Source organism: Capra hircus, chromosome 1, assembly GCF_001704415.2.
Source record: "Capra hircus breed San Clemente chromosome 1, ASM170441v1, whole genome shotgun sequence".
NCBI lineage: Eukaryota > Metazoa > Chordata > Mammalia > Artiodactyla > Bovidae > Capra > Capra hircus.
Window position 1 is genome coordinate 57,044,682 of NC_030808.1, and position 144,179 is coordinate 57,188,860.

General features: G+C 39.1%; 3 protein-coding genes across 4 annotated transcripts; 1 reads left to right on the forward strand and 2 right to left on the reverse strand.

The window, feature by feature from the left end:
- Positions 10,615-45,083, reverse strand: ATG3 (autophagy related 3). Its single transcript, XM_018065940.1, has 12 exons — positions 44,547-45,083; positions 41,603-41,644; positions 37,776-37,825; positions 34,820-34,890; positions 24,074-24,181; positions 21,331-21,380; positions 19,189-19,270; positions 15,138-15,172; positions 14,745-14,900; positions 13,885-14,012; positions 12,386-12,454; positions 10,615-10,883 (listed from the first exon to the last, which is right to left on the reverse strand). The coding sequence occupies exons 1-12, from the start codon at positions 44,616-44,618 to the stop codon at positions 10,802-10,804; spliced, it is 945 nt and encodes a 314-aa protein (XP_017921429.1). The 5' UTR covers positions 44,619-45,083; the 3' UTR covers positions 10,615-10,801.
- On the forward strand, positions 45,128-65,881 carry SLC35A5 (solute carrier family 35 member A5). 2 transcript variants are annotated; one of them, XM_005674922.3, is made up of 7 exons: positions 45,128-45,365; positions 46,195-46,340; positions 51,203-51,301; positions 52,623-52,756; positions 55,687-55,754; positions 62,078-62,858; positions 64,257-65,881. In XM_005674922.3, the coding sequence occupies exons 2-7, from the start codon at positions 46,214-46,216 to the stop codon at positions 64,323-64,325; spliced, it is 1,278 nt and encodes a 425-aa protein (XP_005674979.1). In that variant the 5' UTR covers positions 45,128-45,365; positions 46,195-46,213; the 3' UTR covers positions 64,326-65,881. The 2 variants fall into 2 exon arrangements, with proteins under 2 accessions (XP_005674979.1, XP_005674980.1); XM_005674923.3 differs by having other exon boundaries at positions 45,131-45,365; positions 52,626-52,756.
- Positions 77,692-112,760, reverse strand: CCDC80 (coiled-coil domain containing 80). The gene is made up of 8 exons (XM_018065994.1): positions 111,819-112,760; positions 109,527-111,409; positions 101,473-101,629; positions 91,105-91,241; positions 89,207-89,355; positions 81,547-81,650; positions 78,912-78,992; positions 77,692-78,201 (listed from the first exon to the last, which is right to left on the reverse strand). Exons 2-8 carry the CDS (start codon positions 111,396-111,398, stop codon positions 77,855-77,857), a joined length of 2,847 nt encoding a protein of 948 aa, XP_017921483.1. The 5' UTR covers positions 111,399-111,409; positions 111,819-112,760; the 3' UTR covers positions 77,692-77,854.

Consider the following 144,179-nt stretch of genomic DNA (forward strand, 5'->3'; position numbering starts at 1 on the left):
GATAAGCCTACAGTTAACATTCAAGGAACGGTGGCTGCGTGGACGCAGGAGGGCCTAGAGGAGCTATCCCACATTGAAGGTGAGGAAGGGTGGCGGTGAGGAGATACCCCTCATCCAAGGTAAGGATCAGCAGCTGTGCTTTGCTGGAGCAGCCATGAAGAGATACTCCTCGGCCAAGGTAAGAGAAACCCAAGTAAGATGGTAGGTGTTGCAAGAGGGCATCAGAGGGCAGACACACTGAAGCCATACTCACAGAAACCTAGTCAATCTAATCACACTAGGACCACAGCCTTGTCTAATTCAATGAAACTAAGCCATGCCCGTGGGGCAACCCAGGACGGGCAGGTCATGGTGGAGAGGTCTGACAGAATGTGGTCTACTGGAGAAGGGAATGGCAAGCCACTTCAGTATTCTTGCCTTGAGAACCCCATGAAAGTATGAAAAGGCAAAATGGTAGGATACTGAAAGAGGTACTCCCCAGGTCAGAGGTGCCCAATATACTACTGGAGGTCAGTGGAGAAATAACTCTAGAAAGAATGAAGGGATGGAGCCAAAGCAAAAACAATACCCAGCTGTGGATGTGACTGGTGAGAGAAGTAAGGACCGATGCTGTAAAGAGCAATATTGCCTAGGAACCTGGAATGTCAGGTCCATGAATCAAGGTAAATTGGAAGTGGTCAAACAAGAGATGGCAAAAGTGAACATCGACATTCTAGGAATCAGTGAACTAAAACGGACTGGAATGGGTGAATTTAACTCAGATGACCATTATATCTACTACTGCAGGCAGGAATCTCTCAGAAGAAATGGAGTAGCCACCATGGTCAACAAAAGAGTCCAAATGCAGTACTTGGATGCAATCTCAAAAATGACAGAATGATTTCTGTTCGTTTCCAAGGCAAACCATTCAATATCACAGTTATCCAAGTCTATGCCCCAACCAGTAACGCTGAAGAAGCTGAGGTTGAACGGTTCTATGAAGACCTACAAGACCTTTTAGAACTAACACTGAAAAAAGATGTCCTTTTCATTATAGGGGACTGGAATGCAAAAGTAGGATGTCAAGAAACACCTGGAGTAACAGGCAAATTTGGCCTTGGAATGCGGAATGAAGCAGCGCAAAGACTCAAAGAGTTTGCCAAGAAAATGCACTGCTCATAGTAAACACCCTCTTCCAACAACACAAGAGAAGACTCTACACATGGACAACACCAGATGGTCAACACCAAAATCAGATTGATTATATTCTTTGCAGCCAAAGATGGAGAAGCTCTATACAGTCAGCAAAAACAAGACCAGGAGCTGACTGTGGCTCAGATCATGAAATCCTGATTACCAAATTCAGACTTAAATTGAAGAAAGTCGAGAAAACTGCTAGACCATTCAGGTATGACCTAAATCAAATCCCTCATGATTATACAGTGGAAGTGAGAAATAGATTTAAGGGCCTAGATCTGATAGAGTGCCTGACGAACTATGGAATGAGGATCGTGACATTGTACAGGAGACAGGGATCAAGACCATCCCCATGGAAAAGAAATGCAAAAAAGCAAAATGGCGGTCTGGGGAGGCCTTACAAATAGCTGTGAAGAGAAGCGAAGCGAAAAGCAAAGGAGATAAGGAAAGATATAAGCATCTGAATACAGAGTTCCAAAGAATAGCAAGAAGAGATAAGAAAGACTTCCTCAGCAATCAATGCAAAGAAATAGAGGGAAACAATAGAATGGGAAAGACTAGAGATCTCTTCGAGAAAATTAGAGATACCAAGGGAACATTTCATGCAAAGATGGGCTCGATAAAGGACAGAAATGGTATGGACCTTACAGAAGCAGAAGATATTAAGAAGACGTGGCAAGAATACACAGAACTGTATAAAAAAGATCTTCATGACCCATATCATCATGATAGTGTGATCACTCATCTAGAGCAAGACATTCTGGAATGTGAAGTCAAGTGGGTCTTAGAAAGCATCACTATGAACAAAGCTAGTGGAGTCTATGGAATTCCAGTGGAGCTATTTCAAATCCTGAAAGATGATGCTGTGAAAGTGCTGCAATCAATATGCCAACAAATTTGGAAAACTAGGAGTGGCCACGACTGGAAGAGGTCAGTTTTCATTCCAATCCCAAAGAAAGGCAATGCCAAAGAATGCTCAAACTACCACACAATTGCAATCATCTCACATACTAGTAAAGTAATGCTCAAAATTCTCCAAGCCAGGCTTCAGCAATACGTGAACCGTGAACTTCCTGATGTTCAAGCTGGTTTTAGAAAAGACAGAGGAACCAGAGATCAATTTGCCAATATCTGCTGGATCATGGAAAAAGCAAGAGAGTTCCAGAAAAACATCTATTTCTGCTTTATTGACTATGCCAAAGCCTTTGACTGTGTGGATCACAATAAACTGTGGAAAATTCTGAGAGAGATGGGAATACCAGACCACCTGACGTGCCTCTTGAGAAATCTGTATGCAGGTCAGGAAGCAGCAGTTAGAACTGGACATGGAACAACAGACTGGTTCCAAATAGGAAAAGGAGTACGTCAAGGTTGTATATTGTCAGCCTGCTTATTTAACTTATATGCAGCGTATATCATGAGAAACGCTGGACTGGAAGAAACACAAGCTGGAATCAAGATTGCCGGGGGAAATATCAATAACCTCAGATATGCAGATGATACCACCGTTATGGCAGAAAGTGAAGAGGAACTAAAAAGCCTCTTGATGAAAGTAAAAGAGGAGTGAAAAAGTTGGCTTAAAGCTCAACATTCAGAAAATGAAGATCATGGCATCCGGTCCCATCACTTCATGGGAAATAGATGGGGAAACAGTGGAAACAGTGTCAGACTTTATTTTGGGGGGCTCCAAAATCAATGCAGATGGTGATTGCAGCCATGAAATTAAAAGACGCTTACTCCTTGGAAGAAAAGTTATGACCAACCTAGATAACATATTCAAAAGCAGAGACATTACTTTGCCAACTAAGGTCCGTCTAGTAAAGGCTATGGTTTTTCCAGTGGTCATGTATGGATGTGAGAGTTGGGCTGTGAAGAAGGCTGAGCGCCGAAGAATTGATGCTTTTGAACTCTGGTGTTGGAGAAGTCTCTTGAGAGTCCCTTGGACTGCAAGGAGATCCAACCAGCCCATTCTGAAGATCAGCCCTGGGATTTCTTTGGAAGGAATGATGCTAAAGCTGAAACTCCAGTACTTTGGCCACCTCATGTGAAGAGTTGACACATTGGAAAAGACTCTGATGCTGGGAGGGATTGGGGGCAGGAGGAGAAGGGGACGACAGAGGATGAGATGGCTGGATGGATGAGAGTTGGACTGTGAAGAAGGCTGAGCACTGAAGAATTGATGCGTTTGAACTGTGGTGTTGGAGAAGACTCTTGAGAGTCCCTTGGACCTCAAGGAGATCCAACCAGTCCATTCTGAAGGAGATCAGCTCTGGGATTTCTTTGGAGGGAATGATGCTAAAGCTGAAACTCCAGTACTTTGGCCACTCATGCGACGAGTTGACTCATTGGAAAAGACTGATGCTGGGAGGGACTGGGGGCAAGAGGAGAAGGGGATGACAGAGGATGAGATGGCTAGATGGCATCACCGACTTGATAGACGCTGAGTCTGAATGAACTCCGGGAGTTGGTGATGGACAGGGAGGCCTGGCATGCTGTGATTCAAGGGGTTACAAAGACTCGGCCACGACTGAGAGACTGAACTAAACTGAACATCATATTCAATGAGAAAAAGCTGAAAGTTTTTCTTGTAAAATCAGGAACAGGACAAGGATGCCCATTATCCCCAGTGATAAAATTCAATAGCCAGACACACACACACACACACACACACACACAAAATCCAATTGAAAAATGAGCAAAGTACTTGAACAGATATTTTTTCCAAAGAAGATATCCAAATGACTAACAAGTACATAAAAAGATACTCAACATCACTAATTATCTGGGAAATGCAAATCAAAACCACAGTGAGGTATCCTCTCACATTTGTTAGGGTGGCTATTATTAAAAAGACCAGAGGTAACATATGATGGCAAAGTTATGAAGAAAAGGAAACAGTTGTTGTTGGGGGATGTAAACTGGTACAGTTACTATGGAAAACATTATGGAAATTCCTCAATAAATTAAATAGTATGACCTCATGATCCAGCAATCCCATTTCTTGCTATATATCCAAAGAAGTAAAATTATTATTTCAAGGAGATATCGGTACTCACATGTTATTCACAATAGCCAAGATTGTGAAACAACCCAGGTATCCTTCAAAGGATGCGGATAAAGAAAATGTGACGTATATATACACTGGAACTTATTCAGCCTTAAAACAAGCAGTCCTGTCATTTACAACATGGATTAATCAGGGCATTTCACCAGAAATAAGCTAGACAGAAGACAAATACTTCATGTTACCCTTTACATGTAGAAACTTAAAAAAAAAAAAAAAGGGCTAGAAACAGAGATGATGCCTATGTAAGGAACAGTAATCCCAACAGTATGGTGTTTAGGTATCTTCTAGGTTGGCAGATAACATCCACTCTGAGAGGATGATGCACCCCAACTCCACAGCAACGGAAGCTTCTGTGCCGGGACTTTTCCAGACCTCACTCTTCATCTCGCTGCTCATGTGTGCTCTTCATCATATCCTTTAGAAACTGAGTAGAAACAGAGTAGAATGGTGATTTCCAGGGGCTGAGAGAAAACGGGAGAGGCGGGTGAAAGGATATATAAACTTTCAGTTATGAGTAAGGTATAAGGATCTAATCATAGTGTGGTAATTATAGTTAACACTGCACGACTGAAATTTAGGTAAGAAAATCAATCTTAAGCATCCTCATCAAAAAAAGGTATGTGAAATGATGGATATGTTGTTTCAATTGTGAGACTACTTCACAAATTATTCATATCTCAAATCATCACATAGTACACTTTAAAACAAACAAAATTAATCCATTCCCCTAATTCTGAAAGGTAGATATGAAGGGCAGGGAAGACAGCAAGTAACTGCAAGCAAACACTGGACAAACTGGATGCCTTGTTTTTCAATAAACTAAGTGGTGAGGATCTCAAACATAAAGGAGGCTAACCATATCATACACCTCCTTTCCCCATTAAAAAAAAAACCTAAGAGAAAGACATGATTTCTGATAACTGCCATCTCCAGAATGCTTAAATGCTTAACCTTGTGCTCTTCCACTGCCCTCTGCTGGATGTGATCATTCTTTCATCAAAACTGCAAGTTCTAGAGTGGAACAGTTATTTATAATCACTATCATCACCACACTAGCAGCAGCAAAGAGGTCAAGCACTATGCTAAATGCTTTACATACATCATTTCCTTCAACCCTCCTAACAACTCTATGGCTAGAAAATGCTATGCTCCCTTTGTAGGTGAGGAACCTGGATGCTCAGTGACAAGGGAACCAACCAACATCCCAGAAAATTACCACAGAATTAAAATATCGGCTCTGAAGACAGCTCTTAGCTACTTCCTGTTTTCTAAACTTCCATGCTATCAGCTATACTGGGAGATAAATCTGGAAGGTTATCACCTTTTACAACCAGTTGATAAACTGTTAATAAAGGAATCACAAAAGTTTAACTTGTTGAAAAACCTCTCAAAGTATCTTCCTCTAATTTTTCCCTCTTAAGCCCCAAAATTTATCAAAAAGGAAGTTCACTCAGCTAAGAGCAACAGAGTGTGTTTCTTTAGGTTTCTCTAAGTGTGATCCATGAATCAATCTCCTACAATAAAACCTTGAGTTGCTGGTTTAATACACAGAGTTCCAGGCACCAGACAAGTCGTGGAAGTAGAAGACAGGACTCATTTTTTGAGAGACATGAAATTTATCAGTGGGATGGGGTGGACAGAGGGCAAGAGGATGACTCAGGGTTTTGGCTTGGCAGCTGGGTAGGTAGCAGTGATGTCAAGTGGATAGAATTGAAAGTGAATGGGTTTTCGTGTTAGCATTTTGGTTACGGTAGGTGCTGTTTGGCAGTGAATATAAAATCAGGAGTTTTGCTTTAGACATCAGTTCAGTTCAGTTCAGTCGCTCAGTCGCGTCCGACTCTTTGCAACCCCATGAATCGCAGCACGCCAGGCCTCCCTGTCCATCACCAACTCCCGGAGTTCATCTCATCCTCTGTTGTCCCTTTCTCCTCCTGCCCCCAATCCCTCCCAGCATCAGAGTCCTCTCCAATGAGTCAACTCTTCGCATGAGGTGGCCAAAGTACTGGAGTTTCAGCTTTAGCATCATTCCTTCCAAAGAAATCCCAGGGCTGATCTCCTTGCAGTCCAAGGGACTCTCAAGAGACTTCTCCAACACCAGAGTTCAAAAGCATCAGTTCTTCAGCACTCAGCCTTCTTCACAGTCCAACTCTCACATCCATACATGACCACTGGAAAAACCATAGCCTTGACTACACGGACCTCAGTTGGCAAAGTAATGTCTCTGATTTTGAATATACTATCTAGGTTGGTCATAACTTTCAAGGAGTAAGCATCTTTTAATTTCATGGCTGCAATCACCATCTGCAGTGATTTTGGAGCCCCCCAAAATAAAGCCTGACACTGTTTTCACTGTTTCCCCATCTATTTCCCATGAAGTGATGGGCCGGATGCCATGATCTTCGTTTTCTGAATGTTGAGATTTAAGCCAACTTTTTCACTTCATCCCTAGTTCTTCACTTTCTGCCATAAGGGTAGTGTCATCTAAGGTTATTGATATTTCTCCCGGCAATCTTGATTCCAGCTTGTTTCTTCCAGTCCAGTGTTTCTCATGATGTACTCTGCATATATGTTAAATAAGCAGGGTGACAATATACAGCCTTGACATACTCCTTTTCCTATCTGAAAACAGTCTGTTGTTCCATGTCCAGTTCTAACTGTTGCTTCCTGATCTGCATAGATTTCTCAAGAGGCACGTCAGGTGGTCTGGTATTCCCATCTCTCTCAGAATTTTCCACAGTTTATTGTGATCCACACAGTCAAAGGCTTTGGCAGTCAATAAAGCAGAAATAGATATTTTTCTGGAACTCTCTGGCTTTTTCGATGATCCAGCAGATGTTGGCAATTTGGTCTCTGGTTCCTCTGCCTTTTCTAAAACCAGCTTGAATATCAGAATGAGAGATACCAAGGGAAATTTTCATGCAAAGATGGGCTCGATAAAGGACAGAAATGGTATGGACCTTACAGAAGCAGAAGATATTAAGAAGACGTGGCAAGAATACACAGAACTGTACAAAAAACATCTTCACGACCCAGATAATCATGATGGTGTGATCACTCATCTAGAGCCAGACATCCTGGAATGTGAAGTCAAGTGGGCCTTAGAAAGCAATCACTACAAACAACGCTAGTGGAGGTGATGGCATTCCGGTGGACCTATTTCAAATCCTGAAAGATGATGCTGTGAAAGTGCTGCACTCAATATGTCAGCAAATTTGGAAAACTCAGCAGTGGCCACAGGACTGGAAAAGGTCAGTTTTCATTCCAATTCCAAAGAAAGGCAATGCCAAAGAATGCTTTAGACATATTTGAGATTAAATAGGAACAAAATAAAAATGAAAGAGGAAATTACAAAGGAAATAACTGACACTTACTAAATGTACAACTATGTTTAAGATCTAGCCATGCTGTTTCATGTGTATCTATTATGTATTTAATGGCTGTACAGGACCTGGTATCTCAACCAATGACTATTTCCCAGATTACTTCCAAGTCCTGTCACCAGAAACAGACCAGTTAACAAGCATCCTCCTGTATGTTCCCTTTAATAATCAATATATGTTGTGTGTGTATATATATACATAGGACTCTATCCTCAGTTCCTGACAGTGTTCCTAAAATCCTTCAACTCCAAAGTGATAAGAGCACTAAGAACATCTTCTGTTCTGTCAAGATAATTTTGAGTGGGCTCTTGGATTGTACTCATAACCTGAAAGACCAAGCCATGCTTAGAAGTGTAGAATTTTCAGTCCCACCTCCCCATCCTCCAGAGAAGAAACAGGGCTAGAAACAGAGTTAACTATTGATCATGCCTATGTAAGGAACAGTAATCCCAAAAGTATGGTGTTTGGAGATCTTCCAGGTTGGCAAATACATCCACTCTGAGAGGGTGATGCACTCCAACTCCACAGCAACAGAAGCTTCTGTACCGCGACTTTTCCAGACCTCACTCTTCATCTAGCTGCTCATGTGTGCTCTTCATCATATCCTTTAGAAACTGATAAACGTTAAGTGTTTCCCTGAGTTCTCTTAGCCACTTCAGCAAAATTACTGAACCTGAGGAGACATACTTAATGTGACCACTTACTACCAGTTTCCTCTCTAAAATGGCTATTCCACAAAGAAAACCACCGACAAGACACAGCCTACTAAATGGGAGAAAATATTTACAAATAATATGACTGATAAGGGGTTAATATTCAACATAAATTAATAACCTATGCAACTCACCATCAAAAAAAAATCTAATTTAAAACTGCACAGAGCTGAATAGACAATTTTTCCAGAGGAAAAGCAGATGGCCAAAAGGCACATGAAAAAATGTAATATTATATATCACTACCATAAAAGAGGCAAGAAAAAAAATGCACAAACAGCTCAAAGAAATCTGTAGTTTACTTAATAGTATTGTATCAACATTAATTTCTTAGTTTTGCTAAGTGTATCATGGTTATGCAAGATATTAACATTAGAGGAAACGAGGTGAAGGATGTACAGGACTTGAAATTCTTCTTAAAATATAAAATTATTTCTAAAAAAAAGTTAGAAAAGAAAAAAAACACTATCACCATTTACTACTACATATGCAAATCAGACATTTAAAAATGACATGAAGATAATATAAAAAATAAACTAGATATGAGGGCTTATAAGACTGTCGCACATAATCTGAATCCCAATTCTAAGTTCATCAACAACTTCACTGTTCATCAAACCAACCCCATTTTTCTTGAGTGCTAGAAACCTAAACTCATTAAATGACACATTTATACCATTAACATATCCATTTTTATTTTGGGGTTGTCATTTCCTTCTCCGGGGATATTCCCCACTCCTGCACTGCGGGTAGATTCTTTACCAACTGAGCCACCAGGGAAACCCTATTTTATATACTAGGCATCCATACAAAGATTTCAATAGGAAAAAAAAATCTGAAACTAATAAGATTTGACCAACAAAATCATTTATGCCACCTAGTGGTGACTGAAATAAATGACTATTAGCTTAAAATAAGATTTAAAATAATATTTGAGAAGATATGTACTTACAATAAGAGAAAACGTTGACAATATGATAATACCTATTATTACATATCATTTACAGAGTCAGACACGACTGAAATGACTTAGCAAAGGTATTAAAAAATAGGATATTTCAGTAAAATCAGTGGAGTGCTTAGTTGCTCAGTCATATCTGACTCTTTGCGACCCCATGGACTGCAGCCCACCAGGCTCCTCTGTCCATGGGGATTCTCCAGGCAAGAATACTGGAGTGGGTTGGCATGCCCTCCTCCAGGGGATCCTTCCAACCCAGGGATAAAATCCAGGTCACCCACATTGCAAGCAGATTCTTTACCATCTGAGCCACTAGGGAAGCCCAACATCAGCTGAAGATTAATTTAAATTAAAGAGTAACCTGGTGGCATACATGAGCAAGCAGGCTATTCAGTCATTATTTTCATTATGGAGATTTCCTTAAAACACAAAAACTGGGTTACAATTGAAAAGGCAGAAAAATAAAGGGGCACTGAAGGTAGAGAGTATTCTTGAATGATGAGGATAAAAAAAACAAACCTAGAAACTAACGTTCCTTAAATGCAGTCAGTCACTCCTGGTATGTGCAGGGATGAAAAAAACAGGGACAAGGGCAATGAAGCAGTAACAAAGAGAATGTAAATGGAGTTCTCAAAGGACCTGGCTTCTACTCCTTGGCTCTGTGAGTGTTCTTGCACACTTACTCTTTCTGAACTCCCAGACCCAGATCTATAAACTATACAAACAAAGGGACTTCTTTAAACTTTAATATTAACTTCATTTTAATGTTAATTAAATTTAATTCTATTGAAATTTTAATATTCTACCCCCTGGAGAAGGAAATGACAACCCACTCCAGTATTCCTGCCTGGGAAATCCCATGGACAGAGGAACCTGGTGGGCTATAGTCCATGGGGTCACAAACAGTTGGATGGACACAACTAAGCGTGTATGTGAGCACACGCACACACAGGCAATCACAGTAAGAAAAATATTCTTGAATCCAGAATTACTCTGGAAGTATTAACTTAACAAAATAAGCAACACCACTTAATTTCCTGGTGCACAGTAAGTACTTCATCAATGTTAACTATTTGCTGATAGGAGACTTAGGGAGATAGAGGGAAAACAAAAGAACAAAGAGCAAGAGAAAAGAAGGGAGAGGGAGTCTATGCAGTATTTTCTAGTCCCAGCTCTCACACACATATACACATTTAAATACCTTCCTCATAAACGTGAACCAAAAATACTCTTATCATTCTGTATATTTCTACACTTAAAAAGAATTATTATTAAGAAAAATGCTATTACCACCTTTTTGATAAGAAGCAAGAAAAACAATCTCTTTACACTCACTTTTATTAAACAAATAAGGCTGGTAGTGGAACTTTTTTTATTTAATGCATAAACATAAGTCTCTTTATTAGAGAAATTGTACATATTGGTGAACATGGTCAATGGTCACATCTATGGGTTAATTCCTTAAAAATCAGAACCAATAATTAGGATAGATTCTATGCTCTCTTTGTTACATCGTGAAGTGTCTTGTGTAGTCATATTCTATTGTTGGAATGACAGCTTGTACAAATTTCAAGAAAATTAGAAGATACCTAAAGGTTTTTAGCTAAGGAAAATAGATTGGTAAATAGTTCTCATTTAAGCTAACACTGTAATTACCCATTTTATTAAGAAGTAACTCCTCAGAAAATATATAGAAGACAGAATCTTAAATCAAGTATATTAAAAAAAAACATTCATTCATGCAAGCTGGTGTCTATTCAACACAAGGCTCTCTACAATTTTAAGAATGCTTGACTTATCCCGATTTAATATTTGCATGTTAAGACTTCTTAAAGAGTACAAGTTCTTATTAGCCCAAATATTTTAATATATAAATAAGGACATTGCTGCACATATTTAAATGAGTGGGAAATGGCTTTTTTATAGCCTCTAAGTTTTTGAGAGTATGTTAGAAAATGAGACAGTGTGAAGAATATAAAAATACTGAAGCAAAAGAACAAAAAATAGGTAAAAATCCTCCATAAGGACTGATTCTTGGTTAGTATATGTACCTGCCATAGAATCTGCTATACTGGACTGTCTTTAACAAATTCCTGAATTTTCTTCCTATGTTCCACTGCAAATTAGAAACATTAAGAGCTTAATTTTTATTGATGACTCAATTAGAATTACATAGAGTCTTCCAAGTTGCTATATAGCTTCAAAAATAGAGATGAATGCTCATATTATGCGTAACAGGCTTTCAACAGTAAATCTGGTTTGGCCCAAAAACTCCTGGTTGTTTCAATATCACACCAGCTCAATGTTTCTCTAAGGCACACACATCCTATTGGCAATGCTCATGCTATCTATAGTTCCAAGACAGTGGCAACCCCTCAGTCTACATCTAACAGTGAGTGGCACGAACCACTCATTCAAGCTGTTTGGTATTATTGGCTGCTTTTCACAAATCCAGGCTATGGGCATGTGTATTTCAGGATCCAGTAGTTCACTTAATTCCTCTTGTCAACCCCAGAAAAATAAATGGGTGCTCTTATCTGGAGAAAAATGAGAATACTGTATTTGAAGACTACCTGAAATAGAATTCATGTGCTTTTTACTTTTCTTCACTTCAGAGATCTCAGACTGACAAAACCCAGCTTTACTTTTTACCTGATAGGAAACTACACTTTTGATAACATGCTAAATTAGGAATATATCTGAGGAAAAGGTATTCATGTGTTATCTCTAAATTCATAAATTACTCATCTTTCATCAACAGATTAAGCGTTTTGAGTTTCTTTTCCATCAAGAGTTAACAGTTGTGAATTGTATACTCTCAGCCATTGCCTTCTGAACAAAGGCACTTGGCAAGCTGCCACCTGGAAGCACATATTCCTCTGAAGCACTGTAACAAAGTAGAGTGAACTGGTTCACAAAGGGATATGTGCTCAACAACTGAACAAGGCCAGAACTATCACAATGCAACATTTTCCAAATAAAGACTCCCACTAAGATTTCCACATCTGAGGGGCTAAATCTCTCAAAAAGGGGGAAAAAAAATCACAGAAGCACTTTGCCTCTAGTCACATACACAGACAGGTAAGGATACATATGAACACCAAGTTCTCCCCCTCCTTCTGCAACAGTTTCAATGATTTTCTTCATCACCTCTGCATGCCTAAATGCAAAAGAATAAATATTAGTATAGATCAACTGGATCAAAATAGGAAAAGCAAGTTTTTGTTTGTGAAAATTTGTAAAAATGTTTACTGTCAGTGATTTTAATATATAACAGTAATTATGTAAAATATTCTCCTCCATACTCTCCAACAAGCCAGACTGTTGAGTCATGCAGAATTTTACTGGGGGAGGGGTTAATTTTCAAAAGCTATGGTAGTCACAAAGGAACACAATGGAACTAGTTAGCTTTCCTATGATGGGGGTGGAAGTGGGATAGGGCAGAAAATCAGAGAAAGGGAATCATGCCAGGGCACAACTGCAGAGCAAGGGCTTTCTGCTCTGAGAAAAAAACAAGAATCCAACCAGACAAATTCAAAAAAGTTACATGAAAATGGTTGGTAAAAAACAACAACAACAAAGAGGTATTTATAATGCTGTGATTTTGACTGCTTAAATATTTAACTGAGAATAAGCCAAAACTGAGTTAAAGAAAAGCCAGTTGGTCAAACTTCATACATATATTTTTTTCAGATAAAAATTATCTGATTCTACTTAGAAAAAAATTTTTTGCCTTTATATAAAGGATATTTACCTAAAGTTTTCCACAAATCTTTTCAGGGCCAACTGGTCAATCTCCTATGCTACATAAAATGGTGATATCAGAGTAATTACCTGAGTAAATTAACTGAGTAAAGGGCATCATACAGAAGAAATGAACTTTTATATGTATCCTGGCTTAAATAAAGCTACTTCAATCTCTGAATACAATCTTCATAACAAAGGCAGTCAACTTAGAAGATGAGAGTAAATGTACTGGCCCTGAGAATATGAAGACATAATCTCAAGCAGCCAATGGCAAGCCTAAAATGCCTTGATTATGTATATAGACTCAGTTTCACTTTTTTAGCCCTGTGGAAACACACAGATACAAAAAAATACCAAATTAGAAAATGTACTTGATTTGGCAGGGTTGAGAAGTTAACTGAAAAGTAGAGGAAAATAGAAATTTTGCATACATCTCCCTTCACTAACCAATAAAAGGAGATTTATAGGGCATCTAGAAAAAGCACAAAGTTAACTTTATATTCCACATTCACAGAAAGATATCACAACAGAACAAACCATTAGTATTTTTTAATCTAAAAAGAATCTTCCAAAATATTCTTGGAGCTAATAACAGGAGTAAAAATCACAAAAATCTATACTGTAACACAATATACAAAAAAACCATTCTTAATGAATTGAAACTTAGAAGAAATTGATAAATTTTGGGGGGGTCTTATATATTACTTAAACACAAACATTTCTAAGGAAGACAACAGAATTTTATTTATGAAGTAAATTTTTTTCTGTTCAGACACTGTTTATACAGACTCTCAAGTGGTAAATCCATGAAGTGTACACACACACACACACACACACACACACCTGCATGGGTGAACTGAACACATAGGAGGTGGTGGGAGATGAGGGTGATTTTCAATGGTCACTGTTTTCTTCACATGATCTTGACTGATGTCTTCGTACATGTGCTCAACTGTTAAAGGCTGCCGTTGCTGAAACCATAAAAAAAGCTTTGAAATTACTGTTTAAAAACTTTTAGGCCTAAACTTTAGTCTTTATAAATATACTTAGCCCCACCTTCCACATCACTTGCAATTTCAAATTCTATACTATTTAGAATCACTAGATTATTTGGGGCAAAGTACCAAATAGGCATGGAGGAGAGTTTGTCCATCAAGGCTATGTGACATCAGCTATCATCTAATACAGAAAAAAGTCCACAAAAAGGCAAGTTCAGAGCATTTTATAACTTTATAACATCTTTTAGGCCTATCTGTTTTCCTTTTATAGTCATTGGAATGACAGGTTAAACAAGTTAATTTTATTTTAGTTTTCCTTTAATTCAATTAAGTGAAAGTCTACAGGGAAAAAAACCTCACATGCAATATGATCATTCTGCACATGTCTATCTATAATCCCAAACAAAATTTAATATAACAAACCAACTTCAATTTTCTTCACATTTCGAAGGGGTAAGCTCTAGGGACCAAGGAATAAACGTTAACAGATTATTTCTGTTTAATCCTTAGCAATGTTGTTTCACATTAAATAATTCCTAGTTTCTTCAAAATAAGAATCGAATTCAACATGAATCACAAAATTACAAAACAAATGATTCCTAAAACTTTAAAGGCCAAAATATATACCCATAGACTTAATGACAAAAGAATTCAACTCTCAAATTTTAAATATTTACACTAAAACAAATTTTTCTTTAGTTTTACCTCATCATAGCCAAACAACCATAGTCGTGGTGTCTGGTAATATTTATCATAAGTGATGTAAAGATCATATGTTCTGGTTTGCAAAATAGCATCTTCACCTCCAGCATCAGTTTTAGCTTTACAAGCTTCTACTATTTTCCTTGTATCTAGAGTAGCCTGGTAACAGTGGAGAAAAATTTACAACCATTAAAATCACTATGTGGTGTTTTGGCAAATCCTCCCATCCTATGTATTTTTTATTCAACAGCAGATATAACAAAATTCAAGCTAAAATGTTATAATGCTATAAACAATGTACACATAAAAAACTCATTTGATAGATCAAGATATTAAGAACACTAATCCCCAAGTTTACTCGTTAAAAATTAACTAAAGAAAACTCGATTTACAAACCTCATCTGTTTCCAACAATCCACTCTCTTCATATTCTGTTATAAAAAGCAACAAAAGATTAATCAAGTTCAAAATAATTTCCTAAACCAAATTACATATTACTTCAGAGAATGCAAAACCTGGGATTTTGCTTTAGTTTTGACTGAAGATATTGAATAAATGAGAGAGCTAATTCTATATTTCTAAAGAAGCAAATACTTTACCTAACAGTGCCAGAGAAAGTCGGCATACTTGAGGCTTGATCTATTACTAACTGGCACGATAATACTACAGAGTCCTTGGTGACTCCATAGGGTAGGCAAGGATATTCATATAACTGGATAAGACATGCTCATTAAGGTCATCAGTGATTTCTACTTGCTGAATCCAGTGGTAAATTCCCGGTTTTCATCTTCAGTTCAGTTCAGTTGCTCAGTCATGTCCGACCCTTTGCGAACCCATGAACTGCAGCACGCCAGGCCTCCCTGTCCATCACCAACTTCCAGAGGTTACTCAAACTCATGTCCATCGAGTCAGTGATGCCATCCAGCCATCTCATCCTCTGTCGTCCCCTTCTCCTCCTGCCCCTAATCCCTCCCAGCATGAGCGTCTTTTCCAGTGAGTCAACTCTTTGCCTCTTAAGAACATCTGGCATGATTTATTTCTTCTTCCTTGCAACGTTTTCCTTCCTCAGCCTTTAAGATACTACATTTCCCTGGCTTTCCTCCCACCTCACTAACTTTTCCTTCACTATCTCCTATGCAGGTCCTGTTCAACGTCTACAGTAACCGAAAGCTCAGTTTTTGGAACTTGCCTCTTCTTCATCCACACCGACTCCCTTGAAGATTTCATCTAGTCCCAATGACTTTAAATGCTGGTGACTCTTGAATTTATTCCCTTACTGCAAACATGGATACCCAACTGTTTATTTATGACTCGCATGAATGACTAGGGGACAGCACAAGTATCACATGTCAAAAACTGAGCCCCTGACTTCCCCTCCAAAGCCATTAACTCCTCATCTGAATAACACCTTTCTATACACTCAGGTCAAAAACCCTGGAGTCACACGAGACCACTCATGTCACATTCAATCCAGCAACAAATATTCTTTTAGCCCTACCCTCAAAATATCTAGAATCTTCAGTTTCTCATCACCTCCAGTTACCACCTGAGCCCATGTCACAGCTGTTTCTTGCCTAGATTATCAAAACAGATGCCTGTTGTCCCAAACCCCTTCAGTCTTTATTCTCAACACTGCAGTCATAGCCATTCTTTTGAGATCTTAAAATCTCATTCTGTTGTTCCTTAAAAAAACCCCAACAGCCTCTCATCTCAGAGTTAAAGCCAGGGCCCTACACCATCTGGTTCCGAGGTTACCGCTCTAACTCCACGCCTTATTACCCTCTCCTCACGCCTCTCTAAACATAGGAGCCTCCTTGCAGTATTTATGTAAGTCATACGTGTCCCCACTTCAGGGCCTTTGCACTCTTCCTCAGATAATCAAACAGCTTGTCCACTTACTTCTTGTCAGGCTATACTCAAAAGGCATATCCTCAGTGAGGTTTCTCTTAACCAACCTACTTAAAAATTACAACACTCATCCTATTACAAGCCTCCCTGTCTCTGCCTGCCTTTACTTTTCAGCCTAACACTTACAACCATCTGAGACAGTTTATGTTTTGCCTTATCTATTGTTTTTGTCTGTGTCCCCTAAATCAAATATTAGCTCTGTGAGATCATGTCTATTGGTTTATCTCCAGCACCAAATGTAGTCTCTGATATATAGATACTGTCTTGCTCAATAAATATTCGCTGAAAAATGGATGAAAATTAACTACTGTATTAGGTACCAATGACATTTTTTAAGCTAAATTCCATACACAGCAATTCTTTCCTTAATTCTATCCAAGGGAAATGTAACAAACATACTAGAAGGTGGTCAGATATTTAAGGCAATTCTATAGCTTAAAACTCTAAAAACTGTTCAGTTCAGTTCAATTGCTCAGTCATGTCCGACTCTTTGCGACTGCACGGACTGCAGCATACCAGGCTTCCCTGTCCATCACCAACTCCCGAAGCTTGCTCAAGCTCATGTCCATCAAGTTAGTGACGCCATCCAACCATCTCATCCTCTGTCATCCCCTTCTCCTCCTGTCTTCAATCTTGCCTAGCATCAGGGTCTTTTCTTACAAGTCAATTCTTCACATCAGGTGGCCGAAGTACTGAAGAACTAAAACAGTACTTTATTCATAACGTTTCCTGCTCCAACTTAACAACTGCATACCATTCAGAGACAGAATCCAGAAATGAGCATTTGTGCAAGAAGGTGGTCTGACAACTATGAGACTTCCATGTGGAAATAAATCTAAACAAGTAGATCTGGGTTGGGGTTTAAATGCGGATGTCTTGAGCATAGACACGGTATATGAGGTTCCTGTGATCAATTTTGGTTACAAGTAAACTCATCTGGATTTCTTCAACGAATAGGAGTATACATGGAAATAAGGATAAAATTCTTAGTAGAATCCAGGAACAGATATACAGCTAGGTTTCATGGAAGCTTAAAAGTAATTTAGGAAACAAAACTGAAAGGTACTTGTTCTTTTTGAAAGGTACTTTTAAGTCAAAGGCTTCCCTGGTGGCTCAGATGGTAAAAGAATCTTCCTGCAATGTGGGAGACCTGAGTTTGATCCTTGGGTTGGGAAGATGCCCTGGAGGAGGGCATGGTAACCCACTCCAGTATTCTTGCCTGGAGAATCCCCATGGACAGAGGAGCCTGGCAGGCTACGGTCCAACCCATGAGGTCACAAAGAGTCAGACACAACTCAGCAACTAACACTTTCACTTTTTAAGTCAAGGCTACTCTGGTTGATTAGGCTAAGCTGCCACTGCCTCTTCAGCAAACACCACTTGCCATCTCTACAGATACCACCTTCTACTTCTGCATTCTATCTCACTAAATTCTAAGTACTGGGGGGATTTGGCCACCTTACAGCCTCCAAAATGCCTGCCCTGTTATTTTTCATAGTCTCTTCTTTTTTCCAACTGCAAACCCTCTCTATATACATACATATATTCATATTTAAACTCTCATAGAAAATCTAATGCAGTTTACACACCATTCTTCCTGCCAGACTACAGTCTCCAATTACAGAAATTATAAGAGTAGATAAAAATCTACCTGGGAGTGTAGGGAGTAAGCAGAAAAAGAGAGTGAAACACCATAAAACAGTAACATTTAACAGCTAAGCAGAAGTAAAAGAACCTGGGAAGCAGACTTAGAAGAAACAGTCAAGGAAGGAGGAAAATCCCACATCATAAAAACCAAGGGAGGAAAAGGTTAACAGAATCAAACAAATATAGAGAAGGTTAAGTATTATAAAGACAGATTGGGCTTAATAGAGAGGTTGTCCTGGTGACAGCAATTTCTTCCATCTACTTTTAAATATCTGAAATTTCATATTATCATGCTAATATGAAGTTTTATCATTCAAATATGAAGTTTTGAATAGCCATATACTTTTAGACCTGTATTACTGTGTTCTGTTAGTACAATGGGTTTCAAATCTCTTGTAACAATGATTTACTAACATATGAAGTCTAAACTCTCAACTGGCAATCCTAGGAAGGCACTTCAGATTCTCAGGAAGCAGTGGGAGGATTCATATAGTTTAAAAGGCTCCATTAAGAATAACTATCATAAGGTTTAAGTAGTAAGATGCTATCAAAAAGGAAAAAGAAAATACTAAATCCCTAAACAAATTCTCTTCTGTTCTGAAAGAATTTAGGAATTAGCTTAAGAATCTGTATCTTATGGCTGTCTCTAGCATTAAATATTTATGATCAATACTGATCCAGCAGAAATAATGCTATCAAGGCCATGCTCTGGGTAAAATCCAAGAGCAAGGTAAGTTCTGCACTGATTAAATTGAAACTAAACAAATCCTCTCTAGGCTGTTAAATGTTAAAATTCAGAACTAAATAAAGTAGAATTCTTAATCCACACCAATTAAATATATTCTACAATCAATACTCTATTGTGATTAAAACAAATCCATGACACAAATACCTTCCATATCTGCAGCTTCTCCTTCCTCTTCCTCTTCTTCCTCCTCACATAAAGCTGAGCAATCTTGGAGTTTTATACTGTCCTTTGAAATTAATTAAATTTAAAGTCATTTAAATATGTTCATGAGTTCAAATACTGAGCATCCACATGCCAGCACAGTGCTAACCACTGCAAAAGTAAGCATGATCAGATATTTCTTATACTCAAAAAACTCCTACTTCATATGATAAACCCATAAACCAATCATAAAAAACCATGTGCTAACCTGGTTAGCACTGAAAAATATAGAAAGTATCATAGAAGCACCAGGAGTCATTTAAAAATTGTTGCCGGTTGCACTTCTGACAGAACAATATTTCTAGCTAACCAATTCACTAGTATTAGAAAGTCAGTTCAAAGTTAACTCGTACACTTAGAGAAAAAAAAGTATATATATATATTTATAAATCACAATACATTTACATGTTAATATTATTATAAATCAAATACTATCATATTCTCTAATTTAACATTCCTGGTTGAATTAAGCAATTACAATTATTATAACACATAAGATTTGAGTTCAATTTCTTAACTATATCTGCATTAAAATGACATAATGCTAACCAAAGACAAGCCTAATATAATATACAATTACCACTTTCACAAAATTAATATTCTAAAAATCTGAAGTCAATGTAGTAGGTCAAAAAACTGGACATTTAGTTTCACCTAATTTATAATTTTATTTTAATAGTATCTATTCTAAGCCCTAAATTAAAAAATCATTTAAATTCTGTATTAAATAGGAAATAACAGGGAAGATAAATTCTAGTTGTAAATCATTCCAAGTACTCAACCGTTAGTAAGACATGAGAATGCTAAGTGGGATACTAAGTACCATATTAACCATTATTAAATTTATTAAAAATTCCTGAGAGGGTTTATCATAAACCTATCAAAACAATGGATCCACACTCTGCCATTTGTTATTCCCAAAGTCTGATCCATACACATTAATCGCTGGAATAAACAAGAGCTTCTGAAGCAGCAATGCCATTTATGTAATTTCTCCTTAGTCAAATTCTCCAAAAAGCAGAACTTCAAAAGGATGAATTCTCAGACTAATGAACTGAACTGTAATCCCTAACAAGCATAAAATTGTACACTGGAAAAAAAAAGAAAAAACCTTGTTTGGGTTTTTAACACCTTCTGTTAAGCCCCAGTAACAAATCCCAAAATATCCAGGTGACAAAAACACGCAAAGACAAGGATCTTAAACTAGGAACTGCTGCAGCTAACTGTTTCAGAAAGACAAAAAGAACAGTTACTCTGTCAAATATTCTATCCTCTAAGAGAATGGAGTATTTAACAAAATAGTTAAGAAAATATAAAGGTGAAAGTGTTTTGCATTATTTTATATTATTTCAAACTACTATACAAAAATATGAAGACAACTATAATCATTCTTTAGAAATGAAAAGCTAGTATAGATAGTCTAAATTATTGAAAAGTTTCAAGCAGAAAATTTCTACCCAATTGTATATTTTTACCCTTCCTTCAAATAAACTGTACAATATGACCCAACTGATTTAGCTTCCACTCATTCAAAACGTCATGATTTTGGACGCTATAAAGCTTCCTTTAAATTTTCAAAACAAAAAACAAGAACCCCTCAAATCAGCAGTAAATTAAGAAACTTCAGAAGAAATGAATAAACTGCTTAAGACAATGTTTAAACTACAAATTTAAACACGATATTATCAGCAATCTATTATAGTAATCAGCAAGTAAGTAAACCCCCTCAAAAACCTCCACTTACAGAATGTGTGGGAGTTCTGTTTAAAAATAAAAAGCCATTTCTTGTAAACTGGCCTAGAAATCTTCCCAAATAGTAAAAATTTATAGATTTTAACCAGTTAGTCTCAAAAAATGTTTTTCTTAACCATTTGACAGAGTAAAGAAAAGAAAAGCTCTGGGAAACAGTGGTGTTTTGGTATGCTGATGCAGAAAATGAGAGGAAATAAAATAGCTGGAATTTAAGAGTTGATAATAAATACTGATAGTAAGAGTTTGTATATGAATGATATGAATAACCTCAAAATAAATATACAAGCAAATAACTAGGTCACTGAATTTAAATACATAACTAATAACCATTACCTTGCTTTCCAGTGTAATCTCCTTAACTGCTTCGGTTATTCCTGCAATACCTGTTTAAAATTCAGCAGAAAATAACTAAAATTAAGTTGTAAAGACCTTCAATTTACCTGATTTGAGCAATATAAAAACTTTTAACATTATCTAAATTCTCAAAGTTCTCTAAAATGAGAAAGCAATGTTAGCAGCACTTTTACAAATGAACTCTAATGGGAATAAATAATCACAAAGGTACTTCTCAAAATTAAATAACTTTTAAAATATCAGTTTAATATTTTTACCATAAATTATCCTAGCCTTTCCTCATTTAGTATCCTTCATTTATTTTATTTACTTGCCTTGCATGAGCCTATCAGAATAAATATTCTCACAAAGTAAAGAGACTATAGGAGTCATATAACCTGCAATGAAATTTTCTCAATAAGATAGATAATGGTTATGTTAAATATGCTATTTGCTTCAGAGATCTAGGACCTCTAAAGGAAGTAATATCACATCAGATTTATATGAGACTTTCTATTTTACTGCTTCTGTATTTTATATAGTCCTCACAAACACTGTTTTGTAAGGAGGTCACAGTAATGGTTTCTCCCTATAAAGAAATGAAGTCTCCAGAGAAAGAAACTTATATAAATCTCACAGTTACATGAAGAACCTGGGATTCAAATCCACATCTGCTCTTCGGTTCAATGCTCTGTCCACTGTACCTCATTAAGCAGCTACCTTGGAAACCACTTATCTCAATGAAGGTGACATTAAGAAGATGGCAGGATCATAAGTCAGCTAAATAATATTTCTAATTCAAAATATCCATCGGTGTTTTCAAATGATTCAACAAGGATGGGAAACAGTAAAGAAAAATAAAAACAAAAACCTAAACACAAAATATGCTTTGCTCTTTTGTTTATCTTCTGAAGCTTTGATTTATCTGTTCCATATATCCAATCCAAAGAGTCACTTTCAAATAGAAAATGTCAGTCACAATCCATAGCTTGAGCATAAAGCTTTTATATGAGAGTAGTTTTTCTAGAAATTATTTTAATAGTATGATTATTAACATAATGGTTATCTATTACAACTTACTGAGACTACTTCACAGAAACAAAGAAAATAAACCTCTTCAATCCATCTAAATATAATGCAGTAGCATCCCATTAAATCAGACTCTCCTAAAAGGAGGACATACTGGAAAAGAAAAAGAAAGCTGAGAGAATTCTAATGAAGGTAACACTGTACCAGTTGTGATGGTTAATCTCATATGTCAACTTGGGTCGGTTATTGTATCCCATAGTCTGATCAAACAGCAGTCTAAATGTTACTTCTGAAGGTTATTTTTAAAATGTGCTTAACATTTAAATCAGTATACTTAAGAGTAAAGCAGATCACTCTCCATAATGTAGGTGAGCCCCATTCAATGAGCAGATGGTTAAGAAAAAGAGACTTAGTCTCTTAATAGACTTTTTTTTTCTTAAGAAAAAAACAGTTTGTAGAGGAATTAATTCTGCTTCCAGACTGGCCTCAGACTCTAGCTGTATGAACTGACCATTACAAGTCTTCAGACTGCTGGCCAGCCTGCCCTTTACATTTCAGAACTGCTAGCTTCCACAATCATGTAAGGACTTCCCTAACGGCTTAGTGGGTGAAGAATCTGTCTGCAAAGCAGGACACTCCAGTTTGATTCCTGGGTCAGGAAGATCCCCTGGAGAAGGGATAGGCTACCCACTCTCGTATTCTTGGGCTACCCTGGTGGCTCAGACCGTAAAGAATCCGCCTGCAATGTGGAGACCTGGTTCAATTCCTGGGTTGGGAAGATCCTCTGGAGGAAGGGATATCCAGCAACCCACTCCACTATTCTGGCCTGGAGAATCCTCATGGACAGAGGAGCCTGGCAGGCTACAGTCCATGAGGTCTTAAAGAACTGGACACAACTGAGTGACTAAGGACAGCACAGCACAATCATTCCAACACCTGCTTACCTCTGTGACGAATGCCTTTGTAAATATGCACCTGGATTCTGGGACAGGGATTAAGGAATACAACTAAACAACTGAGAGTCTCACTAACTTGACATCAGAAACAGAGTGCTATAACCAGTGGCTCTACTCTGTCAACAGGCAATTTCTTACAGATCTGCCATCCACATCTTCCAGTAATGAAGACAAAAACAGAAAACTGGAAAACTGGAAAGATTTTGGGAAGATGCAGGGGAAAAAACATACAAAAAGTCTAACAGCACTATTCAGCTGAGGACAGAGGATGATTCTGAAATTATTTTAAGAAGTTGTTAAAACTGCTATTTTCTCTAGGCCTTGACATAACAATATTCAACTCATTAAGGAACAAGAAAGCTTCAAGAAACTCGGGTCCTGAATCTGTTTCTGAATCATTTAAGGAAACAGATGGCAGTGTCCTTTACTCAGAGCAGAGGAAAAACAAACTTAAAGAGGTACTTTTCCCTGTGCAGATTATTTAGCCCTCTGACTACTGCAGTGAATCTCAACTGAGAGCAATAATTTTGCCTTCATGGTGTATTTGGCAGTGTGTAGTGGCAAGTAGCACAGTACTATAAAATGTGGTACACTCCAAGGGCATTTTTTACTAATTTGTTCTCCAGCTTCTTTTCAGGTAAAAATTTTCTGGTACAAAACTATGCCTGTGTTGCTTTATTTATTAAATCAAGGCTGTTATAAAAGATTGCAAAAGAGTTAGAACAGATTAAACACATGCCATTTTATTCTCCTCTTACCTGTATTATGATAAGTATCTACCCATCCCCCATCGCCATCATCTTCTTCAATGATAGCTTCCAATTCATCTGAATATTCCATCTGTTTACACCGCTTATAGCACGGAACTATAAAGAAATGGCAAGGGCAGTTACTAGGATATATTTTGCTTCCTGTAAATCCATTTTAAAAAGAGAGTTTATTCCATAAAATATATTCCTACCACCAAAATTTAAGTGAATATTATTTTTATTTCTAGTAAGAGTATTTAAGAGTTACACTCAACCCACAGACATTAATTATTTGATGACACTTATTTTTCCCTAAATAGCTTTGTGAGAAGACAAGTAGAAAGGCTCTACTGAGAGTGTTCAAAGTACCCTCTACCTTTATGATCTGTGATCAGCAAACCTGAAGTCAGAGATGACATTGTTCAACCTCAGGCTAATGAATAACGTATCAGTTTAGTGACTTTACTCTCAGAACATGGAGGCACTACTTGTCATACTCGGAGGTGGTAGAGGTGACCTCTGGTTTACAATGTTAAAGTAACTTTCAATATGAGCTTCATAATTTGTATTTAAGCTCCAGCTATTAATAATAGATAAACCAGTATAAAGTTCACTAATCTGCTAAACTTTACTCTCTTACAAAAACTGGTGCCAAGTTCTTCATATAGCATATGCTTCGATCAACAGGTATTATTCATATAAGCCTAAAACTGAAAAATCATAAGGTAAAAACATTACAATGTGGGGTCAACAAAGTGCTATTAATCTCTTGATTTTTTTTTTTTAAAACAAGCAAGATAGACATGACCAATCCCATAAAAAACTATACTGTAGGAAATAAAAAACTGATGTTTTGTACGTATTTTCCCTTTCCTATAATGAGCAGAACACAAATCAATGCATTGTTATATGTCATTACACTGTGACTGTAACAACCTTTTGATGTTGTTTTCAAATTAGCTTTATAACAACCTCATTAATTTCATAAATATTTGTTTCAGAAACACATCTGTGCCTACAGGTAATCTTTCAATGACACAATGGATAATAAAACCTCTAGCTTTGAGATTTTAAATATCCAAGGTAGTATCAATTATATCTTCCATGAAAAACTTAGGTTTAAAAAAGACTGATATTAAGTAGCTGAAAAGATTATAATTATGAAGTCCACTTAAAAGGTCCAACAAGGGTATCTTTTCACCTTGCTTATAGTTTCCTTTGTTGTGCAGAAGCTTTTAATTTTAATTAGGTCCCATTTGTTTATTTTTGCTTATATTTCCAATATTCTGGGAGGTAGGTCATAGAGGGTCCTGCTGTGATTTATGTCAGAGAATGTTTTGCCTATGTTCTCCTCTAGGAGTTTTATAGTTTCTGGTCTTACGTTTAGATCTTTAGTCCATTTTGAGTTTATTTTTGTGTATGGTGAAAAGACAGCCTTCAGAATGGGAGAAAATAATAGCAAATGAAGCAACTGACAAACAACTAATCTCAAAAAATACAAACAACTCCTGCAGCTCAATTCCAGAAAAATAAACGACCCAATCAAAAAATGGGCCAAAGAACCGAACAGACATTTCTCCAAAGACGACATACAGATGGCTAACAAACACATGAAAAGATGCTCAACATCACTCATTATCAGAGAAATGCAAATCAAAACCACAATGAGGTACCATTTCACGCCAGTCAGAATGGCTGCAATCCAAAAGTCTACAAGCAATAAATGCTGGAGAGGGTGTGGAGAAAAGGGAACCCCCTTACACTGTTGGTGGGAATGCAGACTAGGACAGCCACTATGGAGAACAGTGTAGAGATTCCTTAAAAAACTGGAAATAGAACTGCCATACGACCCAGCAATCCCACTTCTGGGCACACACACCGACGAAACCAGAACTGAAAGAGACACGTGTACCCCAATGTTCATCGCAGCACTGTTTATAATAGCCAGGACATGGAAGCAACCTAGATGTCCACCAGCAGACAAATGGATGAAAAAGCTGTGGTACATATACACAATGGAGTATTACTCAGCCATTAAAAAGAATACATTTGAATCAGTTCTAATGAGGTGGATGAAACTGGAGCCGATTATACAGAGTGAAGTAAGCCAGAAAGAAAAACACCAATACAGTATACTAACACATATATATGGAATTTAGAAAGATGGTAACGATAACCCTGTATGTGAGACAGCAAAAGAGACACAGATGTACAGAACAGTCTTTTGGACTCTGTGGGAGAGGGAGAGGGTGGGATGATTTGGGAGAAGGGCACTGAAACATGTATAATATCATATGTGAAACGAACCGCCAGTCCAGGTTTGATGCATGATACAGGTTGCTTGGGGCTGGTGCACTGGGATGACCCAGAAGGATGGCAGGGGAAGGGAGGTAGGAGGGGGGTTCAGGATGGGGAACACATGTACACCCGTGGCAGATTCATGTCAATGTATGGCAAAACAAATACAATATTGTAAAGTAATTAACCTTCAATTAAAATAAATACATTTATTTTAAGGAAAAAAAAAGGTCCAACAAGGGGACTTCCTTGGCAGTCCTGCTGATATGACTCTGCACTTCCACTGGAGGCAGCACAGATTCAATCTCTGGCCAGGGAACTAAGATCCTGTATGCCACTGCGGTCAGTGCAGCAAAAACAACAACAACAACAAACAGCCCAATAAGAAGTCCAATTTTGCTTAGAGCCATTCTCATCATAAATCTACACTTTTTGGCAAAAAAGAAATAACAAAATGGAGATAAAATCAAGTATGGAAAAAATAGTCTACCATAGGAAAAAAAAAAAAACTTTACCATAGGGAAAGGCTACCCACTCCAGTATTCTGGCCTGGAGAATTCCATGGACTGTCCATGAGGTCACAAAGAGTTGGACATGACTGAATGACTTTCACTTTCATATAATATTCAGAATTTCATTAAATTCCCAACTTTCTGTCAGAGAGAAGCTAGAAGTACAGCTTTAAGTACAAATTACAATCAGTAAGGACGAGGAACAAGATGGCAGAGTGGTAGGTGGACGTGGAATACATCTCTCTCCATGGATACATCAGGAATATACCTTCAGACACAGAAATGTTTTTCTTCCACGGAGCAAAGGCCTTTTAATTTCATGGCTGCAGGCATCATCTGCAGTGATTCTGGAGCCATTTAGGCTGTCACAAATCAGCTGTTTCCCTCTCGGCCTTAAATGTTTTTCCTGTGACTCGGATGCCCCAATGTGGGGATCAGACCCCTGCTTCAGTTCCCCCCCTCACCGAGGGCAGAGGATGAGATGGTTGGATGGCATCACTGAGTCAATGGACATGAGTAAACTCCAGGAGTTGGTGGTGGACAGGGAGGCCTGGCATGTTGCAGTCCTTTGGGTCGCAAAGAGTCAGACACGACCGAGCAACTGAACTGACTGACTGAAATGGAGTGAGAATCAGACAGTCCTTGCTGCAGCCATACATACCCTACCCGGTGCAGTGGCTGGGAGCTGGAGTTTAGGGATTGTGGAGCAATCCCAGGATGAGGGCCGCTGTTGACTGCGGAGAGATGGATTGAGGGGATGTAAAGGAGGAGACTGCTGGGAAATGCTGAGGGAGGAAAGCTGGGCAGCCAAGGAAGCAAGGCAATACGGCTGAGTCATGTGTAGGGAGTAGAGCCATAACCATAATCTCTCTCCCGACACGCCAGCATCAGCAGCTGAACAATAAAGAGGCTGGCCCATCAAATGCCTGATGCACTGAATTATAGAATAGGACCCCACCCAGAGTGCCCCTTTAAGTGTCTGACGCGCTGACCTACAGAGTAGGATCCCAGGCAGGGGGCCCCTCTATGTGCCTGATGTGCCGAACAACAGAGAAGCACCCCACACAAGGGAGCCCTGTAAGTGCCTGTACGGGCAGAGCTACTACGGAGTAAGACTGGCCAAATAGGCCTTCTGATCGCCAGCTAAAAGAGGCTCAAAAACACTGATAGGACCATAACTCCTGTGGCAGAGGTAGTCCATGTCCTTGCACACTTAGCGCCACGAGGGTACTGCAAGCCAAGCAGCTGTGCTACCTTCATGCTCAACTCGCACTGGGGTAGAGCTGCCACAGGCAAAAAAACGTCTGTGTCTATGCACACAGGGTCTCTTAGGTTGTGTCAAACTCTCTGCGACCCCGTGGACTGTGGCCTGCCAGCCTTCTCTGTCAGGCACAGGAGTTCTCTAGGCAAGAATACTGGAACATATTGGCCTATGCTGCTGCTGCTGCTGCTAAGTCGCTTCAGTCGTGTCCGACTGTGTGACCCCATAGATGACAGCCCACCAGGCTCCTCTGTCCCTGTGATTCTCCAGGCAAGAATACTGGAGTGGGATGCCATTTCCTTCTCCAATATTGGCCAATACTCGTTGCCAAACCCTTCTAGAGCACCGTATTTCCTCCTGCCTGAGCCCCCAACTCCTCTGAGTACCTGGTGCTTCCAGAACCCCTGCAACTCAAGCAGCTGCACCACCTCCACACCTGACCCTCACAGAGGCAAACCCAGGTCCTCCAGGGCAGCCTCAGGAGCAAACCCCAGTGGACAACCGATATCCAGAGGTGGAAATAAAACCATAATTGAAACCCAGGGGCAATGTCACTAAGGGAAAAGACCCCAAACCCTCCTATCAGCTGTACAAGCTGCAGATTAAATCCACACAATCAACTAGGCAGATTTTGAGTGTGCAGAATATATAAAAGGTCATTGAGAGAGCTCACAAAAGGAAACGCACTAGTTCTGAAAGCTGTGGACACTGGACGCAAGAACACATAGAAGGACCAGATTAGAATCTGAGCTGCCCTCACAGCAGGTCCAGAGATCAGCAGTGTTAGAGGGCATCCTAGGGCGGTGAGGTGAAAGTACTCTGACAGCAGTGACTCAAGAAAAACATTTATCATTCTTATGTTTTGACTTGTTCTGTAGATTCTTCTGAATTTTTTTTTCCCTCCCTCTGTTGTAGTCACCAATTTTATTGGCACTATGAAATCTAAGCTTTTGAGCTTTTTTTCCCCCTCAGTCACATTTTTTATTGCTGTTATAAACCTCTGCCTCTATATGGGACTTTTGCACTTAGAGGAGGTCTTTTTTAATTTTAATTTTTTAAACCTATTATTATTTTTTCTACATTTATTCCTCCATTTGCTTTTCCCCTTGCAGTTAACCTTTAATATATATAAATCTTCTTTATCTATCTCTATTTAGCTTTGCATATCTATTCTTTCTTTTCCTTCTTTAGTCTCAACATATTTGTTAGTTTTATTTTCATTGCTTTCTTTCCTAATTGGCACCTTGCTTTAGTTTTGTTTTCCAGTTTGTGTTTTATAAAGTTTTGTTCTGGTAGATATAATTTTTGGTTCCCTTTGTTCACCAGGTCCATTTATTGTACTTTATTTTTATTGGACTGTTTTGAATCTGCTTATGGGTGTATATGCATATGTGTACATCCAGTCACACTTTTAATAGTCATTATAAACCTCTGCCTCTACATTGGGCCTTTGAAGTTTTGTGGAGTTTTCCTTTTCTTCCTTTTCTCTTTCTTCTTCTGTATTTTTTCTTTTCTCGATTTCATAATTATAATTTTCTTAAACCTATTATACTTTTCTACTTTTCTTCCTTAGTTTGCCTTCCCTACTGTTCTTTTCCCCTTGCAGTTAATCTTCAATGCATATAAATCGTCTTCATCTACCTCTATTTAACACTGCATAGCTACTCTTTCTTTCCTCTCAACATATTTGTTACTATTATTTTCACTGCTTTATTGCCCAACTGGCACCTTGCTTTAGTTTTGTTTTCCAGTTTGTACTTTAGTTAGCGTTGTTCTTAACTGGTAAATATAACCTTTGATTCCCCGTGTTCGCTAGGTCAATCTATTGTACTTTATTTTGTTGGACTGTTTGGACTTTGCTCGTGGGTATATATATGTGTGTATATACCATTATTTTAAGTAGTATTTGCCTGATTTTATAACTGCCATTTGTCTGAGGTTCATCTTTGGTTTCTCATTTTGGATATTTGTTCTAACCTCACTTAATGCCTTAACAAACCACTTGTGGAATCTTCGTTCCTGACCAGAGATCAAGTCCTGAGCCTTTGGAGTGGGAGCACTGACTCCAAGACCCTAGACTTCCAGAGAACTGACCCTAGGGAGTATCAAATAGTGAAAACGCCCACAAAGGAAATCACCTGAATACAAGACCCAGCATCACCCAACCACCAGGAGCACCCTGTGCAAGACGCCTCATCTAAACAAACAAAACGAAAATACAGCCATAAGCAGACAGGATTATCACCTCACTCAGCCTTACACATCAGAGGAATAACAGACATTCAGCACAAATCTCACCCTATAAGAAGTTTACACAAACCACTAGACCAACCTTAGAGGGTAGAAACCAAAAGGAAGAAGGAATTCAACCTTGAGGAATGGGAAAGAGAGACCTCAAACACAGTAAGTTAAAAAAAAAAAAAAAAAAAAACAGCAGAGAAATGCTACACAAATGAAGGAACAAACCAGAAACACAGAAGTCCAAATAAATGAAGAGAAAATAAGCAAACTACTTGGAAAAGAATTCAGAATAATGACAGTAAGATGATCAAAAACCTTGGAAACAAAATGGAAAAAACCAAGAATCAACTAACAAAGACCTAGAATTAAAGAAGAAACATACAGAGACAAACAACACAATTACTGAAATTGAAAATACTCTAGATGGAATCAATGGCAGAATATCTGAAGCAGAAGAATGAATCAGTGAGCTGGAAGATAAAATGGTAGAAATAACTTTTGAAGGGCAAAATAAAATAGAAAGAATGAAAAGAATTGAGGACAGTCTCAGAGACCTCTGGGACCATATCACACGTACGAACATTCGAATTACAGGGGTGCCAGGAGAAGAGAAAAAGAAAGGGTATGAGAAAATTTTTGAAGAAATTATAGTTGAAAATTTTCCCAACATGGAAAAGGAAATAATCAAGTCCAGGAGGCATAAAGAATCCCATACAGGATAAATCCAAGAAGAAACATGCCAAGACACATACTAATCAAACTAACAAAGACTAAACACAAAGAAAGAATATTAAAAGCAGCAAGGGAGAAGCAACAAGTAATATACAAGGGAAACCCCATATGTTTAACAGCTCATCTTTCAGCAGAAACTGCAAGGCCAGAAGGAATGGTAGGATATATTTAAAGTTATGAAAGGGGAAAATCTACAACCAAGATTACTGTACCTGGCAAGGATCTCATTCAAAATTGATGGATAAATAAAAAGCTTTTCAGACAAGCAAAAGTTAAGAGAATTCAGTACCAACAACCAGCTTTACTTATATAGTCAAGGAACACAAGAGAAGAAAAAAGATCTACAAGATCAACCCCAAACAATTAAGAAAATGGCAATAGGAACATACATATCAGTAATTACTTTAAATGTAAATGGATTAAATGCTCCAAGCAAAAGACACAGACTGGGGAACGGATTCAAAAACAAGACTCATATGCAGGCTGTCTACAAGAAACCCATTTCAGACCACGGGACATATATAGACTGAAAGTAAGAAAATGGAAAAATAAATTCCATGCAAATGGGAAGTTAAAAAAAGCTGGAGTAGCAATCCTCATATCAGATAAAACAGACCTTAAAATAAAGAGATAAGGAAGGACACTACATAATGACCAAGGGATCAGTCAAGGGGAAGACATAGCAATTGTAAAAATCTATGCACCCAACACAGGAGAACCTCAATACGTAAGACAAATATTAACACACATAAAAGGAGAAATTGACAGTAACATAGTAACAGTAGTAGACTTTAGCACCCCCACTCACATCAATGAAAAGATCATTAAACAGAAAATTAATAAGGAAACACAAGTCTTAAATAATACATTAGATGAGATGGACCTCATTGATATCTTCAGGACATTCCATCCAAATACAGAAGAATACACCTTCTTCTCAAGTGCACATGGAACATTCTCCAGGACAGACCACATCTTGGGTCACAAATCACACCTCACTAAATTCAAGAAAACTGAAATCGTATCAAGCATCTTCTCCGACCAGAATGCTATGAAACTAGATATCAATTACTAGAAAAAAAGTATAAGAAACACAAACACATGGAGATTAAACAACACATTTCTAAATAACCAACAGGTTCTTGAAGAAATTAAAAGGGAAATCAAAATATTTCTAGAAACAAATGACAATGAAAACACAACTCAAAACCTAGGGGATGCAGCAAAAGCAGTAGTAAGAGGGAAGTTTATAGCAATACAATCCTACCTCAAGAAACAAGAAAAACCAGACAGACAACCTAACTTTACACCTAAAACAACTGAAAACAGAAGAACAAAAAACCCCCAAAATTAGTAGAAGGAAAAGAAATCATAAAGATCCCAGCAGAAACAAATGACAAAGAAATGAAAGAAATAACAGTAAAGATTAACAAAACTAAAAGCTGGTTCTTTGAAAAGATAAACAAAACTGACAAACCTTTAGTCAGGCTCATCAAGAACAAAACAGAGAAGAATCAAATCAGCAAAGTTAGAAATGAAAAAGGAGAGGTTACAGTAGACAATGCAGAAATACAAGGGATTATAAGAGGCTATTATGAACAACTCTATGGCAATAAAATGGATAACCTGGAAGAAATGGACAGGTTCTTAGAAAAGTTCAATCTTCCAAGACCGAACCAGCAGGAAATAGAAATTATGAACCCAATTGCAAGCACTGAAATTGAAGCTGTAATCAAAAATCTCACAAAAAAACAAAAGCCCAGGACCAGATGGCTTCACAGGAGAATTCTATCAAACATTCAGAGACGAGCTAATGCCTATTCTTCTAAAACTCTTTCAACAAGCTGCAGAGGAAGGAACACTTCCAAACTCACTCTACAGGGCCACCATCATCCTGATCCCAAAACCAGGCAAAGACAACATGAAAAAAGAAAACTACAGGCTGATATCACTGATGAACAGAGATGCAAAAATCCTCAACAAAATTTTAGCAAACAATTCAGCAACACACCAAAAAGCTCATACACCATGATCAAGTTGGGTTTATTCCAGGAATGCATGGATTCTTCAATACATGTGAATCAGTCAACGTGATATACCATATTAACAAATTGAAAGATAACAACTATATGATCATCTCAATAGATGCAGGAAAAGCCTTTGACAAAATTCAGCACCCATCTATGATTAAAACTCTTCGAAAAATGGGCACAGAAGGAACCTACCTCAACACAGTAAAGGCCATATATGATAAGCCTACAACAAACATTATGCTCATGGTGAGAAACTGAAAGCATTCCCCCTAAGATCAGGAACGAGATAAGTGTCTACTTTCATTACTACTATTCAACATGGTTCTGGAATTCCTAGCTAAAGCAGTCAGAGAAGGAAAAGAAATAAAAGGAATCCTGATCAGAAAAGAAGTACAGCTCTCACTGTTTGCAGATGACATTATACTATACATAGAAAACCCTAAAGATAGTATCAGAAAATTACTAGAGCTTATCAGTGAATTTAACAAAGTTGCAGGATATGAAATCAATACACAGAAATCACTTGCATTTCTATATATTAACGTGAAAAATCAGAAAGAGAAATTAAAGAGTCAACCCCATTCACCATCGCAACAAAAAGAATTAAATATTTAGGAATAAATTTACCTAAGGAGACAAAAGAAATGTACACAGAAAATTATAAGATGCTGATGTAAACAAAGAACCCAATCAAAAAGTGGAAGAAGACCTAAACAGATGTTTCTCCAAAGAAGACATACAGGTGGCCAACAAGCACATGAAAAGATGCTCAACATCACTCATTATTAGAGAAATGCAAATCAAGACCACAATGACGTATCTCCTCACACCAGTCAGAACGGCCATCATCAAAAAGTCTACAAACAAATGCTGGAACGCTCTTGCACTGTTGGTGAGAATGTAAACTGATATAGCCACTATGGAAGGCAGTATGGCGATTCCTTAAAAAACTAGGAATAAAACCATCATGACCCAGCAATCCCACTCCTAGGCATATACTGAGGAAGCCAAGGTTGAAAAAGACACATGTATCCCATTGTTCGCTGCAGCACTATTTACAATAGCTAGAACATGGAAGCAACCTAGATGTCCATTGACAGATGAATGGATAAAGTTGTGGTACGTATACACAATGGAATATTATCAGCCATAAAAAGGAATGCATTTGAGTCAGTTCTGATGAGGTGGATGACACTAGAAACTATTATACAGAGTGTAGTGAGTCAGAAAGAGAAAGATAAATATCATATTCTAACACACATATACGGAATCTAGAAAAATTGTTCTGAAGAATTTATTTACAGGGCAACAATGGAGAAACAGACATAGAGAATAGACTTATGGACACGGGGAGAGGGGAGGAGAGGGTGAGATGTATGGAAAGAGTAACATGGAAACTTACATTACCATATGTAAAACAGACAGCCAATGGGAATTTGCTGTATGGCTCAGAACTCAAACAGGGGCTCTGTATCAACCTAGAGGGGTGGGATGGGGAGGGAAATTCAAAAGGGAGGGGATGTATGTATACCTATGGCTGATTCATGTTGTGGTTTAACAGAAAACAACAAAATTTTGTAAAGCAATTATCCTTCAATAAAAAAGTAAAAAAAAAAAAAGTTTAGTAAGTAGTAGGTTTTTTTTTTTTTTTTAAATATATATGCAACATAATTCTTACCATTTTTGGTGACCAAAAATTGTTTGCCTGATGGTAGGTAAGCCTTCACTTTCAATTCTTCCCCTGTGGCCCTTTAAAAAGAGTGAAAAGCACCAAAATACAAAAAATATTTTAAAAGGCAAAAACAGAATATATCACATGTTAATCTCAACACCACACAACCCACACCCCTGAGAAAACTATTTTAGGATTGCTTTGGGAAGGATCCAAAAAGTGATGTATGTTGGGGCAATGAAGAGCATAGCAATAATATAAGTGAAATGTATTTAAGTGAAATGTACTAAGAGACTGCAGACAGACTAAGAGAATTTAGATTAAATTTAAAAAAGAATAATATGGAACTATATTAAGCAACTATTATGTCTTCCTTGAAACAAAAATAATCTGAACCAGATTTTTAAAGTAGGGCTGATTAAAAGACCAAAAGGAGGCAGAAAAATAGCTGCATGATATTGCATAACAAAGTAGGCAGTTGATAAGATTCACATTCATACTGCTGTATTAAAACTGGAACTCAGAGATAAGATGCTTTGAATCACCAGGTAATGCTGAGAATAATAATGACAGAAATAAACAATAAAACCTTTTATTGAGTGTTTCCTGGTAGCTCAGTTGATAAAGAATTTGTCTTTTGCAGTGCAAAAGACCCAGGTTTGATCCCTGGGTAGGAAGATCCACTGAAGAAGGAAATGGCAACCTACTCCACCATCCTTGCCTGGAAAACCCCATGGACAGAGAAGCCTGGTGGGCTGCAGTTCATGGGGTTGCAAATAGTCCGGCAGGACTGAGCGACTAACACTTTTACTTTATTTCTATTAAGTACAGGATCTAGAACTCCAACATGTATTATTTTCATATAATCCCCAGAAATCTAATTAGTGAATAATATTAATAGCCCCAGTTTATACGTTAAACAAAAGTTTAAAGAAGTCACATTGCCCACAGTCACAAAACCAGAAGGTATAAACAAGCAAGGATCAAGTCAAGTTACTCTGGGGCTCCTGCTCTTGAATACTGCGCCCTCTGTGGGTCAGAGCCAGGTATAACATCTCTGATTTGGGGGGCTACTCTGGAATATCTCACTAAGAAATTTCTTCAAAGATTATTCTGAGTTGACTCTTACTAGAACTGGTCAGAGCTGGGGTGGCATGTGGTATCTGTCACAAATATAAATGATTTGGAGTTCTGTTGCCTTAAGCTTCCATCTAAACTTCAAATCATAGATTTGAGCCTAAGATAAAGCCAGGAAATGCCCCCAAACCATCTGTCAGGCTTCTAGGATTTTTTAGACCATTCCAAAGTGTCAAACTCAACAATGAAACGGTACTGCCTGAAGTTCTGAGGGAAGATGACATAATACAGTCATGACGGCACATGTAAACATGAACATACAGCACAGAAATGGTCTGCTTCTAGCACAGATTTAAAATTGTTCCTCTAGCCCCAACAGTTCAGTCAGAAGCATATACACTGGAGTGTGATATAACTGCATTCTAAGTTACAATAAAATTATTCCAACCATCATAATTCGTGAAGTGGGAACTATAAATACTATCTGCTAAACGATGATTCTGTCCATGGATATCAACCCTTAAAACAATACTATAAATCATATAATTAGACAACTAAGGACTACAACAATCAAATCTGAATAAAGAAAATGTCTATCACATATGTATTGAAGAAAATCCTTTAGTTCTTTTCCTACAAAATGACTTATTATTTTAAATGTTATACACTTATTTGACTTGAAATATATATTGATATACTATAGATCAGAATGTAGCTAAATACAGTTTTAACAATTTAGAAGATGGGAAAAAGTCTAAATCTGAGAGCTTCTATGATATGAACGCAATTTAAAATATGGAACAGAAATATACACAAGAAAGACAAGACATAAAAGTAAATGAACCTGACATTTCAGCCTTTCTTTGGTACACAGGAAACAATGTTCGAGAAGAACTATTTTGGATGTGTTAAAATATAAAAATTAAAGGTAACAGAATAGGCCACAGATGAAAGAGAGTTCCAACTGTGATTTTAAATAGTTTACTTAAGCTCTTTAGAAAACATTATCAATTAGAACCTTGTTAATCCTAAAATCCCTGCTCCCCAATCAAAACTCTACCTTTCAACTACAACTGAAAAAGTGTCACTGGGAAAAAAAAGGATGTAACAAGTTGAACCACTCATATCCAAACAAGATAATAATTCTAAACAATTCTAGCCTAAATAAAATAGTGTGCCAGTATTGGGATCACTTTTTCAGCTACTGCCAGGTAGCTTTATCATAAGTACTCAAAGTAATGAAACTAAATTTATTATTATTCAGATATTTTAAAGATACATTATGAGAACTGCTAAGTTGCTTAAATTACTTTATAATTAAAAGAAAAGTTAATGAGAAAAATAAAAATTAGAAAAGTCTGCTACAGATAGATTTCTAATCAAGCCTTTATTTGGCATCATGAATCTCTCAACTTTTGAGCTAAAATTCCTAAAATTGGGGAGAAACTTTTGAACCTCAAAGAAGTTCTTATGGTAAAGAAACAAGAGATTCTGAAAAATTCTGTATCTATTAATGTCATAAAAAATTCAATACTTTTTAATTTGAAAAATAAGCTAATCAAAATTATTAAATTTTTGAAAATATTTTTTAAAGACCTACCACAAGAACTGACAAGCACTGTAAAAAAAGGGAATACTGGCAAAGGAAGGCACTGATCTCAAAAACGTCCATCTTCTGTGTTAGCACAGCAAAGCAAAGCAGGTGCGACACTCAAGTTTTCTTTATTTCTCTGAGCAATACTGGGAAACTATTTAAACAAGCAATCTATAAGGGGACAATTAAACTGGTTATTCTAGTTTTCATGCACCAATCTATTTGTAAACTGCCATAATCATGAGGTCATACCTTATATGAACTTTGTGTTCCTCAATCAAGAGTACTTACCATTGCCATGTTGGACAGTGGTGGACTAAGTGATCCCCAGCTGCCACAAACTATTCAAGATTTAGAAGAAATATGAAAAAAAGAGAAAAAGAAAAATTGAACATCACTGAATGTAAGGTGGCAGAATACCAAAGGGATCATCTTGTGTAATCTTGATACAAAATAGTCAATTAAAATGCAAACAGCACCAACTTGCTCTACAGCCTGAAGATTTATTTTTGAATATGTATTAAAACTACAAATTTTAACACTCAAAAAAGTCCAAATTGATTTTAGTAGAGTACTAATTTTTTATTCCGTTTTGATCACTAGATGAGATAATGCCAAAAGCATACAGTATCATGAAATGAATAAAAGTAATATAACAGTATTTTAAAACACCAAAACCACTTTATGGGTGAATAAAATGAAGAGAGATTCTTGCTAACAGCTGAAAACTCAGTGAAAATCTTTGAAAAAATTACTAAATAAACACAGTTCTATGATGTAAGAATAGTTTATTACTTCATAGTGTACAGTTTTTCTTCCTCATTTGTTAAAAAAATTTAAGTAACATAATTTTGAAAGCTTTTTCACACTGTTAAAGCAATCATTAATAAAAGAGAGAAATGTACTGCCAACCAGTGGAGAAAAGTTAGAAGCTTTTGGACTGAATTAGAAAACAATAAGACAATTAAGAAATCGAATCCTCCTAACAAATCTTGGGACTTTCTGGTCAGGCTGAATATTGTACAAGTTTTTGTTTTTGTTCAAAAATTCAAAAGACACTTAGGAAGAAGTAGTTTAACCTTCTGAAAATTTCCATTTTAAGTGAGCATGGACTGATCTTAATTGCAAGACAGAAATTCTGCTTATTCTTAAAAGCAGAAAATGAGTCTGTTAAGCATAACTGCAGTGTCCTGACTCAAGCAATACGCACACTTTCCCAATTCTATTTCACAACAACAGCTCTAACTTAAAATTATGTAGTGTTCATATGTTTATTACATAGCAAAAAAATTACATTATCTTTAATCTTCTAATGCCTTTCTGAGAAAAGTATTTATATATGTGATATCCTATTTTAATTTGAGAGTAAAACTCTTAATTCTGTAACTTCTAAGAAGATAGATTAACAAGATTTAACAGCATACTCCCAACAGCAACTTTACAAAATGTTTCTATTCTTTTATTTAAAGAATGTCTTGACTATTTAAAGTGATTAGGTAAAGACAAAAACTCAAATGAAAGTAATACTTTCTTCCCCAAGTTTTATGCATTTTGGGTCACTGCAATGCCACATAACAACTCTGTGGTTATCAGGAATTAATTCATCACTAACACAAAAGTATTAACAAAATGCAAGCAAAACAAAGAATTAAAAATTTTAAAATTCTTTAATGGTATTGCTTTGAGGTCACAAGACTCTAGTATTTATTCCCTAGCACCTCTGGTGACATCTATTGAAAAAATAAAAACACTATAAGATACAGAAAACTATAAAACATAGCATCGCAATGATATTTAGTATATGGTATCTCTTGCTCTCATTAGCAGTGGCCATTATTTTTATTACGTGCTTCCTATGTTCAAATGAAAGATTCAAATTTCTGAATTCTCAGTACTGCTTACTCTTAGTGATTAAACACTGGGTAACTCTAACAAGATGGAATTAATGTTAGCATTCTGATAAGCAGCTTTATTCTTCAAGCTATTCTTTATTACTAGTACTCTACTTACTCAAGCCATATACATGTTGTACATTAAAGTATTTTTAGTCCAAAAATTTCCATATTAATGCTTGTCCCTTGTTTTAAACACAATACTTCCACATCTCTCAATGAAAACAAAAACACAGCTAAATGCTGACAGCCAGAAGCCAAGAAACAGTAAGAGAAAACAACTGAACAGACCAAATCAGTATAGTATTCCATCAATCCTGAATATTCTTTGGAAGGACTGATGCTGAAACTCCAATACTCTGGCCACCTGAGCAAAGAGCTGACTCACTGAAAAAGACCCCGATGTTGGGAAAGATTGAAGGGAGGAAGAAAAGGGGGCAGCAGAGAATGAGATGGTTAGGTAACATCACTGACTCAATGAACATGAGTTTGAGCAAACTCTAGGAGACAGTAAAGGACAGGGAAGCCTGGAATGCTGCAGTTTATGGAGTCACAAAGAGTCGGACACAACTTAGTAACTGAACAACAACAAAGCATTTTATGTCTTCTGATCTTCTTCGTCTAGGCTCATTCTAAACTAAATCCTGTAATTGTGCTCTATTCTCAATCCAGGATTATGTGGTTGGTACCCAACTGAGCTAGTTTTTGCTGTGCATTTGTTTAAAAAGGGGGAAATTTATAAATTAACTCACTTCATGATACAACTAACTACATTGTAGGATTAGTAGCTGTTTTAAAACAGCTTAATTCTATTCAGTGACCACAGGCTTGCATCTCTAACTCCAGCTATCCATTCATCAATGTCACTTCCACACAGAGGAGATAACGCCGAAAAATACAAGAAAAACAGCATACATTCATCTCTGCTCTTTATTTTAGATGGTGAGTTTTAAGACTCATGTCTAAATTATACCTGGCAAGAACATTAATACTACCCTTAGGCTCAAAACTTAGTTTTACTTGGCATTCAAGGTATTAAACTTATGATATCTAAGGCAGGCAAGTCCTTTAGAGAATGTCAAGCCAAACTCCTCATCTTAAAATAAGGAAACATGAGGCTTGTGCCTAGATAGCTTGATTTGTCCAAGTCAGAATAGGAGAAATAAGAGAAATGGGTCTAGAAGGCAAGTCTTCCAGGTTTTGTCAGTACCACTATGTGTCTTCCCTAAAAATAAAGACAATTTTAGATAAAACTGTCAGTTCAGCACACCATTCTTTGAACTTTAAAGGATTTGGAACTGAAGAGATTACATCACAATTGAAAACTGAAAAATCAGTTAATTCTTTGACTTCAGGTCTTGGAATTTACAACATGATCATGTAACATGGCTCATTTCAAAATGTTTCTTTCAAAACAGTGAGTTAAGTTCCATTGCCAATGACTGGTACTTTTAATGAGAGCTGAAAGTGAAGCTTAAATTATTTGTCATTCATCAACAATAAAAAATAAATGTGATGTAACTGTAACTACTCATAAAACTGGAGTCCAAAAGGATTTTTAGACCAGAATTTATTTTTCTGAAGACAACAAAATAAATTATCTAAAGAAAAAGGAAAACTTTTATTATATAGGCTTGATGAACAAGCAAAATGATTCCTCAAAAGTTCAATAAAACACAACTGGTCTATAAAAGAGCCATGAGTTTTAGCATTAAGCAGATATTGTTTGGCTAGTAGAAAAAGTGAAAAGAATGGTGAAAAAAATCAGTGTTAAGTATGTAGCAATAAAATATGTAAGCTGAATACTGATAGAAAACTTAATATCCAAGCATCAAGCCAAAGTTTCCAAACGGAAAGCCATGAATACTTATGTTTGGGGTAGAAAGAATCAAGACACAACAAATATCAGAGTCCAATGCACAGCTCAATATAATACAAATATGATTGAAGGATAAATGACTACAGGAGTCTTTTCCATTTCTTCTCCCACCCTCATTTTTAAATAAAGAGGAACTATAGAAAAATATGAGAAATGACAAACTGGGAGGGAAGTTAGTTACATTTTCTTTTATGGGAAGTAGAAATCCTTACAAGATTGCTAATATAGTCAACCGCATCTAATTTTACTCAATATTAAATTTCAAGATTTTTCTTATAAAGCAAAAAAGTCATCCAGTTTTCTGTAACTATAGAATATAACAGCTTTATAATATTTTCAATACTCACCTCTTCTGGGGTGATAACTCCTGTTTCCTTAAACTTTGATTCCTAAAGAGAGTAAAAAGAGTAACAGTATTACACTATCTCTCACTTTCGATTGAACAAACATTTGTGGGCAACTATTTGCCTGCCACCAATCTAGGTAATGGAATGACAAAAAAAGAATCTGTCTCTGGTACCTGACCTCAGGATTATGTAGTAGGGGAAACGGACATGAAAATAATTAAAATACAATGTGATCAATGCTACATTAGAGCAAAGCTCTTTGGAAAAACATTCAAAGGTTTATACAAACACTAAATCTCAAAATAATTTTGTAAAATGACCAAATATCATTATTTTACAAGACAGTAAAAATATCTTAAGATGTTTAGACATCTTACAATTCAATGTCTCACTGAAATCAAGTAATATTAGAAACCCAATCTAGAAGTCCTAAACCATTTAATATTTTCCCATTATTCTCATCTCCATCAAGATAGTATACACTATACTCTCCCTAAAGCAAGGATGTTACTTAACAAATTTTTCTAAAGTTTAAGTTTTACATAAGATTTTATGGTAGAAATCTACAAAAATGAAGATCCATTTATGAACATTACTGATTCAACAAATACCAAATAATATATACTAAGCACTATTTGAGTAATAGGGACATAGAGTGAATAAAATAGACCAAATGCATCCTTGTCTTCATAAGAAGTTTAAACTCTAGTGCAGGGAGAAAAGCCAAATGGTAATCAATACCAGGAAGAAAAATAAGGCAGAGAGCATACTAGTGGGGGTGGAAAGAGAGAGACGGTTATTTCAAATGGGATGGTGAGGGAACAAAGACCTCACTGCTGGGTGACTGTACAGTAGAGACCTTAAGAAAAGGAAACAGCCAAATGTTGGAAGAGCATTTCAGAGCAAATGCAAAACCCAAGGCAAGAGAGTTCTTTTTTTTGTTTGTTTTTGAGAGTTCTTGATAGATAATATAGAGGTTAGACTGGCTTTTAAGCAAAAGTGACCAAGAGGTTTTGCTTAAAAACCAGTAATAGGTGAGATATGACCCTTTATCAAACCAGTATGGGCTTCCCTGGCAGCTCAGTGTTGAAAGAATCTGCCTGCCAATGCAGGAGACTCCAGTTCAATCCCTAGGTCAGCAAGATTGCCTGTAGTAGAAAACGGCAACCCATTTCAGTACTCCTGCCTGGGAAATCCCACAGACAGAAGAGCCTGGTGGGCTACATACAGGCCATGGGGTCGCAAAACCGTCAGAAGCCACTTTGCAACTAAACAAAAACCACAAAACAAGTATAGGCTTGAAGAGCCCTGTAAGGACTTTGGCTTCCACTACACATATGCCTTTCAAACCATGATTTTTCTTAACTTTTACTTCCTAAGAGAAATCATTCTTTCTTTCCCAGGAATTTAGTTTTTTTCCTCCTTGCCTTCCCATGTCTAGTAGGAAACTATCAATACAAGAATTAGTTTTGTAAACAGGGAAGTTTGCACAGGGAAAAACAAGAAGAGGGTCATTAATTCTTTTTTCCTTATTACTAAAACTACATACTAAGAAGCTAAGACATTTTTTTCAGTTTGGTGAACAAGCAGAACACTTCCTAAAAACATAATCTTTTGTTAAATACAACTAGTCAATAAAACAGCAGTTTCATATTTAAGAGTCTTTTTCTCTTGCTCCTCTCTCCCTGAAACTACAAAATTTTAATAAGCATGTATTATTTAAATGCTGTATGCCTAGTTAGACATATTTCTGAAGAGATGGCATAATATGCATAAGAATCACTTGATTTAAATGTCAAAATCATTTTTCAATTTCAATAGACTGAATAATCTTAATTAGGACGGTCTTCACACTAAACAAATATAGGCATAGCAAGTGTTGGAGTTCTCATTTATAAATTTTTTTTTAAACTTGGCCCAACAAGGTATAATTTTAAGCAATTCTTAAAAATAAGTATTTAAAAAACACAGGATTAACATTTCCCATTGTCCTGAAAAGGGAGTAAAGTAAACTTTTAAAATACCAGAGTAACTACCTGAATAAAGAGGAATCATTTCCAAGGGTATTTCATCCCCACACTAAGAAATGTAAAATTTTAATTGAAAACTTACAGAAAAAAACACTTAAGCAAGAAATCCTATTCATTTATTTTTCATCATTGCTCACTTTTCAGAAAGGAAAAATAAAGTTACAATAACAACAAAAAAATTACCCTGAGTTATAAAAGAAAAACTCGAATGCACTTCGAGAAATTTATCTTTGAAAACAAGAAATCAGTCACCGGTTTAATAGGTAATATGTCACAATTTTTACTTTTAAAATGCTGTTATTGCCAATGTAAAGTAAAATTATGTATTTAGAATGGTCAGGTTGCTCACGTCCAAGATGAACTAGTTTCAGCTATTTTAAAACCTGAAAAAGGGGGGCTTCGCCTGTAAACTGGGTTCAGTGGTACTGGAAAAAATGTTGCAAATTTCACCTTGTTCTTTTGAAATCTAACAAAGCTGCGACCTCATTCACAACTATTTCAAACCCCTAATTATAAAAGACTTACTATGAAATTTGAAAGAAAAAAGTGACATGTCATCTCAGTATCAAACACTGATTTATTTAAGATAAGCAAGAATCCTTCTTTTAAAAGTTCAAAAGATCTCCGATGTTAAAATTTAACGTTCTCAAACCCAGCTGGCTGCGGACCACCTTCCAACCCAAGGTACCTAGAGGAGCTGAGTTCCGACGGGAGTAGACAAGACTACAGACGCACAGAGCGTCGCTCCGAGAACAGAATAACCGCGGTAGGGGGCTGCACCTTTTCCCGCGTACCACCCTCACCAGCTGGCTACACCGCCCCCCGCCGGACACCACAGTGACACCCCGGCGCCAGGTCCTCGGTCCCTGCAGAGCCAAGCGTGTGCCTGCCAGCCCCTCGCACGGCCGGCTTACCTTGAGGACCGGGGTCAGGTACTCAGCCACTTCCAGTGCCTTTCCCTTCACCGTGTTAATCACATTCTGCATCCTGGGGCCGGAGGGGCGGCCGGCCCCGCGAAGGAGTGGAAAGGGCAGCAGGGGCAGGAACGAGAGTCAGAAAATGTCCCCGCTGCCGCCGACTCGCCTCAGCACCCGGCCGGCGGCACCCGAGGGGACGGGTCGCGACGGGACGGACGGGGACGACGGGGAGGGGCGGCCGGCGCGGCGCGCGAGGGCAGGGCGCGCGCTCCTCTCGCCCCAGGCAGCGCGCCACAGGCCCGGCCCGGCTACCACCTGGACGCGAGGGAGGGCGACCCGGCCGAGTTGGCGGGGAGAAGCGGGCGCACGCGCACCCCTCGCCCTCTGGGGAGCTGTCTTCACCAAGCTTCACTCGCGCCCCTTCCGGCTTCCCCTTCTTCCTCTCACTCTCTCGCCGTAGCTCGGCCGCCACCTGGGCCTCACGTGACACAGGACTCTTCCCGACACGTGACGCGAGAAAGGCCGCGCTGGGGCGGGATCGGGTCGCTTCTCCCCTCCCTCCGGAAGCGTAACACTGAGCGCGCCTGCGCAATGGGCGGCAGGTCCGCTCACTCCCCGTCGGGTCGTTATTGTGCTTTTTGTTCCGGAATAGGAGGGTCTTGTCCAGAGGCCTATTCGCCTTTCTTTTCCTCCCATAGCTCCCTCGCCTATGGACCCTAAAAGCTGCCGCTACTGCTGCTGTTGCCGAGCGAGACAGTTATTGTCTCAGCTCTAGGATGTGCGTTCTTCCACTAGAAGCTCTTCGAAGGGACCGAGGTAACCGCGCCCCCCGCGCCCAGGGCAAAGAAGTGCGCGTGCGTTTGAGGGGAGGGCGCAGCCGACCGGATCCCCCTTGCGCATGTGTGACAAGAAGGCGTTCCTAGATGATGGAGAGAAACCTGTCCTCACCGAGGAGGGGAGATGTCTCTTTGGCCTCTGTAGGCTTAGGCCCGCTTGGGCTGTGGGTGTTGGCATTTTCAACCCGTCTCCCATCAGTTTCCCAGGTCCTGTACGCTGTCTTTGTACTAGGTTGATTTGGGCAAGTTAACTATCCGGCCTAGAGTTTAGTAGCCTTAATATATCGAAAGAAGGCCTTTTAGAGTCATTGATATTTAAGTTTTCTTCTACTTACAACAGTAATTCAGTATAAATTAACAGTAGTGTTTCGGATATTTTCATTTGGTCTTTATGGCAACGAAATCTTACCCACCAAGGGCTTTTTCATCCTATGGAAAGACGCTACTGCGGAGAAAAATACAAATCTGAAATTATCTTCTAGACCAAGTTGCTCATAAGAATGAAAGTTAAAGCATAGTTTTTCTGCAGAATTCTGCAGTCCTAAAGTGTCCAGGTTAGAGGACAGCACTTCTAACCTGGCTCTTGTCTTTACCGTCTAAGGAGTTCCCCCCTCCTATCAGAGATTTGATAAAATTGACTCTTTCATTTCCTTTCCCCTGGTTCTCTTGTACTCCTCAACTTTTGGTTTAGGTCTAGCCATAGCTAGACATCTAAAAAAATTCCTTTTCTGTTCTTCACAAATAAGTGGTACTTGTATTATGCTTAATCTGCCAGCATGGTTGCTCACGAACTTATTATTCTCTTTAAGGGAATTAAAAAACAGTGGAATGGAAAGCAGTTGTGGTCATCCCATGTTAAGCGCCTCGTCAGCAATGTATACATTCCTGCTGGGGGCCATATTCATTACTTTAAGCTCAAGTCGCATCCTACTGGTAAAATATTCAGCTAATGAAGGTAAGTTAAGATTTGGAATATGTATGGAGCGGTTCCATCTAACCACATTTTCTTGTTTTTAGTTTCCTTGTGTATAAAATGGGAATAATACCCTTAAAAGTTTGCCACCATGTGGTGGCTCAGATGGTAAAGAATCTGCCTGCAAAGTGGGAGACTCCAGTTCAGTCCTTAGGTGGCGAAGATTCCCTGGAGAGGAGAATGGCAACCCACTCCAGTGTTCTTGCCTGGAGAATTCCATAGACAAAGGAACCCGGTGGGCTACAATCCAGGGCTACAGTCCATGGGGGTCACAAAGAGTCTGACAGGACTGAGCAACTTTCATCTTTAAAAGCCCTCTGCTTCATGTAAATGATAAAACATGTTTAGATATGATTCTTTACTCTTACATTCCTACCAAGAAAAATTTTTGATGCTGAGTAAAATTTGGGTCAGTTAAGTACAGATCAAAACTTTTATAGAACAGATTATAACATCTGACTGTTGCTTCAGTCAGCAGGTGTTTCTGAGCGTATAGCAATATATAACTTATTCTGAAACAGGAGATATATTTGATCACCTGGCATTTGTAAGGTACTATTTTAATTATATTATCAGTGGAACAGTACAGGTTATTAGTTTTGGTAAATACATATTCAAGAAATCTTATTATTCCTGATGTAAAATTTTATATTTTAACAGCTTAATTCACACTGGGCTAAATGTTAGTATTAAGGTTCGAAATGCATAAGATGTAGACCTTATTCTCAAGAATTCACAGTTATTAATAGAGAAAATACATGTAAATGCATCAAGAAAATACAGTATAATAAGTGCAGTTCTATACCAAAGATGCAGAGGTAGTTTAGAGTAGAAGGTGATATATTCTCTCTGCGAGAGCGTGATGTGGACTGCAGAGAAATCAGGGAACGCTTCCCTGGTAAGGTGACAATTGACCTACAAGACGACAAGGTGGGCAAAGGTATTCAAAACAGAAGCAGCAGCCTGTAAAAATGGACAGATGTATCAAGAAGTGGGATGGATTGTGAGAACATGTCATTCAGAATTACTGAGAAAAATTTTAAGGACTTGGAGGATGGGAGGAAGGAGTGCTTGGCTAGAGAGGGCAGTAATGATCACGTAGTTGAGGACTCCACGGGCCATGCTAAGGATCTGACGCTTTATTCCCTAGGCTGTAGATTCTGGGGGACAGGGAGTACTTGGAGAACTGTAAACAGCTGGGTAAAATGAGAAAGACTGTTACAATAGCTGGGTGAAGGCAAGACTAAAGGAAAAGAGAAGTAGCCAGTTGGGAAGTTATTACAAATTCGAGCCACAGATGATGAAAACTAATGAAAGATTTTAAAGTAGGAATAGAGAAAAGAGAATAGATTCAAGAAATATTCTAAACATAGAAAACACAGGACTTGAAAATTCCCTGGTGGTCTGGTGGTTAGGACTCTACCCTCTCACTGCAGAGGGCCCTAGTTCAATCCCTGGTCGAGGGAACTAAGATCCTACAAGCTGTGTGGTGTGCCCAAAAAAAGGCAGGACTTGGAGAGTATATTGAATGTGGAGATTGAAGGAGATGAAGTATTGGATAGCTCACTCAGAGGTTTCTGGTTTAGATGCCCAGTAGACTAATGATGCTCCCAACTGAGATGGAGACCAAGGAGGAAGAGGAGATTGGACAGAGCTCATAGAGATTAAAATTTTAGCTCTTGTACCTCACATGAGGCCAGGAGCTGTGTCCTGCAATGTGTAGCACTTCACACATGTCAAGGAACTGTCAGTTTAGTGAATAAATAGAAGATAGTTATTCATGTGGATATATTTAGTGAGCATTAAATGTTCCAGAATACAGATTTGGAAACATTAATGTTAAATTGACATTTAAAACTTGATGAGCAGAGGGCTCATTCAGGGTAAGCACACAGAATGAGAAAATAAGAGCCAAGGATAGAAACCTGAGGAATGCCAGTGGTTTAACAGGTATGCAAACACTCAGAAGGACCTTAAGAAGGAATTAGAAAGATGAGAGAACTAAATGCACGTGACTTGTAGAAGGGAGTTTGAAGACTGGGAGAGAACTGCAATATCAGGATGAGATAAGGATTAAAACCTGCCCTTTGGAATTACTAATTAGAAGGTGTAATCTCAAGGACTAGATAGTTGGAGTAGTGAGGTGGGATCAGAAACCTGACTGTTTGGAGACAAGATCTGAGTGGAAACTGGGTGTAATGGAGTTGTTGTTGTTGTTTAAGTTGGTAATTTTGAGCATATATGTAGGAGAGGAGGAGAAGGCAGTTAATAGAAAGACAAAGGAGATACACTGAAGCCAGAGGAAATACTTACTGTAACAAAGCTCCTGAAGGGAAGGGAAGGTTTTAATGGGGAGAATGGATGAATAGTGAGGCCATGGCTGTCCTCTCTGGGACTGAAGAGAAACCAGTAAGAATGGGTGTGGTGTGGATAAGACTGTGAGTATGGGAAGAAGGTGAGTGGAATGATACCGTGGCATGATCTGGAATCAGCCATGAGAGAAATGCAAGGAAAAAAACAAATAACGAGAATGAGTTAAACAGCGGGGACAAGAATTTGAAAGTTGTGGTCTGAGGCCCTCCATTTTTGTGTGTGCACGTATGCTCATGTATATCATGCCAGAGGATAAAGCAAGTATTGATGGAGGATAATAGAATGTGATTTCAGTCTAGCTTTGAGCTCAGAAAAGGGAGGAAAAGATGTTCTTAGCTAAGCTTTTAATGATGGACGAAGTTTAAGAGGCAGTTAAGTAAGTACTTATAGTACAGAACACTTAACTGCCAGGTATAGGAAGATGACTAGCATGGTCCCTGTCTTATTAGAAGCTTACATTTTAAGGGTAAGACACACAACATAAAAAATAAACATAATACAATGTTAGAAGCACTGTTAAAAGATTTATAGGTAGTTACCTGAAAACTGGGTTCATCTCTTGGTGGATGTTGAACCAAAAGATACAACCAGGCCAAAGATCAGGAGAAGAAAGGATTTATTACTTATAGCAAGTAAGGAGAGCACCTGAGAGCTTTCCCAAAGCAGTGTCTCCCCAAACAGCAAAATTGGGGAAGTTTTCAGTTAAGCTGCATTGTATGAAGGGGCTTGGGTTATTGACAGAATCCAGACTATAGCTGACTGAAGTTGTGAGGGGCAGAAAAGATCAACATCGCCATCCCATAGGTTCTGCTTGATCTGGTGGTTGAACACTGCAGTCTCATCTTTACCACTGAAACTGAACTGGGAGTCTTTATAACTGATATGGTCGAATATCTTATGAACTGATATCTTTGCTTTTATCGACTATCTTATGAACTGATATCTTTACTGATATCTTATGAACTGGTATCTTTACAACAGTAAAATTGTAACAAAAACTGACTGTTACCAGTTACTTTTCTTGACTGATAACAGTTTATTCCTACATTCTTTTGTTTCCATAAGATTCTTAATTACTGAGACCTGTTCAGAGATAAGCATTGTGGCCAAGTTTAGGTCACAAGATGACTTAAGCTAAAAATGGCATCTCTTATGTCAAGAGAGCCATGCCTGTTCTCTTTCTCCAGGGACCCCCCACTTCATCTGCTTACAGTAGTGCTACAGGATTGGAGAAGAATAAAGGATTGATTATGCATGGGTTGAGAAGATCAGGGAAAACCACAGAATAGAGGAAAAAAGGATGTTCTGGGGAGAAAGAATGTTCAGTTGGCTTTTTTTCCTTTCTGCTTGGCCAGTTTGGTTTTTTCATATGACAACCAAGGGAAACAAAGCACATATTTTTTTTTAAATGCATTCCTCAAAATAGTACTGGATAAAATTTAGTTTGTCCTTGGCAAAATTATAGAACAAGTTGTTTGTAAGCATTTGGAAAAAAGAAGTAACAGCCAAGTCAATATATACTAACCAAATCTCATTTCCTAATTAGATTGACTTGTAAGTTGGGACATCCTTTCCTAATGTGTCAGTGGGTTTGGATGTGTCTGAGAGCGTGTTTGTCCACCCCAGAGCCCTGGGCCAGTTGCCTCTTGCCTCAGGATGCTTCCTTCTTGTTACCTCAAAGGTAACTTGTTTGTTTGGACTTGTTTGTCCCAAAGTGCCTATAAAATAATGTTTTCTATGTGGACCATGATATGAAACAGATAGGAAACCTCTGAGTTAGGGACTATCACAGAATGTATGTTGGTTTAAGCAAGGCACATAAGACACATAAGAGGAACCATGAGCTGGGTAATAATTCAGCTACATAAGTTGATAGCTGGTTGATGAGTCAGGCCCTGGTTGTTAATTAATAGTCCATTTAAAAGGTGGTCTCTAACGCCGTACCACAAAGCTTTTCTTTGCTGGTAGCCCTAGCCCCCTCAGCACATTTTTTCAACAACTTGAATGAAAACATGAGAGATGTAGCTCTCAGTTTCAAGGATAATAAAATACTGACTGAGTTAGGGCTAACTAACACATTAGGTGCATTGATTCAAACATCGGAAAGAACAAAGCCAACTGGATGAAATTTAATGTAAACCAGTATTAAAATCTAACTATTAAGTTTAGAAACAACTCTAAATTAACTGTTAGTATATGTAAGCATTATATGTGTTTCCCTGGTGGATCAGTGGTAGAGAATCTGCCTGCCAATACAGGAGATGCAGGTTCAATCCCTGGAAGATTCCTCTGGAGAAGGAAATGGCAACCCACTCCAGTATTCTTGCATGGGAAATCCCATGGATAGAGGAGCCTGGCAGGCTACAGTCCATGGAGTCACAAAAGGATCAGACACAACTGAGCAACTAAACAACAACAAACATTATGTAGACCAAAATTTATAATTAAAAAACATTTCTGTTTCATTTCAGAGAACAAATATGATTATCTTCCAACAACTGTGAATGTGTGCTCAGAACTGGTAAAGCTGGTTTTCTGTGCGCTTGTGTCATTCTGGGTTTTAAAGAAAGGTGAGTCTTGACATGGTACTATGTAACTGGTTAAAAATCAGAGGATCAAAAATTTTAAAACTCAAAGGAACATTTTATGTCAGTTAGCCTAGCCCATTAATTGTATATATGAGGATGCTGAGATACAAATAGAAGTACGATTACCCATGTTTGGCAGGTAAGGAACAGGCTCAAACAGAAACTGTGAGGTGGTGCTGGGTAGGAGGGGTCAGAGCCCCAACTGTCCTAGCATCCTGTCCACTGCTCTGTCTCTTGACTTGTTCCTGTGGTGTGTCCCATAGGGAGTGAGTTTGTATTCAAGTTCAGGATCATCTAAATCGCTGCTGTCTAACTTGATATGTAGCGTACTGGGCAGCAGTCTTCATTTCCTTTAGGGCAGGCGGCATACCACTTTGAAGTCAGAGAAACTATATTCTGGGGCAGATTATTTTACTTTTCTGAGTTCCAGTTTCATTAGCTATCAAATAAGGGTACTAATCCTTCCTCACATCTAAAGTAAGTAGCCTTTTGTGGCTATTAATTCTCCAGTTACTGAACCTTACCTCTCTTCTACTTTGGTCTGCCTTCCCACATCAGGTAAACAGAGAACTTTAGACTGCTAAAGGCTTGCCCCAAAAGATGTCTTTTCATTTTCTAAAGTTTCAGTCTGTGCGACGTTTCTAGTTGGTAAAATACATTTCTTATCTCATAAAATTTATGTGTTATTTACTAGGGCTTAAATTTAAATGGACTTCTATTTTTCATTTTATTTTACATTCTCTGTTACAGTCCCTTGCTAAGTTTTTGGAAACCTAGAGATAGGATAATAACTCATACTAGGATGAGTAAAAGTTAATTTTATCTACTCCCCTCTATTTAAGTTTTAGTTCGTATCTCCCTTTTGTGATTCCCTCCCCCTCCTCCCCTCACACAGCTCCGCAGGGTAAAAAAAATTCCAGCACGAGTGATTGATTTTTCTTTCCACTTAAAAATTTTAACTTGTTGATCTCTTTTGGCTTTATGCTCAGAGTAGTAAGAGAAACTAGAGGTATCCTGAGTTGCATTCTTCAGTGATACATCTATCTCAGGTTAGCAGAAATTAAGAAAATCGTAATTCCTAAGGTGTTGCTGATACCAGTGATGGGCACAGTGGTGGGGTGAAGAAAGACAGTAATGAAATCCTGTGTTGTCCTTGATTTCTCAAGACTAATAGTCACTTATGAAAGCAATTTGTTAAGCCTCTTTTAAAGAATTGTGTCAGGAGTCAATGTAAGTTACTTCCTCTAAAAGTATGTGCATTCTTATCAAGGTCATATATTTATTGCTGTATTTCTTTCTCCAGAAGATCATCAAAATAGAAAGTTGAGATGTGGTTCCTGGAAGGAATTCTTTAATTTCATGAAGTGGTCCATTCCTGCCTTTCTTTATTTCCTGGATAATTTGATTGTCTTCTATGTCCTTTCCTATCTTCAGCCTGTAAGTAAATAATGACAAAGAAAATAGCACTGAAAAGACAAGAGAAATGAATCCCAGAACTAACCTTTTTCTCTTTTTCAATTGTTTTCCTTACCTTTGTTAGTTTCTCATTGCCTCACTGGCCTTCCTAAGGTTTTACCAGAATCTGAGCACAGCCAATCCACTTGCCAGACTCCCCCACTGTGAAAGATAACTGTATTACACCGTGCTGACTGATCTGAGGGAGCTGCTTCCTGATCCCTGAATCTAGAGCCATCTCTGTCTGTGTAATCTTAACCTGTCTGCCTATTTTCTGAGCCATTCCGTGGTCACACACCTCTAATGCTAATCTCAATACCCAGGACCTCCAAGCTGACTCCAGTGTTCAACTCAGAAAATTATATTCTCAGTGTACCACTCTTATACTTGTTTTAATGTGGCTGATATGTGTTCTATTGGTATGATTGTCTTTCTGTGCTACTCCTGTCATTTAACCAACAAGTTGTTTAAGGGTAGAGATTCTATCCTTCCAATCTAAATGCTGTCCATGACTGATAATACTAGAAATGCTTTTTATCTCTCCTGGCATTCCCTGTGCCAATTTAGAGAGCCACTAGTAATCAGAGTTAAACTTTGGTCTTCTGCTTTTGGAGCAGGAAGTGGCAACCCACTCTAGTATTCTTTGCCTGGAGAATTTCATAGATAGAGGAACCTGACAGGCTACAGTCCATGGGGTCTGTTAGACACGACTGAGCGATTAACACACACTTCTGCTTTTACTTATTATTCATTTGGGATCACACATATTTTTTCCTCTCTCTAACTTTATTTTATAAAATGAAGGTTTCTGTTGCTGTATTTAACAAAATATGTTTTATTTTAAAGAGCAAATTCATTCATTTTGATTATAAGTAGGATTTCTGTTGACGCTAATCCTGTGTTTGAAGCCTCTTTGCTGCTGCTGCTGCTAAGTCGATTCAGTTGTGTCTGACTCCTGCGACCCCATAGATGGCAGTCCACCAGGCTCCCCCGTCCCTGGGCAAGAATACTGGAATGGGTTGCCATTTCCTCCTCGAATGCCTGAAAGTGAAAATTGAAAGTGAAGTCGCTCAGTCGTGTCTGACTCTTAGCGACCCCATGGACTGCAGCCTACCAGGCTCCTCCATCCTTGGGATTTTCCAGGCAAGAGTACTGGAGTGGGGTGCCATTGCCTTCTCCATTGAAGCCTCTTTAGGTATAGCCAAATCAGTTTGAGAGTGGGGTGAAAAGGAGGGTTCAAGAAGGCACTGAGGCAGAGAACAGGAGTTTCTTTTGCACAGTTTAGAAGATTAGAACCAGGCAAAACCAAACTGCTCGATAAAAATAGAATATGTTACCATACTAGCCAAAAGGCAAGGACCTGGGCCAGAGGAGCACCTGAAGTTCCTTCACCTGTGGTCCACTTTCTTAGTAAGGGTTCATTGCATCTAAACTGTGTCCTTCTAAATTCTTTCACTTTGGTTTTTCAGATCTAAGAATTCCTGTACCCAAGGACATAATTTTTCACATTCAACAAGTATATGTTTGTTGTGTTTCGTTGTTATCTAACAGACTAGATCTAAATTTATACCATTTTGCTAAATCCCCAGTACTGAAGCAAGATTGCAGCTTCCTGTTCTTACAACTTATTGCTTTGCTCTTCCTTCCTGATCGCTTACAACCACAGATACTACAAAATAAATCCCTTGGCACTCATAGTCTGTGTATTGCTGTGCCCAAGCCTAGTGGGAAAGAATTAGAGATGCATGGCAGTTTGGGGGCAAAGAGCTCTGATATTTTGTTTATTCTGTACTACTGCCTGGACAGAGTGGATATGTTGCCCCAGGCCAGCGGGCTGTTTCACTATGGACCTTTGCACTGCTGTTACTGTGACTGATCAGAGTCACCACTTTCCAACTTACCAGCCACATACTTTTCTCATCTCCTCTTAACCAGGGGTTCGCAAGCATTCATCTACAGAGAAAACCTTAAAATAATGGTTCCCATAAAAATGGAGTGGAAAAAGAGCAATGTTGTATTCTTGGAGTTTTTGCTAGTTTTTATTGGATTTACTCATTTCTCTCATTCAGCTGTATGTTAGTCATATTTACTGGTTGTATAGATTGTGGAAATTCTTTAGGGTTTAATCAATGTAAAGTGACAGGAGGAAGGCAGTAGGACTTGTTTTTAAAAATAATTAACATTGTCAGATCCAGTTATGAGACTAGTGATAAATTTCATACCTCCTGGGCCAAAATGTACATATATTCAGATTAATATTCTCATATGTGCAATTTGACTAAATTCAGAGAAACAAACCTTTATAAAAATCTGGCTAGCACTCTTCTAATTTTTTCCCATTGTTCAGAACAATGGGAATAAATCCAAAGGACTGTCAAGTATGAGTTTGGTAATGAATCACTGATATTGAATCACTATATTTCAACCAAGTAAATTGATTTCATTCTAGAACATTAAAAATGCTTAAAAACCTATACCTCTGTCTTCCTAATGTATAAATGAGCCTAACAGTACTTGCCTTTTCTCTCTACCCACAGAATCAGCGTTAAAAGACTATATAAATCTCCTTGAGAGCTTGAAAAAATATGCTTTATAGTCATGATAACCATTATTTCTGGACTTAAACCCTTAGAGTTTATAAGTATTTCCAGATCTGCTCATACAGATTATTACTCAGGCATTTGCTGAACTTCAACACATTTCAACAGCCTGTACGATGATTTGATCATATCTGCATAAATTCAACCTGCAATAAAAATAGAATTTAATCCTCTAGTGAAGTAGTTGCCCTAATAACCCCTCTGGGTTTTGACCAAAAAGCTCTTTTTGTCAGGTGAACTTGCACCAGGCTGGGAGATTTCTGAGGTCAGTGCTTTGTTTGGATTGTAACTCTATCTTCTCTTTCTTTCTAGGCCATGGCTGTTATCTTCTCAAATTTTAGCATTATAACAACAGCTCTCCTATTCAGGATAGTGCTGAAGTAAGTAACATGTTGTGAAAGCATATATCATACTTTTAAAGTAGCACCGCCTTGTTTCAGATGATATACCCTCTGAATCCCAAGGCCGGGATTTTATTGCTAATTGGCATTGTGTATTGGGCAGGTTGTCTAACCCATCTGGAAAGCAGCTACAGTGGTAGCCTGCGATTCAGTGTTTGAAATGTTTTTCCTTAGCATTGAAATGTTTTTCCTTAGCATCTCAAAAAAAGAGACGAATGACTAGATTTTAATTATTTTAATTTTTAGTGCCAGATTTTCAACAAAGAATTCATTAGCTTTTTTCTTTTTTTAAATAGAATCTCTGTACGTTAATAGGGAACCAAGAAGTTCCTAAAATTAATATATTTGTTATTTGGAGTTTGGAGATGATAAAAAGTGACAAACTGTTTTTATTAAAGTCCTTGAGATAAGTATATTATTTAAGTTTTAACTGGCAGAGGATTTGCATCAAGTTTAAATAGGCTGTGCTGCAAAGCAAAGGCCACAATGTCCTAAGGTGATAAAGGATCTGGCTACTTAACTCCAGTTTAATTTGTTATTTGATGATGGTGATGATGATGGAAAATAAAATAACTTTTTGTTATATTTGTTGTGATTGTTTTAATTTTACATTCACTTTCTGTTTTTAATTTCTTTCTCAGTGTACTGTGACAGAGTGTTTTCATAATTTATGTGCACAGAAGGGTGAAAGGCTTGGTACATAGGCACTCAGCAGTTATTTGTGGAATCCCTTGATGCATTCAGTTTAGAAATTATATGGTATTCTGGAAAGATTTTCTTTTTACCTTGAGGAAGCATTCAGTTTAATGGTTGATGTAAGATATGGGGGAAAAAATGAACATAGCATTTCAACCAATTTAAATGTAGAGTAACTGAAATTTGCTTTTTGATCACTCTCTTCATTTATGAATTGTGAGAATAATCCAGCCCAACTAGTAAGTAAAGAATGCTAATCCAAAAACATTTTATAGTCTTTAAAATCAGCATGAATGTCACTTAGTAGGATAAAAGTTGGCTTCTGAGGAGACATATGTAAGCAATTGTATTTTTATATTGAGTACTGTGATAATATCGAGATTCATTTCCATAAAGGAAAAAATATTGGCTCTGACACACAAAAAGGCTCACTATTAGGGGAGCAGTGGTTTCAAAAACATGCATTTTTTGTTTTGTTTTGTTTGAGTTTTTTTTTTTACTTTTAAATTTAAAAAACGTTTTTTCCTATGATATGACAGTTTATGAGTATGCATGGTGTTACTATGTAATGCATAAGTATTATAGCAAAATTATATTAATTTAAAACTGATTTTACCAAAAAGAAGGTTAAAAGTATGTTATTGCCTGGCTTGAGATTGGCCAGTAGCTCTAGCTGTGCCCCGAGTTGGTTGGTTGCTTTTTTTTTTAGTGACTCCAGCATATGAACAGGGCCATAGGCTGAGGTGAGGGCCACTTGGAAAAGCCCTGCCCAGGGTGCCCTGACTGCCATGTGGGCAGCCATGTGGGGAGGCTTTCCATCAGGCAGTGACCAGAAAACCCTAAGGCCTCCACAGGGCCTCTCCACCCTATTTTAACTTAATCCCATAAGGACCACTAATGGTAAGTGCAATTAGACCGGGTCTGCCTGGAGCCCGGAGCCACTAAGCATTTTGCAGCCTTTGGGCAGCTCCCCTTGACTGCAGAGGAGGGAGTCTAGGTGAATAGGCTGGGGGCAGAGGGGCAAACAACATTATGAACTATAGTTCAAACTTTTTTTTTCATGTATTTTACCTTTTAGTATTCAAAGCAGTAGTATTGATTCTTAGGCATTTGTTTACTTTGTTGTTAGCATTTTTTTTTTGTTTTTTTTTTTTAAGCTTTATATTTTGTATTGGGGTATAGCTGATTAACAGTGTTATGATAGTTTTGGGTGAACAGCGAAGGGACTCAGCCATACATAGTATGTGTATCCATTCTTCCCCAAACATCTCTCCCATCGAGGCTATACAGTAGATCCTTGTTGGTTATCCATTTTAAATATGGCGGTGTGTACATGTCCATCCCAAACTCCCTAGTATACGTTCACTCCGTTCTTTCCCTCTGCAACTGTAAGTTCATTCTCTAAGTTTGTGAATATCTCTTTGTTTTGAATACTTAGAAGTTACTTGGTAAAGAAACAATAAATCACTCCATTTTTATTATTTCTAGGAACTTTAATTTAGTTCCCAGAGTAAGTCTTAGTTTGAGTAATTAACAAATCAGCCCTGAACTTACTTAAAATAATAGAGCTAAAATATAATAAATCTAATAATGTATTTTACAGAAATACCTTTTAAGTATTACCTGTTAATTTTAAAATCAACTTTGTTCTGTTTTGATCTTTTTATTGGTGGTAATGTATGTTGCTTGTTTTCCCCTATGTAACTTAATTTTTGTGACTCTTTGATGGTCTTTTGCAATAAAATTTTCACCTAAAAATAGTTTGAGTTTTATCACAAGTTCTTAGTTTGTTTGCCATAAATAACTCATTTAGAATATTGAAGATCTTGTCTTATAGTTGACTCTGGCAAAGCCATCAAATACCTTTCCCATACAGGTAAAGAGTATAAGGCTATACAGGTAGAAAAAAAAAAAAAAGTCCGATGACTAATGCAGGAATATACTTGTAAGAATTTGAAAGTGAGAAAAAGAAAACTACCACTATCCAAATGTCTTATTCTAAACCCCATGTGAATGCATAGATTCCCTCTTTGAAGTATAATTAATGATTCAAAGTGGAAATATAATGAGCATGCCTCAAAGCCTCATTGGTTTGCTCTTAAGGCTTGGCAGAGTTGTATAATCTTGTTTGCTAGGCTTTAGGGAATAATATTTCAACCTGAACATCGAGATTTGGGAACAGAACCAGGAACAGCACTTAATTTTACCTAAAAAATGTATATGAATTTCTCTGATTTCTTCAAAGGGCAGGGGAAAAAATTATTAAAAAACACATTTTGAAACTTTGATGGGTATCTTGGAAGTTGTGGTAAACTTTACTTTCAGAAGTAGCAGGAAAAACAAAAGTGCCACTCAGTAATATAAGCATTTCCCCAAAACCATTCACTCACATGATAAATATTTTTTATAATTTCTCATGATAAGTATGTCCCTGGTCATCCTCTGTGCTAATTAGAAAGGTATGATATATGGTTTCTTGAAAAAAAGTATTTTTCCACTTAAATATTTTCTTGCTCTGCCTTGGTTTACCACCAAATATGGTATTTATATGTATTGTGTGTATGTGTATGTACATATATATACACACTTTAGAAAATTTAACTTAAGATATGTGAGTTTCCATTCATCATTCCTTTGATGAAGAGCTAAGGCCTTTCCTTTGTGTGTATCTGGGATTTGCTGATAGGAGTTCTTTGGCTTCTTTCTTGCTTGAACCTACCTTCATTACACATCATCCATGGTTTCCAGTTCCAGTTTCTTTAAAGTGGAACAAGCCTTAAAAATATTTTTATAGTAGATTTTTTATTATTCATTCCTCAATCTTACAACTCACCTGCAACTATTCAAAGGCAGTTTTTTTTTTAAGTCTTGTGATTTGCCTTTAATCTTCCTAAAGCTTTCAACTTAGTTTTCTTAAAAATAGCAATCCTTTTCTTTCACACATAATTTATGGTTTCTATAATCATTAAAATATATGATTAGAATAATGAGCTCACCTGGCAAAAACAAGTTTTGGAATGGACACTTTTTGAGCAGAAAGTTCACTTGGGAGGAAAGGCCCTCGGGTTCACCAGGCAGCCTTCCAGTCAGCAGCCTTCAGCTCCACACACCAATCTGAATGTTTCGCAGAGCAGTGGAGAGGTCAGTTGAGTGTCTGCTGTTGTTCTGTTTCAAACTTGTGTCCGACTCTGCAACCGCATGGACTGCATCACGCCAGTCTTCCCTGTCCTTCACTATCTCCCTGAGTTTGCTCAAACTCATGTCCATTGACTTGCTGATGCCATCCAACCATCTTATCCTCTGTTGCCCCCTTCTCCTCTTGCCCTCAATCTTTCCCAGCATCAGGGTCTTTTCCAGTGAGTCGGCGTTTTGCTCAAGTGAGGTGACCAAAAGTATTAGAGCTTCAGCTTCTGCATGAGTCCATCCCCTAAACTGAGGAGGACTCTTCTGGGCATAATCAGTCATCATTTCTAAGAGCACAGATTCTTAGCTCACTTTACAGAATAACTTACTGTTATATTTTCTTTGCTGAAAATCTATTTTCAGCCTAGTCCTTAGTAATTTTTAACCTTCCCCAGAACATTTTTAATGAGTAATTACTTGTATTAGGTACCATTTAGCTTGTATAAGGCTTTACTTTCTTTGGTTCTTTTTCCTCATTGTCAATATTAGTGAAAATTCTATAGCTTCTAAAGGACCTGTCGAGTATTATCATTGTCTCTTTTTATCTTGATGCATAGTAATTGCTTATATGATGATTCTTATAAATTAAGTACTTATCTGTGTCTTTTCAGTTTCCATCACATTAGCTTTCTACCACTGAAGGTGTGCCACTTGCACCTTCAGAAATGTAAGTGACTAGTTAACAGTTTCCGACCTCATGAAGTAAGACTATGCTAGTCCAATCACTAAGTGCTAGATCTGGTTATTTGAAAGTGTCTGCACAAGAATATATGATAATATGATCAGATAGTGCTGCCTTTAAGACTGTGTAGTTAGTTAGCAGTTTCACAGCATGAAACTGCATGGAAGCATTGGTGAGATCAAACATGTATTCTCATATAGGCATACTGGGTACTCAGAATTGTATTGATATCCGGGAGGAGGACTTAACAAAACCATGACTCGGACTGCTTCCTTGCTTTCATGAATATATGACCTTAGGGAAGTCAGTTAACCTCTGAGAACACCATTTCCTGCCCTAGAACAAACCGCCTGACCCATGGTAGATGCTCAACAAATGCTCCAGAATTCTTACTTCTAGTTCTCACCTGTTGCTTTACACGTCTGCCTTTGTTTATGTTGCTCTATTCTTGGTATCCCTCTTCTTCATCTGACTGACTGATCTTCAAACTTAAAGATGTTGTCACCTCCAGAAGCCTCCTTGGCTGTTCCCACCTGACTGCCATCCTCCTCTTTCCTTAGTCAATATACATTCTTTTAGCCTTTACATAGACTCTTGCCTCTGCCCGGATATATCAGTCTCTTTTCACATGACAAACTTCCGTTTATTTTTCATCTTTCAGCTTAAGTGTCATCTCTTCAAAGCAATACCTGATTCTATTTACAGACTCAAGTGTTCCTTCCTCAATGTACCCTAGTTGTTCTGTGTATCACATGTCACACGTTACATTGTCATCATTTAGGTATGACTCTCCCTATTAAAGTATAAACTGTTAGAGAATGGAGACCAAGTCTTTTTTCTCTTTGCAGAATGCCTGGCACATAGTTGCTACTCATTAAATGTCTGTTAAACTGAATTCAGAAGATGGAATAATAATCATTACATGCTCTTTTTCTCAAAATGTGTTGCTGGACAAAGTAAATAAATACTTTGTCAACAAACACTAAAAATATATATATATTTTTTAACTTGCCTTATCCAACAGTAGTTTGGGGTGTAATACCTTATGATGAGGCTGTGGATCAGGGAGCTAACTTCCTCAAATCATTTCTGGATCATGGATACTTTTGAAAATTTGACAGAGCTTTTAAGGGTCTCCTGGAGAGGGTGGGGAAGGCCAGAAATTCACCTATGTATTATAGAACCTTTGGCACACACTGTAAGAATTCACAGAAAAGTTCATCACGTTTTCTTCCAATTCATGGAAACTAGATTAAGAATTCCTGCTTTAGTGTACTTTATTCCCAGGTAAAAAGTGATTGTACCAAACAACTAAGATCAGCTCTCAGAGTAGAAAGGAGACTTGGTTAAACATAAAAGTTAGAAGGAAATTTACAATGTGAAGATCCCCTGAAGGAGGAAATGGCAGTTCACTCCAGTAATCTTCCCTGGATGATTCCATGGACAGAGGAGCCTAGGGGAGGTTGCAAAGGAGTCAGACATAACTGAGCAACTAAGCAACACCTAGGAAAAATGACTGGATGGCCTTAAGGGACAATTACTCTAAAAAGTGAATAAAAATAAATTCAAGAAGCAGACTCACCCAACAGGTTTCCTTTGAACTTGAATTGTAGAGAATGCTAGCAAAAATGGTGTGGTTCAGGCAACCAAATACTCAAGTAATTGAGTTTTCAATAGAAACAGTTGATGTGGGAGGGGAGAAAATGAGTAATTAAAAATCTCCTTTTTCATCTTTGAACAGGAGACATCTAAACGGGATACAGTGGGCTTCCCTCCTGATTCTGTTTTTGTCTATTGTGGCCCTCACTTCTGGGACTGAGACCTCACAGCATAGCCTGGCAGGACATGGATTTCATCATGACGCCCTCTTCAGCCCATCCAATTCCTGTCTTCTCTTCAGAAGTGAGTGTCCCAGCAAAGACAATTGCACAGCAAAGGAGTGGACATTTTCTGAAGCTCGGTGGAACACGACGGCCAGAGTTTTCAGTCACATCCGTCTTGGCTTGGGCCATGTTCTTATTATAGTCCAGTGTTTTATTTCTTCGATGGCCAATATCTATAATGAAAAGATACTGAAGGAAGGGAACCAAATCACCGAAAGCATTTTCATACAGAACAGCAAACTCTATTTCTTTGGTGTTCTTTTTAATGGACTGACCCTGGGCCTTCAGAGCGGTAACCGTGATCAGATTAAGAATTGTGGGATATTTTATGGCCACAATGCATTCTCAGTAGCCCTTATTTTTGTAACTGCATTCCAGGGCCTCTCAGTGGCCTTTATTCTGAAGTTCCTGGATAACATGTTCCATGTCTTGATGGCACAGGTCACCACTGTCGTCATCACAACGGTGTCTGTCTTGGTCTTTAACTTCAGGCCCTCCCTGGAGTTTTTCTTAGAAGCCCCATCAGTTCTTCTCTCAATACTTATTTACAATGCCAGCAATCCTCAAGGTGTGGAATACGTACCTAGGAAAGAAAGGATTCGAGATCTAAGTGGCACTCTTTGGGAGCGCTCCAGTGGGGTAAGTTTGTGAAGATGCTGGTGCTTCCCAAATTTAAAGCATGGTTATACAAGAAAAGAAATAGATCAGGGCTGTTTTATCACAGGATATATCTGATCTCTGTGAGTTTAAAAAATCATTCAACATTTGTTGGACTCCTTGTGTGTAAGGGCTCATGATAGTACTGTCAGGGGTTGAAAAAAATTATAAATCGGAGTGTCAAGGGCCTTATACATTAGCTGTATCATAGAATATTATAGAGTCATAGAGCCAGAGATGCTTCATAGGTTATCTTGTCTAGTCTCCATAGTTTTACAATGAAGAACCAGACTCTAAGAGGCTGACTGGGTGACAGATAGTAAGTGAAAGAATTTGTAACAACCCCATGAGGTCTGACTCCTTATCCATTCATTACTCTTCTCACTTCACCATAGTTGAGGAAAAAAGCTTCTTTGATAAGAAAAGTTGATCTTCAACATTAGTAAGTCTTGTTAAATGTATCACTAAATTGAAAGCCTGGCTGCTTCCATTTCTTGGTAGTTACTCATAAACCAGAGTGTTCCTGAAGGACTTGCCTTGTTTATTTCACTAAGAAGGTGGTCCCCAAAAGGATCTCTGCAGGTTGACCTAAACTGTTTTCTAGAAAAGTACATATGCAGTTATTCTGAATATTCTTCTAAGTGCTTATAATTGTTTTAGGAAGGTCTGCCAGTCATACTATTAGCAAATGAATAGTGATCTTTTGAAGGCTCAAGTTAGGAGTTAGATACATGTTTAAATAAAACATGAGATAGAGTCCTCTATCTAGGTTTAAATTTACAGTTCTCATGAACCCATGAGATAGTTCGCACAATAAACATACTTTGTGTGATAGTTCATACAATGAACATTTTACTCTGAGACAAAGTTAGCTTATTGCTTATTAGAGTTCATGGCAAAACTTCCCTCATTAATGCCTCTGAAGTGATGATATGACAGATTCTTAAGATGGAAAAACAAGAAGCCTGCTTTGATCTTAGTCAGAGTGTAGATTTATAAATTCTGTATTCTTTTCCAAAAGTCTAATAACACCATTTGCCCTACTTTTTTAGGTAAAATGAGTTTAGGTAACAACACCTAGTTTATACCTATTTCTGCAACCTTTAGTCATTTCCCTTCAGGACCAGCAGAGGGCACGCTTTACTTTGCTCTTGTTAACTTTGAAATTCAAATACATTGAAGTGCATTCCAATTTTTATGATCTCATTATATGTCTAAAATTAACTTTCCAAGAATAAGTATTTCATTTCATTTAGCCAGATTATAGTTTAATTAAATAAGATCCATGATTTGTTAGTAAAGGTTCTCATTAGTAGTCATTGAAAATGGAGCATTTCTAGTTTTGTCCTAATTAATTACTTATTTCATATTTCCTTTTAGGATGGAGAAGAACTGGAAAGACTTACCAAACCCAAGAGTGATATTGAATCAGATGAAGATACTTTCTAAGTGGTACCCAAATAGTTGGCAGCTCTCACAAACATTTTCACTCTGTGTGATAATTATCTTTTCACTTTGATAAACCAAGAACATTTCTAAAGCATAAAACTCTTTGCATATATCTAACCATTCCCAAAATAATTCCAACCAAAGCTTAGAGGACCTAAAGACTAAAAAGTTCTAAGGAACTTAACATAAGAGTAATAGTATGGAGACTGCATTAATGACGTGGTACTTAGTACATTGTGGGCTTACCAGATGACACAGTGATTAAGAATCCATTACAGGAGATGCTGGTTCGATCCCAGGGTTGAGAAGATCCCCAGGAGTAGGAAATGGCAACCTGCTCCAGTAGTCTTGCCTGGACAATTCTTTGGACAGAGGAGCCAGGTAGGCTGTAGTTCATGGGGTCTCAAAGAGTAAGTCAAGATATATTTGCAGATTATTTTCCTCTTCCTCCATTCCAAAAAAAACTTGTGATAATCATGTTAGCTTTACCCTATAAGCATACAAATAGAGGTCAGTTTGCTAGATTTTCATAATTTTGTGGTTCTGCTCTGCATGCCATAGTCTTCCCTTTTTTATCATCATAAATGTCACTTAGGTTGTCCTTTGAATGTTGAGGTCATGGAGATAGTCATTTTGTAATTAAAAAGCAGTGTGACTCTTTGTAAAAATTTGATTGAAGGCCACAACATAGATTTGAGAATAATGTAGTCTGTGCTAAATATTTTGCCAAAGAAACAAAATTTTGAACAAAAATCTCAGAATTTTAATTTTTAGGAATTTTCAGGGAATTTTAGTTTTAGTGATTTATCCTTTGATGTTTTTCTATACACAAAAAGCTTCAATTTAGGTGAAAGTCCTCAGTTATCTCTTGTATTTTACATTAGTTACAGCTGTGATGGGTTTTTTCTCCACAGTTTGAGCATGTCACTTTTGGATTATTCTATTTCAGAGAACTAATAAGCCACTTTTATTAGTTATTAAATAGAAGTTATGATTATTATATATATTTATAGCATATTCTGTTCCTAAAGGTTAAGCCACTGGCTTCAGATCCTGCCAGATTGTTGGTAAGACTAGGTGCCGAAGACTTCCTTTTAAAAGGGTCACTTTGCAAACAAATGACTTTTACTGAACTATGAATAGTGTTACTCTAAAAAGAGGAAGGCTAGTCATAAATAAAGCACTTTATGGTAACTTATTTCACACTTAAACTGCATGGTATTTTAGAGGTATTTTTGCATGCATCCAATTGAGTCTGTGAGTTAGAAAAGTCAGGTGATAGGTAATTTAAAAATGAGGAAACAAATGATTTGCCCAAGACTGTATAGCTGGATGGCGATAGGACAAGAGCTGACTTCAGCTAATAGGCCTGTGTGTTTACAGAGTACTGTAAATATGAGCTTTAAGGTGTCATTTTCATACAGTTTGTATGTCTTTTTTCCCCCTAATTTTCATGTAGATAAATATAATGCTATTAATCCATCTGTGATAGCCAGAATAATATGAATGGCAAGAATTGGTGGAAATTTATAAATAAAATAATTATTAAACCCTTACCTTGTGTTGCCACTTTATCATATGAGGTGGAATACAGAATATTTTTAATTTCAAAAGTTTTAAAACTTTCAGGAGATCTTAACTTCTGAGAATAACAAAATTCTTACCTTAGTCATAGCTTTTCCATCAGAGTACTGTGAGCAGGAAGGTTACCTTATTATGGTAGTTCATTTTAAAGGCAAAGAAAATCGGCTCTAGGAAGACCTCACTTTGAAGAAATATAGCATACAAAACATACTTATGAGACAGATAAAATTGCAACAATATTATTTGTGAAGGTATTGCTTACAGAATATATTAAATAGCAGATTCCACTAATTCATAGAGATTGGTTTCCTCATTCACAGTTACTTTTTTTCACCGTCTTCAGGAAAGCATTGCTTGCCTAAAGTAAGGTTTACTTGTGCTAACTTACAAATTAAAAGGAAGGAGCTGGAACTAAATAAAATGTGAAGTTCTGATATGGATGCACTGGAGTATAGTTGACCCCTCAACATGGTTAACCTGCATGGGTCCACTTACATGCAGATTTTTTTCCCCAATAAATATGGTACTATATGATCACTGGTTGGTTGAATCCTCAGATACATAACTGAAGAAATGAAGGGCAGTCTGTGGGACTTGAGCATCCTCAGCTTTTGGTATCCTCAGTAGGTCCTGGAACAAATCTGCAGATCCCAAGGGATACCTGTACTTCGTGGGTGCTACTGTTTGAATAATAGAATAATTCTCTTCATACCTTCGTAAGGTAAAAAGTCTAGAAACCACATCTTATCATCTTGGATGTTCCTGTATCAAGTGCATAATCTGAGAAGAACGAAGGTCATGTGGAAAAAGTAGACTTCTGTTCTAAAGAACAAGTTATGAGGTAATGCTTATTCTCTCCTTATAAGAAGGCTCTTCTAACAAATGGTACTTTCCAACAATGGAGAGGGCCCTCCTGAAGAGTAATAAAGAGGAGTAGTAAACTCTCCATCACTGAAGTGTTAAGGAGAGATTCTATCAACCGGATGATTCAGAAGCGATTCTGTCATTGGTATAGAAGTTGGACTAAGTGATTTCCAAGGTCCCTTAGGAGATCAACCCTGGGATTTCTTTGGAAGGAATGATGCTAAAGCTAAAACTCCAGTACTTTGGCCACCTCATGTGAAGAGTTGACTCATTGGAAAAGACTTTGATGCTGGGAGGGATTGTGGGCAGGAGAAGAAGGGGACGACCAAGGATGAGATGGCTGGATGGCATCACGGACTCGATGGACGCAAGTCTGAGTGAACTCCAGGAGTTGGTGATGGACAGGGAGGCCTGGCGTGCTGCGATTCATGGGGTTGCAAAGAGTCAGATACGACTGAGCGACTGAACTGAACTGAACTTCCTATTTTTAGATACTCTTCTAAGCAGTTATGATCTATAACTAATGCACTGAATCTGCTCTCTCCATAGTTTTTGAATAGCCTTTGGTTGGACCACAAGTATGTCCTGCAGTGACCTGATTGCAGCTTTGTCACTGGTCCTAGGATCAAACTTCTATCCAGGAATACACCTAATCCTGAGGGGAAGCAGGGTATGGCCATTGGTTGTAGAGGGAAAGATGGCTTAGACCCAGGATCCCAAATCCTTGGCCAGCTGTGTCCTGCTGCAGAGGTTTTCAAGGTCCATATGCAGAGGAGACTCTAAGGAAAGAGTTTTGTTTATAACTAAGGCTTTTTGTGTCTGAATCCTCATGGGGAAGCAACAGCTTGGAGCTGAGTTGGGCCATGTGTGGCTGCAGGGAATCCTGCTCTTGTACAGGCCCAGCTCTGACCCAAAACATACCAGGTCCTCCTTTTACTTAAGTCCTTATTTTTCTTACAAACTCTTACCATTCTAGTATGGAGCACAGACAGAAAAAGCCAAACCCAAAAGAGTTGTTTTCCTTCTCTAAAGCCTAGAGCAAACTTTCTGTAATTGAGTAATAAATTTGTTGCTATTGTTTAGTCACTAAGCCATGTCTGACTCTGCGACCCGTGAACTGTAGCCCGCCAGGCTCCTCTTGTCCATGGAATTTTCCAGGCAAGAATACTGGAGTGGGTTGCCATTTCCTTCTCCAGTAGCTCTATCTGTCCCAGAGATGGAACCTGGGTCTCCTGCATTGGCAGGTGGATTCTTTACCACTGAGTCACCAGGGAAGCCCCTGATAATAAATATCCTCCTTTAAAGGAAAAAAAAAATCCCAGATCTCAAGAGTTAGCCATTTTCTACTTTACTATAAATGCCTACAAACATAAAGTATAAGCGTCTTGCCTATAGCTTTTGTATGAAAACAGAACACTTACAATTAAAGAATAAAGCTATAAATTAACCAGTAAATTTTCAATTCAAATAGTTTAGTGAGAAGGTGCTATTTTGCTCAGATGGACTCAACGATAAGCTCCCTAACAGATCTGTGGAATTTCTGTCCTCACTTGCTGTTTTACTAGCTTCACGCTCCATCCTGTCTCTGCCAAGATAACTGAAACCTGCTGACAGTGCTGGTAATGCATTTAATCCTGCTGCGATTTATCAATCCATGTCCCCAGCAATCCCATACGGATGTGGTGTGGGTCGAGCTGCCAACTCCCATTGCCCGCAATGCCCTGGAAAGACTTTTAAAACGTCAGCTTTATGTGTTCCCTGAAGCTTTGAAAGAGCGCACCAATAAAATCGCCTAGGCATGGCACTTTTTTGACAACTACTTTTTCCCCCACAATTTTCTTTGTTTCATCTCATCTCTTCTTGATTCACTCCATTTATGTTTTAACCATCTAGGTTTTCAAATTCATTTCCATAGGGATTTATGAATCATTCTCATAATTCTTTTCATTTCCTTTTTTACTCTAGTCCATATTCTTTCTCATTTTTGACTTTGTGTTTGAATAGTGTCTCTTGTCTTTTTAAAAAATAGATCAATGAGCAGTTTCTAAGTAATTTTTACTTTATTAAAGTTTATTATGCCCTGCTTTTCTGAGGTTTAATTTGTTGTTTTTCCATCTTATCTACTTCAAATGCATTTATTTTCTTTCTTGCTTGTTAATGAACACGTTTATAACTAGTAGAAAAATCCCCTGGAAGTAGAGTCTATCCCAAACACTTTAAAATATAAAATTGTCATTATTTTTCTAATTCTGTTTTGAGTCAAGAGCAGTGTCATTGAGGATTTTATTCATACTTTTCTTAATTTCTAGTTTTTACACACTTGGTTGGAAGGTGAGATCTATACTCTTCCTGTTATTTGCATATTTTATTGAAATTTTTTATTGTTGTTTGACTCATCCTTTGTGTAAAAACCTTTTTGAGAAAGTTGATACTGGTTTTATGCCAATTTGAAAGTTTCTTGTCATATTTTAGATTTATTCAACTTACATTTCTAGTCTGTTTCATTGCTAGTATTTACTTTTACATTTTAAAAAGCAAACTTTGAACTTTACATTTATAAAAATGTTTCAACCTCAAAATATGGTCATTGACTCCTTTCATTGAAAAATGTGGAACTTAGGTTATTGCATTTCCTTCCAACTCCCAATTTTTCTTAATAAGCTCTGAGAATTTTATCCAGGTCCACTATAGTGTATTTTATCTATTCTAGGACTCATATGTTTTCATATTACAATCTTTGAAGTTGGGATGTGTTAAGCAATGGCATGTTAATATAGCTGCTGCCTCCTGGCAGTAAGGATGAAATTGTCTTTGCTTACACAAGCTGGCATTTGGCATGGGCATACAACTTCTTGATATTTCAGTCAACAAACCACTGAGAGACCATTTGAGGAGAGAATAAGAGTCCTGGTTGTATGAACACCTTTTGTGATACCTCCTGGTAAGATCAAGAACATGTCAGCATCAAATTTTACAGAATGAGTGTCAGTATCTTGGAAGAAGATCTTGGAGACAGCAAAGAAACTCTCTTAAAATGCTTTAGCATCATCACATCTCTCAATGGTACAGGGAACTATCTGCCTGGAAAACCTCAGACATCTACAACTCTGAGCGTCAAGAAGTGATTCAAGAGATTCAGGTTGGAAGATGTTTTAGAAATAGTTTAATTTATTTAGCTTGTATTTTCCTTTTTTATGCAATCAGAAAATGCTACATGAGAAATACAAAGTCTTTAAGACTTTAAACAAGATAAAAAAGGACAATTTTAAATGACTGGAAAGTAATATATTTAACTAACAGTGTTTCTTAGCATGACACAAAATCGTGGTGCCTCTTAGATTTGAGCTGTCCTGGATATGATGAAATTCAAAAGTTCTTTTTAAAATGATTTATTATGTACCTTTCCTTTCAAGAATTAATAGTTTGCCTTCTAGTTTATAGTTCCAATTATCATAGCTAATTAAACTTTATTTGTTCACAACATAACTTGCTCATTCATGGCTTTTAAATGCCAATTCATCCCAATAGCTGGGAGCTGTCTTAAAATAGAGTTTTCTCTTCTGAGACTGTCTTTGATACACTTCCTGAGGTTTTTTTTATTTCTCTATTTTTTATTGTCTAATAACTATTAACTGAAATTTTTTTCTACTCATATTACTACTCAAAGAGGTTTTGCATTTTTATTACTTTCTATAACTATTTAAATGATGGCCTATCTGAACAATCATTCTTGGCACCTTTTTTTCATTAGAAATCTCTTTTTTTTTTATCATTTAGTGTTGCTGAGAAGTTGTTTCCCTGCTATATTATACATGTATGTATTTCTGTATGTATATAGTCTTCCCAGCTGGCTTAGTGGTAAAAAATTCTGCCTGTCAATTCAGGAGACGTGGGTTTGATCTCTGGATTGGGAAGGTTTATACGATAAATGCAAAGTCTTTACGATTCTGGAGAAGTCTTAAAGAAGATCCTCTGGAGAAGGAAATGGCAACCCACTCCAGTATTCTTGCCTGGAAAATCCCATGGACAGAGAACCTAGTGGGCTACAGTCTATGAGTTGCAAAGAGTTGGATGTGACTGAGAATACACGCATGGTCATACTGTTTGTTTACAAACTTAACATTTGAGTGTCATTGCCCTGCTACAAAGATTTCCCATGTTCATGTATTTGAAAGGACCCACCAGACTCCAGAGAGCACACTCAAGTAAGACTTTTGTGTAAGGCAAAGATACAGGTGCAGCAAGAAGAGTGCAGAAAGGAGAGTGTAGACATTGGGATTCAAGAGAGAAGCCATGCCTAAACTCCCAGGGTCCTTATTATACCGAGACTGCACTGCCTCCAGCTGGAACTACCATGATTTATGGGAGGGATCCTGACTTTGGGAGAGCTCAAAGTAGAATTTCCCAGGATTTTTATGCCTCACTAGCCATGCAATCAAGTTTGCATAATCTATTAGGCCAGTTGGAAAGGCATCATTAAAGAAATTAACCCTGGGAATCCCCAGGGTAAATTCAAACTTAACATCGTAAATCTCACTGCCCTTAACTTGGCCAAGAGTAAAAAAAACAGACACCATAATGTCCCCAGAGATAAAGAGAGCTTTTCTAGTCTAACTGTAAACTAACTCAGTCTTCCATATCTATACCCTTATCTCCAAACCTCCTTTTTCCAATTAGGAAGTTAGGGGAAGGGAAAGGCAGGACATAGCATGTCACTTATCTTTGACCTCTCAGCCACAGCTGATTCTTGCCTGGGCCATAGGCCACAAGTTATTTCTTGCATTTCCTAGTGCTCAGTTTCCCTCAGGTGGGGATGGTAAGTAGACACTGCTGCTGCTGCTGCTGCGTCACTTCAGTCATGTCCGACTCTGTGTGGCCCCATAGACAGCAGCCCACCAGGCTCCCCCGTCCCTGGGATTCTCCAGGCAAGAACACTGGAGTGAGTTGCCATTTCCTTCTCCAATGCATGTAAGTGAAAAGTGAAAGTGAAGTTGCTCAGTCATGTCCGACTCTTTGTGACCCCGTGGACTGTAGCCTATCAGCTCCTCCGTCCATGGGATTTTCCAGGCAAGGGTACTGGAGTAGGGTGCTATCGCCTTCTCCGGTAAGTAGGCACACATCACTCCAATTTCATGCTTTGAGATTAAAGCTATTCCCTAGTTCCAATCCTGAAGAAGTTTTTTTCTAATATAAATTCATACTTATTGTTCATTTTGGTTTGTTTCAGGGAGGGGGTAGTGTTTATGAATGAATTAATATTAGCGCCACCATCTTTCCATGGACATCAGACAACTTCTTAAATCTGGGAGAGGTAAGAAGTTCCCAGGAGTATAAGTGCCTGCACTGTGAGTATCCAAAAGCCACTGAGCATGGTGACAATGAAGTCAATATGAGGTACTTGTTCAAATCATGTGGAACCTGACAGGAAGAGCAGTGGAATAATTCTAGCCACCAAAAGACTGAAGAACTAGCTGAAGAACTGTCATCACTTTTCTCTCCCCGGTCCTTTCCTCACACCTCTCCCCCACCGTTGATTCTATATTTCTCTATACTGTCTTATAATAGACTGTGTACATGGATGTTCTCTACTAATCTGTACTGAGAGATGTCCTTCAGCTCTGTATTCCTGGTTTCCAGCAGAAAACATAGAGAATACCATAAATATAATAAATGTTAGATTCATCATGTAACTTGAGCATAACCTGAAAATAGTATCTTGGATTAAGAACTGGAATGACTAAATGGTTCTTTTTATACATCAAGGCTTTGAGCTATTTTTGATCAAGTCTTGTCAAATTTGGGTGTATTCCTGCCTCTGCCTACTCAGGTAGTGCTAGTGGTAAAGAATCCACCTGCCAGTACAGGAGATGAAAGAGACACAAGTTTGATCCCTGAATCTGAAAGAGCCCCTGGAGTAGGAAATGGCAACCTACTCCAATATTCTTGCCTGAAAAATTCTATGGACAGAGAGCTTTGAGGGCTACAGTCCGTGGGGTCACAAAGAGTCTGACACAACTGAGTGACTGAGCACACTGCCTACCTTGTTCTAGTATGGCTCTCTGAAGAGTGCTCGCAGCAAGAAGCAAGCCAAAGCTAGAAAAGCTAGAAAAGAAAGCAAACAGAATAACGGTGAAATCTGCAGGACGAATTTACTCTTTCTCCAACATTTTTAGGAAGAAAAGTGAGGCTTGCTTACAGAGATTAGCAGTCTTTCAGAAATGGCTTGCAAGATGTTCCCTACTGCCTGTCTTCAACGAACTTCCCCCGTGTTGTAGATGTCCTTGGAAAGGGTGGGACTTTTAGCCTGTCAGTTACACCTAATCAGTTGTAGCCATCTGTTCATGAAAGCCAGAATGGTTCATGAAAGAAGGGGAAAGGAGAAAAGGACCAGGAGAGAGGAAAGGAATGCTGATGGTGAAGGAGAAAAGCCAAAGAAAATTTTGCCCAAGGTCAGTTTTGGATGTTTAAAATCACCCCACCCCTTCACAAGCAGCCTCCTTGGCATATGTATTAACCCATGGATTGAGGATGGAGGACCATACTTTTGCTTTCTAGAAGGAAGCATTAATAGTTAAGAACTCTAGAGTCTACCCAAGGGTTGCGTAGTTTTCCAAGCTTCAGATGATGTATGTGGTCCCCAAATTAGGAAACTGAGCATATGCCTGTTGAAGGGACTCCTTAAATGTTCAGGAAGCTCACAGTCCTTGCCAGCCTGAATTCCTTGGAAGCTCAAGCCTGAAGGCAATGATGAGGATGCCAGTGTGTTAGAGGTGACGACCCCTTTGGATCTCTGCTGCAGCAGTGCACTGTGCTGGGAAGAATGCAGTGAAGTTGCTTAATACCTTCCCCATTCCCATAACAACTTAGAACTGGATTCTGAATTATGAAGTCTGAGTTATCTGAGAATTTAACATTGATTGGATGATAGGAAATCTCTGAACTTTGCATTCTATTACCTAAAAGCCTATCTTACTTGGAAATGAGAAACTAAGTCCTAGGGAAAGTTAACAGGTCAGGGCAAAGACCAGGAGTTGTCCCAAGTCCAGTGGCCTTTTTGAAGCACCTATCAAATTCTGTTACAACTGGCCCTTTGCCTCTCATCACTTTTAGCTTTTTTGATTGTAATGTAAATGCTTAACATTAAATTTTTGATTGTCAAGGCATCCATTTTCAAAGAATCCATCTCGAATAAGCATGTTGCCAGCTACACAGCTACCTAACGATCCAGCAAACCCATGAAGTTCCCCTATTGGAGACCCCTGGGTCACCTACATAACTAACCCCCACTCTTATGTTTTAAATTCACGAATAAAGAGTAACCCGCAAACCTCACCTCAACCCCATTACAGGCAGAACCCCAGATCTTTGCTCTCCCTCCAGCCTTGTTGTGTATATATCCTCCAGGACCTGTGAGTAATAAACCTTTTTTTTTTTCCTTACAAAGTTTCCTGATGTTTGATGAAATAAAACTCATATTTTATGGCAAGATGAGAAAAATTTAAACATAAAATCTTTCTTTGCCTATTTGGGCCTCCTCCCCTCACCCTACCCCCTGTAGGGTGTACTGTGTGTGCGTCTGGATTAATCAGGGCTCCCTAGAAGATAACCTTCCTTCTTAACCCCATCAGGGGCTACTATGACCCATGACCTGCTACTCGCTCTGTACGTGTTGATCTGTAAACTGTCAAATGACACATAATCATCTGTCTCAAGAACTCACGTAACCCTACTTTGATCTCTGATGGGTGGAAAGACCATCTCTCAGCTTATAATCCTCAGGTTGGCTCAAAGAGAAACTTCTATTTCTTTCTTAGATCAACTATTGATTAGCTTTTCATCAACACAGTTGTTGCTGAGGTGCGTTTTGTGATCATGATGCAGACCACAAAGGCCAGTCCACAACACTGGATCCTGTTGGAAAATGTCTGTGGGGGCGACCTCAAATATGCAGGCCCAGGTGAGTGCCCCGGGCATTGCTAGCTGATAGCATCACCATCGACAGACTGAGATCAGAAGAAGCACCACCCTGACTTTGATTCTTGAATTCTTAGTAGCTAGTAACATGTACAAAACTAAGGAAAATCTTGCACTGGGAGCTTTGCACCAACTCTGAGAGGACTGAAGAAAGGAGTTAGCGTTTTACCTGAGTTGGAAGTTTAGAGTATGCACTGACCACACCCTCTATTTGCACACCCCAAACCACAGAGCAGCCACAGAGCAGAAAGGATTCCTCATTAGCAAAGGGGAATTAGTGGTGGCACAGATATGGACAGAGGTTCTTTTCAAGAGGCTTCTTTTTTTCTGGAATCTCCATATACTGCTAAGTACTGAGATTATCCATCAGGGACGGCCAAGGCCATTGTTCACCCTGGCCCTGAGCTATTTTTATGCTCAAGGTTTCAGGAGTTGAGAAGGTGTGGGCTTCATTATCAGCTATAATCTAGAGTATGAGACCAGAGGGCTCCACCGACTCTGCTGTGTCTTGGCCACCACCCTCTGTGGCAGGGGAAGAATCTGCTGAATTAACGTTCACCTTAGAGCCCTGGGCTTCCCTGTGGCTCAGACGGTAAAGAATCTGCCTGCAGTGTGGGAGACCTGGGTTCACTCCCTGGATTGGGAAGATCCCCTGCAGAAGGGCATGGCTACCCACTCCAGTATTCTTGCCTGAAGAATTCCATGCATAGGGGAGCCTGGCAGTCTGCAGTCCATGGGATCGCAAAGAGTCAGGCACAACTAAGCGACTAGCCCTTTCATTTCACTTTCAGAGCCCTGGGACTTCTCTGATGAAAAACAGTTCTTGGAATTGCATGGAAGGGAATTATGGCAACTTGGGTGAGGCAGTGTTCTTTTCAGTCTTTCAAATTTCCCTAACTCAGTTGGGTGCTTTTCTTTCAACATACCATAATTCCATAATCTTTCTCAAAAATTAGAATTTATTTGTATTTTACCTTTTTTTGTTGTTGTTGTTGTTGCTGTTTGGGGAAGGAAATGTTTTTATTAAAAAAAAAAAAACAAAAAACAATACCCAGACTTCCAACTACCAGATCTAGAAAACAGAGATTCAGGTTACGTTATTTTTCAGTCCTCCCATTTGCTAAGATTTACTCTGTATTTTCCCCAATTCTAGGATTTGAGGACATTTACTAATAGCATCTTCCTCTGAATGTGTCCCTTTGCTGAGCTGTGGCTTCTTTATTCTACAGTCCCCTAAATGATTACCCACAACTTCTCCACCCACTCATCAGAGCGAAGAACCATTCCAATGGATTGCTAAAGACCATCTCAGTGCCAGTGAAACCAGAAGAATGCTTGAAAAAGTAACCTCATGTTATGAAAAAGTATTCTCTTTCTTCGGGTGCAGGAGCTAGAACCTTAATAAAATTATTCTATAAGAAAATGTTTATTATTCCTATCTAATTAGTTTCCTTGGGAGATGAAACTCCTTCATTATTGTATTTCCTGAAATTGAGACAATTTGGGCCCCTTACTTAGATATTGTCCCTATGTAATTTCAGAGGCAATAATAAATAAACCCATTTTTATTGGCAATTTTAAGCTGTGCTTCACCTTGCCAACAATTTAAGTGCAATGCACATCAGCCTGGTTCTTGCACCTGCCCTCCTCAAGCAGCTAGTACAGACTGTTCTAGCAAAGAGGAGGAAAGATCCCCACCATGGGAGAAGGGGTGAACTGGAAGCATAATTTATACAATAAGAAAAGTATGCTCTGAAGTCACTTGTACTTTCTGAACTTCAGTTACCTGTAAAACAGGTAAGAATGAATGGTCTTTATGGAGAATAAAGGGCAAAATAAGTAATCCCTCAAGTTCATTTGAGGTAGAAATTCCACTTTTACTGTAGTTATAAGAAAGTTCAGATGAAGTAAAAGACAGATTTGTGCAAATAGGCACAAATAAGTTAAATGCTGGTAGTATTCACATGTGACTTGAAAGCACTTATTAATATCTGGGCTCACTAAGTCAATAACCAATAATCAAGATTATTTGGAAGATCAATTTTAACAACAGTGACAAAAAGAAAAATAAGCATCCCCATTACTGACAGAGGCTGACACTATCAGGATGCTAAAATCCAGGGACTCTGACTGCCTGCCTTCAGGCAAGCTCGTACATATTACTTGGTCATTGTTTGCTGGTAAAAAGTAAAATAGTATAGAAGGAGGGAGGGGAAAGAGGGAGGGAAGAAGGGAGAATATTTAGTTTATATGCCATATGTGAAAATCAATGCTCTATTTCAAAGACAAGGATTATATTTTGCACTCCAGTTATAATTTTATCCACTGTAATTTAGGAACACTTTCCTTTGAAGAAAAAAAGAATGCCTGAAAATAATCTCCTTTGTAGTTTTATTTTACAAGGTGCCATTAGCTAATGGGCCCATTAGCAAGCATGCTCAGGAAGTCAAGTGTGAAGAGTCAAGGTTTCCCATGCTGGGAATTCCATGGTACCTGACGGAACTCTGAAAGTGTCACCTTTAGCTGCACAGCCAGTTCTGGAGGTGATTGAGGGTTTCCTTTCCCCTGACACTAAAGAGAAACAGGGCAGGAAGTAGCTATGCTAACAAAGTGGAGTTTGGTACTTGCCCTGGCTTTGGAAGTCAATATCACTGGACTCCTCTGGTATCAAGCTTCAGGAAAGAAACTCACAGTATAAAGCAGAGCCATCTTAATCATTTTTAGACTGAGATTTCAAAAAGGGTTAAGACGCTATCTGCTCTGTCTGTTTCATCTGCTCAGATGTTTATTTGAAAACATCTGTGCTGTGATCTTTAACAATCCTAGTTTTCACTTACCAATTAATACTTTTAAAAAAGTAAAACAGAGGTATAAATACTTATTCTCCAGTTAGAGAAGCAATTCTTTTGAACATCTTTATGATTTAAGGTTTCTTGACAACTCATGAGTAGGCAAAATGTTGCTATTTATTTAATCTTGGAAGAACACTGAAAGAAAAAGGCAGGGAGTGCAGGCAGTGTGGAAGAACTCTCTTTTATGTAGCTGGCCACATGTGACTTTAACAGTTGCAGGGGAAACTGGCTGGGGCTAAGGTTACATATTTCCGTTCAGTAAGGATATCCATGGTGGTAACTCTCATGATGACGGTAGTCATCCTGGTAACCATCCTGGTATCCTTGATGGTAACTATGGTAACCATAGCCTGCATACTCATCTTCTGGACAGCGCATCCCCAGTGACTGCTGAATGGCCATTTCCTGTCTCCGGAGTTGCATCGAATCAATTAAATCATACACAATCACCATGGACCACATTGGGGAAGGATACCAGGATTTCACATTTCCATCTTTTCCAACTAGAAGCATGGAGAAGTACTCTGGGCTCACTTGGAAATAGTTGCGTATGTCTTTCACCAAATGGGCTGGTACGTCTTCTCGCTCTACAACAGAGCTCCCTAGAATAGGATTAGAAAAGCTGTTAGTGGATTAAAGAGGCAACACTCAGGAAAGCATCAAATGAGAAGGAATCACTGTGAGAACAGAGAAAGGACCCAAGGGTCTGTTCTCTACAGCTTAAAAATCCAATTTAGGAACTTTGCTGGTCTTTCTACTAGCAATGAAATGTTCCTGCTATTCTACAACATGGATCACATTTTGAGGCAAATGTCTCTTTATAGGAGTGTTATAAAATATAAAACCAATTTCTTTATTTAATCCTTGCAAGATCAACTGCCACATCAAGATCAACTCTGGCATCCCTTGTTCACTGATATGGCAGGAAATATTTAATTTCTCACGCTTTATAAAACTACCACAAGAATTAAATGAGATAACATAGGTGAAAATGCTTTGTAAGCCAATAAAGCCCCATGCAGACAAAAAAGAATTACATATCTCTACTAAGAAATGAATATCTTTGCTGTCACTTGTGAATGGTTTTTTAATAAAAACAACATGAGTGCTTATGCTCCCCTTCACATTCTGTGTATACATAAATTCTCACACCCATACACACACACACACACACACACACACACACACACACATGCATGGGGCACACACCAGGACCTTCAACTGAGGGTACATCCATTGCTTACATATGAATTAATATAACTTCATTGAACTTATCAGTAGTTTATACTCTTTTAAAGTAACAAAACTTTACCATTAATTGGGAACAGTTCTAAAACGCCCCCTACTTCCTCTCCAACACCTAAAAGCTTCAGAACAGTTATGTGGCGCAGACCTGAGAGAAAAAAGAAAGCCATAGAATCTGTAGTAAGTCTTTTGCTTCCAAAGACTGGATATCTGACAATTAAAATCTCTTAAGTTTAAAAGGAATATAAAACATAACCTGATTAAGTAAAACAAGTCATTAAAATCTTTTCCATAAAAAATGCATTTAAACATTTATAAAATCTTGAAAAGAGACTAATTGCAGATTTTAGGATTAACAACAGGGTCAAATGTGATTTTGTTTTGTTTTTGCAGATTGAAAAAGAATTTGCTCTTAAAGTGTGATACTCACTCTATTAAATGACAAAACAAAAATGAAGCCATTGGAACTTTAAAGTATCTGAGATGATCTAAGCTGATCAGTGTTCTGGAAAAAAGTCACGGCTGATGTTACAACAGCCTACATGGATAATTTAATTTTCTCTCAAAGAAAAGACTACAGAGCGAGCCAATATGATTGCTGAAGAAATTGCTCTGGCTTCCTCAAACGAAAGTTTGTCTGCTCATTGGGCGGGTTTTTATCCCTTTTTTAGAAGACTCAAAGGGGTGGCACTGAGGGAGGCACAGCTTGCTTCCCGCCCACCCTCAGCTAAAGTTTCAGGAAAGGAAAGAAGGTCACGGCTTGGTAGCTTGCTGGAATTCTTTTGAAGACGAAGCCCTTATGAAAAGGTTCAGGAGAAAGAACATAGGAAGGCAAGGGGGCTGTGGAGTCATCCTATTTAGATTTCATGGTTTTAGACAAAATCCGAACCTAGTCACAGTAGTAACTTGGAACTATTAATAATAAATATGAACATTGACAGTGTTGATTGTCCAGGAGAGAAAACTAAAGAAGAGCTGAAATCCAGGCAAAATGCTATTCAAAAAAAATTTTATGGGCTTTACTCTTCTCCCAGAGAAGTGAAGCATTTCTGTTCTGCATGTTAAGTCATGTTTTCAAAAGGGAAGATCATGAATTTAATTATCCCTTTAAAACATGACTTGTTCACATTCCCCTATCTACTACAAAAGAGTTTGACTTAGACTCTTTGTGTAGCGATTCAAAATGAAACATCACCTAATAGCTGCTGCAAAGATGTCTTTAGAAAATTAGCAAGCCATGATCTTATTTATATATTCATATCATGGAGGGTCATTAACTGCTCCAAGAACTTCTGTCTTACCCACCACTGTTGGTGGCTGTTAATAATTTAAATTATGCCTAAAAATACTGGCATAATCAAATCTTCCTTACATATGTTGATATAAATTTTCAAAGCATTAATCTTGATAATAAGAGTATAAATACACATTTACAAATTTTCTAATTATCCTTACTGTTATAAGCTTGTTTTCTGCCTTTTTTTAAGTTATTATTTTACATCTTAAAACTAAAAAGTTTTTATTATTTATAGGTACCTGGTCATAGCAAGGACCCAGTCTCTGTTAATGTTTTACAAAACTTATACAACCACCCCTCCCTTTTATAAATCAAACACAGTTTTATAACTAAAAAATGATTCTTCTTCCTAATAGAAATATCAAAATAATGTGGGTTCATCTATGTTCCAATTATGAAGTTTTAAATATGTGGCCACTAGCTACTTTCCACCTCTCTAAGTGAGTGAAGTCACTCAGTCGTGTCCAACTCTTCGCGACCCCATAGACTGTAGCCTATCAGGCTCCTCCGTCCATGGGGTTTTCCAGGCAAGAGTGCTGGAGTGGATTGCCATTTCCTTCTCCAGTCCACCCCTCTACTGACTCTCAAAAATTCTTCCTCTGCAGAGGTGTATCTTAAATAAAATTTTTGTAGTGATTCCAACTTTTGAAATTACCATTATCTCTCTGGTTCAACATTGAACTTATTAATAATGTTCTATGTATTATGCATTTCTTTTCTATATGTACATATTCAGAATAGTATTAGCCCTTTCTGACCACTAAGATAATAATGTTTGGTAAAGAAAGCATATATTAGTTTTCAAAACATTGAGCAATTCACTGCAAATAATTATAGTATAATAAACAGCATTTCTCTTTGACCTACTTGTCTTAAAGCATAGGCACTGTTTAACAAATCTTGCTGTCTTGCTAGTACTTAGTTAGAGATCAAAATCCTTTCAAAGGGACTAGTAATATAGTACAGTGGGGTTCAATTCATTAATTAATTCTCAAAGCCATTCCTGTCTTACAAAAAATACTTATATCTATGGAAAAGTACTCAGTGTTGGTACCTAATTATTACCTAAGTAATTGATGATATCTGAGTTATATGATCTTGAGACAATTTTTTTTAAAGCAAATAAGAAGACGCATAATACAGATCACTGTAAGTAAAGCAGCAGGTATTTTCAAACATTTCAGTAAAAAACCTGAGAGGGGAGAATATTGAAAAAAGAAAAACAGACCCCAGTTGACTAAGATTCCAGTCTGAAAGCAACTTTATCCTCAATATAACTGAGTAAGTGTCTGGGAATCTACAGTCTGGGCTGGGGAATATTTGGATGACCTAAGCTTCTGTGTTCCATTTTAGACCAGGAAGAGGGTGGTATGGGAAAGCAGTGATGACGAGGCTTCCCACTCACCAAAATTGCATGCCTGACCACTGAGGGCAGAGAGCTGCTGTGAATAGGCCCAGTCTTCATCATTAGGGGCCGAGATCACCAGCAACCGCCTTCTCCAACGGAACCTGGAAAAGAGATAGAAGACCACAATTACTGCTTCAAACAATAGAGGCCAGTGTGAAAAAGCAGAGTAACGTCGACTGTCACTTTTTTCCTATGCCTCAAATAAAAAACCAGTAACCTTAGAAATATTTCATAGCTCCTCAAAGCCTAACCTTAGACTGTATGACCACCTTTCTTGCCCTTTTTCCTCTATAACTTCATGGTCTGCCTATTGTAGCATTTGCCTGATGTGTCAGGCATGAGTCTGGTCACCAGGCCTGATGAGGTCACTTAGGGAGAGAAGACATTCTCAGATACAATGAAAAATAGCTGAAATTGTTTGTCAAATTATAGCAATAGAAATAAAGGAATTAGAAAATAACTGAAGAAAACTGAAGTTCTGGTCGAATTCCCTCCGGTTTGGCAAGGGGGGGTGGTGGTGGTGGTGAATACGGACAGGAAATAGTACAGAAAAAAAAAGAACTGAATTTTAAGTAGATGGCAGTGACAGTAAGAAGGAAAAGAGAAAAGTGTCTTAAAGGGTCAAGCAAGGTTCCTGGAAAAATAAAGCTCTATGTACCTTCTTCAGTAGCCAGTGGTTCTTCCACAAGCAAATGCTAGTTCTAAGATGTACCCTATCATCATAGTAAGAACCATCACTTACAGAGTACCCCTAAGAAGTAGAATGGAGCTAAACCTACAGTCATAGGATTTTAGAATATATAGTAAACTTCTTCCTGTTCTTATAGTTCCAACACAATTGGGCAGTGGAAAGAGATTTTGCCTTGTAGCCAAGAAACTTGACCTATATTTTCTCACTGCTACATTTTTTGGGTTCCTTGAGCATGTCACTCTGTTCATCTAAGTTATAGATTTTCCTTAGCTTTAGAATCAAAAAGAGCATTACCTCAAAGAGGTGTTATAAGAATTAAACTCCAGGGACTTCCCTGGTGGTCCTATGGCTAAGACTCCACACGCTCAACGCAGGGGGCCTGGGTTTGATCCCTGGTCAGGGAACTAGATCCCACATGCCACAACTAAGAGTTCACATGCTGTAACTATACATTCAGAGTACTGCAACTAAGACCCAGGCAGTCAAATGAGTAAATATTAAAAAAAAAAAAAAGAATTAAAAATCCATCAATGTAAGTTATCCATGTGTTGGCATAGATATTGACAGTGCCTTAATCTGCAAGCTTAGATTTAGAACACTGACAGATGGATAATGTCCATTGTTCATTAACAGATTTTGGACATTATCTATCATGATGCCATATGATAATCAATTTAATCCTTATGTTTGTATATCATTTTTCAGCTCGATTTCACCTACACAACACACATTCCTCACTGGAGGGCTTCTCTGGTGGCTCAGTGGTAAAGAATTGGCCTGCCAATACAGGAGGCATGGGTTCTATCCCTGATCCGGGAAGATCCCACGTCCTCCAAGAAGCTAAGTTGTGCACCACAACTATTGAGTCTGTGCTCTAGAGCCTGGGAACCGAAACTGCTCAGCACACTCGCCCTAGAGCCCGTGCTCCCCAACAGCAGGAGCCACCTCCGTGAGAAGGCCATGCACCTCAGCTGGAGAGTAGTCTGTGCAGCAACGAAGACCCAGCGCAGCCGAAAATAAGTAAGTAAATAAATAATAATTAAAAAAACAAAAAACATACATTCCTCACTGGAGTTCATCGAGGGCATGGCTTGCTTTCCCCATTTTGCACATAAAAAACAAGGTTTAGAGAAGTGAAGTGACTTGCCTAACCAGTAAATCTAAGAGGTGGTACCAAAACTCCGATTTCTCTAACTCCTGGTCCAGTGCTTTCCCTGGTCTACCCCTCTCAGAGGTGCTAATGCTTGGCGGGCACTGTCAGGGTCCCTAAGGGGATATGAAGGAGAGGGGGTATGCATCAGAGAGAGGCTGAGTGCAGTTGTCTCAAAGTCCACCTTCACTGGAGAAAGGGCTTTTGCTTTCTGCCTTCAATGTTGCTGACTGCAGGGTGTCAGTGCATTCAAGGAACCAGAAGCCAGTTGATTATATTCATGGCTTCTCTCCCTGTGCCCCTTCTAGCCTCTCAGTGAACAGGAGAGTTTTCAATCCCAAAGAAAATGGCCTCTTGGGGGAATAGTGGTTTGGGTGAATGAGAGAAAATGATAGTCTGATGAAATACAGCATGTGAATGGATGCCTTAGCAAGACTCGCCAAGAGTTGCTTGCTGTGACATTACGTTAGCTTCCTCCGCTTGTTTTTCTTCAAAGGGAAAGAAAAACTTAAATCTCCACTGAGGATAGAAGATGAATGTATCTGGCACAAAGGAGGGAGGGGAGAGTCTGAGACTGTCTGAGGTTTCCTGGGAAAGGGAACAGGACTGGTGTTGGATCACAGAAGACAGTCTCCTATGCTTTCCCTGCTTCCCTAGGAGGCCTGCCAGAGCAACATCCCCCATCCCCACCCCTTCCCAGCCAGCACCCACACCAGGCCAGCTTTTCTGGCCCCCATACAGAGCTGCAGGGTACCCTGGAGGGAGCTATTTTGGGTGAGGTCTATTTTGGCTTGTTTACCTGTGTGCACCACTGAATGCTGCCGGATTAGAGAGGGCTGGGACCTGAGACTTGTGGCAGACACAACGAGAGAGGGTCGTTGCCCCTAAGTGGTGATTCTTTATCCCACAGACCTTCTTATTAAGATCCAAGGCCCCAGCTCCCAACCCTAAAGGAACAAATGTTAATGGAACTACTTCTGTGGAAGTAAGAAGAGATGTGAATGTGGCCCAGATCCTTACTTTGGACAGATTGGTTTTTTGTCACTTTAGTGTGTCAGTAAATAAAAACTTCAAGCTGTGTATGTATTTGCTTTTCTTAGCTGGCATTCCCAAATTAGTGTGCATGTGCCCACTCTTTGGGGCTTCTGTCTTAGAAAAAGATAATTATAGCCTGAACCAGATGAGTGTCACTAAAGACTAGACTGGCTTCAGAGTCTGGTCAGCTGAAACCAGGCTTTGTAGACCCACCAACTCAGCAAATTTGAAGGAAAATTCCCATTTGGATACTAGTTTATTTATAGAGCTGTTATATAGAAAAGAAAGAAAAAAATTCGGTTCTCTTTGCTTGGGTTTCAGTTCTGAAGGTGTTTATTAAGTCTCCTCTTTAGATTTAAGGGACTAGATCTGATAGAGTGCCTGATGAACTATGGACGGAGGTTCATGACATTGTACAGGAGACAGGGATCAAGACCATCCCCAAGAAAAAGAAATGCAAAAAAGCAAAATGGCTGCCTGGGGGAGGTCTTACAAATAGCTGTGAAAAGAAGAGAAGCGAAAAGCAAAGGAGAAAAGGAAAGATACAAGCATCTGAATGCAGAGTTCCAAAGAATAGCAAGGAGAGATAAGAAATCCTTCCTCAGTGATCAATGCAAAGAGATAGAGGAAAACAACAGAATGGGGAAGCCTAGAGATCTCTTAAAGAAAATTAGATATACCAAGGGAACATTTCATGCAAAGATGGGCTCAATAAAGGACAGAAATGGTATGGACCTAACAAAAGCAGAAGATATTAAAAAGAGGTGGCAAGAATACACAGGATAACTGTATAAAAGAGATCTTCATGACCCAGATAATCACGATGGTGTGATCACTCACCTAGAGCCAGACATCCTGGAATGTGAAGTCAAGTGGGCCTTAGAAAGCATCACTATGAACAAAGCTAGTGGAGGTGATGGAATTACAGTGGAGCTATTTCAAATCTTAAAAGATGATGCTGTGAAAGTGCTGCACTCAATATGCCAGCAAATTTGGAAAACTCAGCAGTGGCCACAGGAATGGAAAAGGTCAGTTTTCATTTCAATCCCAAAGAAAGGAAATGTCAAGAATGCTCAAACTACCACACAATTCCACTCATCTCACACACTAGTAAAGTAATGCTCAAAATTCTCCAATCCAGGCTCCAGCAATATGTGAACCACGAACTTCCAGATGTTCAAGCTAGATTTAGAAAAGGCAGAGGAACCAGAGATCAAATTGCCAACATCTGCTGGATCATGGAAAAAGCAAGAGAGTTCCAGAAAAACATCTATTTCTGCTTGATTGACTATGCCAAAGCCTTTGACTGTGTGAATCACAATAAACTGTGGAAAATTCTGAAAGAGATGGGAATACCAGACCACCTGACCTGCCTCTTGAGAAACCTGTATGCAGGTCAGGAAGCAACAGTTAGAACTGGACATGGAACAACAGACTGGTTCCAAATAGGAAAAGGAGTATGTCAAGGCTGTATATTGTCACCCTGCTAATTTAACTTATATGCAGAGCACATCATGAGAAACGCTGGGCTGGAAGAAGCACAAGCTGGAATCAAGATTGCCAGGAGAAATATCAATAACTGCAGATATGCAGATGACATCACTCTTATGGCAGAAAGTGAAGAGGAACTAAAAAGCCTCTTGATGAAAGTGAAAGAGGAGAGTGAAAAGAAAGAAAGAAAGTGAAGTCACTCAGTCGTGTCTGACTCTTTGTGACCCCATGGACTATAGCTTGCCAGGCTCCTCCATCCATGGGATTCTCCACGCAAGAGTACTGGAGTGGGTTGCCATTTCTGGTTGGCTTAAAGCTCAACATTCAGAAAACTAAGGTCATGACATCTGGTCCCATCACTTCATGGCAAATAAATGGGGAAACAGTGGAAACAGTGTCAGACTTTATTTTTTTGGGCTCCAAAATCACTGCAGATGGTGATGGCAGCCATGAAATTAAAAGATGCTTACTCCTTGAAAGGAAAGTTATGACCAACCTAGACAGCATATTGAAAAGCAGAGATATTACTTGGCCAACAAAGGTCTGTCTAGTCAAGGCTATGGTTTTTCCTGTGGTCATGTATGGATGTGAGAGTTGGACTGTGAAGAAAGCTGAGCGCTAAAGAATTGATGCTTTTGAACTGTGGTGTTGGAGAAGACTCGAGAGTCCCTTGGACTGCAAGGAGATCCAACCAGTCCACCCTAAAGGAGATCAGTCCTGGGTGTTCATTGGAAGGACTGATGTTGAAGCTGAAACTCCAATACTTTGGCCACCTGATGAGAAGAGTTGACTCATTGGAAAACACCCTGATACTGGGAGGGATTAGCGGCAGGAGTAGAAGGGGACAACAGAGGATGAGATGGCTGGATGGCGTCACCGACTCAATGGACATGAGTTTGAATGAACTCTGGGAATTGGTGATGGACAGGGAGGCCTGGCGTGATTCATGGAGTCGCAAGGAGTCAGACACGACTGAGCGACTGAACTGAACTGAATACTACTAATCACCAGTATTTATTAATTACTTGCTTTGTGCTAAGTTCTAAGCTATCATTACCTTTAGTATTTCCTTTCATAATGATCTTAAGAATAGATAAAGTTATTATCTCCATTTTGCAAATGAAAAAACTAAAGCCCAAAGAGATTAAGCAATAAATCCAAGGTCACACGGCTGATAAGTGGAAAACAAGGAATCAACCCATGCCTTTAACTAACATACTATTCCACTTTAATTTTTAAGATCAATGATTATTATCAGCACAATGAGTCCATGAGTTGTGACCATAAGTCATAGATAGCCATAGGACATCTAAATTATAATCATAGGCTATTCTGAATATCCATAAGAGATGTATATTCTTGAAACAGCAGTGAATATAAGAACTTGTAGCCTTCCACACTGGAAGGAAAATACATTTGCTTATGTGTTGTAGGGCCCTATCTAGTTCAAAAGACTTTAGATGCAAAATATGTATAATTTCTTAAGAATAAAAAAATGCAAATGCAAATCAGTGACCAACTTGAACGAGCATTGCAAGCTTTGTGAGTGAACAAAAGTTAGATGATGCCAGCTTTTCCTTTGAAGTTTTGAAACCCGTGACATTGCGATTATAAAAAGAACCTCTGCCTGGAAATGGGACGAATAATTCTTCATAATGTTTGAAACTGCAGGTCTCATGGCTGGCCTAAATCCTGAGTTGTAAATAATATCAATGAGCTAGACAGTAACTGTCTGCTTTACAGATCAGGCTATCTGAGTTTAATGGGTTGGTTCAATAGGTATATACCTTTCAGTCTTGGAAGATTTAGAATTAAGAAGAGGAAGTTTGGAAAGAATCAAAATTATAGTAATAATATATTTTTCTAAGAAGGATCCTGATTTTCTTTATGAATTTATGTTCTTGGGAAACTTAAGAGTATCTGGCTTGAAATGATAGCCTTGAAACTCCAAACTAGGAAGTGTGATTGAGTATGTGGTTTAGTTGTATGGTTTTAGGTTGAAATCTTACTAAGCATACACAGTTACTGGAACATGTGAGAAAACTTTACCATATTTACAAGATTAACTTATTAAATTTATGGATCAAATAAATACTCAGAAAGATTGTGTTTATTTCAAGCAATTGAAAGAAATATGGTAAATGTAAAATGACTATTTTGACACCCAAAACTCTGTCTCCAAGATTTGATTCAGCACTGGTGCAAAGAGGCCGAGCTTTCAGTATTATTGACTCTAACTCAGTGACGGAAGTTATTTGATCTCCATTAGCCTGAGTGGTCTCCATTAGTGTGAGACTAGTTACAGTATTTAGATCATGGGATTGTTGTGAAACAACAGGAGGGAAGATGAAGTGCTTGGCACAAAAGGTGATATGGCAACACTGGAGTGGAGAGAGGGCTACTTGCTCTTGTTATTCTCATGAGTGAGAGATTTTTAAGACAGGTTAATTGGAAGCATAGGGACAACATATCTAGAAAATTATAAACTGAAAACTTGGATGAATGGTGAGTCCTATGCTCTTTATACATCATGATGTTATCTCCTAAGAGACCCAAGCTTCCCAAATCTAGAGGAATTCAGATTATCTGTTTCCTAACCATAGAATTTTTGCTGCTGTAGGTGAAATTTCTGCATCCCTGCACCCCTTAAAGTCCCAAATATCTGTAGAATTTTCATCCATCATGGGGGAAGGGGTGAAGAAGGGAAAAAGTAGAGTGATTTTTTTTTAAACACTTTTTTGTGTCTGTACCAGAGTTTCCCTACAAGGGTTTTCAACAAACCACACTCCCCAAGGAATCAGGGATCTGGGTCAAGAGAATTTCTCCTTTTAAGGTCTTAGTGGAACTTCTGTTGTTCTCTGCAGAGTTGGAAGAAAGCAGAAAATCAAGCAGTGTTCCAAATCCCGTTTGGAACTAGAAAGGGCCCAATAAATATAAGTACAATATACAAAGCTCCCCAAATTGACTAAATGAATTAACCCTCACAGAAGGTCAGAAGTATGTATCAGTGTCCCAAAAAAAGCAGAAGAGAAAGAAAAGACTTATCCAAAGCCACCAAATCAACACTCAAGCTTGGAACTGATCCCAGCCAGCCTTGCAACCAGAGCCATTTCCAATAGGACAAGAATAAGCCTACTGGGCATAGTGCTGTGAAGCAGACAGACACTTCCCTTCTCACAGCGAAGGTCACCCTGCACAGATGCGTCTGCTTTGAGTTTCTCTGGGGTTTTCATTAGCTCAGTCAGAACGCTCTCCTGCCTTCCTCCTCAGTGTCTCCAAAGGAGATGTACCTGGATAGGAAGTTTTCCAGTGACTGCTTCTTGTCTTCCTTGCAAATGATGCCGTCCTTCTTCTGCTTTTCCATGTCTTTGATTCGGGACTGGAAAGTATCGATCAAATCAAACACAGACTTCATTGCTATAGGCACCTCATAATATTGCTGTTGAAGGAAAAGTAAGAAGTATATAATGCATTAAAGGTGTTTCTTCCCTCTGTCCAGAGAGTGGAGAGCCTGGGAGAATTCATGAGAGCTCTGGGGAAAACAGAGCCTGAAGGGCTCATTCGTTTATAAACTCTCTCCTGCAATAGCACCTCTGCTGATGTTTTGAGGTTCTGAATCCATGAAACAACTGCCTTTACCTTCCATGAGGATTTCTTCTTTACTTAACACTTTTTACTGGAAAGGGTCCATGCCCTCTTTACCACACATATCCTAGATTTACTTCCTTATCTCTGGGACTAACCTGGTTCCTGTTCATTACACAACTGGAAAGTCAGAAACTCTGTACCTAACACAAAAAATCAAATGCAAGAACATGTAAGAGTATCTGACCTCAGCAATAAGGGTAATTTTCCACCAGAAGGATGCCTGCTCTGTGGTCATCAGGAATCTACATGGGACGCCCCTAGTGGTCCAGGGCTAATTAAGACTCCATGCTGCCAATGCAGGGACTATGGGTTTGATCCTTGTTGGGGGAAGATTACACATGCCTTGTGGCACAGCCAAAAAAGTAAATAAATAAATGAATAAACAATCTATATAAACTCTTTGTGATTCCCAGGGACTATTTTATTGAGTGAGCATTACTTAAAATTAGGTAATGTTTGCTAATGTATTCTCAGGAAAAAATTTTGGAAATCTAAGTTAAGGATAATGAAATTCAGTTTCCTGCCTCAAAGCTGTCTGGACTTAGAACAGCAACCTGAAATGGATTTGGGAGCTGGCTGAGCGTAATCAGCGTAAGCTAGAGAGAGAAGTCTGGACATGGCTTGGAGCTGTGCCCTGAATGGGAATTTAGTAAATCATGAAATGTGTAAGCTGGCAGACACCTTAGGGATCATCTAGTCCAAACTTCCACATTAGAGGTGGCAAAACACAAAAGCAGAATGAATTATTGAAGGGATCTCTCTCCAGATCCAGAAAAATACTTCAGGCTAAACCAGGTACTCTAATAGCCCAGGCAGCCTTTTTCCTAAGGATTTTCATGTAAGCATGGGCTCTGGAGCCAATCTGTGTGCATATGAAGTCTAACATTAATTGGGTAAAGTTAGGCAAGTTACTTAACAACTCTAGATTCCTGGCCTCTCTGAAACAAAGATAATACTTGTTATTTCTCTTAGAGTTTTGAGATAAGAATTGTAAACATTTGAGGTGAGTGCTTGGCATAATGAAAGAACTCAATAAAGTTAGTTATTATTGTTATTATGACTACATGGCATAATTTTTCATGGTTCAGAACTTTTGTCCCTATCATAGGAAGAAATTAGGTGTAAAGCCCTACCGTCTTGCCCATGCTGAATCAGGAGATAAATTTCCGGGTTCTTCCAAATTATGCCTATATTAAATCTGAGTTTTCTCAAAACAGAAGCTAAACGCTCTTCACTTTTTCTCACCAGGGTCTGACACATCATAGCTATTCAAAAAGTGTCTGGTGAATTCATGACTTTAATGTTATAGAAGAATTTAGTCTGAGTCAAGTAACTGAGCTACAGGGGGGTCATCCAATTTAATATTTTCCATAGACCACAAATTCTAGAGAACAGTGGTAACTATTTGGACCATTTCCAAACTTTCCCATTTATGAAATAATTTGTGCTCAGTCGTATGTGTAATAGACTCACTGATCCCCCCAAAATGAGTTTCTCTCTTAAGGAATGGCACTGTACCATCCCAAACAGGAACCCATACCTTGACTCTGAGGTCCACATCCGTGAGCACCATAAAGAAATCATTGTAGGTCATTCCATACTCCTTCCTCAGCTCGCTGATGAGATGCTGGTCTACCAAGTCCTCATCATCCACGACTCGCATAGGTTTCTCATTGTCTTAAGGCAAATGAAATGTGAATAAATATGGATGTGACAAAAACAGAAACCAAAGCGTGGAGGATCTGAGCCTCCATCCCGAGTTAATTAGAACTGCCTTCATTAGTTGCACACATTCAAAGAGTACTTTGTTTGAACTAATGTTTCCAAAGTGAACAAATATAGAAACAAACGAATAAATAAGCTCATTTTGAAAGTCACTCTTCCAAAGATGATTGAACCCCATCTCTGCCCACCCTGGTTATAGTGAATCAGAAGGAGCAACATTAGAATGAAGCTACTGAGTCATTCCTGGAAGAAGATTGCCAACTCAACCTGGGATGAGTCATTATTGTGACTTACCAGGGAAACAGACCCAGATTCTTTGGTTAAGCTTTATTTCACTTAAAATTTTATTTTAGTTTTAGTTATTTATTTAAGTCTAAAATTGGTGTCTGTTCCTTCCTTTTATTAGAGCATTTTTTGGGACACAGTAAACTATGTCATTGCTATGTGTGTGTATATTAGTCACTTGGTCGTGTCCGACTCTATGTAACCCCATGGACTGTAGCCAGCCAGGCTCCTCTGACCATGGAATTCTCCAGTCACTGCCATAGAGAAAAATAAAAAGCCTATGTTTAAATCTGGTCATTTGACTCCAAAAAATCAAGCTTTTCATAAAATAAATTTTGTAAGTGAATACAAGGTTAAGTAAGATGTTACCGAATTTCTAGAAGTTCTTAATGTTATATATATTTTCAAATATCAAGCCCTGAAAACTATTATAATTCACAGTGGTTCCTGCAGGTGCCACTGGGTTAATGGGAAGTATGAACATGACAAACTATTAATACCATGCCTGGAAAACACTTTGAAATGATAGAAGGGCTTATTTACTTCTTTCCTCCCATACAGGTTACAATGCTTCCCTCAACCCTATTAATATTTTCATTGGTAGAATAATTCCCTGTATTAAAAAAATTACAAATATTAAACTTAGCAAATATGTAATAATAAACCTATTACAGAAGGAAACTTATTGGTTATTATCAACACTGTTACCCAATGAATAGCACTACAGTAGAAAAAAACCACAATTTTGTAGCTACAAAGGTAATCTAGCCAAGTATCACAGACTATTCTGCTTTTATTGATATAAAGGGGGCAATTATAGTTTAGGTATTACTTTGGTTTACTCGATTAAGATTGTTGAAAGTATATAAATAAGAAGCTTGATTCTCCCAAGTAGATCATAATGAGAGGGGAAAGAATACTATCATTAATAAAATATGTTAATTTAAAAGAATTGTTAGGTTCTTCATGCTGTTGGTTTCTTTTTTAATTTTTTAAAATTTATTTATTTATTTTTTTAAAAATTTTACTTTACAATACTGTATTGGTTTTGCCATACATCAACATGCTGTTGGTTTTTGTTTAGTTTATCTATTGAGTAAAAATAGCAACTTGAAGAATAAAATACAAAGTATGATGTTGCTGCTGCTGCTGCTGCTGCTGCTAAGTCACTTCAGTCGTGTCCGACTCTGTGTGACCCCACAGACGGCAGCCCACCAGGCTCCCCCATCCCTGGGATTCTCCAGGCAAGAATACTGGAGTGGATTGCCATTTCCTCCTCCAATGCATGAAAGTGAAAAGCGAAATTGAAGTCGCTCAGTCATGTCCGACTCTTTGCGACCCCATGGACTGCAGCCTACCAGGCTCCTCCATCCATGGGATTTTCCAGGCAAGAGTACTAGAGTGGGATGCCATTGCCTTCTCCAAAGTATGATGTTATTCTTGGTTAAAAGAAAATAAAGCAAAAGAAAACACATCCATATGGGAATATACATAGGAAAAAGTCCAGAAGGACATAGAGCTAATAATAATAGTTGTCTCTGGGGAGTGAGAAGAGGTGAGGAAGAAACTTTGACTGTTTACTTTATGTGAGCCTATATTATTTAAATTTTAACAAGGAGCATATTTTATTTTGTGATTAATAATATTAATATGAATTATGATGATGAAGGAAATCATTAAAAAACTGATTTGTAAGCATCCTTAACAACTAATGTTCTGATTTTAACACTTTACAAATCAGATTTTATCTTGAACCTAGGAACTGCTATTTTTAATTCTCAACGTACATTCATTTTTGTTTTTTTATTTGGAACTTCTTATTAAATTTATCCAGATTCTGCCGAAGCTCTCTAGTCTTCGTCAAGGGTGGCAGGGCTTAAAAACAAACATTCCTTAGAATACATCCTATAAATTGTCCACATGGTCCCAATCCAGCTAAAATGATTCATAGATCCAAGCACATTTTGTGGGATTTGGTCATTTCACACAACCTGCCCCTGGACCTAAGATTTTTGAGGAGGGCCAGCAGGAAGGGTGAGCTCTGCTGTGTGCTGATGAGGACTGGCCCTATAAATGAAGGACTTGCCTAGTTTCCCACCCTTTAAGAACTCCAGCTCCAAAAAGTCAGTGGTTAAATTCAGGTAGTAGTAAATTTCTTCATGCATTTGTTTTTCCATGTCTGACTATAGACAGCAATGACAGTGCAGAAAAATTCAGCTTCAAAGGCAACTTATTAAACACCAACTGTATGCCAGGCATTGTATCTAAAGCCTCCATCTGTGACTGCTGCCTCTCTGTGACACCCATGGTTTCTCCTCCTCCTCCTTCTCATCCCTATATTCAGGCCATTCTTCCAATGTCCTGGGACAACTTCAGCTCTCTGTTTGCTTCAGGAGCTCCAAATCTGCTCTGGCAGTTTTTCAAAGTAGGATTCACTGTATACCTTCATCATGAACACCTGGAGTGCATGTTAAAATTACAATCCTTGGACCCAGATCTATCTGGCTCATGGCCCCAGGAGCACCAATCAGTTGTCTCAGGGTCAGGAACCGGGCAATTAGGAAATATCCTGCAGCCCCAAGCCTAACCAGCTGTTCACCCAGCTCATCTGTGTTTCCCATGGAAACCCCAATAATAAGCATGGTCTAGGCTCTCTCTTCACTCTGGCTTCTGCTTCCTGACCAAAACTTGGTGTTCCTCCCATGACCTTGTGAGGTGTGGTGCAATTTCCTTTTTGAGTAATGAATGAGTAATGTATTCCATTTTCCTTTGGCATTCTGACTTTGCTGCACCACCAGACCTTAATAAACCCTGTCCTGAAGTAATGCACAATGTAAATAAAATATACTTATAAGGCACTTAAAATATAATTATCCTATTCAAGAAGTCAATATAGACCAAAAATCTCTTGGTTGCATTTTGGATAAATCTGGAGGTAAAGACTCCAGCAGAGGCTGAATTGTTTTTAGTTGATAATGGATAAATTTAACTAACTTTGTTGTCAATCCGCTTGTTCCTTCCTGTTTTACTCTGTGAGTGAGTTGTTTCCCTGCCTAGCACCCAGTTGTGGGATGAGTGAGTGACTGAACTGAATGGGTATGTGAGACTAGCCTGGACATTTCTGATCTCAAAGCTGAAGCTCGCATTTGGTTCCTAGAAAGAACAATTTGTCTTATCCGTGAAGAATGTGTCCTGTCAGGTGTTTTCTGTCCTACAGACTGACTACTAAGAAGTATAAGAAGTTATTTAAAATTTATTTGAAAAATATGTTTAGAAATCTTTAGTGACTTCACTTAATTTACCAAATTAAGTTTGAATTCTCTCTCCTGGTATTTGAAATTCTCTAAAATTGGGTGCCAATCTACATTTCTAGACTTCTCTTCCATTCTCTCTGCCACTCAACTTTCTGCTCTAGGCCAAATTTAACTGCAAATCAGAATCACCTGAGAAACACTTTTAAAACAAACTCCTGAACTCCACCCACCAACTGAGTCAATATCTTATAAGGAATACCTATAAATTGAGATTAAAAAGACCAACAACTCAATACAGAAATAAACAAAGGACACTAAAAACAAAATATAAAGTTGCCTGAAACATATGAAAAAAATCTTCAATCACATTTATAAAAAGAGAAATGCAACCCAATACTATACCACACTAAGATATCATTTTTCACATACAGCATTGGCTAAAAACATTCACAAGTCTGATCATACATTCTATTGAAGATGTTTGAAGATATAGACATTCTTACACATTTCTGGTGGCTTTGCAATATCATACAACTTGCATGGAGAGAAATTTGGTGATATCTACCAAAGCTAGATATACTTTCCATTTGACCCAACAATCTTACTTCCAGAATCTATTGTAAAGAAATGCCCGCATACATACAGTGATATGTGTACAAGGTTAATTCTGAAATTTTTTATAATAACAATATACTGAAAGCAATCCAAATGTTCCTCAACAAAGTGAGTGGTTAAATAAACTACAGTAGAATCTCAGAATGGCTTAATAAAGAATGAGAAAGATCTCTATGTACTCATAAGAAAAGATCTCCAGGAAATACACTTAGGTGGAAAAAAAAATGCAAAACAGATATATAATATACTATTATATGTACCAGAGATCAAATTACCAATATCAGCTGGATCATAGAAAAAGCAAGAGAATTCCAGAAAAACATCTACTCTGCTTCACTGACTATGCTAAAGTCTTTGATTGTGTGGATCATAACAAATTGTGGGAAATTCTTCAAGAGATGGGAATCCCAGACCACCTTACCTGTCTCCTGAGAAATCTGTATGCAGGTCAAGAATCAACAGTTAGAACTGGACATGGAGTAACAGACTGGTTCCAAATTGGGAGAGGAGTACGTTAAGGCTGTATATTGTCACCTGTTTATTTAACTTATATACAAAGTACATAAGGCAAAATGCCAGGCTGGAAGAATCACAAGCTGGAATCAAGATTGCCCAGAGAAATCTCAAAAACCTCAGATATGTAGATGACACTACCCTTATGGCAGAAAGCAAAGAGGAACTAAAGAGCCTCTTGATGAAAGTGAAAGAGGAGAGTGAAAAAGTTGGCTTAAAACTCAACATTTGAAAAAATTAAAATCATGACATCTGGTCCCATCCCTTCATGGCAAATAGATGGGGAAATAACGGAAACAGTGACAGACCTTATTTTCCTGGGCTCCAAAATCACTGCAGATGGTGACTGCAGCCATGAAATTAAAAGACACTTGCTCCTTGGAAGAAAAGCTATGGCAAGCCTAGACAGCATATTAAAAAGCAGAGACATTACTTTGCCAACAAAGGTCCGTCTAGTCAAAGCTATGGTTTTTCCAGTAGTCATGTATGGATGGACCATAAAGAAAGCTGAGTGCCGAGGAATTGATGCTTTTGAACTGTGGTGTTGGAGAAGACTCTTGAGCGTCCCTTGGACTCCAAGGAGATCAGTCAATCCTAAAGGAAATCAGTACTGAATATTCATTGAAAACACTGATGCTAAAGTTGAAGCTCTAATACTTTGGTCACCTGATGTGAAGAACTGACTCATAAGAAAAGACCCTGATGCTGGGCAAGATTGAAGGCAGGAGGAGAAGGAAACGACAGAGGATGACATGGTTGGATGGCCTCACCAACTCAATGGACATGAGTCTGAGCAAGTTCTGGGAACTGGTGATGGACAGGGAAGCCTGGCATGCTGCAGACCCTTTGGGGCAAAGGGTCAATTTTTCAGATGCTTCTGTGGGGCCACAAAGAGTTGGACACGACTGAGCGACTGAACTGAACTGATTGTTTGTATAAAAAGAAAGGAAAAAGAATAAGGAACTACTGTGCAGCACAGGGAACTGTATTCAATGTTCTGTAATAATCTGTAACGGAAAAGAATCTGAAAAAGAGTTTATAATTATATATACACAAATCACTTCGCTACACACCTGGAACTAATACAACATTGTAAATCAGCTATATATATATATTTTTAATATTTTTCCTACTCAAGGTAATAAAACATTTTTCTGTTTAAAAAAGAGAGAGAAGGGGAATATAGGTGTCTATATTGATTTGTGTTTGCATAAAGAAGCCATTAAATGGATCAAGATGGAATCATAAATATTACTGTGGGAGCAGAGAATAATAAGGGTCAAGAATGGGTGTAAGGCTTGTCTGTTAATGCCTTTTTATATAGTGTTGACTTTGGAATCCAAAAAATGTACCATTTGTTTAAAAACCTGAATAAAAACAAAAAGTACTTTTGATAGAGTCATTATCAAAAAAATCTACTCAGTTTCAAGGCTCCTCCTTTAAATCCACTCCCTTTTCAAAACTCTGTGATACATACAATACTGTGATAACTATAACTAGAAGAGCTTGTCCTTCACCACATTCTTCAAGCACTTGTTTTACACACTTGACTTATCAGGTACTTTTAACCCCTTGTTTGTCAGGGTTGATCTTGACAGCGATAAGCTTGATGTTAGAGGCAGTGCAATGGGTGATCACACAAGTTAGGGGACAGGGTGATAATCAAAACCTGAATAAACAGAGAGGGACACCAAGGCCTAGCCTTGTCTCCTAGCACAGAGTGGCAGGGTCTAGAGAAGGCAGCTGCCAGGCATTGTCACCACTGAAGAAGGGAGGAATTGGGACAAAGGGTCAATTTTTCAGATGCTTCTGTGGGGAAGCAGCATTTCTGCCTTGTTATGGATCCAGACGGTTGTGAGGTTGTCCATAAAGGACAATTCTCAACAGGATCAAAGACAGAGTATTCTAGGCTGAAATGGATTCTATCAGTCTCAGGTATAAAAGTTACTCCAGAGACTCACCTAGGAATTCCCTACTCATGAATCAGGAATCAGTGCTGCCTCTCCTTGTGGCCACATTCCACTCCCACCAACTTTTCCCCCTTCCTTTTTTCCTTCCTTCAGAAGAAGCTATCAAAAAATGGCCTTCCCCTCCAAAAAATGTCCTATGTTTTAGCTCTTAAAGTTTAGTGATCAATACCAGTGTCAAACTATTTTTCACCTATATATTTTGCTAAGCATATAAATATACAAATATTCATGCCCGCTATGTTTTCATCTCTCTTCTCTTTTCATTCTGTAATAAAATGCCTTTAGCCAGCAACTCCTTCCCATCTGACAAACTTCCTCTATAATCCATCCTCTTAGCATAGACACCAATATTCCTATCTCAAATTGATATTTTAAATATCTCTGACAATTAAGAATGCCTTTATGTGTTAGGTCACTCTATCTTTTATCTTTAATTTTTTTTCTTTATTTTTAATGTGTGTGTGTGTGTGTGTGTGTGTGTGTGTGTGTGTGTGTGTATGTTAGGTCATTCTTAACCTCACGTATAATATACTCTGGACTGCCAAAACTGGATAAGCTTATTCTGCACTGGAATTCGCTCAAGAATGAATAACTTTCATTAGGCTAATGACTGAAATCTTCAATCTTCCTGGTGTTTGTAGGTCCATCACCTATAATTCAAAATACATTTAGCAAGATGGACCAGCTGGTGAGTACAGCCCACACTGTAGCTGGATGTGGGCCTCTGTTTTTAAGGCCCTGTGAAAGTCTGGAAGAGTAGAGAGTGCTTGATTTATTTTTAAGGAAAGTAAGGCCATCTGACAGATTTCCAACTGAAAATCGGTCAAGGCTGGAGATTGGTTTACTGAGACCATGGCGCATGCCAGCGTCTATTTTCTCATGGCTGACTCCCAGTCTTGGCTGAATGCACTACAGCCTTTCCCATAAGGGTAACCTGGGACATGACACAAGGAGAGACAGGCCTTCCAGGAATTAGATGAAGAACAAAATCAAAGGCTCCTCACATCATGTCCAAGCTGCCATTCAATGAGTGGCAAACACTCAAATCACAATACCTGACTTCCAATAAGGCAGAAAAGGAAATCTTCATTCTCTACAGTTCATATTCAATCCAGATGTCTACAAGACAGCAGGATTCATGCTAACACGTTGCCAAGGCAGCACCAGATGTTTGTAACAGTTAGGACCATGCACAGGTCGAGGTGGAAGACATAATGATTTTTCCAAACTTCTCTGAAATAAGGAACGAGAATTCTTTGTGTGAGTTGGTGGGTGACACATTTGACACCAGGAACACCTGGTGGAGGATGGCTTTCATCACCAGCCAGCAAGTCTCTGTACTGGATTGTATGCCTACTTCCTCTCAAGACATCTGGATTATAATCAAGCTCACTGGCTCCTGCTATTTGACAAGACTGGAAGCCAAAGGTTGACTCCCAGTTAAGCACCAAATATATGGCTTTGCAGTATTAGTCTCTCCGGCTTCAGTTTTGTCACTGACAGGATTAATGCAGCCTGACCCTGAGGAGCAGCTGTGAGGATTCCTTGTTAACAAGCAGAAAGCAATTACAAGTATTTTTCAATTATAGTGCTCTAGGCCCTCTGACAACTCATTGACCACAGTAACAGCATTAAATCCTCATCGTCACCTATGAAATGCATATAACCATGTTCTAAGCTGAGACTTAGGAAGTAACTTGCTCAAGGTTACATGCAAATACATTGTGACTGTGGATTTGAACCTCTTTGACCCTAGAACCTCTTTTGTGTCTTTTGCATGTATGACTATTGGTTGTTGTTGGTAAGGACACTCTCTTTTTGTTCTCCTTGAAAAACATATGCATTGTAAGAAATAAATGTCCACAAATCAATCACTGCTCCACTAATGACTTATGTTAAGACATTGGAAAAGTGAAGCTGCTCAGTCGTGTCCAACTCTTTGTGACCCCATGGACTATAGCCTGCCAGGCTCCTCCATCCATGGGATTCTCCAGGTAAGAATCCTGGAGTGGGTTGCCATTTCCTTCTCCAGGGGATCTTCCTGATCCAGGGACAGAACCCAGGTCTCCTGCACTGCAGGCAGACTCTTTACCATCTGAGTCACCAGGGGGTCCTAAGACATTGGAAAAGATGCTATTTATTTTCCTTTTGAACTAGCTCAGGGAAAAATGAGCTAATAAAAATAGAGTGCACAGCTGAAACTTCATACCCAAATAAATTAGGGAGACCTGCTGGCCAACGCTGTACCTATAGTAAACAATACTGTATTGCACACTTCAAAATTAGTTGAGGACAGATCTCAAGCTAAGTGTCTTTACAAAAGTAAAAATATATATATGATTTAGAAAGCTAGACTATGTTAAAAATCAACTGACATTATCATGACTTAATTACAACGATATGTGTTCATAGCACCAAGAGTATGTGACACAGAAATCCATGAAGTAACATGTTATATATGCTGACGTTAAATGTTAATTAATGGAGGGACTTCCCTGGTGATCTAATGGTTAAGATTCTGTACTTCCACAGGACAGGGCAAGGGTTCAATCCCTGGTAGGTGAAGTAAGATTCCCACATGCCGCAGTAAGGCCCCCCACTCCCTCACAAATTGCTAACTAATGGGAAAAAGTATGCTTTATGTGCTTTCAGACAAAATATATTTTATGAAAAATACCCAGGATATGCAAATGGCACAAGAAGGATTTTCATTATAGTTGAAACAACAGTAAACAAAAGTAGAGAAATTGTGTAAGAAAGAAAGAATTTTGTTTTTAAATAAAGCTCTAGAGATGTAATAGTTATAAAAGACACTGGGTGGGTCAGATCTGGGGCTTCTGACCATGAGGCATAACTACTCACAGTAAATTTGCCATGTTCCCACGAGAACCGCAGCGAGTTAGACCTTAGCTGCCCAACACTGAGTTGTACGCCTCATATGCATCATTAATATGAAAAATTGTGAAAACTCTACATTCAGCCAAATTCTTCTGCTTTCCAAAAGGACGTGGGCGCCATTCAGTCCATATTTCCACTGACTTTTCATTTAGTTTCACAGCTTCTCTCAGCCCCCGCTCACTCTCCCCAAGCCTGGCCAGAGTCAAGGACTCCGAAGGGTGTGCGGGACCCATTTATGAGGGAGTTACCTACAGCATAGAGGCTGAAGGAGGATCAGATGGTGCTGCTCACAGGCAAGAAGACTCAGGATACAGAAGAAAGTGTCAGAATATCTCTCTGGCTATTCTTTATCAGAATACCTCCCCCACTCTGCCCCACTGAATTACTTCTCTCCTTTTCCTCCATCTTACTGACTTTCAAACTGTAGACTGTTTGCATATTTTTCATTTTAGTGTTCAAAACTTAAGCCAGAACCATCCAGGACAGTTATATAAGTAGTTAGGCAGACTGACCTTTGTTCCCACAAGCAAATAGCCCTCTGGAAACCCCAATTTTCCTTTTGATTCCCCACCGACCTCTCCCATAAGGTATGCCCCACCTTAGCTAAGAGAAAAGCAGTAATATAATCATTAAATTGTTTCAGAGAACCTAGCTGGAAGTGGTCAATTTTCATGGTGCTGTTGCTGACAGGACCAAAGATGGTGATCACGGAGACTTTCCTGGTGGCCATCTTGCAGAAACTTTCCAGATACTCATCTCGCTGCTGCACATACATGCTGTTTTCAGCCTTGGGAGCAGTGATCAGCTGGAGGAGGGTAAAAGCAAGCAAAAAAATTAACTCACAGTGATAGTTTCACACTGAGGGAAATGTCAAAGGGATGATCTAGAACAGAGGACTGATGGTGACTGACAGGATGTGTGTGTTAGTCGCTCAATCATGCTCGACTCTTTGTGACCCTACGGACTGTAGCCCACCAAGCTCCTGTGTCCATGGAATTCTCCAGGCAAGAATACTGGAGTAGGTTGCCCTTCCTAAACTAGACTGACACCTAAACTGGATCGTTTTGTTGGATAGTTAGCATAATTAAAGCCAAAAGAGACCATTTGGAAGGCCTTTAAAAAAAAATGATTCCAGACAGTTTAGAGTTTCTACTCACTTCCACTATCATCTGCCTTCATTATCAGTCTCCACGTGTCTTGGTTTTCTCATTTATGAACTCTGCACAGGAATACTTCTTTCACAAGGCTGTTTGTTGTAAGCATTACATGACACTTAGCATGCAATAATTGTCCAATAAATGCTATCTCTCTCCCTTTATTTTGATCTTCATTACCTTAATTGGCTGCTCAGACACTCATGAATTCAGTGGCTATCACTATTATTTCACATCTTACAGGGCAGAGTTTCATAGCCAGGTCTTGGGCACTATGAAACATTCCACGGCTTAGAATTTTCATTAGGTAAAATTCAGAGAATTTTTAGAATGGCTCTTTGGCCCAGTTCTGTCTCCAAACATAATTATTGTCACACTGGGCCTGCACAGAGCTCCTGGTGGATGTCTGTGATGCTGAAACCCTCCAACAGGATGAATTTTTCTCTTTCTGTTCAGCATTCTTTCCAATCCAAACCTGGCGTTTTTCACCTAGCTCCTGTGTCTCTCACTCAATTTGACCCCCTGACTTCAGAAGACAGAGCAATAAAAAGAGATGCTTTGGTCACCAGCTATGTGGGAAAACACAGACTTCACTATTTTGGATAAAATGAGGATACTCTTATTTTTCAAGGTTCCTCTTGAACTCTCTCCCTAAGAATGCCTCAATGTTGTAATCTAGCCAGATATAAAAGCCTTTCTACTATGGTGATTATTTTTGTTGCCTTTTCCTGAGTCTTCTCCAATTTTATTAGCTTCTTCTTGAGCAGAAACCAGGATTGTGTAGCACATCTGACAAATGTGTGGGCATGTGCTGTTTGCTCTGAGGTGGAAGGACATGAAATTTGATTCTGATGATGACTAGATTTTTTTGATCTCTCTGACCCTAAACAGCTTGATCGGCTGATGTCTGCAAAAAACACAGTTTAGTCACCCTATGCAGGCTTCTCATTAGCTCAGAGGCCAGCCTCTAGACCAGGGACTGAACTGGACCACCAGAGAGTTCCCCCATCTATACACTTCCTTTCATTTGACCAATTTATCAAGCACTTTTCTACTTAAAAAAAGTTAGTCCCATCTAACCTTACAAAATATTCCTGACGTTTGTGGCTATTAGCTTGGCATTTTGCAGAAGGGAACTCACCATGTTGTTAAACTCTTTATCAAATACTTTATCAAGATAGTAATAAATCTAGTCCCAGCTCGTTTTGCTGTTTATTTTGCTCTGTCTGAAATGTATTTATTGTGGCCTGCAGGCGTTCCCTTCGAAGAATTATCTGTGCTTGACAAAAATACTATCCTTCATGGAAATCAAAATGAATTCAATAGCTTTTGAGTAGAACATTAACAAAGATTTTTCCACGATGAAGCTTTTGTTTATGTTTTCTCAGATTGTTATTTATTTTAACAAGACATGATTTCATCTATTTTTGATTTTGTGTTTATGAACCTCTTCAGATGGACAGGGTGGGTAGGAAATGCTTGGTTTAGAAATACAATTCCCCAAGAGGAAAAATAATAAAATTTCCCTTAATTTTTCATTGATTCACACTTAGCCTTAAAAAAGATTTAAGGAGGCTGTAGAAAGATACAGTGATGGTATTTTTGCTTTGTTAGTTTTTTAATTAGCTACATGGCATTTGAAAATATTTCTTTATGTTTTGATGGAGGTCCACATCCAGGTGTTTTGTTTTCAGTTGGTATATTTCAGTCTTTTCTTTTTGGCTTTTCTTTGCTCACAGATACACTATTTTGAAATACATAAAATGACTGTTTAAGTGAGAACACAAAATAGTTTAAAAAAAAAAATTGAAAGTAACATGTCCTGGTAATGATTTTTGACTCCCTGACCTAAAGGAAGGCTGAAAGAAAGTTAAAGTGTTAGTCGCTCAGTTCTGCCAGATTCTTTGAGACCCCATGGCTGTAGTCCACCAGGCTCCTCTTTTCACGGAATTCTGCAGGCAAGAATACTGGAGTGGGCGGCCATGCCCTTCTCCAGGGGATCTTACCAACCCAGGCTTTGAACCCAGTCTCCGGCACTGCAGGCAGATTCTTCACTGTCTGAGCCACCAGGGAAGCCCCAAAGGAAGGATAGTCTCATATTTAGAATATATGCTAGATGATTGATAACTCCCTGGCTCTGAAACTTCAGATCCATGCATAGACTCCATTCCATTCATGGACCCTTGCAGTCCATGGACAGATCATGCTATGACAGGATTTTAAGAGTTCTCAAAGCCCCTTCTGCTCTCTTTCTTCCCCTTGTGCATAACCGAGAATTTCAGAGAATATACAATCATATCCTGCCAGGCAGCTTCTCCCATGTATCTCTGAACACAGTAGCCTTAGACTGTGGATACCCAGTGGGGACTGCACTTAAATAAGCAGAGGGCTCTGATGTTTACTTTCACCTCAGGCCCTTTGCCCAGGGAAGCCTTAACCCACCTGGGAGGTGACATTCATTTAGCATGACTCACTTCCTAGATTCTAGCCCTCCACAACCTGGCCTCAGGCTCTCTCTTGCTAAACTTTCCTCCTATTCCTCCCTTAAGTGACCTCTTCACCCTGTAACTGGACTGTGGCCTAAATTATGAAATGAGAGGAATCTGAGTAGCAGAGAGAAAGGGTGACGGTAGTCAAAATCCGAAGATCTGCATTTTTGTCCTAGTTCAACCCCTGGCTACTCTGTAGCCTCAACAAAGCCTTTTAACCTTCTAAACCTTGGTTTTCTCATCTTTGGAACAACTTCCCTACGAACTCATAAAATAGTGAGAATCAAGCATACATATTAGTATATATATTACATAAAAATATATACAGGCTATGTACACCAAAGCATCATAGATGTATGCTGCCTTTGAAGAATTCACTCACATTCCTTCCTTTACCTTCACCCATGTCACCCTTCTCACCCAGAATCTCCTCCCCTCCCTTCCACCTTATCAGAATCTGAGTCATTCTTCAAATGCAGCATCTTCCTTAAAGTCTCATCTATTCCACAACGATCACTTTCTCCTTTTAATTACTGTTCTTATTATGTGCATGGCTCACCTGGAATTTATGTATTTCCTTGATTTACCATTTTGTTTTATGTTTATGTCACATCTCTGTAACTAGAGTGTCAATTCATCAAGGCACTGAAGCCCCAGCCCCACTACTGCCTAGTAGGTAGTAGGAGCACAAGGCTCCTCAGGTTACATCAATCTCTCCTGCTGGAGGTGTGGTTCCCTGCTAGATGCAGCCCACAGACCATTGGTAAAGACACTCTCCTTTACATTAAATCTGCTTTTTGAGTTTGCAGCACAGAAAGTGCTGCAAAATGAAGGCGGCTGATCATCTGAACATATTTCAGTGACTCTTTCCCTGTGTACTTGACATCTATGTCCCATTCATTTTCTAGCATGGCAGTACTTCAAACAGAGTTTAAAATGGTAACCATTTCCAGTCTCTTTTTAAAAAGAGCATTTTAGAAGACTGAAGAGACTTAGCACAGAACTTCCCAGTAAACATTATTGTCTGGCACTTGGCCTCTTTCTAGTCTGGTGGTGATAAATCAGAGCATGTATCGTGAAGCTAGAATTGTGTTGTTCTTTCTTATGTTTCTGTTCCAACTTTCCAACTGGCATGTTGGCACAAGGAGCCTCAGGCTATAAGGAAGCTAGTTTGCATAAGCAAAGGGTGCAAATGGGAATGGGAAGACGCTGGGGGGAGGATATTTTAAGTCAGTTTACTCCAAGTACTGTGTTAAACTCAAAACATTAGACTCTTACAGGATTCTAAGAAAAGGCATTCCAGCTGGTAGTCTGCCTCAGAAAATAGGAGGTTTATATTCTTTTCTAAAATTAAATCAAGTAAGTAGATTATTGTCCCAATATCCAAATTTCTGTAGTAAGGTTAAAAGTACTAACATACTTGAATTACGGGAGATCCAATCTCCAAAGAATACTTAACCTTGAACTTGAATCTATGTATTTCAGTGTGATGAGGCTTCTTGTTCATTGACAAACAGGTCCATGGGCACAGAGAACAGCATGATGACTTTTCAGCTATACCCTACGTATTCCAATGTTTCCATGATAAAAGACTCATCCATATTCTCAATTTTGTCATCCCCAGACCAGCATCAATCAGTCTGAGGGATTAGATTAACTGGGATTCAATCTATTGTTCTCCACTTGACTAGGTGGAAAGCCAGTGAGTTGAGGTACAAAGAACTAGCTGAGTATTAAAGGCAGAAATTCTACATTGGTGCTCAGCACAAAATGTTGACAATTGGTATATCTTACTGTTTTTCTGAGTAATTCAAGATTGAAAAGGAATTTTAAAACACTTGTATTACTAACAGGTTCATTTCTCAGTTTCTGGTTCCCTTTATGGCACAAGCCCACAGTAAGCTCACATCCCTGGGAAGGCAGAACGGGGAAGTGATTGACCCTGAGTTTAAACTCAAACATATCTCAGTTTTAATTCTGGCTTTGTCATGTATTGATTGGCTACACACCTTGGGAACCTTCTCAATCTGTCTAAACTTCTGTAAATGGAGTTAATTAGTCCTTCCTCATGGGATTGTTGTGAAAATTAATCCATAGTCTCAGCAAAGCACTTTGCAGGATGTGCCCCTTTTGATTGACAGGCTGAGAGACAGAAGGTTAGGAGGTGTGACCTCTGACCTAACTCTACCTGTAGCTCCTCTGAAGACCACTAGGATGCTATTCATCCAACTATAAGCTGTACCATCACTGCCAGTGTTTCTCTAAGTAGTTAAGTATGAAAGAAGGATATAAATAAATGCAAAGGACTAGGTTATTGTCACTGAGCACCAGGTTACTGAAAATCTGGAAAGAGAATCTAAAAGGCCTGCATAATTTCTTGGATGCAAATCTCACTTCAGTTTGAGTAAACTGGGTTAGGTTGAGGCCAGTTGGGAGGGCTATGTTGTCATCTGTACTTTAATAGCTTGGAAGCTGCTGTGCCTTAATGAATATTAATTAAATCACTGAAACTTCCTGAATAATATCAGCCATGTTTGACAGGAAAAATGAATGGAAAAGAGATAAGCGGTACCAGCAAAATATTTCTCCCAGACACTGGTCTCCTCTCTGTCTGGTTAAAGACTTCTCTCCATCTTTCAACTTTCCATTGCATTTATTTTATAATGTCTTTTCTAATCCATTTTTATTTTTTGACATTATTAGCTCTTCAGAGAACACAGTTCTGATATGACCGTCAGCCAGGCACACATGGGACTGAAATGCAAGGCTAAAATGCCTCCTGTTGGTATTTTCTTTCTAATAACAATCCTAGATCTTGGTCCAACCCCAAAGAGCAACACTGCCATGAGCAAGCCCAGCTGGTTTCTGTTTTGCCTCACATGACATCAGCAGAAGCTGTTGTCTGAATTTTCATTCGCTAGAAATTTATGATCAGGGATACTGTTAAAAGCAGAAAAGACCCAGCCGGGCTTTCAAATCCCTGACTAAGGGAGTGGAAAGAAATGAAAGGCATGACTAATATCAGGGATATAGTATGAAAACCCCTTTCTTCTGACTCATGAGCTACAGGCAGCGGAAGTATTTGCCAGATGGGTGCACAATTACAATCCTGACATTTTACCCATGATTATTCCCCCCCTGGTTAAAACCTGACCATGCCAGACAAAGTTCCAGGTACTCAGAAAGAGAGCAACAGAAAATGCTACTGATGATTTCCCATACCCCAAAGACAGCAGTTTGCCTCCAAAAGTTCTGTACTAGGTAGAATTCTACTCTAAAATCAGTGATTCTTCTGGTTTGGGCTGGAACATTCCCACTTAAATCTGCGTACTCTGGCAATAACCAAATAGTTGTTAAACTACTCTAATAGCCTATCTTCTGTTAACCTAAGTTTATAGAGTTACTTTAAGGCTCTGGTTAGAAACGAGTACCAACATACAAAATATATATAACAAGACATACACACACACACATGAATCTGTAGAATCAATCAAAATTTAAGTTTTGTTCTATTACAAAGATATACTAGATGGAACAGCTAAGAGAATTTGGGGACATGCCCCATCCACGATAACTCTCACAAGGGATTCTGCTCTGACTAACATTTCAAAGTGAGCACATTGAACTTTTTGAAACCCCTAAAAGATAAATGGGCACCAGAGTCACTTCGCTCAGATCATTAATCCAAATTTAGTTAGAAAAATGAAAAGACTCTCTAAGAGATGCTTTGAGAAATGAGCATCTATCTCTTTTGGCATTGGGAATGCAGGGCATGGAGTCACCTTGTGTCTGCAGCAGGACAGATGGTGTCCTCACATGAGACAGCTCCCTCTCAGGCAGCTAGCTGAATTATTCCCGACTCAGGTTACCCAGCATTAACTTACAGATCTATTTCTCTGAATTAACCACATCATGCCCTTTTTCTCCTAGTCATCCTGGATTAAAATGCAGCATTAAGAAGCTAGGAGCAAAATCTTGGAAGGGCACTAAAATAAGAGCAAGGAGACACTGAGAAAAGATGAATCATTCCCATCAATGATGAAAATTTCCCATACCTTTAAGATGATGTTTATTCTTGCCCAAAGCCCTCTTGGGCCTGACTAGACTCTGGTGTCATTCTTTGGATGGTGGCAAGGAACGGCCAAAAGAGTTACTGAGACGGACCTGGGACTTGCTCAGTACCCAGGGCACTCAGAACCACAGGCAGCGTAGAAATAGGACTGCATGTCTCCTTTTTCACACACACACACACACGTTCTAGAGGCCCAGGAGAAACTGACATGACTTCTTGACTCCAAATTCAGATATGCCTCTAAGGGATCAGAAAATGGAGCAATTAACCCAGCTTCCACACTTTGTTCATTTTGCTTCTTACTAGTAGTTGGGCAGTTGTGGGGGAGGCAGGCTTTGGGAGAAAAAATTTCAGCTAGCTGGTTTAAAAAATATATTTGTGGGGCCAGACAAATAAGGACCCTTCCCCACTACCAGTCATACCCACTCCCCAACCAGGCTGCCACACTTTCCCCCTTTAAGTCTCCCAATTGTTGGTATAGACCTAACTGTTGATATAGACCTGCGATTTTCCCATGCACATGCTTCTAGTTTTTAAGCTCATGCAGAAAGAAATCCTTTTCCTAAATTTTGACTGCCATCAATGCATTCCATTTTATTAATTCTTTTATTCTTCTTTGAACTTGGCAGAAGGGAGTTGTATTTAGAACCCTCTTGTGGAAGAGAGCCATAGTGGGGGATGGGTCTGGTGGGTTTGGAAGAAGTTGAGCACAGAAGAAGCTGAGTGCTTTCTTGGGCTCGTGGCTAAGATCCCCCAGTCACTGACTGCTTAGGGCCATGGGTCTGTGTGGATAGAGGTTCATAGAATATCTAAGTCAAAAGGAGCTACTGGCCTGGCTGTCCTTCTTTGACAAACCTCCTGATCTTCCTGACAGATTACCTGTTTAGCCATAGCCTGCTATCCAATAATGTGATTTTAGAAAAATAACACTCCAAGTCCTAACACTGCCACAGCCTACAGAACAATACCAAGGAGAAGATTACTTACAAGCAGCCTTCGTTTGCCTTCAAAGGGCCCCAGTAGGTCGGTCACCGACTTCCTGGGATTCTGAATGAAGGGTTTTGCGGGTTTCAGGTGGCCATCCTGCTCTGTCCTCCCCACCTTTTTCTTCTTGTTCTTCTCTTTCTCCTGCCTGCTCTTTTTCTCAGCCTTGTCCTTCTTCACTTGCTTTTCACTCTTGAGTAACTTGTCTGCTTTCTCACTCTTCACCTTTTTTTTCTTCTCCTTCTCGGGTTTCTCAAGCTTTTCGTGCTTTTTAGACTCCTTCGCCTTTTGGGGGGGCATATTTCCCCCCTGCAACTCCTCCTCCAGCTGAGAGGTGGTCGGCCGGCTGAGGTCATACTCATTGCTAAGAATTTTGTCCTGGGCTTTCTTTTTGGGAGGTTTCCCCTTTGCTGGCTTGTGAGGACCTGGCACCACATTGGGGTCCCGGGGGCCATGCTCCCGCCTGTCTGTGCGGTTGTCCCGGAAACGGCCCGCGCCGGCCCTGGTGCTGGGCTCGGAGATGGCGATGGAAGGGGCAGCTGTGAAGACCTCGAAGCTGGTGGCCTTGCTGGGCCTCCTAGTGGTCGGCGGCCTCTCCCTGGGCTGCTCCTTCCTGGGCGGAGGGTAGAGATTCTCGGAGGCCACCGGCCCCTTGGCAGTGGTCACCTCGGCTGTTGCCGGGGGCCTGTGGGGGGCCGAGGAAAGGTGCACTCGGGGGGTCCAGGGCCTCTGGGTGGTCGGAAAGGCCGTGGTGGTTGTGGGTCTTGCAGCTACCGTCACCACCCGAGAGGTGGCCCGTGTCACTGTTGTGACCGGAGCTGGAGGCAGTGTGGTGGCCCGTGGGGTTGGAGGAGCGGGGGGAGGAGCAGTGGTGGCCGGTTTTCTCACCACCTTCACCCGACTCTCTCTGGTGGGTGGCACTTGCGCTCTCCTCTGCTCCTCTTTCCTCTTCTCACTGCTCAGGCCTGGCCTTCCTGCCTCTCCACCATTATTCCCCTCCTCCACCACTTGGCCCTCAACTCCAGAGGCCTTACATTTTTGCACAAAACCCTTCTGCCTGATCTTCTCTATCCTGCGGATGGGTCCCTGGTCGATGATTTCATACATGGCCTCCAACCTGACCGGGTAAGGGTAGCGTTCCTCCACCTGCAGTGTCTTCTTCAACAGCACCATGCCGAATTTGCCCTTCTCCAGCTTCAAGAAGCTCATCAGCTTTGGGATGAGGCTGGGGTCCAAGGGCTGCTCCAGGACGCGGCCCTCACTGGTGATCCTTCGCACCTTGCCTCCTTCCTCGCCTGCCTGGTGGAACAGCACGATCTGCTGGATGTGCCTCTCAGCCAGCTCACAATACACGTCGTCCTTCAGCAGGCTCATCATGAGCCGGTAGTAGCCGTCCGAGGCATGTGGGGCCGAGATGACCCATACCCTGTTTTTCCCTGCAAAGCTGGCAAGGATGTTGGGAGAGCTGGACCCAGAGGGGAAGCGCAACATTCTTGACCGAGCTAAGGACCCCTCATCTCGGACCATCTCACGGGGAGAGCTCCGAGCTGCTGGGCTCTGCTGAGTTCTCACTGGGGCCCCACGGATGCCCAGCGAGGCTGGCGGCGCGGTGGCATGAGCTACTCTCAATACCGGTATGCTCCTCCTTCTTTGGAGAGGCTGAAGGTTTGGTTCTTCCAGAGTGGTTCTCTCAATTCCCTGAGACCTCCCTGTGTGCCTCAGTAACCGAGCTGGCCTTCTGTTGACGGCGGAAACCAGAGGCACTTTCTGCCCTCCGCGGCTCCCTCTATTCATGGTCTGCCCGTGGGGTTCTGATCCACACACCAGCCACAGTGCCAGCAGCATAGTAAAACTGGGTCCCATTCTCCATGTCATTGTGCAGTCCTCTTTGGGGAGACAGCAGGGTCAAAACAGAAAGGGGAGGGCAGAGAAAAAAAAGAAAGAAAATCATTTAATTGCAAACAGAGCTGGGCATTATCTTTTCTATCTTGGCCAAGGAGAGGGGGAAGGGGTGGTTGGAGAAGAAGGAGGGAGGTCAGAGAATGGAAAATCGGATGAGATCCTGTTGCTTTTAAGTCCCTGTAATTTGTCAGTGCTTAGCAGAGACAGTTACATTAAGCAGGAAACTCAACTCAGTTCCCCATTCAGCATGCTTGCACTGTTTCAACTGTCTGATACTCCAGAGAAAATGCACACTGAGCATATTAATTATGACAACATTCCTATTTCATTTCTTCAAATAAATGACAAAGAAACAAACAAATACAGTAAAGACAGGCAGGATTACACACTTACATAGTGGCTCATGGAGATGGAATGCAGAGGTTTTAAAAAGCAATCTGAAGTGTGCTCCCAGGACAGTTCCTAGACGAAATACTTTTCCTCCCAATTCTCCTTCTCCTTTGCAAGGCTGGCCGATACAAAGGGGTGTGCTGCAGCCCCAGCTCCCAGAGCCGCACACAGACCACCGCCTGTCCGGTCCTGAGGGCTGAACTTTCTTCTTTTTCTTTCTGGCTGTGCTTTTTTACCTTCTTGACAAGTAGAATGAAGTGAAAGGAGCTGTCCTTTTAAGTCTTCGCATCTCCATTTGTCTGCAGCTTCTGCTCGGGCGGTGTGTCTGCGAATGCCAATCCCCCCCGGCCGGCCGACAGCACTGGACGCCCCTTAAAGTGGAGTCTCAGCTATTTCTAAATCTCGCTCTTTCTCTTTTTCGAGTTCCAGGATCCTTCTTATCACCCTTTCCCCCACAGTCTGGCTTAGTCTCTTTGTTTCCGAGCGTAAAAGCACTGGGATTAATATGTTTTCCAGGCTGAGGGAAAACACAGGAATGTGATGTTGAAAAGGACTTTTTTCTTTTCCTTATGCTTCTCTCCTCCCTTTATTTCTTCCCACCTTTTCCTTCCTCTCTTCCTTCTCCTTTTTCTTCTTCCTCTTGCCTGGATTCAGTCCCAGAAATGCCAGGACAACCTCAGTTTTGATCCAAACCAAACTCAAACAACAGCAGCCACTGGAAATCAAGGAAACTTCACTAAGAATTTAACAGATCAGCAAAACACCGCCTCCTTCCCATTTCAGCATGGTGAGCGGTGAGCCTGGACTGGGAGGGAGAGAAGGGGCTGTTCTTTGGGTGGGGGTGTTGAAACACTGCACATCATCATAAATCACTTTGGAACAGGATGGCTGAGGACTTAACCCCTTCCCTACTGAGTCATCAGGACACTGTCCCTTCCTGTCTGTACACACACTGTGCTTGGGAAAGGGAAAATTCTCAGATTTCTACATCTGACTGCTTGATTTTCCTAGAGACAGATAGTCATTTGGGTCAGGGTGCTTGGCTGTACATACACAGACAGTATATATATATATTTATAGTTCTATGAATGTATTTTTATCTCTTTCTCCCTGCTTCATGTGTTTAATTTGAGGTTGGAAATGCCGATGGAAAACATGGCTGGGTTGTTTTTATTTTATGCTAATTGGGGATCATATTACTGTATTCTTATTCCTAGTTTCTCCTTGGCATGAAAGGAAGCTGGTAAAAGGTTAGAAATGCAAGCAATGGCTGCTGTTCCCCTGAGATTGTGGTCAGCCATTACACAGGGAAAGGCCACTATGACCTCCAATTCTGAGATCTGGTTGTGGTAGGCTAAGAGCTTCCTCAGAGGGCACAAGTGTACGTATGTGTGTGTGTGTGTCTGTGTGTTGCAATATCTTGCACTCCAGAGGCTTCCAGTATCCAGAGGGCTTTAAACAGTCCTTAGAAATAGCTATATCGGAGATACTGAAGCAGCTCTGTGGATCCACCTCACAGATTTGCCATGAGGAATCAGCTTTTAGCAGGGAGGGAAGGTGCCTTGGGTTACACAGATATTTCTTCCAGCCTCTCCAAGTGCATTCAGTCAGTATTAACTGCCCCAGGCAGTGGCAAGTCAGTGTTTTCAGGAGGCCCCTTGTAAGCTAGATCATGTTAATGTCTACCCTCTCTGGAATAAACCTGGTCCCTGGTTGTTCTTTTCATCAGCACCATCTCCGACTGGTCATTTACTTTTCCTTCACATGAGCTCCCGGCACTGAATTGAAGATCTGTGGAGGGTTGAGTATCAGGTTGTCAGTCCACAGCATGAAGACCTGGGGGTGCCAAGGAGGAAGAGCCTTTGTGGAGCCTTTCTGTTCTGGCCTTCTGTAAGTCCAGAACAAACATGGGCTTCAGGCAGAGACCTTCTGTCCCCTGAAGACAGAGATTTCCCCTTTCATGGGATTCACCTGTTAAGTTGATCAAACGCCTAGTGGTGAACTGCACAGTCCTAGATGTGACTTCCTTTCTCACATCATAATGTGTTCTACACAATCCCTTGCTGAGCCTCCTTCCTTCCTTCCTTTCTCTTCCTTTTGTCTTCTCCCTGCTAATAATAACTACCATTTATTGAGCATTTTCACATGAGGCTCTGGGCTTGGCACTTTCATATATGCTTTTATTTAACCCTCACAGCATCCCCAAGAGACAGGTGGGATCATCCCCTATTTGCAGATGGGCAACCTGAGACTGAATGAATTTAAGTAATTGTTCACTGTCACACAAATGCTAAGAAGTGGCCCTGAAATTTAAACCCAGATGTAGAACTATCTACAAAGCACTAGGTTATCCTGCTTCTTCCTCCTTTCATTTTCTTCCCACACCTTCTCTTTCTTCTTTTCCTTCAATTGGTTTTTGTTTCCTATATTCACAGAAAAGTCTCATTAATTTGTTCAACTAGACCGCTTATAGTTTTAGAGTCTACTTTCTAAAATAATTGTGTAGCAGTACTTTTTGCCTTGTTAATAGGTCCTTAACATTCAGTTCAGTTCAATTCAGTCGCTCAGTCGTGTCCGACTCTTTGTGACCCCATGAACCGCAGCACGCCAGGCCTCCCTGTCCATCACCAACTCCTGGAGTCTACCCAAACCCATGTCCATCGAGTCAGTAATGCCATCCAACCATCTCATCCTCTATTGTCCCTTTCTCCTCCTGCCCTCAATCCCTCCCAGCATCAGCGTCTTTTTAAATGAGTCAGCTGTTCACATCAGGTGGCCAAAGTATTGGAGTTTCAGCTTCAACATCAGTCCTTCCAAGGAACACCCAGGACTGATCTCCTTTAGGAAGGACTGGTTGGATCTCCTTGCAGTCCAAGGGACTCTCAAGAGTCTTCTCCAACACCACAGTTCAAAGGCATCAGTTCTTCGGTGCTCAGCTTTCTTCACAGACCAACTCTCACATCCATACATGACCACTGGAAAAACTATAGCCTTGACTAGACGGACCTTTGTTGGCCAAGTAATATCTCTGCTTTTGAATATGCTGTCTAGGTTGGTCATAACTTTCCTTCCAAGGAGTAAGCGTCTTTTAATTTCATGGCTGCCATCACCATCTGCAGTGATTTTGGAGCCCAGAAAAATAAAGTCTGACACTGTTTCCACTGTTTCCCCATCTATTTCCCATGAAGTGATCGGACCAGATGCCATGATCTTCGTTTTCTGAATGTTGAGCTTTAAGCCAACTTTTTCACTCTCCTCTTTCACTTTCATCAAGAGGCTTTTTAGTTCCTCTTCACTTTCTGCCATAAGGGTGGTGTCATCTGCATATCTGAGGTTATTGATATTTCTCCCGGCAATCTTGACTCCAGCTTGTGCTTCTTCCAGCCCAGCGTTTCTCATGATGTACTCTGCATATAATTTAACTAAGCAGGGTGACAATATACAGCCTTGACGTACTCCTTTTCCTATTTGGAACCAGTCTGTTGTTCCATGTCCAGTTCTAACTGTTGCTTCCTGACCTGCATACAGGTTTCTCAAGAGGCAGTTCAGGTGGTCTTGTATTCCTATATCTTTCAGAATTCAGGTCCTTAACATATTTTATCCTTTTTCTTTAATATCTCATGGCTTCTAGAAGCCTCCCAACGGTGTGCACAACATTCGTCACCTTTGCCACGTGTAGAGTTGAAATAAAACCACTTAGGTTTATTTGACCTGTGCTTAACCTTAAGGGGAAGCCAGCCCAACCCTGAGCTGTGTCCTCCGGATTCAGGCTTTCTTCTCTTTCTTCTCTTCCCTATGAACTTCTATGAGCTTCTGCCACTAGATGGCGCGCTAAACACATATGCGGGAGGGGGATGCTCCAGGGACTCCCCAACGGCCCATACCCCACAGCCACCGCACAGACACACAGGCAATATGCAGCTTCTCCTGCCTGTTCAGGATTTTTCAGCCTCAAAACCTAAGGCCTTTTTCTAGGACCTCAGAAAAGCCTGCCAGGCAAGTTCTGGGAGCACATGTCTGATAAGAGCTGTTAGGAAGCAAGTTAGTTTGTACCCCTTCTGGAAAAGCCCTTAATGATACAGGATTTGTAATAAATCAATTTCTAGTCCATGATTTAAGAGAGTCGCCTACCTAGATCTGTCCACTTTTTTCTGTAACCTAAGAAAGAAACACTAATGGCAGATAAAAAAGGGAAAGAAAGGAGAGAGGTGGGGGGATTGATGTTGAGTCAGAGAAAGGTAAGAAGAACAAAATTCAAAACTAGATTTTAGAAATGCTAATTTAGGAATTCACTGACAAGACCCTGCCTGACACTCATAGCACAGTGATTTGGAAGCAGGGAAGGAAAGAGTAAGCACAACACATTTGCTTTAGAGACTCTAGGATAGGGGTGATTATTTGATGAAAATGCGAGTAAGTGGAAGGAGGCTTCCAGAAGAGGATGGACTAACTGATCGGAACCAAGGCTCCAGTGACCTCAGACCAAGATTTAGCAAGATATCCTTTCTCAGGCACCGGAGAGAAACTTTGATTTCTAGCCTAGTTGGTTCCCTACACAGAGTAACACCTGATGGATCTTACTGACTAGATTCATTGCATTATTCCATTGCCTGAAAAAACCATTTGCTTAAGAGGAAACCAGAAAAAACATAAAGAAGAAAAAAACTTGTAAACTCTTCAGTGTGGTCTTGAAGGGAAACCACCTCTCCCACTCTGTGATAACCTATACCCTCAGCAGAAAGAATAACAGAGCCATTTTTTCACATTTTTGTGACAGAGACACAAAACAATATTCACACTAAGGATAATGCTGTGTGCTTTTCCTTTCCATTTGTAACTCTAACTAAAGTTCAGTCTCCAGCCACATTTACGTCATTATGAATGAAAATGAACCCTTCTCCTTCTCAGGATTCACATTTTTTAGTATTTGTAGCACATTCATTGTAACATTCTTCAGTTTGTGTAGGACAAACTAAAGAAAAAAAAAAAAGGCAAAGTCTAGGGGAAAGCCCACAGTGACCATGAACTCAGCCCAGAGAAATCCTGAGAAAGGGTAATCCCCACAAAGAAACACTCTGAAATCGTCTCTGAAATGTCAACAAACTCACAGGTTTAATCTGAAGTTGAGGTATACATATACTTCCTTAAAAAATAAAAGTTATTTGATGGTGGCCAAAACTATTGGGAAGAATAGTTTTAATTTTTAAAAAAATTCACTTAGTTTTGATTACATTCAGAGATTTTTTTTGGAGGGGGCCTTGAAGACTTTTATTTTCCAGATGGGAAGTTGTTTAATTAAGAAAATGTTGAAGTCTTAATAGAGCAAATTGAAGGGTTCCCCGCACGGCCCACCACCCCCCACCCCCCACCCACAGTAGAGATTAAGGGACTTTGTGAATGACTTAATGGCTCTTTTAAAATCTTTAATGCTTAAATTTTAAATCTTTAACCACTCAACTTGATGCTTGAAGGTTTAGTTGTGAATTGGGAGGGGGTGAACTATACTGAGTTCAAGGTTAACTATTGGCTATTTAATGCATACAAAAGTTTATTTCAATCAGGTTTCAAGAGGACAATTCTGAGTATGTTGCTCTCCATGCCTTTAGGTATAACCCGGTGAAGAACAGTGATCCAATATCTTTCTCCCTTCTTTTCAATCTTTCTCTCAAATGTTTGTCAAGAGTTCAGGCTTCATACCAGGAATGAGATAGTACCAGGCAGTCTCTTCTCCTAAGGAGCCCACAGCCCATTGGAGAAGATAAACAAGTATTAGTCGATTATACTGTCTGCAGCAGTACTGCCAACTTTCTCTTCATGTAAAAATTCTGTGCATGACTATGGCTCCATTCCTAGAAGACTTTGCCTCTTTGATTCACGGGGCATTTATTGTGAAAGAGGCTTCCCATAGCAGCCACTATGTGGCACCCAGAAAACTTGCTTGGTTTATTTCATCAGTTCTAAAGTACGCTAGAGCCTACAAGAGTCCAAGATACTCTGTCTGGAAGGATGTGCTGGATTGCCTGACAGGCCTTTAGTTCTCATTGCCCTTGTTCCCATCTTGGCTCCGTCTCTGGCGTCTGCCCTGCTAGGATTGCCCTGTCTCTCACTCATTTCTCCGTACTGACCTGGCACTTCAGGCTTCAGTCTCATCGCTCAGAACATCACCTTACTCACACAAGAAGGGGTTGACCATGAGGATGGCAAGTCATTCATTCAACAAATATTTATTCAATGCCAGGCATTGTTCTAGTCACTGGGGATACAGCAACAAACACTCCCTGATTTTGTGGAGCTTCTGTGCCAATAATAGGAATCAGACAAGATTATATGAATAAATATACACAGACATGTGCTTGAAAGAGAATTTTAAGAGGGAAGGGAGTGAAAGGTGATAAAGAGAAGGAGGCCATTTTATTGGGTTGGCCAAAAGGTTCATTTGGTTAATGAATACATTGTCCAATAAAATTCTTGGCGAAAATGAAAGTTGTATTCAGTTCATTCTGCAATGAGCAGGCCCTGTAACTATCTCTTCCACAGAGTTTCTCCAGAAACTCCAATAGGAATCTCTTTCCTTTCTCTAAGAAGATATTCAGTAGAGCACATCACTTTCCTGAAGTTTCCATCCTTAAAATATGGATTCTTGTCCTTCCAAGCAGATCTTTAAACTTCTGAGAACATAGAATAGCTTTACATTTATTTTGCATTATTCCTAACACCCTGCATATAGGTAAGGGGAAAAGTATTATAAATCTATACCAATCAAATGCAGTTATAAGAAGCAATGACAAGATACCAGAACACAACCCAAGTACAACATAACACTTTAAAGAAGAAAATAAAAGAAAAAAAACCACACTGTTAATGAACCAGAGCATTTCTTTATCTTGATTAAATAATAATATTAGAAACAAAAGATGTAGCACTATAAACCATTAAAATTAAACCTTATACTTGTATTGAGCTATGAAATTGTGACATTGAGGCATAACATTTTATATTAAAAATATAAATCTTTTATTCATTCATTTATTTGAAAACCACTTATAGAGCACCTTTTATGTACTGGGCTTTATTTCAGTATTGGGAATACAGCAACAGACAGAGAAGTCTCTCCTTTCATAGAACTTACATTCTGTTAGTGAGAGATAAGCACTCTAAAGAAAAGCAATGAAGGGAAAAGCAATAGTGAATGAAGAAAGATACCATTTAAGATGGGGCGATCAGACGTGGTCAGGGGCTAGTTTCATCAAAGTGGTTTTATGCTGTATGTCAAAGAATCAGGCATGCCTTCAACATTGATCATCAATTCTTCAACCTTTGATGCTGGAGTTGAGTTTTAGTCATATTCTCTAGGAGCTAAGTCTGCTGAATGAGGTGGATGATCAAATTTATAATTCTGGTTGGGGTCAAAATAATAAAAGACCATGAAGTAAAAAGTTTCCTGCACAATTCACTAACTGGCTTTGGAGGAAATATGAAAAAGGAATTTAAAAAATGCTCTGAATGTCTAGCATAGAATAAGGACTTACTATGTGTTTCAATGAATGAATAATTGGTACATCATTAGCTACAGTCTCCCAAGATGACTACATTGAAGTCAACGATATTAATTTGAACTCTAGTTTTTTTTTAAAGTCCCATTCATTTGTAATCACATTTCAAAAATCTTTGTTTAAAAATGGTATTGTTCTAACTTAAATGCTTTTAACCAAAATCTGTTGCAAAAATTCCAGAATGAAGTTCAAATATAAAGTGGTCTTCAAAGCAAGTTAAAAAGCTCAAAGTAGAATTCCTTCTGAATATGTTAACAGGTAACATTCCAAAGTTTTAAATAATATTTTTACTTAAAAGTTAAGTATGGGAAATAAAAACATGTGGTCCCCTTTACAAATAATTTGTGATGGTGGATTTTGGCAGAAGCCTTGGCAATAACTATTGGGAAAATACAGTCAGCACGAATAAAGGTTAGTGAGTAACTGCATCAAAATCAGAAGAGCAGCTTAGATTGAAAAAAATCCTGATTAGAGAACTGTTTCCATGTTTGGAGATTTCACTCATTCATTGGATAAGATTTGTTTTGCCTTTGAGAAAAGAGCACAAAATTTGCAGCCAGACAAACCTGAGACTGGAATCTTCATTTCACTGTTCACCAGCTGAGTGACATGGGCAAGGTGTTGCCCTCTCTGAACTATTTTGTAGTTTCTTCATCTACAAAAATGTGAATAGGTTTGTTTTTAATATAAGTAATAGGCTTCAATTTTTTCTGAAGATTATTTTATTAGAGAGCTTCATGGTTCAAATACTAGGAATTTACTGCTAACTGCTGTAAAAGACAGGAATTTGTCAGCTCATACCAATAAAACGTCCTGAAGTATGGGAAGATTATTGGTTGATTTGCTTCAAAAGTTCTAAGTCTTTTTTATTTATTGTGGTAAAATACACAATATTTTACCAACTGTATTTAAATGATTTTAAGTGTAGAGTTTGACAACATTAACTCCATTCATGTTGTTATGCAGCCATCACTTTGTCCACCTGCTTAACTTTTTCATCTTCCCAAATTGAAATTCTGTACTTATTAAACAATAACTACTTGTTCCTCCTTTTTCCCAGTCCCAGGTAACCACAATTCTACTTTCTGTCTCTATGAACCTGTCTCTATTGAGAATGGCTATTTTTAATGTATGAAACATGGCTAATACCAGATCAATGGTGGGAGAAATGGTGTTCACACCAGAGTAGTCATAAACTCAGACTTCCAGCCTAAGGCAAAAGGCAAGCGAAACAACATGGGAAGGAGCTAAAGGGTCAGACAAAGGTGCTAAGCATCAAACATAAAGAAGAATGATTACGTATTGGATGGAGATTCACTTATTACGTATTTTGTGCCAATCTGTCATGAAATCAGAAGCCAGAGCAGTGTTTACATTTTGTGTCTTCTGTTGGCTCTCATTTCTAAGGCTGTAATAGTCTTCCAATTGGTTTTCTGGCCACCAGACTCATCCTTTCCAATCCATCCTCCAAATGATTGCCACTCTCATTGTCTTCAAACATTGATGGCTTCATTCCTGCTGCAGATTCCTCAATAGTGAGCAGAGAACTTCAGCTCAAGGTTCCCCTGGCCTAGAAGTGAGATGGGAAAGTTGACATTGATGCTAGCAGTAATGATGGAAACCTGGTGATGCTGTGAAGTTGGATTAAGTTGAAAGGAGGAATGAGACGGTATGCCTGCAATGTTATACCCAACAGGGGCTTGGCACCCTGAGCTTGCCTCCTGCAAAGAAGATTTTGGGCTTTAATCAACAGATGAATATGGTCTAGAAGAGGCCTTGAGGAACAAGAGAAATGTGTGGACTCAAAGCCATGGTCTTCAGGAAAAAACTACTTGATAGTTTGAGTATTAGCAGCACAGAATTCACTGGAACTATCAAACCCCGTAGAGATACATCTCACCGGGTACACTGAAAAAAGAACACCACCATATTTGAAGGGAAAGCAGAGCCCAGATCCTCTGTTTCCAATTAAAGAGCAGCTCAGTTGTATGATTTGGAAATTGAAGAGCACTGATTTCATTAATTATGGGTCTTAACAACTTGGCTATTAGAAAATTTGCCTGAGTGTAAACTTGGAATAAGATGAAAAGAATTTATTTTCACCATGGTGGACCTAAATTAACCCAGTTATATTTGAAACTTAGAAAAAGGAAAAAGGCAATAAAAGAAGATTGTGGTTTTAATTTTATTTTTATAAATAAAATAATTTGTTATTTTTAAAAGAAAGATTGTGACTTTATTTTTAATTTAAGATCTATCAAGGTAGAAGAACATTGTAATGTTCTTACATTAGTAGCATATATAATGTATATACACTATTCATGGTAAGCTAGTATGTCTAAATTTTCAAGATTTCGGTATGTGATTATAAATAGAAATATAGCATCAAGCAATATTTTAAATCCAGAATCATCTTTAAGAAGTTTTTTAAATGTTACTTATTTTAAAAATTCTTTATTTTTTTAAACTATGAAAGTTTGATAACACATTTACAGGAGACCTGAAAAATAAACAAGGTTACATATAGCTCCACACTATATATTACAATTATTTTTAAGTAGATAAATTAAAAATTTTAGTAGGAATTTTGATATCAAACTCTCAAAAATTAACAGAATGAATATATAGAGAAATAGAAGGATATGGCAGACCTGAAAAGCTGAACTGAAAAGACCTGAACTGTGAACCAATTCAACATAGTTAAGATTTATACAGTTTTCACACAACAGTAGGATAAAAATTCTATTCTAGTTCCCACAGACTATAAACTAGGAGACACTGGAACACATCCAAGGACAGAAAACTATGTGCACAGATTTCATGGTCTAAAGGTATTGAAATCGCACAGTCTCTTCTCTTATCCCTGTGAAATTATGTTAGAAATCAATATCATATTTGAAAACAGCACACACATTTTCAAGTGCAATGTGACATTTGCCAAAAGAAATCTTTGATGCTGAAGCTGAAACTCTAGTACTTTGGCCACCTGATAGGAAGAACTGACTCATTTGAAAAGACCCTGATGCTGGGAAAGGTTGAAGGTGAGAGGAGGAGGGGATGACAGAGGATGAAATGGTTGGATGGCATCACCGACTCAATGGACGTGAGTCCGAGCAAGCTCCTGGAGTTGGTGTCCGAGCAAGCTCCTGGAGTTGCTGAAGGACAGGGAAGCCTAGTATGCTGCAATCCATGGGGTCACAAAGAGTTGGACATGACTGAGCAACTGAACTGAGCTGAAAGTCTGTCCCACCTCTGCCTCTGACCTCTGCTCCATTGACCTTGTCTTGGCCTCTTGACCGACCTCTAGTGTTTTGGGGTGCGGTGCATCAGTCTGAGTGCCTACTAGAGTTAATTTCTGCTCCCACAATCCTCACAGATATGTTGACCTAAATAAAGAGGTAAACTGAGTCAAACTCAAAAAATGAGTTTACTTGGAAATAGCAAAGTAATTGCAGTTGGGATATGCAAGTTGCAACAAGCTACAGGTGAGTCAAGTGAGGCTGTATTATAGGCAGCGGATGTTGAGGGGAGAGTTCAGTTAGAGTCAGTTAAAATAAAAAACAAGTGAAAGGACTTCCCTGGCATTGCAGTGGGTAAGAATCCACGTGCCAGTGCAGAGGCACTGGTTTGATGTCTGGTGCAGGAAGATTCCGCGTGCCACAGAGCAAATAAGCCCATGTGCTATGACTACTGAAGCCCGCAAGCTCTAGGGCTTATGAGCCACAATCACTGAACCCCTGTGCTGCAATTACTGAAGCTCTCAAGTCTAGAACCTGTGCTCCACGAGAGAAGCCTCGGCAATGAGAAGCCCATGTACTGCAATGAAGAGTAGCTCACCACAACGAGAGAAAGCCCCAGCACAACCAAAAATAAATAAATAAATAAATAAAAATTGAAAAACAAATGAAGATCAGTCTTGAAAACTTTCTGAGCAGACAAAATCAGTCTAGCCACACAAAGCTCAAACCAACCCACTTTGTGAGATCCGACATGACCTGACTCCTCTCTCATTTGTCCTTCTGACAAAACTTCTTAAGGTTCTTATGAGACAACCTCTGACCAATCCCCATCATATCAGAAAATTCTGACACCATCAGTTTTCTGTAAATCAGGGGTTTATTGTAATTAGACTCTTAGTCCTTATGTTTTGTCTTCCTTGAGGGCATCTGTGAGATTTTCTTTATATTTTCCAGTTCTAGTTTAGATGAAATTCTTCTACAGGTATTACCTAGGGTTCTTAAAGTAAATATATCTCTACTCCAGAGTTCCATCTTAGCAGTAAATTATTAAGATAGACTGTTTTGGCCAGTCAAAATTTCTAGTTTACTGGAAGCCAATTTGGTTCCTCCCTAGTCACAGAGAAATGCCCTGGAGAGAGTTAGGAAGGTCAGAAATCCTGGCACAGAGGTGGATGTTTAGGTCTTCTCCTAATTGAGCTAGGAAGGCTTTGGAGGAAGATTCAGATAAGACAGAGCTTCAAATGTAGGCAAGAGCCCAAAGATCAATCCAAACAGCATTTCTTGACCTTTCTGGTATCTCCCTTTCTCTTTACAGAACTCATGACCTCACATGATGACCACAAATACATTGGCATTTGGGCCAAGGCAGCACAGTGCAACTTTGGAAGAAAGACCCTAAGGTAGCATTCTCCTTGATGGCAATTTTTCACTTATTTGCTCATCACTGCAAGAAAGGACTTAACCTCTGGCTGCCTCCCTTTACAGTATTACATAATCCATTCTTCACTGAGGGCCCAACCCTAGTTGCTGGTTGCTTAATTGGATGAAGAGAATTTTAAATATTGGACTTTAAATTTTTAAAAGGCTTATCTGTGTGGCTTAGTGTCATTTCCCTCTATGTTGGTAAATTAATTCCAAATGTGTTTATTTAACATGATGACTTTTACATGAAGTAATAGGATAAAGTCTTCAGCCACCTATCTTGCTCCTACTTAGTTCTCCTTGTTTTAGGAATAGGAAAGCCAGTCCCCTGTTTCCCCTGGCTCTAAACAAACCCAGAGCAATCCCTGAAAGCTCCTCTGTGGGACATACCAAGACAGTGTCTCACACTCTGTGGAATTCATCATGGAAACAAGACATAGATTAGAAATATGTAGACCCTTCTCTGTGTCTGTCTTCCAGACACCCTGTGAGGGCTGGCAAAAGTGTTCTTATTCTCCAAATATTCACTGGCAATGAATTTGTGTAATAAAATTATGTTTGGGGTTTGTAGTTGGTTCTTTTAAATGAACATCTGTTATTCTCTTTCAGTTGAAAGTTTCTGAACACTGGGCGGGGCAACTTGGCTTCCTCCACCACCTCTGCAGAGTGACAAATGGAGCCTGTCGGCTGTCAGCTGCTTGTTGATTGGCTGACCAGTCATCATTGTCTCCCACAGCTGTTTCGCCTCTGAGAGGTTGGAGTGTAGGGAGGGAGGAAGTCAGGGTCAGCTTGTTCTGTGCCTGTAGCCCATGGGAGTTCCAGGAGTAGGAATATTTCATTAAACTGCTCTGATCAGCCATTATTGGATGATGTGTGGGTGAAGCAGGCAGAGGATTTGTACTTTTTGGAATGGTGGGTCATAGCAGTTTTGTTTTCAGAGCAATTATTTTTACCTCTTGGTGTCTCTCTTCCCTTTGTCTATGGTACAGATTTTAGATAATGTGACCTGTGCAAGGCAAATGAGAGATGTAATTACCGAGTGCTTTATTTTCACCAAACACATATGTGTTTTGGATCTACCTTATGAGTTCCATAGTATTCAGAAAAGGAAGCTTATTTTCTTTATGCTTCAGTACCAGCAAATATTGGGTTGGCCCAAAAGTTCATTCGGGTTTTTCCATTACATCTTATGGAAACCTGAACGAATTTATTGGCCATTGGCCAACCCAGTTCAAAAATACTTCAAGTTCCCCAGACCACTCCAACTGTGTTAGCTTCAGGACTCTGGCTTTCAAGAGGACCAACATCAGTTCAGTTCAGTTCAGTTCAGTCGCTCAGTCGTGTCCGACTCTTTGCGACCCCATGAAATCACAGCACGCCAGGCCTCCCTGTCTATCACCAACTCCCGGAGTTCACTCAGACTCACGTCCATCGAGTCAGTGATGCCATCCAGCCATCTCATCCTCTGTCATTCCCTTCTCCTCCTGCCCTCAGTCCCTCCCAGCATCAGAGTCTTTTCCAATGAGTCAACTCTTCGCATGAGGTGGCCAAAGTACTGGAGTTTCAGCTTTAGCATCATTCCTTCCAAAGAAATCCCAGGGCTGATCTCCTTCAGAATGGACTGGTTGGATCTCCTTGCAGTCCAAGGGACTCTCAAGAGTCTTCTCCAACACCACAGTTCAAAAGCATCAATTCTTCGGCGCTCAGCCTTCTTCACAGTCCAACTCTCAATCCATACATGACCACTGGAAAAACCATAGCCTTGACTAGACGGACCTTAGTTGGCAAAGTAATGTCTCTGCTTTTTAATATGCTATCTAGGTTGGTCATAACTTTTCTTCCAAGGAGTAAGCATCTTTTAATTTCACGGCTGCAGTCACCATCTGCAGTGATTTGGGAGCCCAAAAAATAAGACCTCAAAAGCTGTTTCCCCAAAGCCTTAAGTAAAATCATAGCAGCAGTGGTTAACATCCATTTGATACACTGTTGGTGTTTCTCTTCCCTATGTCTATAGTACAGATTTTAGGTAATGTGGCCTGTGCTAAGTCAAATGAGAGATGTTATTAGAAAGAGTGTTTTATTTGTATACATTTGATATACTGTTGTAGGATGATTACTCTTCCAACTCACAGCTCCAGTCATTTTACTGTCTTACTCAAACTCCGTTAATGGCTTGCAGCTGTCAACAATACAAGTCACATTCTTTCACCCTGCATTTAGAGTCTGCTAGGATCTGATCTCAGAGAAGGCAATGGCACCCCACTCCAGTATTTTGCCTGGAAAATCCCATGGATGGAGGAGCCTGGTAGGCTGCAGTCCATGGAGTTGCTAGAGTCGGGAACGACTGAGCGACTTCACTTTCACTTTTCACTTTCATGCATTGGAGAAGGAAATGGCAACCCACTCCAGTGTTCTTGCCTGGAGAATCCCAGGGACGGGGGAGCCTGGTGGGCTATCATCTATGGGGTTGCATAGATTCGGACATGACTGAAGTGACTTAGCAGCAGCAGCAGCAGCAGCAGCAGCAGGATCTGATCTCAAACTTCTTGTCCAATTTCTTCTTGCCAATTACTGCCATTAGGACCTTCGTGTTTTATATTTAATTTTTAAAAATTATTTTTTATTGGAGTATAGTTAATTTGCAATATTGTGTTAATTTTTCCTGTACAGCAAAGTGAATCAGCTGTATGTTTACATTTCTCTCCTTTCTTTTGGGATTTCTTTCCCATTTAGGTCACCACAGAGCATTGAGTAGAGTTCCCTGTGCTATAGGTTCTTGCTAGTTATCTATTTTATACACAGTAGTGTATATATGTCAATCCAAATCTCCCAATTCATCCCATCCCCTCTTCTCCCCTTAGTATCCTTATCCATATGTTTGTTCTCCATGTCTGTCTCTATTTCTGCTTGGCAGATAAGATCACCTATACCATTTTTCTACATTCTGCATATATGCATGAATATGCAATATTTGTTTTTCCCTTTCTGACTTACTTCATTCTGTATGTCAGTCTCTAGGTCCATCCATATCTCTGCAAATGGCACAATTTTAATCTTTTTTTTTTTTTTTTTTGGCTGAGTAATGTTCTACTGCACATATGTTCCACATCTTCTTTATTCATTCCTCTGTTGATGGACGTTTAGGTTGCTTCCTTGTCCTGGTTATTATAAATAGTGCTGCAATGAATACTGGGTGCATGCATCTTTTTGAATTATGGTTTTCTCTAGGTATATGCCCAGGAGTGGGATTGTTGCATCATACGGTAGGTCTATTTTTATTTTTTAAGGCACCTCTATACTGTTCCCTTGAAGAAGGCAATGGCACCCCACTCAAGTACTCTTGCCTGGAAAATCCGATGGATGGAGGAGCCTGGTGGGCTACAGTCCATGGGGTTGCTAAGAGTTGGGCACGACTGAGAGACTTCACTTTCGCTTTTCACTTTCATGCATTGGAGAAGGAAATGGCAACCCACTCCAGTGTTCTTGCCTGGAGAATCCCAGGGACGGGGGAGCCTGGCGGGCTGCCGTCTATGGGGTCTCACAGAGTTGGACACGACTGAAGTGACTTAGCTTAGCTTAGCTTATACTGTTCCCTGTAGCGCCTTCTTCAATCTGTCAAAATGCACTACATACTGTTTCTTCGTTGCCCCTTGACGATCTCCTTCTATACTTTGCTTATTCTTTTGGCTGATCTCCTCAAGTCCATGTGGCCCCTGCCAAATCCAAATGCACCTGCTGCACAGAGTCTTCCCAGCTGAGTCCTCTTCTGCCTCTTCCAAATATCCAGTGACTCACCCTTCCCTCTCTCAAAGCACCTTGAGTAATTTACGTCTGGACAACTGGCTCACAGTGCCCAGTTGTCCTACCTCCCTCCATAGGAGCAGGAAGAGCCTGCATCCAGCTATTTTTTTTACTTTCCCTGCTGCTGCTGCTGCTAAGTCACGTCAGTCGTGTCCAACTCTGTGTGACCCCATAGATGGCAGTCCACCAGATTCCCCCGTCCCTGGGATCCTCCAGGCAAGAACACTGGAGTGGGTTGCCACTTCCTTCTCCAATGCATGAAAGTGGAAAGTGAAAATTGAAAGAGAAGTCCCTCAGTCGTGTCCGATTTTTCACCCTGCTGCTGCTGCTGCTGCTAAGTCACGTCAGTCGTGTCCAACTCTGTGTAACCCCATAGACGGCAGCCCACCAGGCTCCCCCATCCCTGGAATTCTCCAGGCAAGAACACTGGAGTGGGTTGCCATTTCCTTCTCCAATGCATGAAAGTGAAAAGTGAAAGTGAAGTCACTCAGTTGTGTCTGACTCTTCGCGACCCCATGGACTGCAGCCTACCAGGCTCCTCTGTCCATGGAATTTTCCAGGCAAGAGTACTGGAGTGGGGTGCCATCGCTTTCTCCGGATTCTTCGCCCTAGGGCCTTGCAATTACTACATACTTGATCATTTTTCATTACAAATATAGCAATAGACATTTGTAGAAAGCTTTAAAGTTTACTTAATTGATTCACTTTACAAAGTTGATTCACTTAATTCATTGAATTCTCATAAGTGAAAGTAGAAAACACAGGTGTTCCCTTTACTATAAATGAGGAGAAGGGAAAGAGAATTAATTTTTAGTCAGAATTAACTTTTACCTATTTATCAAACTATTTATGACCTTCTTAACGTCTGCCTCTTCTGCCATATTTTTAAGCTTCATGAGAGCAGAATCATGACTGGTATTTCACTGTTGTGTTTCCAATGCCTGGCACCTTGCTGGATGTAGTGTAAAAGCTCATTGAACATAGCTGAATGAATGAATGAGTGATTATGAGACAAGCAGTGGGCTAAATGTTCTATATGAACTATTTTACTTTCAGGGCAGGCATCATCTCTATCTCACAGGCGAGGAATCTAAGTCTCCAAGGCACACAGAGTTTATGTGTTTGCTAGAATTGAAACCCAGATCTCATGATTATAGATATTATGTGCTTATCATCACACCATCAGTGACTTTAAGTTGTCTTTCTTTTGTTGTTGTCATTTTTTCACCTTTAATTACTTTATAATTCTATTAAAAAATAAATTTCAAGAATTACTTTAACTCTTAAACATTTAGTTCTGTTACTTACAAACTGTTACAAAATACTGGAGAGTATATTAGTCACTATTGCCAAATTCAACAGTATCATTGAGGGTAGATGAGAGTGCATCTTTGAAAGGGAGGAAATAATTTTTTACAGATTTCCCTGCCTCTGTAGTTTCCGGCTTTTGAACTAAAAATGAAATATAATTAAATTCCTATCACAATTTATTTTCTCCTAAGTGATCTAGAGGAATATGCAGAGTTATATTTTGATAGTTGTCACTGAAGAAAGGAAATGAACATATAATGAGCAATCTCTTCATGCCAGGACTTTATTTGGGTCAATTCTTGATGAGGTAAATATTATTATCTACTTTATTTTATGGAGGAAGACAGTATTGCTTTTATTTCTAAGCACAGTTTATTTTCATATCTATTCAAATAAAAGATTGAATTTATCATTAAATTGTCCAACTATCCTGCTTTCTCTCTGTGTGAAATTTGGTGAAAGATTTTCTTCTGATTAAACAACATTTTTCATACTTAAAGTCAAAAGGGGAAGCTTGAAGTTTGTATTTTTTTCAGTCTTCTTTCATAGCGTTTTAATACTGCGAATAAGTCATTGGGCTCGAAATTTTGTGTTTGATTAACACAAGTATGCATAAATGGAATTAAGTAATGTCTAATGATAATGATGATGATGACAATGATTTAATGTGTTTGTTTTCTCTTTGTCATAAGATCTACACATTTCTCTTTAACTTCTCAATATACATTTGAGAAGCCAAGTCTAAAACTACTTGCTTTGAAAGGTAAACTATTTCAACATTACTTCTAAGAGAGAATTGAGTTTATTTATATTTTACAAATCTGTGTTAATCTACCTTTACTATCTAATTTGCATCTTTAATATTTATTATGTGTCCCAAGGAAACCAGAATTGAAAGAGACACGTGTATCCTTCATTGCAGCACTGTTTACAATAGCCAGGACATGGAAGCAATCTAGATGTCCATCAGCAGACAAATGGATAAGAAAGCTGTGGTACATATACACAATGGAGTATTACTCAGCTATTAAAAATGATGCATTTGAATCAGTTCTAATGAGGTGGATGAAACTAGAGCCTATTTTACAGAGTGAAGTAAGTCAGAAAGAAAAACACCAATACAGTATATTAACGCATATGTATGGAATTTAGAAAGATGGTAATGATGACCCTATATGCAAGACAGCAAAAGAGACACAGATGTAAAAAACAGTCTTTTGGACTCTGTGGGAGAAGGTGAGGATGGGATGATTTGAGAGAATAGCATTGAAACATGTATATTATCATATGCGAAATAGATCGTCAGTCCAGATTCAATGCATGAGACAGGGTGCTCAGGGCTGGTGCACTGGGATGATCCAGAGGGATGTGATGGAGAGAGAGGTGGGAGAGGGGTTCAGGATGGGGAACACATGTACACCCATGGCTGATTCATGTCAGTGTATGGCAAAAACCACTACAATGTTGTAAAGTAATTAGCCTCCAATTAAAATAAATTAATTAATTAAAAAATATTTAGTATGTGTCTTCAGTCACAGAAACTAAATGTGTTCTATTTTGCTTTTGTGCAGACCTTAATTACTAAACTGCTGGTAAGCAGTTAGTTTTCACAAAGTATATTTGATCAAAAGACTATAAAGGCAAAACTTCATTCTCTAATACCAGTCCCATGAGCCTGGTTGGTTTCCACAGCATGTTCTTATCATCGCGATACGGATTTAAGGAAAACTTTTAGAACCATGGCAGATTAGCAACATTTAATCGTTCCTGGATGAAGCCTACTCTCAAAGGCAATCCAAAACTGACGTTACAGAGAATCTTATGTAGAAATTTCTATTTTCGTGATTACTCTTGCAGTGCAAAATATTTATATGAACTGAAATTCTTCAAAGTGACTATTGAAAGGATATCATCTCACGTCTTCTTACTTATGTCTTCATGGTCTCACCTTAAATTTATGGACCTTTTATATTCAGGGATCCTTGAAAGAAACATCTGCAAAGGGAATTTGGAACATTGAAATGCCAGCTGTAAAAAACTAAAAATGTACCTTCTAAATAGAGTTTTCTAAATTATTGTATCAATTAAATAGAAACAAAAGTTCCTTTTCCAATGGTAGGAAAGTAGTCTTTTCTTTAATGGGCCCCTATATCCGCACACATAACAGCAGAGCTCCAGGTCAGTTCTGCAGAGTTCTCAGGTCCAGAGAGATAAAAATCCTTCAAGAACAATAAGGGAAGGGAAGGTCCTTGCAAGTGCCTCTGGAGCCCTGAACATCACTTGCTGTCTCTGCCTGCATGTGATGAGCACCATTTCCCTTCCTCACTGTAGTCTTTAGGCCTTCTCAGGATTTATAACTATCATACACTTAGATGTTAATTGTCATTTCTTGGCCATCAAGTTTAACAGCATTCCACTTCAGTTGCCTGGTTCTGGTCTTTGTAGAGCTCTGACCTACTTTGTCCTTACTGCCTATTTGTAAACTTCTGTAGTCCCCCATTTCCACTGGAATTTCCCACTGTAATAGCTACTTAATGCCTCCTCCCACTCAAAGCAGATATAACCCGACATGACTGACCCAGAGGAAGTTCATCCTTCAGGTTTTGGCAAGATATACCCAGTGAGTGTGGGTCTTCCCTGATGACTCAGTGGTAAAGAATGGGGATGTGGGTTCAGTCCCTGGGTAGGGAAGATTCTCTGGAGAAGGAAATGGCAACCCACTCCAGTATTCTTGTCTGGGAAATCCCATGGATCAAAGAGCCTGGTGGGCTACAGTTCATGGCATTGAAAAAGAGTTGGACAAGACTTAGTGACTAAACAACAACCCAGTGAGTGTGTATTATAGTAAATGCAGATAATGATTTTTGAAGTTAGTAGTCGTCTAACTAGGGCTTCCCTAGTGGCTTAGATGGTAAAGAATCTGCCTGCAGTGCAGGAGACCCGGGCCAGCCTATACTGCTTATACATATATTTTCTTTTCTTTTCCCTAGGACTCTACTTGGATGTGTTATTGGACTTGGGGGAAAGTAGCAGGTAAATGCGGACAGAGGATTTGACATTCATTGTAGCTGCAACCTGTAGGGATGATGCTCTAGAGAACCAGGTGGATGAGAAGCAATTCTTCTAGAAGTTGAAACAGTTCTAGATTACATGCTGAATTGTCTACCACTTTACCAAAGACACAGTAAAATACATAAATGTTATTTTTCTTCCTTAATGCTAAACGAATATATGTGTGTATATGTCTGTGTGCATGTATAATTCTGAATATGTTAACAATTCTGACGTTCTCATAAAAATTAAATGAAATTTCAATTTTATTATTATTTTTTTACTTTAGTGATTAACCACAGGAAATCCTAATGTCTGAGTCCCTGGGTCTGTGTTCAATTTTAACTCTAGGTTCACCAGTTCTTTATTTCTAAAGGCAAATTCTCCAGTAACTTCGAGTCCTAGAAAGAAAAGTCTGTATACTTGAGACTAACACCCATTGTAAATCAACTATCCTCCAATAAAATTAAATACATACATATATATATATATATTTGCAAAGTTGAAATAAAAGTGCTCACACAGTTGGAGCCATAATTTCCTTTTTGGAAACAAATAGTATGACCATGCATGTGTGCTCACTTGTGTCCCACCCCAAGGACTGTAGGCCTCAAGGCTCCTCTCTCCATGAGATTCTCCAGGCAAGAATACTGGAGTGGGTTGCTGTTTCCTTCTTCAGGGGATCTTCCCAGCTGGGGGATTGAACCCATGTCTCTTGTATCTCCTGCATTGGCAGGTGGGTTCTTTACCGGGGGGGGGGGTCAGAACAGGGTTTTTAAATATCATTTTTCCCCCACTGACTTCTTTTCAAATAAAATTCAAATTAATCAATATGGCATTGAGGTATATTGAGGCTTTCTGCTTCCTGGGGGGCTACAGGGCCAGACAAGACAGCTCAGCCTGGACCAGGGGAAGAAGCAGAGTCGGGGTATTGGCCACAAATTTTCTGATAGTCAGAGATGGTGACAAGCTGGTCTGGAATGCTCATACAGACATATCTAGAACAATAATTTGACAAATGTGAAGATAGACTGTGCTAATTCATATCCAATTTATAACTTTAAGTGTACTCATGATTTTTCCCCATGATTTTCTAGGAAAAGAAATGATCACAGTTTAATTGTCTTATTTTCTAGTCTTTCTTCAATGTTCTTTCTTAATTTTTTAAAAAATATCTTAACCTTTAGCCACCTTGTAATTGTCTTCATTTTGAGATAATTTTGTCATTTTCTTCCATTTCTTTCCTGAATTCAATCAATACTCATTTCATTTCTTTCTGACTGGTGTTTGTTTCTTTTTTTGTCCACTTTTGCTTTGAATTTTTAATTTTTGATTCATCCCAAATACTGGTAAGTAAGGCTTGCAGGAGACATCAGGGGGTGGGGATGGGGGATTTTGTCGGGTAGCTGTGGAAGCCAGGGCCACACAGAGAATATTTGTAAAGGCATTCAGTCAGGTACGAACCTGGCTTACTTGAGGAAAAGCACCGAAGCTACTATGGGTCTTCCCAGGTGGTGTGGTGGTAAAGAACCCACCTGCCAATGCAAGAGACACAAGTTTGATCCCTGGATCAGGAAGACTTTGGAGTAGGAAATGGCAAACGGCTCCAGTATTCTCACCTAGAAAATTCCGTGGACAGAGGAGCCTGGCAGGCTACATTCCATGGGGTCACAAAGAGCTGGACGTGACTCTATAACTGAGCATGCACACACTGAAGCCAGCATGGGTGAAGCAAGGGAATAAAAAGATTCTGCTTTTTAAATATTAAATATTTTGGCTTCACAGCAACACTATGAGCAAGATAGGATGATTAGCTTCATGTTACAGATGAGGAAGTGAGACAAAGAACCGTTGAGTTATTCACCCAAAGACACACAGAAAACAGAGCCAGGGTTTGAATCTGTGTAATCTGTGGAAAGAGGAGGAGGGGGAGGAAGAGGAGGCAAGGGGGTGCCCCACCATGGAAGGTCTTGCAGAGGACTTCTGGGACTCTGGTTTTTACTGTGAGCAAGGCGGGACACCATGGGAAGATCTCAGTCAATGGAGTAACATATTTTGATTTACACTGCAAAAGGATCTGCCTGGCTGATGGGTATAAAACAGACTGCAAACAATAGTGCCTGTTAAGCAGCTGTTAAATATGGGTGAGGTTACCAGATCACCTGATAATCATGACATCTGATTTTTTTATGTAAAATCTATTTTCTTTTTTTAAAGTTGAAAACTAATTTAGACCTTTCTGTACATTGTGACTGCTGATCTAAGGACATGACTGCTGACCTCTCTGCCCTGTACACACATCTCTGCTCTGTGGCCTGTACCTGCTCTTCTCTACTTAAAAAGGGATGTGCCACAAGTGAATCAGCTTAGTCATCGCTGAAGTGAGGGGGCGACCTAGCAGAGAAGAGGCGTAGCAAAACTGTCCCCTGGGGGATTTCACTTCCCTTTCAGTGTTTACTCTGCTCCCCCACCTCACCCTGCATGGACTGCCTGAGAGAGGCCCCCGGTGCTTTCTCTTCCTCCTGGTCTACCCCCTGCCCTTCCACATGCAGTCTCAGAGAGGGAGCGGCTGAGGCAACCCAGACTGGTGTTTGAGATCATCTCAGTTCTTTTTTTCCCACCCTCGGAGCCTCAAAATCCTGAGTTACAAACTCCCCCCTCTGCCAGTGCTGCCTTCACACTGATAACTATGTTTTGCCAGCCTAAATGAAGTAGCTGTACAAAGCTTGTGGGGAGAGAAGCATGCAAGGATTTGTATTTCTACTTTTTAAATTGGAGTTTAGTTGCTTTACAACGTTGTGTTAGTTTCCGCTGTATAGCATGGCGAATCAACTTACATATACATATATCCCCTCTGTCACCACAGAGCATGGAGTTCCCTGTGCTATATAGTAGGTTCTCACTAATTATCTATTTTATACATAGTAGTGTACACATGTGAATCGAATCTCCCAATTCAGCCCTCCCCACCTTTCCCCTTTGGTATCCATATGTTTGGTCTCCATGTCTGTGTCTTTATTTCTGCTTTGCAGATAGGTTCGTCTGTACCGTTTCCCTAGATTCCACATATATATATATTAATATGTGATATTTGTTTTTCTCTTTCTGACTCCATTCTGTATGACAGTTTCTAGGTCCATCCATATCTCTGCAAATGGCACAATTTTGTGTTTGTTTGTTTTTTTTTATGGTCTGAGTAATATTCTATTGTATATATGTTCCACATCTTCTTTATCCATTCCTCTGTTGATGGATATTTAGGTTGCTTCCATATCCTGGTTATTGTAAACAGTGCTGCAATGGACATTGGGGTGCACTTATCTTTTGTAATTATGGTTTTCTCTGTGTATATGCCCAGGAGTTGAATTGCTGGGTCATATGGTAGGTCTATTTTTAGTTTTCTTAAGGAACCTCCATTTTATTCTCCACAGTAGGAGCCTTTTTATCTCCTCCAAACAGAATTATATAAACTAATGCAGATGAGCTCATTAGCCACTAGGGTATAACCGGTGTTGGTCTGAGAAGATCTCAGTGGGATTCCTGAGGGGTCTAAGAGCTGAGGTTCTATTTAGAAGGAAAATCCTTGTCTGTTCTCCATGCATTTCTTTTTGATATGGTCACAAAAGCCACACATAGATTCACCTTAGGAAGTATGCCACAAGCTTGGAAACTTTATCTTCTCAGCAGCTGATGTGAGAGCTCCTAAGGTAGAAACGATGGGCTTTGATAGGCTTGTGAGGAGGCTGAAAGTCATGGTCTCAATTCTAAGTGGGCTTCCTAGGTGGCAATAGTGGTAAAGAACCCACCTGCCAATGCAGGAGACATAAGAGAGACAAGTTAGGTCCCTGGATTGGGAAAATCTCCTGGAGGGCATGGCAATTCACTCCATATTTTTGCCTGGGGGATCCCATGGACAGAGGAGTCTGGCGGGCTATGGTCCATAATATGACACGACTGAAGCAACTTAGCACTCAGCATGCACAGGTTTTAAGTAGAGAAGGAAATTTTTAAAAAGACTGGGACCAAGTCCTATAGGACAAACTTGAAGAGACAGGAGACTGGCTGGGGAAGGAGAGAGAGATTTAGAGAAGTTTGTGTTGCTTAAGGTGGAGGAATTGAGTAAATGCTGTGCACTGGAGGGTGAGCCCCTTTCCCATGAATCCCCAGATCTTTGTGAAAACTAAAAACAAAATTCTGGCTATTCTTAGTGTGATAGAATTCTAGTGAGAACTGGTGAAGTGCCTTGAGCATCAAGTCTGGACTGGGGCAGAAACAGTCAACCTGCACAACCCAGGGGAAGAGTCAAATGCTAGGCTAAGGTATTTGACACAAGCAGTGATATGAGCCGGGGGGACCCTTGCAGGACAGCTGTGCAGACAGATCTGGATGCTTCCTGCACCTCATTCCATCCTTCTCCCTGGCTCCCTAGAGGTCTCTCTCCTAATCCTAATATTTCTATTTCAAGCCAGTAAGCTCAGTTCCCAAATATTTGAGACTTTTTTCTGAGAGGTGCTCAAGTGTGAACATAGTCGAGAAGTTCAGTCTGGACTGAGAGCCTGGCTTGGCTAATTTTAGCAGCGAGTCCTTGTTGGAGTCTATCCATGCCTCAGTTTCTCCAACTATAAAATGTTATAATCAGGTTACCAATCTCATAGGGATATTGTGAGTATTAAACAAGCTGACACATGTAAAGTGCTTAAAATTAGGCCTTGTTCGTGGTAAGCTTTCACTAAAATAGACCTGTTCATTATTACTTAATACTGGAAAGAATAAGGGAGTTTAGCCACAATACCAAACTTTTGTTTTTTTGATCACTGAAATTTCTTTTAGGTTTCAAACTAGTCATAATTCTGTTATTTAAAAATTTTTGATTTTGAGGTATGATTGACATATGATAAACTGCATGTATATAAAGTAGGCAATCTGATAAATTGTGAATATGTATATGTATAATATATGAGGTTATATACACCAATGAAACCATCATCAAAATCAAGAAAGTGGACATACACATCTTGCCGAAAAGTTTCCTTGTGGACCTTAATAGCCTCCTTCCAGTCCTCCATGCTCTCCTCTACTCCCTGTTACCAATGAACAATTGCTTTTGTTGCTATCACCACAGAATTTTTTTTTGCATTTTCTAGAATTTTATATAAGTAGAATCATGTGTGCTCTTTGGGTGTTTTCTTTCACTCAGAAGGATTATCTTAATATCCATATCCGTCCATGTTGCAGTATGTGTCAGTAGTTCATTCCTCTATTGCTAAGTGATATTCTGTGGTATAGATACACCATAATTTACCTATTCATCTCTGGCTAGAAAAGTGGGTTGTTTCTAGGTTTCCACTACAAAATAGTTGCTATGACTACATGCCTGAACCTTTTGGTGTGAACCTTATGGTTTTTGTTTCTTTTATGTAAATACCTAAAGAGAAGAAACAGCTAGATCATAAATATATTTTTACTTTTTAAAAAGCTACTAAACTGCTTTCCCAAGTAGTTTTGTCAGCTTTATTTTCCCATCAGTAGTTTCTTATCCATGTTACATATTGTCAGTCTTTTTCGTTTTAGTCCTCCTAATAGATGTACAGTGTTAGCTCATTGTGACTCTATTTGCATTTCCTTAATGACTAACAATGCTGAGTGCCTTATCGTTTACATACTCATCTATCTTTTTTAATGATGGGAAAGGTCTGTTCATGTACTTTGCCCATTTTTAAAATTGGATAATTGGCTTTCATATTATTGATTTTTAAGAATTATTTATATATTTTGGATACAGTGCTTTTTTTCAGATATATGCTTTGCAAATATCTCAAGCCTGCAGCTTGACTTTTCATTCTCTTAACAGTGCTTTTTATTTTCTCTTATCTTTAATGAAAAATAATTTTTTTCTTCCTTTTGTCATGCCCCATGGACTAAACTCCTGCCCACTCCTACAGTGGAAGCTTAGATTCTTAACCACTGTACCACCAGGAAAGTTTCTTTTCTTTTCTTTTTTTTAGTTTTTTATTTTTTTAATTTTAAAAACTTTAATTCTTACATGCGTTCCCAAACATGAACCCCCCTCCCACCTCCCTCCCCATAACATCTCTCTGGGTCATCCCCATGCACCAGCCCCAAGCATGCTGTATCCTGCATCAGACATAGACTGGTGATTCAATTCTTACATGATAGTATACATGTTAGAATGCCATTCTCCTAAATCATCCCACCCTCTCCCTCTCCCTCTCCCTCTCCCTCTGAGTCCAAAAGTCCATTATACACATCTGTGTCTTTTTTGCTGTCTTGCATACAGGGTCGTCATTGCCATCTTTCGAAATTCCATATATATGTGTTAGTATACTGTATTGGTGTTTTTCTTTCTGGCTTACTTCACTCTGTATAATCGGCTCCAGTTTCATCCATCTTATCAGAACTGATTCAAAAGAATTCTTTTTAATGGCTGAGAAATACTCCATTGTGTATATGTACCACAGCTTTCTTATCCATTCATCTGCTGATGGACATCTAGGTTGTTTCCATGTCCTGGCTATTATAAACAGTGCTGCGATGAACATTGGGGTACATGTGTCTCTTTCAATTCTGGTTTCCTCGGTGTGTATGCCCAGCAGGGGGATTGCTGGGTCATAAGGTAGTTCTATTTGCAATTTTTTAAGGAATCTCCACACTGTTCTCCATAGTGGCTGTACTAGTTTGCATTCCCACCAACAGTGTAGGAGGGTTCCCTTTTCTCCACACCCTCTCCAGCATTTATTGCTTGCAGATTTTTGGATCGCAGCCATTCTGACTGGTGTGAAGTGGTACGTCATTGTGGTTTTGATTTGCATTTCTCTAATAATGAGTGATGTTGAGCATCTTTTCATGTGTTTGTTAGCCATCCGTATGTCTTCTTTGGAGAAATGTCTATTTAGTTCTTTGGCCCATTTTTTGATTGGGTCGTTTATTTTTCTGGAATTGAGCTGCATAAGTTGCTTGTATATTTTTGAGATTAGTTGTTTGTCAGTTGCTTCATTTGCTATTATTTTCTCCCATTCAGAAGGCTGTCTTTTCACCTTGCTTATATTTTCCTTTGTTGTGCAGAAGCTTTTAATTTTAATTAGATCCCATTTGTTTATTTTTGCTTTTATTTCCAGAATTCTGGGAGGTGGATCATAGAGGATCCTGCTGTGATTTATGTCTGAGAGTGTTTTGCCTATGTTCTCCTCTAGGAGTTTTATAGTTTCTGGTCTTACATTTAGATCTTTAATCCATTTTGAGTTTATTTTTGTGTGGGGTGTTAGAAAGTGATCTAGTTTCATTCTTTTACAAGTGGTTGACCAGTTTTCCCAGCACCACTTGTTAAAGAGATTGTCTTTACTCCATTGTATAGTCTTGCCTCCTTTGTCAAAGATAAGGTGTCCATATGTGTGTGGATTTATCTCTGGGCTTTCTATTTTGTTGCATTGATCTATATGTCTGTCTTTGTGCCAGTACCATACTGTTTTGATGACTGTGGCTTTGTAGTAGAGCCTGAAGTCAGGCAAGTTGATTCCTCCAGTTCCATTCTTCTGTCTCAAGATTGCTTCAGCAATTCGAGGTTTTTTGTATTTCCATACAAATCTTGAAATTATTTGTTCTAGTTCTGTGAAAAATATGGCTGGTAGCTTCATAGGGATTGCATTGAATTTGTAAATTGCTTTGGGTAGTATACTCATTTTCACTATATTGATTCTTCCCATCCATGAACATGGTATATTTCTCCATCTATTAGTGTCCTCTTTGATTTCTTTCATCAGTGTTTTATAGTTTTCTATATATAGGTCTTTGGTTTCTTTTGGTAGATATATTCCTAAGTATTTTATTCTTATCGTTGCAATGGTGAATGGAATTTTTGAATATTAAGTCAACACTACACTCATGGGATAAACACAACTTTCTCATATTATATTATCCCTTTTATATATTTTTGGATCATATAGCTAAATTTTTGTTTAGATTTTTTGTGTTTATTTTCATGAGGGATGTTATTCTATAGTTTTCTTTTTCATAGTCTTTGTCTGGTTTTGGTATCAGAGTAATGCTGGTCTCATAGAATGAGTTGAAACAATTTTCTGCTCTTCTGTTTTTTTTCTTTTTTTGCAAGAGTTTGAGAAAGATTGGTTTTAATTTCTCTTTTAACATTTAGTAGAATTCACCACTGAACTCATTTGGTCCAGAGTTTTTCTTTGCTAAGAGTTTTAAAATTATTGACTCAACCTCCTGATATAGATCTTTTCAAATTTTCTGTTTCTTCTTGAGTTAGTTTTGATAGTTTTTGACCCATTAGTTATTTAGGAATATATTGTTTAATTTTCACATATTTATGAATTCCCCAAATTTCCTGATATTGGGTTCTAATTTTATTCCATTGTGGTCAGAGACTATATTTCATATGATGCTGTCATTTAAAATGCAGCCTCTCAGGCAGGTTTAAGTGAAGGCTGCTGAGGTCACCCTCTTGCCTTTTTCAAACTTTTTTCTTGGCCTATTTGGAGTTTCTTTAGATGCTAAGTTGGATTCTGCAGGCACCATGCAGCCAATGAGGCCTTGGCTCAACTTTCCTAACTGGGCTTCTTCCTGACTCAGTTCAGCAATCATTTGATTGGGATAAAGATAGTTTAGTTCAATTCAGTTGCTCAGTCATGTCCAACTCTTTGTGACCCCATGGACTGCAGCACACCAGGCCTCCCTGTCCATCACCAAGTCCCGGAGTTTACTCAAACTCATGTCCATTGAGTAGGTAATGCCATCCAACTGTCATCCTCTGTCATCCCCTTCTCCTCCCACCTTCAATCATTCTCAGCATCAGGGTCTTTTCAGATGAGTCAGTTCTTCACATCAGGTGTCCAAAGTATTGGAGTTTCAGCTTCAACATCAGTCCTTCCAAAGAACACCCAGGACTGATCTCCTTTAGGGTGGACTGGTTGGATCTCCTTGCAGTCCAAGAGACTCTCAAGAGTCTTCTCCAACACCATAGTTCAAAAGAATCAATTCTTTAGCGCTCAGCTTTCTTCACAGTCCAACTCTCACATCCATACATGACTACTGGAAAAACCATAGCCTTGACTAGACAGGCCTTTGTTGGCAAAGTAATGTCTCTGCTTTTTAATGTGCTGTCTAGGTTGGTCATAACTTTCCTTCCAAGGAGTAAGCGTCTCTTAATTTCATGACTGCCATCACCATCTGCAGTGATTTTGGAGCCCAGAAAAATAAAGTCTGACACTGTTCCCACTGTTTCCACATTTATTTGCCATGAAGTGATGGTACCAGATGCCATGATCTTCGTTTTCTGAATGTTGAGTTTTAAGCCAACTGTTTCACTCACTTCTTTCACTTTCATCAAGAGGCTTTTTAGTTCTTCTTCATTTTCTGCCATAAGGGTGGTGTCATCTGCATAAATGAAGTTATTGATATTTCTCCCTGCAGTCTTGATTCCAGCTTGTGCTTCATCCAGTCCAGCCTTTCTCATGATGTACTCTGCATAGAAGTTAAATAAGCAGGGTGACAATATACAGCCTTGATGAACTCCTTCTCCTATTTGGAACCAGTCTGTTGTTCCATGTCCAGTTCTAACTGTTGCTTCCTGACCTGCATACAGATTTCTCAAAAGGAAGATCAGGTGGTCTGGTATTCCCATCTCTTTAAGAATTTTTCACAGTTAGTGGTGATCCACACAGTCAAAATCTTTGCCATAGTCAATGAAACAGAAATAGATGCTTTTTTGGAACTCTCTTGCTTTTTCAATGATCCAGCAGATGTTGGCAATTTGATCTTTGGTTCTTCTGCCTTTTCTAAATCCAGCTTGAACATCTGGAAGTTCACGGTTCACATATTGCTGAAGCCTGGCTTGAATAATTTTGAGCATTAGTTTGCTAGTGTGTGAGATGACTGCAATTGTGCAGTAGTTTGAGCATTCTTTGGCATTGACTTTCTTTGGGATTGGAATGAAAACTGACCTTTTCCAGTCCTGTGGCCACTGCTGAGTTTTCCAAATTTGCTTGAATATTGAGTGCAGCATTTTGCAGCATCATCTTTTAGGATTTGACATAGTTCAACTGGAATTCCATCACCTCCACTAGCTTTGTTTGTAGTGATGCTTCCTAAGGCTAACCTGACTTCACATTCCAGGATGTCTGGCTCTAGGTGAGTGATCATAACACCATGATTATCTGGGTCATGAAGATCTTTTTGTATAGTTCTTCTGTGTATTCCTACCACCTCTTCTTAATATCTTCTCCTTCTGTTAGGTCCATATCATTTCTGTCCTTTATTGAGCCCATCTTTGCATGAAATATTCCCTTGGTATCTCTAATTTTCTTGAAGAGATCTCTAGTCTTTCCCATTCTATTGTTTTTCTCTGTTTCTTTTCAATGACCATTGAGGAAGGCTTTTTATATCTCCCTTCTATTCTTTGGAACTCTGCATTCAAATAGGTATATCTTTCCTTTTCTCCTTTGCTTTTTGCTTCTCTTCTTTTCACAACTATTTGTAAAGCCTCCTCAGACAGCCATTTTGCCTTTTTGCATTTCTTTTTCTTGGGGATGGTTTTGATCCCTGTCTCCTGTACAATGTCATGAACCTCTGTCCATAGTTCATCAGGCACTCTATCAGATCTAAACCCTTGAATTTATTTCTCACTTCCACTGTATAATCATAAGGGATATGATTTAGGTCATACCTTTATGGTCTAGTGGTTTTCGCAACTTCTTCAATTTAAGTCTGAATTTAGTAATAAGGAGTTCATGGTCTGAGCCACAGTCAGACCCTGATCTTGTTTTTGCTGACTGTATAGAGCTTCTCCATCTTTGTCTGCAAAGAATATAATCAATCTGATTTCAGTGTTGACCATCTGGTGATGTCCATGTGTAGAGTCTTCTCTTGTGTTGTTGAAAGAGGGTGTTTGCTATGACCAGTGCATTTTCTTGGCAAAACTCTATTAGTCTTTGCCCTGCTTCATTCTGCATTCCAAGGGCAAATTTCCCTGTTACCCCAGGTGTTTCTTGACTTCCTACTTTTGCATTCCATTCCCCTATAATGAAAAGGACATCTTTTTTGGGTGTTAGTTCTAGAAGGTCTTGTAGGTCTTCATAGAACCATTTAACTTCAGTTTCTTCAGCATTACTGGTTGGGGCATAGACTTGGATTACTGTGATATTGAGTGGTTTGCTTTGGAAATTAACAGAGATCATTCTGTCATTTTTGAGATTACATCCAAGTACTGCATTTTGGACTCTCTTGTTGACTATCGTGGCTACTCCGTTTCTTCTAAGGGATTCTTGCCCACAGTAGATATAATGGTCATCTGAGTTAAATTCACCCATTCTAGTCCATTTTAGTTCACTGATTCCTAAAATGTCAATGTTCATTCTTGCCATCTCCTATTTGACCACTTCCAATTTGCCTTGATTCATGGACCTAACATTCCAGGTTCCTATGCAATATTGCTCTTACAGCATCAGACTTTGCTTCCATCACCAGTCACATCCACAGCTGGGTGTTGTTTTTGCTTTGGCCTTGTCTCTTCATTCTTTCTAGAGTTATTTCTCCACTGATCTCCAGTAGCATATTGGGCACCTACCAAAGGTTCATCGTTTCAGTGTCCTATATGTTTGGCTTTTCATACTGTTTATGAAGTTCTCAAGGCAAAAATACTGAAGTGGTCTGCTGTAAAGTTAGGAATGTCCTTATATCTCTGGTTGGTAGAGCTGAAGAGTATTCCAATCCTAGGAACACTGATAAGTGGAAATGAATGTAAGGTTAAATTTATTAGGTTACTTTATAAGAGCTGTTTTACAAAATTCAAATGAACATTAGAATAGATGTGGTTGGATTTCTAATGGTGGGTTTTTCTGTTACAAGTTTCATTTCCTTATCTAGAATCCAGCTACATGCACCCCTCCCCTCACTTACTGTGTTGAAATTAGAACAATAAACCTTTCCTTTCCCTCAAAAGTCTCAGCGAACTC

What these genes read in the sequence shown, in the direction of transcription:
- ATG3 (XM_018065940.1), bottom strand. Translation starts at nt 44,618, where the DNA reads ATGCAGAATGTGATTAACACGGTGAAGGGAAAGGCACTGGAAGTGGCT. An exon ending in ACCTGACCCCGGTCCTCAAG is followed by an intron (nt 41,645 to 44,546) that starts GTAAGCCGGCCG and finishes TACTCTCTTTAG; the next exon opens with GAATCAAAGTTTAAGGAAAC. An exon ending in AGAAGCTGCAGATATGGAAG is followed by an intron (nt 15,173 to 19,188) that starts GTATTTGTGTCA and finishes TTTTTATAACAG; the next exon opens with AATATGAAGAGAGTGGATTG.
- SLC35A5 (XM_005674922.3), top strand. Translation starts at nt 46,214, where the DNA reads ATGGAAAGCAGTTGTGGTCATCCCATGTTAAGCGCCTCGTCAGCAATG. An exon ending in TCCTTTCCTATCTTCAGCCT is followed by an intron (nt 52,757 to 55,686) that starts GTAAGTAAATAA and finishes CTTTCTTTCTAG; the next exon opens with GCCATGGCTGTTATCTTCTC. An exon ending in CTATTCAGGATAGTGCTGAA is followed by an intron (nt 55,755 to 62,077) that starts GTAAGTAACATG and finishes ATCTTTGAACAG; the next exon opens with GAGACATCTAAACGGGATAC.
- CCDC80 (XM_018065994.1), bottom strand. Translation starts at nt 111,398, where the DNA reads ATGACATGGAGAATGGGACCCAGTTTTACTATGCTGCTGGCACTGTGG. An exon ending in AAGGCAAACGAAGGCTGCTT is followed by an intron (nt 101,630 to 109,526) that starts GTAAGTAATCTT and finishes ACCCTCCTCCAG; the next exon opens with CTGATCACTGCTCCCAAGGC. An exon ending in AGAACTGTTCCCAATTAATG is followed by an intron (nt 78,202 to 78,911) that starts GTAAAGTTTTGT and finishes ATCCTATTCTAG; the next exon opens with GGAGCTCTGTTGTAGAGCGA.